The following is a 144,179-nucleotide window of genomic DNA, read 5'->3' on the forward strand; positions in this document are numbered from 1 at the left end:
TGACTAGACATTGTAATTCATGGTAAAAGAGATCCAGTCATACCCAATATAAATTAACAGTAATGAATGCAAATGGCAGCGGTGCTCTCCAGCTGGTGCTTTTTAATAAGAGGGTGATGACTCAACATAAAAGTAAATAGATAGGCCCTTCGCAGAGGGAAGCAGGGATTTGTAGAGGTGCCAGAGCTCGGTTTTTGAAATAGAGATAAATAATATTTTGAGCGGTATACTTTCATTGTCAACATAACAACCAAGAGATGGCGATATCTTCCATGCTACACACACTGTAGGCGGTTCCCAAACAGAATGGTAAAGTTTATACTCCCCCTCCACCAACAAGCATCAATCCATGGCTTGCTCGAAACAACGAGTGCCTCCAACTAACAACAGTCCTGGGGGAGTTTTGTTAGCAATTATTTCGATTTGGTTTGCTTAAAGCATGGGACTGGGCATCCCGGTGACCAGCCATTTTCTCGTGAGTGAGGAGCGGAGTCCACTCCTCTTGAGAATAACCCGCCTAACATGGAGGATACAGACAACCCTAGTTGATACATGAGCTATTCGAGCATACAAAACAGAATTTCATTTGAAGGTTTAGAGTTTGGCACATATAAATTTACTTGGAACGGCAGGTAAATACCGCATATAGGAAGGTATGGTGGACTCATGTGGAATAACTTTGGGGTTTAAGGGATTGGATGCACAAGCAGTAATCCCGCTTAGTACAAGTGAAGGCTAGCAAAAGACTGGGAAGCGACCAACTAGAGAGCGACAACAGTCATGAAGATGCATTAAAATTAATCTACACTGAATGCAAGCATGAGTAGGATATAATCCACCATGAACATAAATATCGTGAAGGCTATGTTGATTTGTTTCAACTACATGTGTGAACATGTGCCAAGTCAAGTCACTTAAATCATTCAAAGGAGGATACCACCCTATCATACCACATCACAACCATTTTAATAGCATGTTGGCACGCAAGGTAAACCATTATAAACTCACAGCTAATCAAGCATGGCACGAGCAACTATGATCTCTAATTGTCATTGCAAACATGTTTATTCATAATAGGCTGAATCAGGAACGATGAACTAATCATATTTACAAAAACAAGAGAGGTCGAGTTCATACCAGCTTCTCTCATCTCAATCAGTTCATCATATATCGTCATAATTGTCTTTCACTTGCACGACCGAACGATGTGTATAATAATAATAGTGCACGTGCATTAGACTAAGCTGGAATCTGCAAGCATTCAATAAACAGGAGAAGACAAGGCAATATGGGCTCTTGGTTAAATCAACAGTAATGCATATAAGAGCCACTTCAACAATTTCATTATGGTCTTCTCCTATCGACCCCCAAAGGAAAGAAAAGAAATAAAACTATTTACACGGGAAAGCTCCCAACAAGCAAAAGAAGAACAGGAAATCTTTTTGGGTTTTCTTTTAATTATTACTACTACAAGCATGAAAAGTAAACTAGCTAAAAGCTACAACTAATTTTTTTTATTTTAGTTTTTCATAAAGTTTTTCAAACACACAAGAAGAAAACAGGAAAAAGGAAAAATAAACTAGCATGGATGATACAATGAAAAAGTATGAACACCGACAACTAGCAATGAGTCTGTGAACATAAATGTAATGTCGGTGAGATATACGTACTCCCCCAAGCTTAGGCTTTTGGCCTAAGTTGGTCTATGGCCATGGCTGGCCTGGCGGATATCCAAAGTTGTAGTTGGGGTCGTACTGAGATGCAGCAGTTATTGCATTGTGGGCTGCAGCTTGGAGGCGAGCTATCTCAGCCCTCCTCTCGTACTCGTTCGCCTCCTCCCTGGTTATGAAATATCTCCCCTTTGCCTGAAAGTCAAAGAAAGCAGGAGCAGGGAGAGCGACGTGATAGGTGCGTCGTCTGTCAAAGATTAGTCGGTACTGGAGTGGTTATTCATTCCTCTCAATAAACCGATGATGAACCATAGCCTCATAATCTAAATGAACAGGAGGCAACTCGATATCATAATCACGTATGGCTACACCAAGAAAATTAGCTAGACGAGTTGCATAAATTCCACCAAAGAAGTCTCCATTAAATCTATTATTATGCAACCTACGTGCGACAATGGCTCCCAAATTATAATGTTTATCTCCTAATACAGCACTCCTGAGAACATTGAGATCAGGGACACACATGTGACATGCTTCATCCTTACCATTTATGCACCTACCTATGCAGAGAGCAAAATAATGTATAGCAGGAAAATGAATGCTCCCTATGGTAGCTTGTGTTATATCTCTAGACTCCCCCACAGTTATACTAGCAAGAAAATCTCTAAACTCGGATTTGTGAGGCTCACTATTGCTACCCCATTGTGGAAGTTTGCAAGCAGTGGTAAAATCCTCTAAGTCCATAGTATAAGAATTTTCATAGAGATCAAACAGGACAGTTTGAGAATTGCGTGATGATGAAAATTCAAACCTTCTCACAAAGGAATCAGTGAGATAGTGATGCTGACGACACTTATCTGCCTCGAAGCTCTCAGGATCAGCGTTACGCACATATGTGTAAAATTCTTCCTTGATTCCCGCTCGATCCATGAGATCCTCCGAAGGCCATTCGCAAGCCCGCACTTGAGCTTCCCTCGGTGGTTCATCGTCAGCACCGCACATTGCGAGCCTGGGTTCTTGCTTCCTTGAAGGACCACCTTGGTACTTTTTCCTAAACATATTTCTTCCTCTGAAAAATTTCTAAAAAATTTAGTAACTTCAAATAAAAGTGAACCAAACTCAACAAAATTGATAGCAACTACTCCTACAAGTGCCTAGAGACTATATCATGCATTAGAACTACTTGGGACCATATAAATTTGACATGCAAGCTCAAGAATCTGGTCACCTAAGCAGCAAAAATTTGCAATAAATAAAGCACTAGAACAAAAACTAATTGGACCATTGGAGGAGTCACATACCAAGGAACAATCCCCCAAAGTAGTTTTGTGAGAGGTGCTTTGAGCAAGGAGATCGAAAATCGCAGCAAAATGAGCTAGAACTCGTGCTTGAGCTGGTTGGTGATTTTTTGGGGAGGAAGAAGAAGTGTGTGGTGGCTGGAATAAGTGGAAGGGAGCCACCGTGGGCTCATGAGGCAGGGGACGCGCCTAGGGGGTGGGCGCGCCCTGGACCCTCGTGGCCAGGTGCCAGCTCCCCCTGATATGTTCGCAGTGCCAGATATTCTCAAATATTCCAGAAAAAAACATATTTAAATTTCAGGGCATTTGGAGAACTTTTATTTTCGGGGTATTTTTTTATTGCACGGATAATTCAGAAAACAGACAAAAAATACTATTTTTACTTTATTTCAACTAAATAACAGAAAGTAAATGGAGGGTACGGAGAGTTGTGCTTTCTAACTTCATCCATCTCATGCTCATCAAAAGGAATCCATTAACAAGGTTGATCAGGTCTTGTTAACAAACTCATTCCGAATTGCATGGAACCGGAGAATTTTCGAATAGCACTAAGTTACCTCAACGGGGATATGCACATCCCCAATATAAGAATATCATATCTCTTTTTGACAGTAGGAAGAGGAAATTCAAAACCTCCAAAAATAATCGATGGAATTTTTCCAATAGAGTTTATACTATGAACTTGAGGTTGTTTCCTCGGAAAGTGTACCGTATGCTCATTACCATTAATATAAAAAGTGATGTTGCCTTTGTTGCAATCAATAACAGCCCCTGCAGTATTCAAAAAGGGTCTTCCAAGAATAATAGACATACTATCATCCTCGGGAATATCAAGAATAACAAAGTCTGTCAAAATAGTAACATTTGCAACCACAACAGGCACATCCTCACAAATGCCGACAGGTATAGCGGTGGATTTATCGGCCATTTGCAAAGATATTTCAGTAGGTGTCAACTTATTCAAATCAAGTCTACGATATAAAGAGAGAGTCATAACACTAACACCGGCTCCAAGATCACATAAAGCAGTTTTAACATAGTTTCTTTTAATGGAGCATGGTATAGTGGGTACTCCTGGATCTCCTAGTTTCTTAGGTATTCCACCCTTAAAAGTATAATTAGCAAGCATGGTGGAAATCTCAGCTTCCGGTATCTTTCTTTTATTAGTAACAATTTATTTCATATACTTAGCATAAGGATTCATTTTGAGCATATCAGTTAATCGCATACGCAAGAAGATAGGTCTAATCATTTCAGCAAAGCGCTCAAAATCCTCATCATCCTTTTTCTTGGATGGCTTGGGAGGAAAAGGCATGGGTTTCTGAACCCATGGCTCTCTTTCTTTACCGTGCTTCCTAGCAACAAAGTCTCTCTTATCATAACGTTGATTCTTTGATTGTGGGTTATCAAGATCAACAGCAGGTTCAATTTCTACATCATTATCATTGCTAGGTTGAGCATCAACATGAACATCATCATTAATATTATCACTAGGTTCATGTTCATTACCAGATTGTGTTTCAGCATCAGAAATAGAAATATCGTTGGGATTCTCAGGTGTGTCAGCAATAGGTTCACTAGAAACATGCAAAGTCCTATCATTTTTCTTTTTCTTCCTTTTAGAAGGACTAGGTGCTTCTATATTATTTCTCTGAGAATCCTGCTCAATTATCTTAGGGTGGCCTTCAGGATACAAAGGTTCCTGAGTCACGTTACCTCCCCTAGTTGCAACTCTAACAGCAAAATCATTATTCTTACTATTCAATTCATTGAGCAAATCATTCTGAGCCTTAAGTACTTGTTCTACTTGAGTGGTAACCATAGAAGCATGTTTACTAATGAGTTTAAGCTCGCCTTTAACTCTAGACATATAATCACTCAAGTGTTCAATCATATAAGCATTGCATTTTAATTCTCTACCAAAATAAGCATTGAAGTTTTCTTGCTTAACCATAAAGTCATCAAACTCATCTAAGCATTGGCTAGCAAACTTAGTAGGAGGGATTTCAGCTTTGTTATATCTATAGAGAGAATTTACCTTCACTACCTGTGTCGGGTTATCAAGACCTTGTGTTTCTTCAACAGGCGGTAAATTAAGACCATGTATTTCTTCAACGGGAGGTAAATTCTTAACATCTTCAGCTTTTATACCTTTTTCTTTCATGGATTTCTTTGCCGCTTGCATATCTTCAGGACTAAGAAATAGAATACCCCTTTTCTTCGGAGTTGGCTTAGGAGTTGGTTCGGGAAGTGTCCAATTATTTTCATTGGTCAACATATTATTCAATAGAATTTCAGCTTCATCAACAGTTCTTTCCCTGAAAACACAACCAGCACAACTATCCAGGTGGTCTGTGGAAGCATCGGTTAGTCCATTATAAAAGATATCAGGTATTTCATTTTTCTTAAGAGGATGATCAGGCAAAGCATTAAGTAATTGGAGAAGCCTCCCCCAAGCTTGTGGGAGACTCTCTTCTTCAATTTGCACAAAATTATATATTTCCCTTAAAGCAGCTTATTTCTTATGAGCGGGGAAATATTTAGCAGAGAAGTAATAAATCATATCCTGGGGACTACGCACACAACCAGGATCAAGAGAATTAAACCAAGTCTTAGCATCACCCTTTAATGAGAACATAAATATTTTAAGGATATAATAGTAGCGAATTTTCTCATCATTAGTGAACAGGGTGGCTATATCATTTAATTTAGTAAGATGTGCCACAACAGTTTCAGATTCATAGCCATAGAAAGGATCAGATTCAACCAAAGTAATTATATCAGGATCAATAGAGAATTCATAATCCTTATCAGTAACAAAGATAGGTGAAGTAGCGTAAGCAGGATCATATTTCATTCTAGCATTAAGATATTTTTGTTTCAACTTAGCTAATAATTTCTTAAGATCACTCATATCATTGCAAGCAAGAAAATCTCTAGCAGTTTCTTCATCCATAACATAGCCCTCAGGCACAACAGGTAATTCATATCTAGGGGGAGAGTCTTCATCATCACTTTCATCAATATTATCAGTTTCAATAATTTCATTCTCTCTAGCCCTAGCAAGTTGTTCATCAAGAAATTCACCAAGTGGCATAGTAGTATCAAGCATAGAAGTAGTTTAATCATAATTATCATGCATAGCAGAAGTGGCATCATCAATAACATGCGACATATCAGAATTAATAGCAGAAGCAGGTTTAGGTGTCGCAAGTTTACTCAAAACAGAAGGTGAATCAAGTGCAGAGATAGATGGCAGTTCCTTACCTCCCCTCGTAGTTGAGGGATAAATTTTGGTTTTCTCGTCTTTCAAGTTCCTCATAGTGACCAGCAGATATAAATCCCAAGTGACTCAAAGAATAAAGCTATGCTCCCCGGCAACGGCGCCAGAAAATAGTCTTGATAACACACAAGTATAGGGGATCGCAACAGTTTTCAAGGGTAGAGTATTCAACCCAAATTTATTGATTCGACACAAGGGGAGCCAAAGAATATTCTCAAGTATTAGCAACTGAGTTGTCAATTCAGCCACACCTGGATAACTTAATATCTGCAGCAAAGTATTTAGTAGCAAAGTAGTATGATAGTAACGGTAGCAGTGGCAAAGGTAACAGTGATAGCAGTATCGTAGTGATTGTAACAGTAGCAGCGGTAAAGTAACTAAGCGAAGAACAATATGTGAAAAGCTCGTAGGCATTGGATCGGTGATGGATAATTATGCCGGATGCAATCATTCATGTAACATTTATAACATAGGGTGACACAGAACTAGCTCCAATTCATCAATGTAATGTAGGCATGTATTCCGAATATAGTCATACGTGCTTATGGAAAAGAACTTGCATGACATCTTTTGTCCTACCCTCCCGTGGCAGCGGGGTCCTAGCGGAAACTAAGGGATATTAAGGCCTCCTTTTAATAGAGTACCGGACCAAAGCATTAACACATAGTGAATACATGGACTCCTCAAACTACGGTCATCATCGGGAGTGGTCCCGATTATTGTCACTTCGGGGTTACCGGATCATAACACATAGTAGGTGACTATAACTTGCAATATCCGATCAAGAACACAAATATATTGATGAAAACATAATGGGTTCAGATCTGAGTTCATGGTACTCGGACCCTAGTGACAAGCATTAAGCATAGCAAAGTCATAGCAACATCAATCTCAGAACATAGTGGATACTAGGGATCAAACCCTAACAAAACTAACTCGATTACATGATAGATCTCATCCAACCCATCACCGTCCAGCAAGCCTACGATGGAATTACTCACACACGGCGGTGAGCATCATGAAATTGGTGATGGAGGATGGTTGATGATGACGATGGCAACGGATTCCCCTCTCCGGAGCCCCGAACGGACTCCAGATCAGCCCTCCCGAGAGAGTTTAGGGCTTGGCGGCGGCTCCGTATCGTAAAACGCGATGAATCCTTCTCTCTGATTTTTTTCTCCCTGAACACGAATATATGGAGTTGGAGTTGAGGTCGGTGGAGCTCCAGGGGGCCCACGAGGCAGGGGGCGCGCCCCCACCCTCGTGGACAGGGTGTGGGCCCCCTGGTCTTGATTCTTTCGCCAGTATTTTTTATTATTTCCAAAAATAATCTCCATGAAGTTTCAGGTCATTCCGAGAACTTTTGTTTCTGCACAAAAATAACACCATGGCGATTCTGCTGAAAACAGCGTCAGTCCGGGTTAGTTCCATTCAAATCATGCAAGTTAGAGTCCAAAACAAGGGCAAAAGTGTTTGGAAAAGTAGATACGACGGAGACGTATCACAAGCCCCTGGTTGTGTCGTAAGTCCTGACAGACTCATGCTCGCCCGTGTATCCGGCCTTTCCTCCTTATTGTATTAACATGGTTAGTTATGCTATTGCAGTCTGGCCCACAACAGCTCCCTACGAACCTCGTCAGGAGGTTTTCTGGATTCAGAGGCGATGGCCAGTGAGTCACCGCCGGCCGCTCACTCTCCCCCAGCCAAGGGCGACGTCGAGGTGTCGTCCCGAAGGACCCTTCCTGGCCGGGGAGAGGTTCCGGAGGTCGTCAGGGCGGCGCCAGAGGTCGAGACCTCGGCCGCCGGACACATGGGGGAATAGATCCCCATGGCGACAGATGATGGGGGCCAGGTTCAATTTGGCCCCCAACCGAATATGGTTCCGGAGACCCACAAGGCTCTGGAATCCGGCAAGCAGCCTCCCTCGACAGAAGGAGGCACGCCCATCCCGCCGGTGACCTCTGTCCAACCAGAGGGACCGGACAATCTGCTGAAGCGCTACGAGGCGCTTCCATTGTGGATGAACACAGTATCCTTATGGGTACGGTGATTGAGAAGGTTCAGTCTGTCAAAAGCAGACTGACGGAAGCCTGCAGCGGCCTGCTGACAGGCTTTGAGGTAAGCGACGCAAAAGAGAAAAATCCCAATATAGACAGTAGCCCCTGAGACACTGTCCGGTGTTCGGAAAGAAAAGCCGGATAGAGGATCAATTAATTTTCGCAGGGAACTAACTAAATGTGTCTTATAAGCAGGCGTCGTTGTTGGCCGCGACCTCACACGCTGCCGAAGTCTCCGGACTAAAGCAGAAGCTGGAGCGGGCCGAGGGAGAGCTCGGCCAAGCGAGGAAGCAGCTGGAAGAGCAACAAGGTATGCAATGACTTGCTATATATTCGGAAAGAATAAATGTTGTGTATTGACTGTGATGCCATGATTTATGTAGGAGCAACGACCGAGGTCGAGGCCCTAAAAAAGGCCCTGGCCGAAGACGAGGAGAAGGCTGCCAGGGAGCAAGCCGCCCGCAAGAAGCTCAAGGCCAGGCTCAACGAGGTCTAGCAAGAGCTCCAGGACGCGGTGAAAAAGTGCGATGCCTTGGAGGGCGATGTTTCGGTTCGAGAGATCGAACTCGCCAAGGCTCGCCAAAATGCGGAAGAGGCCCGGGTAGAAGCCCAAGGCGCCCTCCAGGAGATCCAGGAGGCCAAGAAGATCATGGCGGGTAAGGCGTTTAGTATGCAAAGCAAGTATGTGAAGAGGAAGTATTTCTTACTAACCCGAATTTGGAATTCCCCAGGGGCGTTCACGGACCTGCCGCGCAACGTGTCAGACGCTGCGGAGTTCTTCCGAGCCGAAGAAGGGAGCTCGACGGAGAAGCTGTTTTGGTCGTAGTACCTTGCGCCAGAACATCCGGTGCCCTTCACCGATCAGCTGAAACAGCTGGTCGAGCTACATAGGGCGGCCGAACTGGCCATGAAGGATTTGATAATCCGGCTATGGCCTGCCGAAGCTATACCCAGCAGCTACTTCAGCCTCGTGAAGCGGCTGGTGAGTGCCTGTCCTCGGCTGGACGTCGTCAAGCGGTCGGTCTGCATCGAGGGCGCGCGCCTGGCCTTTGCCTATGTCAAGGTGTGGTGGGCGAAGATGGACGCTGTCAAGCTAGCGACCGAGGGGCCGCTTGAGGGCAAGGAGCACCGCACACCCGAGCGATACTTTGAAGACGTCCTGGAGGGGTCTCGCATTGTGGCGACGCAATGTGCAAAAGACATTATTTTTGAATGAATACATTCATGTTGTCTCGGCCTTGTATGATCAAACAAAGTTGTTATGTAAAATAATATTTTGTTTTTATATAAAAAATTACCTCCTGTGCGGCCGTGTTGTATGAAATCTGAGGGTTGGCCAGTCGTCGGCTTCTGCCCCCATGTAGGTAGTACGGAGGTGTTCGGGATGGAATCTAAACACTCTTGATCCAATTATATGGTCCTTGAAGGAGTTGTTTAGCGCAACGAACCAGGCAATCAGACTATGCGGCTTTAACGCCCTCACTTAGCCATAGGAGTTTGACAATAAAAATGTTGGCGCATCCCCTAGTATCCGAACTAGAGTGCAATAAGCGCCTGATCGGGTAAATACCGATCCCTCGCGTAATGCGGAAAAAATCTCCAATGATTTGAGACCTCCAAAGAACTGACCGGCTCTCGCCGCATCATGACAGTCAGTTTCCGGCTTTCTCTACTGAGGTGCTCCATCGGGTGAACCAGCGCACAATCGTAGTAGTTCTCCCTTTACTACCTTAGCCGATATAGCGGAACGTAAGGTAGCAAGCACAGGAGTCGGGCAACCCAACTATTGACCAAAGACATGATTCGGAGCCAATGCATATAATGCTAAATTCGGGGTGCCGAACCGTACTATAAAAAAGTGTTCGGACTTTGTTGCCGTAGTGTGGGGCGCTATGAAGCCCCTGGCAAATGTGAACGTACGAAAGTGTACGGGTGCTACTTGATAAGGTTATTAACAGAAGATAGAGGAAAACCGAAAAGGAGCAAAGGTAATGAGCTAGGGCCGCAAAATTTGGGCCGCAAACTGTTCTCATTGCAATTTTATTAATACGTCAAAGCACATTGATACAAATAGTGCGATAAGCAACGGGCAATTTGACATGCCACGACCAAGGGAGAGCTGCGTGCGGGTCCTAAAAACAGGTAGAGTGATCGTTAGAGAAAACACCTAGAAATTCCCATGTACGCTTGCGCTTCTTGTCATCTTGGTGTGTTTATCCTTTGATAGGACCGGTGATCAGGACATCGGGGAAAACCTATGGAAAAGAGGCCTGAAAAGGGGAAAGAGAAACAGTGAAAGTATGTGTGTCCGGGAGCGGTCAAGCCGTATTGCGGATCACAGGCTAGTTATGCCTCCGTCTATGCCCATGGTATTTTGAGTGCGTAGTTATGTATGCGCGGTACAAATGCCGCCACTTCAGTGGGGCTAGGACGAAGGCCAAATTGCTAATCGAGCTCTTGACGAGCCGAGCTGTCATGCTGCAGAATAGTCCGGACCCTCTTGACAGTGTCCGGGAGCTTGGCCGCCGAATTGAGGTTCTGCTTGAAAAGGCCGCTCTGTACTTCTGCTGCTAAGGCCGCGGTGTGTTCCTCAGTACAGAGGGAACGTTCCGTGTTTCCATTGACTGTTATGACGCCGCGTGGCCCGGGCTTCTTGAGCTTGAGGTAAGCATAATAAGGCACCGCATTGAATCGAGCAAATGCGGTTCGTCCGAGCAGTGCGTGATAGCCGCTGCGAAAAGGAACGATATCGAAGATTAACTCTTTGCTTCGGAAGTTGTCGGGAGATCCGAAGACAACCTCTAGCGTAATTGAGCCCGTGCAGCGGGCCTCTACACCTGGTATGACTCCATTGAAGGTAGTTTTTGTGGGCTTGATCCGTGATGGGTTAATGCCCATTTTGCGTACTGTATCCTGATAGAGCAGGTTCAGGCTGCTGCCGCCGTCCATAAGGACTCGCGTTAGGTGGAATCCATCAATTATTGGGTCAAGGACCAATGCGGCTGAACCGCCATGATGGATACTGGTCGGATGGTCCCGTCGATAAAAATTGATCGGGCATGACGACCATGGATTAAATTTTGGGGCGACTGGCTCTATCGCATAGACGTCCCTGAGCATGCGCTTGTGCTCCCTCTTGGGGATGTGTGTAGCATATATCATGTTCACCGTTTTAACCTGGGGGGACTTCTTTTGTCCCCCAGTGTTCGGTTGCCGGGGCTCCTCGTCATCGTCCTCGCTTTGCGATCCCTTTTCTTTGTTCTTGGCATTTAATTTGTCGGCCTGTTTGAAAACCCAACAATCTCTGTTGGTATGATTGGTTGGTTTATCAGGGGTGCCATGGATTTGGCACGGACGATCGAGTATGCAGTCCAAGCTGGATGGTCCCTGATTGTTTCTTTTATATGGCTTCTTCCGCTGACCGGACTTGGAACCACTGAATCCGGCATTAACTGTTGTGTCCTCGGTGTTGTCACCATTACTTCGGCGTTTGTGTCTGCTGCGTTGGAGCTTGCTGTTGCTATTTTTGGCCTCGGGGGTGCCCGTGTCACTTGCTGTAATTTTTCTACGGGCCAGCCAACTATCCTCTCCCGCACAGAAGCGGGTCATGAGTGCCGTGAGGGCTGCCATGGATTTTGGCTTTTCCTGGCCAAGGTGGCGGGCTAGCCATTCGTCACGGATGCTATGCTTAAAGGCTGTTAGGGCTTCGGCATCCGGACAGTCGACGATCTGGTTCTTTTTAGTTAGGAACCTAGTCCAGAATTTCCTGGCTGACTCTCCAGGCTGTTGGACTATGTGAATTAAGTCATCGGCGTCTGGTGGCCGGACATAAGTACCTTGGAAGTTGTCAAGGAAAGATTCCTCCAAGTCCTCCCAGCTGCCAATAGAATTTTCAGGCAGACTGTTTAGCCAGTGCCGAGATGGCCCTTTGAGTTTTAGTGGGAGTTATTTGATGGCGTGAAGATCGTCCCCGCGGGCCATGTGGATGTGGAGAATAAAATCCTCGATCCATACTGCGGGATCAGTTGTTCCATCGTATGATTCGATGTTTACGAGTTTGAACCCTTCTGGGAATTCATGATCCATTACTTCGTTAGTGAAGCAAAGAGGGTGTGCGGCACCTCCATATCGGGCCGCATCGCGATGTAGCTCCGATGGAGTCCGTCTGCGGTATTCGGCCCGGGCGTGACTAGGTTTGTCGCGTCCGAATAGATAGCCATCCTCGCATGTCAGGGCACGTCCTCGCGATCCGTAGATCGATCTTGTATGTCCTGCTCTACTGTCCAGGTCCTGGTGAAGGTCATATGTATAACCCCGAGCTGTCTTATCCCTGCCTTTACGGCGAGGTGGGGCAGTTTGGTGTTCGGCTTGAGTTGTTGTTTTATCCCGACCGCGCGGTGGTCAGTCCGCCCTATTGCGCGATGCTGGTGCGGGTGCTGCCGCCTCGTCATCGAACTGAGGTAGCAATTTGCTCTTCGGGTAACTTTTGGCTGGGCGCTTAAGGCCGTATTCCTCGGCTACCAGGACGTCGGTCCATCTGTCATTGAGCAGGTCTTGATCAGCTTGAAGCTGCTGCTGCTTCTTTTTCAGACTCCTCGCAGTGGCTATTAACTGAAGCTTAAAGCGCTCCTGCTCGATGGGTTCCTCAGGCACGATAAAATCCTCGTTGCCGAGGCTCACCTCTTCCTCGGAGAGCGGATGAGAACTACCGTCCTCCGAGTCTTCGTCTATGGCCTGTTCATTGGGGATAACTTGCCCATCTTCCCGATTGTCTTGTTCGGTCGTTTGTTCGTCGGGTTCTTCTGTGTCTTCGGCACCATCCGGAGTGTTGTCGTCTCTTGTGTCGGTGTTGCTATCTCTGCTGCGGCGCGATTTAGAGCGGCGCCGCTGACGCCGACACTTTGGTTGTGTCTTAGGAGGGTCCTCCTTCGCTGGGTTTTCCTTGTCATCGCCGCTATTATTTTTTTGGCGCATCTACCATGTATACGTCATATGAGGAAGTGGTCGTCCATCGTCCAGTGAACGACCGGTTTTGGGCCTCCTCGTCTCCGGCATCGTCGTCCATACCGTCGATGTCTTCGGAGTTGTAATCGAGCGTGTCGGTTAGGTCTTCGACAGTGGCTATGAAGTGGGCGGTGGGTGGGAAACGAAATTCTCCATCATCCGCCTCCAGCTCAAACCGGATATAATGAAGGAAATATGCCCTAGAGGCAATAATAAAGTTATTATTTATTTCCTTATTTCATGATAAATGTTTATTATTCATGCTAGAATTGTATTAATCAGAAACATAATACATGTGTGAATACATAGACAAACAGAGTGTCACTAGTATGCCTCTACTTGACTAGCTCGTTGATCAAAGATGGTTATGTTTCCTAGCCATAGACATGAGTTGTCATTTGATTAACGGGATCACATCATTAGGAGAATGATGTGATTGACTTGACCCATTCTGTTAGCTTAGCACTCGATCGTTTAGTATGTTGCTATTGCTTTCTTCATGACTTATACATGTTCCTATGACTATGAGATTATGCAACTCCCGGTTACCGGAGGAACACTTTGTGTGCTACCAAACGTCACAACGTAACTGGGTGATTGTAAAGGTGCTCTACAGGTGTCTCCGAAGGTACTTGTTGGGTTGGCGTATTTCAAGATTAGGATTTGTCACTCCGATTGTCGGAGAGGTATCTCTGGGCCCTCTCGGTAATGCACATCACTTAAGCCTTGCAAGCATTGCAACTAATGATTTTGTTGCGGGATGATGTATCACGGAACGAGTAAAGAGACTTGCCGGTAACGAGATTGAAGTAGGTATTGAGATATCGACGATCGAATCTCGGGCAAGTAACATACCGATGACAAAGGGAACAACGTATGTTGTTATGCGGTCTGACCGATAAAGATCTTCGTAGAATATGTGGGAGCCAATATGAGCATCCAGGCTCCGCTATTGGTTATTGACCAGAGACGTGTCTCGTTCATGTCTACATAGTTCTCGAACCCGTAGGGTCCGCACGCTTAAAGTTTCGATGACAGTTATATTATGAGTTTATATGTTTTGATGTACCGAAGGTTGTTCGGAGTCCCGGATGTGATCACGGACATGACGAGGAGTCTCGAAATGGTTGAGACATAAAAATTGATATATTGGAAGCCTATGTTTGGATATCGGAAGTGTTCCGGGTGAAATCGGGATTTTACCGGAGTACCGGGAGGTTACCGGAACCCCCCGGGGGCTGAATGGGCCATAGTGGGCCTTAGTGGAAGAGAGGAGAGGCGGCCAGGGCAGGGCCGCGCGCCCCTCCCTCCTAGTCCGAATAGGACAAGGAGAGGGGGGCGGCGCCCCCCTTTCCTCCCTCCCTCCCTCCTCTTTCCCCTTCCACTCCTAGTCCAACAAGGAAAAGGGAGGGAGTCCTACTCCCGGTCGGAGTAGGACTCCTCCTGGCGTGCCCCTCCTGGCCGGCCGCACCTATCCCCCTTGCTCCTTTATATACGGGGGCAGGGGCACCCTAGAGACACAACAATTGATCGTCTGATCTTTTAGCCGTGTGCGGTGTCCCCCCTCCACCATAGTCCACCTCGATAATACTGCAGTGGTGCTTAGGCGAAGCCCTGCATCGGTAGAACATCATCATCGTCACCACGCCGTCGTGCTGATGAAACTCCCCCTCAACACTCGGCTGGATCGGAGTTCGAGGGACGTCATCGGGCTGAACGTGTGCTGAACTCGGAGGTGTCGTGCGTTCGGTACTTGATCGGTCGGATCGTGAAGACGTACGACTACATCAACCGCGTTGTGCTAACGCTTCCGCTTTCGGTCTATGAGGGTACGTGGACATACTCTCCCCTCTCGTTGCTATGCATCACCATGATCTTGCGTGTGCGTAGGAAAATTTTGAAATTACTACGTTCCCCAACATATAATTCGGCTGAGAGCCCTCCGCTAGAGATAGATTCTTTAACGAGTTTAGCACATCGCCTAAAGGTGAGTGCTGGAAGATGTCCGCGGTGCTGAATTCGGCGATCGAATATGCGGACGCAGATGGCTCGGAACTTATGGCTGGAAACGAGTCCGGGGTTCCGATGACACAGGCCTCTCCTGAGGTTAGGTCTGTGTGCGGCTCCAACGCCGCAGAGTCTGCGGCCTCCGAGGCGGGGTTGAACTTCCCGTCCTTGGATGGCGCGATCCGCTCCGGATCTAAGGCCAGAGCGGTTACAGGTGCGATTTCCTGAGTGTAGTCCGATGACAGATTTAAGTCATGTTCATCGTGGCGACGGGGAGCGACTGCCGCGGTCCCGAATCCGTCGAAGATCAAGTCTCCGCGGATGTTCGCGACGTAGTTCAAGCTCCCGAATCTGACCTGATGGTCAAGGGCGTAGCTGTCGATCTGCTCCAGCTGGCCAAGCGAGTTGGCCCGCAGTGCGAAGCCGCCAAACACGAAGATTTGTCTGGGGAGGAAGGTTTTCCCCTTGGACGACATCGTTGACGATGATTGAAGGGGCCATCAAACCTTTTGGGGATGGCACAGTGGAACTCTCAATGAAAGCACCAATGTCGGTGTCAAAACCGGCGGATCTCGGGTAGGGGGTCCCGAACTGTGCGTCTAAGGTCGATGGTAACAGGAGACAGGGGACACAATGTTTACCCAAGTTCGGGCCCTCTCTATGGAGGTAATACCCTATTTCCTGCTTGATTGATCTTGATGAATATGAGTATTATAAGAGTTGATCTACCACGAGATCGTAATGGCTAAACCCTAAAAGTCTAGCCTGTATGACTATGGTAATGAGTCTCCCCTCCGGACTAAGTCCTCCGGTTTATATAGACACCAGGATGATCTAGGGTTACACAAGGTCGGTTACAGAAAAGGAATCTACATATTTGATCACCAAGCTTGCCTTCCACGCTAAGGAGAGTCCCATCCGGACACAGGTAGAGTCTTCGGTCTTTGTATCTTCACGGCCCATCAGTCCGACCCATGGCTAACAGGCCGGACGCCGAGGACCCCTTAGTCCAGGACTCCCTCAGTGAGCTTGCCGGATCTGATATCCGTGTTCACCAACAACTGAATGAAATCGTTTCCCTATTCAAAAGAAGAGTAGCTTTTCACTGATGAACCATCGCCTTCCATTATAGTTTGATTTTCTAGCTTTGTGGTGGTAGCAATTATCTGGTCAATGGGCATTGCAATTGTTATATCCTGTCTCCCTAGAGCATGAATGCATAATAGTTCACGAGTATAATTATTAGATTTCAACTCTGTTTGATATCACACTGTATTTCTATTATTAGTAAACAAAAACACTTTGCCCTGTTTTGCAGAAGTTGTGTTCATGTCAGTTGCTTGGATTATTTTTGCGTTTTCATGGCCCGCTACGAGTTCAGAAAAGATGACAAAATGCTCGCTGACGTTCTTCTCAATGGAGTTCATAATTGTTGATTGTAAATGCTCTGATCTGTAAAAAGAATAAAGGATAGATATTTGCGATCATCTATAAATCGAAAAAGCAACAGATGTTTTATATATCATCTTTGATGTTAGGGGTTTGCCACAACTAATTTGTTTTTTACATGCTCATATCTTGATTTTCTTGCAAACGAGAAAGCACGGCTAGGTCCTGCTAGCTTACAAGCGAGAACTCTACTTCCTTTTTGTTAGAAAGGATGGCATCAATGTATCAAAAGTGTAAGCGTGCAGATTTCACATTTTAGATTTCTGAACGTTTCATTGTACTCATACAACCCTGATTGGAAAGTGATTGCAAATGGATTCAAATTGGACTGAAGTTTAAACATTAAGGTGTACCATTCCACTAAAGCAGCCCTATGAGAATATAATTAGATAATCTTGTACATATTACAAAGCAAGGTTCCATATTTTCATGATTTTGGCACTCTATCAGAATGAAAAGAGCAAATTGTTCTTCAAAGCATATGAGAAATCGTCAACCTTCAACCATGTCACTCGCATGTAAAAACAAAAACATTGTTATTGGTCCAGAAGCTATTTATCAAAATGTAACTTTCTAATATACTAGGACAGTGTGGCTTCTTGCTGAATTCCATGTAGAAGACTTTTAAACCTGCTTTGGAGGAAAGGAGCGGGCATGGTCGAAGGCTGCCCATACACATTTGTTGAGAGTGTTCGCGTGGATGCATATTACCATGACCACCTTCAATCAACGGGGAAGCCATGGTCGAAGTCCGACCATACACATCACTTGATAATGTTGGCATTGAGGCAGTACCATATCCGCCTTGGATCACTGGAGCAGACATGGTCCAAGATTGTCAATACTCATCATGTGTCATAAAACGTCGATGCTACGAGCATTAAGATCCTATATCATGAAAGATGAAATAGTTTAAAGATGTGATTAAGTAAATTATGAAATGAAAATAGTGAGTACAAGCCATATGTCTCACAATCAATTCATTTGGATCATTGTGTTCCTCTCTATTTTCTGTTGCATTATTTGGATCTTCTCCTATAGTCAGACGTAAAAACCGAAGAAATAAAGAATTAAGTATAGAAGCATATAGTGGATAATAGCTTTGCTAGATTGGGTATAATCGATCAATACCTTTCTTTTCGTCTTTTTAGCACGTTTCTTGTTCTTTCCTTTGTTCTTTTCGAAAGAGATGCTTGATCGTTTGCGCCTATTACCTCCAGAGGAACTCTAAATGACACAACACCTTTTAATGTTTCTGCAGCACAGTCAATCAAAACTAGAGAAAATCCTCATTTGACTTTTCTTTCATCTTGCTGAGAGAATTATCTGCTCCCAAGTCCAACTTATCTATGTCTTTCTCCAAATCATCATGAAGTTCTTTCGATGTTGAATACTTTTGTCTTGAAGAAGCTACCGTATCTGAAGTGTCTCCTCTCCATCAGCTGCACGACCACCGGCAATCACATCATCCTCCTGGCCTCTTTCTCCAGTCATGTTGGCTGTGTCGTACTCCTGGCTTCTTTTATGAGCGGTGGCGGCAAGTACATGGCGGCTTCACTGTCGGCGCGGGGCGGTATGAGGCGGAGCTGCAACCGTCCTCGTGTGCTCGTCCGTGTGGTTTACGCGATTCAGACCGTTGGTACTGCCGGACTCCGGCGTGGCGACTCCCGTCCTTTCGATGGAGGTGGCACTTTTAGGCAGCGGGAGCACTGCCCGCGGCGGCCATGGCCGTCGTTCCGGCCGGATGCGACCATGGGAGAGAGATGGCGGCGAGGCGTACTGGCACGGTGCTCGTCAATCCAGGGAAACACTGATTGCTGCGGAAGTGATTGATACAAGCCAAATGGCATTTCCTGGAGCCGATATGAGGTACTTAAGCCGAAGAAAGGAGCGCTATAGGGGACGCGAGCGGATGCCGTGCGATGCATCGGTAGGACAGGTGGCGGCAGATCGGATCGGGTATGCACGCGAGGAGTTTTGCAGCCGGTCGGCACCCATTTTTTTTTCAAAAATGTTTCAATGCTCCAAGCCACATCCCAAGCTAAATTATTTCATTTCATTCAGTAATTCCGTGGCGGACGCACGAGAACCCTGCTTATCCCGTACCACGGCGTAACTTCCACGGCCTCACGCGAGGTGCAGCGCTAGTGACAAAAGGAACAAACAACGTCTCGAGTACGATCACTCGATCACGCACACAGTCACAGTCACGCTCCGCGCCGCTCGAGCCGACCGGGACCGGGACCAAACCGGGCGGGCTGGGCTGACCGAAACCCTCGCCGCGTCACGCCCCGTCCCCCGAAATTTCAAACGCGGGCCAGCCACGCGGCCCCCGCCGCGACGCCATAACGTGCACTGACGCCGCGGGCCCCGCGCCCAGTCACTCACCCCACCGCAAAATCTCCGCCTCCCTCCGTCCCCGCGCCGCACGCACGCACGGGCTAGTACGCGTCTCTCCAGCCAGCTCACTGCCTCCGCCACCCCCACCACACCACCCCTCGCCTAAAACCCTCGCACCGCCGCACCGCCCCTCCCCTCCCCCAAAGCGCCGCCGCTCGCCGGCGGTGAGGCCCGGCGCCCCGCCATGGCCTCCTCGTCCGGCGCGCTGCCGCCGCCCCGCCGCTCGCGCCCCGGCCCCTGGCCCCCGGCGCCGCCGCCGCAGCCGCAGGCGCAGCCCCTCTCCTGGGCCAAGCGCACCGGCTTCCAGCCCCGCGTCTCCGGCGAGTCCAGCGCTGCCGCCTCCGCCCCGAGCTCCGGGCAGGCCCCGCTCCCCCGCCCGCCCGGCGCCCCCGCCGATCTGGAGTCCGGCCCACCGGCCCGGCCCAACCCCGCCCTGCCGCCCCCTCCCGCCGCCGCTGCGACCAATGCCAAGCAGCAGCAGCCACAGCCGCCGCCACAGCAGCGACAGCAACCACAACAACCTCCCGCAGCGCCTCCCGCGAGGGCGCGCAGGAGGGATTCGGATGGAGGAAGGCCGAACGGGCAGCCGGCCGCGGCGCCGCTGCCGCAGCTGCAGGAGGAAGAGGATGCACCGGAGCGGCCGGCGCACGTGAAGTACGAGCTCCGTGACAGTCCTGGAATATGTAAGTGCCCGAAGGAGGAAAACTGAAACATCCACGATTCCGATGAGGGTTATACGGCTTGCTAATGTGTGGATTTTTAAGCTGTGCTGCAGTTCCAGTAGTGATATACGGGTTCCAGCATTACATCTCCATGCTCGGGTCGATCATCCTGGTCCCGCTCGTGATGGTTCCTGCAATGGGTGGCTCAGCCGTGAGTTCATCATTGAATTTTTACTAGTATTTCATTTTCATATAGCATGGCTGTTCAGTCGGGGTGTTGCTTAATAGGTGCTGTTTGGATGCATATCTTTTAGGACGACACGGCAGCGGTGGTGTCGACGGTGTTGCTAGTCTCGGGATTAACCACATTGTTGCACACATTGTTCGGAACGAGGTTGCCACTTGTGCAGGGGCCATCCTTTGTGTACCTTGCCCCCGCGCTTGCAATTATCAACTCCCCTGAATTCTTTGGGCTCAATGACAATGTATGCATTTTTTCCCCTGTTTGTGTTATAGTGACACAACACAGCCTCTATAACATGATCGTGGCACATGTTGTAATGCAGGGCCTGTGAAATAAGTTATCTGAGATTAACTCAAATTATATCATTGCAGAACTTTAAACACATTATGAAGCACCTGCAGGGAGCTATCATAATAGGAGGTGTATTCCAAGTGCTGCTGGGATATACAGGCCTCATGTCACTATTTCTAAGGTTCTGTTCCCTTGCTTCCAGTAAGATACATGTCATTTTCATCTTAGCTGTCTGCTGCTGCTCTGACATGTCCATATGCTAATAGGATGTTGCCATGGACCTGATTGACCTAGGTAGTTAATAAATCGAGATTTGAACGATGCATGCTCATAGGTAGCGAAATTTACTCTGGTAGTTTTGTGTTACCGCAAAGTAACTTATATTTCGAATATGGACACAACTTTCACTTAGCTCTACTGTGTAAAGATTAATTATTAGCATTGCATGATATCAACATAAATAAACATCTTAATGATCATTTCCCGCTTTTGAGTGCTATTGTTATGGATTTGTGTCCATAATTTAACTTTGTTTACAACTACTGAAGCATGGGTATAGGATCAGCCTTTCCTTATCAACTTAGGCTTTTGGGCTAACTGGTTGGTGCCTGCAAGTATGCAACTCAATATGGTATCAGATCCAAGTTGTCATAACTTCAAGAGCTGTCTTTCAAAAATTTAAGAAAATATCTGTAACCCAGTATAGTCCACGTCATAGGCCTGAGGGGGAACCTAGATATATCCCAGTATCCTAAACATATTTCTGTGATGAATTCATTGGCTGGTGCAATAGATTGGCTTGGCATTGTGACCATCGACCAAGCTAATTTTGTTCTTCTGTTCTACAATTCAATCTCTGTTTATTTCAGGTTGATAAATCCAATTGTCGTCTCACCAACGGTTGCAGCTGTTGGACTTTCGTTTTTCAGTTATGGGTTCACTAAATTAGGGTCATGTATAGAGATGGGCCTCCTGCAATTAATGATGGTCATTATCTTTGCACTAGTGAGTACACTTGAAATCTTGTTAAATGCTGTAATGTCTTCTTCACTACAAATAGTTTTATGCTGATATTTTTATATTTCTCTTGGTGCAGTACCTTCGAAAAATAAAGTTATTTGGCTACCGGGTTTTTTTAATTTATGCGGTAAGATGGGCTAAAAGTATTGACCTGTTGTCTTCATTTATGCTGCATTACGGTTACTGTGACTGCATGAGATACCAACCTTTGAACTACTGATGTGCTGCCCCTTTAGGTTCCTCTTGGTCTAGGAATCACATGGGCTGTTGCTTTTGCTCTGACAGCGAGTGGAGTTTACAGCTACAAAGGTTGCGATGCAAATATTCCTGCTTCAAACAATATATCAGCCTTTTGCCGGAAGCATGTATTGAGGATGAAATCTTGCCGTGTAGACACTTCACATGCCTTGAGAGTTTCTCCTTGGTTCAGATTTCCGTACCCGTTGCAATGGGGCACTCCAGTTTTCAATTGGAAAATGGGCCTTGTGATGTGTCTTGTATCAGTTATTGCATCAGTTGATTCTGTAAGTTGGGATTTGTTTCAAACCTTCATCATATTGGCTTTACTTTATTTTATATGTTCTTCAAATAAGCTTGCAATGTACTCCCTGTAGTGATCTAAAACATCTTATATTTGTCTACAGAGGGAGTATTACATTGTGTCTGTTGATATAGTTAACTTATTTAAAATGATCTAAACTATAAAGAGTCTTTGTTAACCATCAACTCGAAATATGCTTCCTTCCCAGACACATGTCTTACTATTGTTCTGATTACCTGAAATTGGATCTTTATGTAGATAGTATACTGATGGAACCATTGAACGCTCATCATAATAAAAAATCCTATCTTCTTACAATTCTGCTGTGTTCACTTGACTTAAGGTTGGTTCCTACCATGCGTCATCTTTGTTTGTGGCAACAAGACCACCAACAGCTGGAATTGTTAGCAGGGGTATAGGCGTTGAGGGTATCTCCACAGTCTTGGCTGGCCTGTGGGGAACAGGAGTTGGGTCAGCAACAATAACAGAAAATGTACATACGATCGCTGTGACTAAAATGGGTAGCCGCAAGGCAGTTGGATTTGGTGCTATTGTACTTATACTTCTCTCTCTTGTTGGTAAGTAACTACGTGCATTTGTCTTGAGTCTTGACGTATGCTCTTACACAATATTGGAAGAGCAAACATCACTTAGTCAGGTGATAGCATGCATGGTTCTTGCTGACAACTATTTCTCTATCTCATTTGTAGGAAAAGTTGGTGCTTTCATTGCTTCCATCCCTGATGTTATGGTTGCTGCTCTCCTTTGTTTCATGTGGGCCATGCTCTGTGCTCTTGGCTTGTCCAATCTTCGTTATGGTGCCACAGGAAGCTCGAGAAACAGTATTGTAGTTGGGCTAGCATTGTTTTTATCCCTATCAGTTCCTTCATACTTCCAACAGTACGGATTACTTCCGAACACAAACTCATCAGTTCCAACCTACTTTCAGCCATACAATGTTGCATCACATGGGCCTGTAGACACTGGATTTGGTGGGGTATGTACTGAACTTTCTATCTTTTGCATCAGTATGTTTTACTCTCTACTGTTTAAATAACAATTGCATGGTTATATCTTCATACTATAGTTTAAATGATGATTGCATGATTGTGTTTTGTTGATAAAAATGCACAAATTCTATTGTCAATTAGAACTCTTCATACCGTCTGACTAGTAGAAAAACAGATATTTGGTTTGGACCAAGCATATGCTAGGCTACTGGGATTGTCCTATGGATCACTTGGTATATTTGGAATTGCTACTAAAGAACTACTACCATTTTGACAAACAATCTTATGTACAACTTTTTTTTTTGGTAATTTGCTACTCAAAGTCACGCTTCAATTGAAAATTGATCCGGCCTATGTTATCTCAACATAGCCATAGCCGGTCCCAAGCCTGGGTAAAGGAGGGTTGTGATAGGCTTGGCGAGCCAACGTCATAACTGAACCACTCTTATGGAGGTGAAACCCAGAAGAACATCCTTGGGGCGTAATTGTAACACCCCGGCCAAACCTACTGGTTCCTTGCCGTTGTGCCTGGCTACCACCTAGGATCTAGATTGGCCCCACTGACCAACACTAGTCTTTCCTGCACACTTTGTCCTAAGTCCTAACTCGTGCGCACCCGGTATCAACTTCCCAGTTGGCCACCCATCCTTTCGGATGGGCTCCCAGAAAAGAAGATGCATCTTGTTGATATTAGTCTATCATTCTTATTAAGCCAGGATGCCACATACACCCCCACTCAAAAGAACCAACGTCCTCGTTGGCCCAGCAGGAGCACATGTGCCATGTCGTGTGCCATGACGGGCCACACGCGCCATGATCCACATGCCCACAAACCTGACCCGCACGCGCTCGTGTAACCGCGAGGGGCGGCTCTGATACCAATTGTAACGCCCTGGCCAAACCCACTGATTCACTCACCGGTTCCTGGTTGTTGCGCCTGGCTACCAACGAACTAAAACCACGACGAGTAAATCGGAACGGAGGGAGTAGGATTTAGACTAGCCCCACCGACCAATACTAGTCTTTTCTGCGCACATTGTCCTCACTTGTGTGCACCCGGGATGAACTTCCTAGTCGGTCACCCGTTCTCAAATTGCTCCAAGCCAAGCACTCTTAACTTTGAGGTTCCTTTCGGATGAGCTCCCGGAAAAGATGGTGCACCTTCTTGATATGAGTAGTCTATCATTCCTATTAAGCCGGGATGGTCATAATAACCCTTTTAGCGACGCGCCATATTGGGACCCAGGTGTTGTCTTAAATGGGCAAGGGCCGGGCCGGGCCGTCACCCCCTTGGTGTCGCACCGTACTAGATACGGTGAGAAGTAAGCAGGGATCGGTCATCGCATCCTTAGTGGCGCACTACATTGACCCTCGGGTGTAGTGGAAAATGAGCAAGGCTCTAGTAGCATCCCCATCGGTAGCTGGAAAGTAGGGTCCCTGATGGGTAAGTTATGGGAGTTAGCTGATACAATGGCGGAGAGGCGTTGATATCCTATGCATCCAAGAAACCAAATGGAAGGGACAAAACGCTATAGGACGGCAATTTGACCTCCGATGTTGTATGGTGTTGAATGTTGGCCAACTAAAAGGCGACATGTCCAACAGTTAGGTGTAGCGGAGATGCGCATGTTGAGATGGATATGTGGTCACAGAAGAAAGAACCAAGTCCAGAATGATGATATATGTGTTAGAGTTGGGGTAGCACCAATTGAAGAAAAGCTTGTCCAACGTCGTCTGAGATGGTTCGGGCATATACAACACATGCCCCCAAAAGCGCCAGTGTATAGCGGACAGTTAAATGTGCTGATAATGTCAAGAGTGGTCGGGGTAGACCAAACTGACATGTGAGGAGTCCGTAAAGAGAGACCCGAAGGGCTGGGATATCACCAAAGAACTAGCCATGGACAGGGGTGCGTCGAAGCTAGCTATCTAGAACTGTGACTTGGTTTTGAGATCTTATGGGTTTTAACTTTGGCTTACCCCAACTTGTTTGGGACTGTATGGCTTTTTTATTGCTGTTGTTGTTGAGTGTGTTTTTACTTTGTAGCGAATTTAAATACTTGTAAAGTAAATGTTCACTATTGTGGATTGTCGAGTGACATCTAGAGAAGTGTAGTTTGTGACCTGTATGCTTGGGTTGAGGCCCAAAATGCTAATTTAGTGGTGGTTTCGTGCGAAAAAGGCATTTGGTGGACGGGCTCCAGGTGGCCCTTTATTTATTTTTCTGAAAAGCTTTATTTCTGGAGCGCAAAAAAATTCTGAAAAGTGTGCATAAGCATATTACATGTATAGTACTGTATTTACGTAGGAAGTTTAATCGTGATTCTCTATTTACCCACATCTCAGGTAAACTACGTCCTCAATACGGTACTGTCACTCAATATGGTGATTGCGTTTCTGGTTGCTGTCATACTCGACAATACTGTCCCTGGCGGACGCCAAGAGCGCGGCTTGTATGTATGGTCAGAAGCAGAGGAGGCGACAAGAGAACCATCCTTCTTGAAAGACTATGAACTTCCTTTCAAGATAGGGCGGGCGTTCTGGTGGGTCAAATGCATGGGCCTATAGCATGCCTGTGACTCTCCAGAGTTTGAATGGATCTACTTGCGAAATCACACGCGAAAGAAATGGAGCCTCTCATGTTCCATGACGGACCGTTTCCCCAGCAGAGGTACTGAGTGTATATTCCGAAGAATTGCTCCTTAGGTTAGTTCTCTTGTCCTGACGCTTGACGCGTGGGACGAATTTTCCTAGTATTATTATCTTGACTAGTGTGTATTATAATTGAGGGATTTTGCTCTTCCGATATTAGTAGCTTTAGGGGGTATGATATGTATATGTGGATGCGGTAAGTGGTCTGAAGTAAGCCTGGGCTCCGATCGACCTATTAGGCTTATATTTACAGGAATCAAATATCTGACTTCCAACGTGGTCAAATCAGAGGTCTCTTTGCATACTGGCATTTGGAGTGTAGGTGTATAGTCTTACTGGCATTTGAATCAACTCTTTAAGTACCTTTTCCAATCTCAGCTAGGGATGGAAATTTGGGACCCCCATGGCACCCTCTGCTGAACTAAAATTTCAAATTTAGTTCATTTAGTTGAACTAAAGAGGTTTGGAGAATACCCATTTGCATCCTTAATTGCAGGCTCGTGTCTGGTAGGCTGCTTAGGACTGCGTCGCCGAGCTTTGGACAGTCATCGTGGGAAGCTGGCGGCAGTTTTACGAGAGTTCTGCACAGGTTCCAGCGAAGGCAGACTGGAAGGGCAGCTAGCTGCAGCGCACAGCTCGAGCGTAGCGCTTGCAGCAACACGCCATGATGACTGTTGCAACTGGAGGCAACACACGTGAGATGCATACACCACGGTGTTGCGCGGGGCAAAAGGTGCGGCGAGATTGCTCCAGAAGCAAAGTTCACGCACTTCGCTGTCATCATCATGAGTGTCGTGGATGCCTTTACAAACGCCGAGAGAGGATGGGCCAGAGATGGAGCAGGCACGCCAGGACGAGTGCGTCGCCGGCAGCCAGCCGCAGACACCGGCCAGACGACAGCACTCAAACTGGCTGTTTCAGTTTCAGTCACCTGCAGACTGCAGGGTCGCACTAACGCATGCGACCGGCGAAAAGCGACGCAACTTTTCCTGTCTTGCCTTGGGCGAGGTTAGCACGGATATCAAGCAAACAAAGGCATCTTATCTCCACTGCCGGTGCAGCCGGTGAACAAGCTGGCTGTGCTTGACAACGCCGCAGAGCATAGCATACACGCCACTGTCTGTCATCGGACCACAGGAAAAAGCCGACCAGCACACGCTATAGACAAACAATCAACGGCAAACACACGCTACAGCATCAACTTGTTAGAAATGATGCACTCGCAGCCGCGGCTGCATGAACAGGTCCGCATCCCGGAGAGGGCCGCCACCCTTTCTCAGGTCTTCCGGGAGTCCTGGGATCCCAGAGAGGACCGAAGCGCCCCCTACCGTGAAGCCTGAGCTTGCTGGAACGCCGCACCTACCAGAAGTAGCCGCGGAACCGTGCGGGTCATACAACTGCCTCGCTGAAACCCCAGCTTCATCATCTTTGTATGTGTCATGTCCGAGCTCAAAATCATGGCCATTGCTTCTTGACAGCCCCTTGTCCTTTGGGAATGAATCTGTCGGCAGCCGGAACAGGCCCGGGCTGCTGACAGGGATCTTCACGTCGCCCTGAATGTCGTCGGGGACGCGATCGTCGCCCGGGGCCGGGAGAGCCAGGATCTCCTGCCGAGGAGGGCTTGAACCGCTCGGCTTCTCCATGAGCGAAGCATTGGCGCCATCGACCCAAAGGCTTTCCTCTCTTCCATAGTCATGGTAGCCATGGTAGTCCTCCGGTGCTCCCAGCGCCAGTATTTCCTGCCGGGACGGACTTGAGCCACTGTGTTCTTCCCTGTACGAACTGTTGCCGTCGTCGTCGTAGAGGTCCGCACGGTACTCATCGCCCGGCGCCGGGAGCGCCAGCGTCACCTGGCTGGGCGGGAGCGGCCGGTCCAGCTTCTGCCTCAGGGAGATCCTGGCGCGCTGCAGGGCCTGGAGGACGCTCTCCACGTCGATGTCGCCGCTCGACTGTCGACATGACCGTGTGTCGTCCGCGTGGTCGTGGAAGCGTGACGAGCTCCAGTCCGACACCTTGCTGACCGACGGGCTCGACTCCGATGGCGCCTTGACGGCGCAGATCCCGGAAGACGCGGAGTTGGCGTATCGGCTCGAGCAGCCGTCTGAGTTTGCGTCTCCTTGCTGGTCTTGGCTTCTTCTTGTGGCCGTGCTGTAGCTGGAGCTTCCTTGTGCTGAAACGGCAGCGGTCCGCCCCATTTCCTCTGATGCGTTCTTGGGTGGTCTGGAAACGAGGAGTTTTTTATCACCACCTGATCTCGCCGGTACCTTGCAATCTGCCTCAGCGTCACCCTGCAGTTTGGAAAGCAAAAGTATGGGTCAAATCGGTGCAAGAACTATCACCTCCGGCAATGTTCATCATGTCAAATCTCACATCAAGGACACATCATTCATGATGCTAACTCTGACGTATTTTGACAGAACTAGTGATTTTGTTGCCAAAAATGCAGCTCATACGTCGGTGGTAGTAGTACCTTGTTGGGTGAACTCCGGGTGTCGTTGAATTTCTTCTCCCAGTCCGTCTGAGCCTTCTCCTCGGCCTCATACTGCCCGATCAGCTCGGCCTGCTTCTCCAGCACCCTCTCCATCTCCCCATCATCATCGTCGCGCCTCATCACGTACTGACCACCACCGTCGCCCGAGCTCCGCTGGTCGTCTCCGCCCACCTCGCCGTCAAACTTGGTCCGGCCATCATCATCGGTGCAGCGTGGTCCATCTCGCTGTTCCTTCCGACTCTCTGTCAGTGCTGCAATGCTACTGCCATACAGAACTGCAGCGTGTCAAAATCTGACAAGAATGGCATTGCAGAAATGAGGACGACAGTTAATGGCGAGACCTGAGCTCCTTGCGCTTGTTCTTCCGGCAGGACTGGCCCATCCGGTACTTGGGCGAGGGGTCCGACTGCGAGGCCAGGAAGTAGACGTAGCTCCGGCGGTGCCGCTGCTTGAGCTGCCTGGCCCTCCGCGGGCTCGCGCACCGGCCTTTCCACGACAGCCCGCCCGGCTGCAGGGCCGTCCCGGAAGTCGCGTCCTCGTCCTCCTCCTTCGTTCCGCCCTTCGCCGGCGGCTGCTCCTGCTCCTGTCCCTCCTCGCCGTGGGAGCGGGGCGCAGGGTCGCCGGTGGTGACCGTGGCGTCGCGTGGCTCGTCCAGCTCCTCCTCGTCCGCGTCGTCGTCGGAGCCCGAGTCGAGTACGTCCGAGAGGCTGCCGCAGAAGCCCCGGGACTCCAGGACGGCCAGCACCTCCGCGGCCTCCCGCTCCGCTTGCCGCCGCTGCGCCGTCACCGCCCGGACCTGCTCCTCCAGCTCCGCGACCTGAACGAGACGCGCGAATCAACGGCGCCGACATTGGCATCCACAAGAATGCGCGCGCAGCATACGTACCCTGGCGGCGAGCTGGTCGGCGCGCTCCTTGGAGGCCCGTGAGACGGAGCGCTCGGAGAGCAGGCGCGCGCGGAGGAAGTCGATGGTCATGGGCGCCGCCGCCGCCGCATGGTCCGCCATCCGCGCACGCTCACAACCTCGGCATGCACACACCAGTGTCCCCCGTCCGCTCCAGAACGGCAGCCCGGGCCGGTGGTCGTCGGCCGCACTGGACACGAGCTACCCGAGCTGCACGTACGACGTGCTACTGAAGTGGACTTCCGAACTCACTCCCGGGGTGCGGGGCTACGATACAATACAATTGACAACAACCCCACGCTCCCCGCTCCTGCTCTACGGTGACGGTCTACACCAACGCCGCACCCACCGGCCACCGTCACGCCACGGCTTGGTTCTCTCGTGCTCGTGCCCGTGCCCGTACGTATTAAAAAAGTGGCATGTCTTTCTGCGAGGAGGCGCACGCGAGGACGCAGTCCGCGGTCGCCCCCACGCGCGCACCGACAGCCGTAGCGGTCGTTGCACGAGGACCATGAGAGCTGACGGCGAGCCTCAGCGCAACGGTATCGCTGGCTGTTCCGTCAATTCACAGTGGCGAATGGCGATGCCTCACCTGTCGCCCCGGGGTCCTGTGCCGTGCTGTGGGCAAACGATCTTCTGGCTGGACGGAGGTCCTCCCTCCTTGCATCGGGGTCCGTTGTTTATGATGTTTGTGGGGGTAAATTTTCTGTCGAGCGCGGTACAGCCGAACTGTGCTGGCTTAGGCTGCAAAATCCAAACTGTCGCTGGGAGGGATCACGCATGAGTGTCATGCCCCGCTTGGAATCTTTTCGTGCCTGGATTGGATCCAGCGCCTCACCAACCAGCCTCATACTACGACCGCACGGAAAGCCTCCAACGACTTGCTATGACCTCATTTAAATCCAAGCTCACCGCTTCCAACAAGAAGAAGAAAATCAAGGTCAGCTCCACGTACTGCACCAAACAAGGAGGCCGTGACGAATTTGCAGTGCACCGAGTAATATAATATCGAGCACACACGTTTCTATCAAGCCATTTAATGCACACCCGCACTTCTCTCATGCTCATACTAGATCTGTGCACAACTTCAGGCCTTCGTAGGATGATGATGATAAAGCAATGGCGTACGGGGAGCAAATGTGTGTTTCTGTTAGGAAAACTGGATGACCGATTGTACAGACACAACAGATATCTGCCAAGTGCTTACATTACAGGACGATTGTTCTTACCAGAGGCCACACTTGAGAAATAACCAGAGTGCTCACTTTAGAACCATGGATTCGACGACACGTGATGAATACAAGTGACTAGTCAGTTAGTCGCCGCTGGCACATCCCTTGCAGCCACAGTGGACACACTCGATGACCTGCTCCTCCCTCAGGTGCTTGGGGACCCGGCACACGCACGTCGTCGCAAAGTTGTGGTCTCGGGTCTGGATGCAGCGGAGGCAGCAGAGGCGCTCGTAACCCGGCTGCGCGTACACAAAAAGGAAGCAACGGGTAAGTAAGAACATCTGACGGATCATAGTAACTAAACAAAGAACAGAATAACAAGTCCTCCCTCCGTTCAAATTTGAACTAAAACAGCGTCACTTATTTCCGAACGGAGGAAGTAACTGGAAGGAACAGAAGGAAAACTATGAAGAATGAAGCACTAAGGGGAGCTTTGTACTTAGGGTTCTGAAACATTTCTATCTACATGTCAAGTGCTAAAATTAGAAAAGGTCTGTTGTGGCAGGAAGAGCATGGGGCTAGAAAATATCATTGCTACTTGGCAGGATATATGTTACCAACCCAAGGGGACGGGGGTTGTATATTTAACTGTCATGGTCACCTAATCATTAAATGGCTACTAAAGATTGAGAATGACGGTGTCTGTTAGGAGCTGGTTAGGAGAAGGTACCTAGGCAACTGCACTTTAGCACAATGTAGTACTAGGCCTGCACGGTCACATTTTCTGCATGGTTTCAATGAAGGTGAAAGATTTCTTTCTTCAGTTCTGTATGGAAGAGGTGGGTGTTCGTACCAGGACAAGTTCTGGAAGGATTTGTGGCTCTGTGATGTTGTTGTCAGTTATAATGTCAGTGCTGCTACATTTTTGGTGGAAGGGTAGGGATGTATTGTGGGGGCGGGAGAGAAAACTGTTATGTGGTTGGAACTTGAGCAGATGTAGCGATGCCAATGTTGTCTGATGAGCCAAACAAATAAAATGTAATGGTTACTGGGCAACGATGGCTGTTTCTCTGTTTAGTTTGTATTTGGCTTTAAAAACCAGACAGGTTGTTTGGCCTTACAAAAGATTTTGGTTAGTCAAGGTCCCTCAAGTTAAGTGGTTGTTTGGATACAAAGAATTACAGTGAGATTTTAGAAAACTGGTTTTTAGAGGATTTTTAGGAAAACCAGTTTTAGTTGGTTTTTTGGGTAAATGTAAGCATATATAATTCCTTGTTTGGATGGGATAAACACGATCGTGCAGTTCTTTGTTTCACGAGAAAAAACAATGCGTACATGAGAGGTGTTCCGGCTCGCATCACGGCGGCTTTGATGCATTCTTTGCATCACACAATGGTGACATGGCAGCAGCAGTGAGCCTGCCCCTCGCCGCCCCACTTGAAGACCCAGCCCAGCCCCCAGGTCTGACTTCCCCGGCCATCACATCCACGCCCGGAATAAGGACAACGGAGCCTCCGGTGGCAGCGGCGCTGCTCCAGTATTGGCACCGGCCATGCCGACGAGGCGACGACTCAGGTGAGATAGCCATGGCCTTCACGAGGCGATGACGGGAACAAGGCACCATGCCGACGAGGCGACGACGCAGGAGACGGAACTGGAGGACGGGACGATGATGGTGGTTGCAAAGCAGACAAGGGATGTAGCAACAACGCATCACGCGGGTCCGCCGTGAAGGCCATGAGCACCACAACCTGCTTATCAACGTCGACTCCGTCGAGCGCTTGTCACCACCGGCTGAACTCACCAGGATGAGGACGTTGATCTCATATATAGAAACAGGTTTTTAGAAAAACGTCTATTACTTGTTTTTTCATGAACTGGGTTTTTGAGTTTTTGTAGAACTCAGTATACATATCCACGTTTTAATTAGATAATCCAAACAAGTCTTTTGGTGGTTATAACAGAAACTGAGTTTACGGACATCTGGTTCTCTACAAACTCAGTAACCAAACAACCCCAAAAGTCCTCTGTAGTTAGCATTTAGGAATAGCATTTTAACTAAGGATAATTTGCTCAGAAGAGGCTGGTGGCAGTGCAGTAGATCATCCTTTAATCCATTGTGTAGTAGTCCGTTATGTATGGGAGGTAGCGAACTTCACTTTTGGTACTAAGACTATGCCTGCATTGTTTAGTGAAGTACATGAATGGATTAATAGATGCTCTGTAAGACTGTAAAGCATGCACAGTTAGTGGAGGCAGCTGTTTTATTTACGTGTGGTTTGCTTTGCTCCATATGGAAAACCAGGGACCGCACTGTTTAAATATGTTCTTCAGGACCCTGCTAATGTATGTTACAGGTTCCACATTGGTTATCCTACCGGGCTGGCTTACAAAAGCTAAACTTGTGAAGCCACCAAGCGCAACTGCTGTTGCAAGTGACATCTGAAGTTTTCAGTCACCACTAGGGATAGAGGCCTCTGGTGCATAGGAATGAAGATTGATGATAACAAAGATCAGAACAGGAAACTGGAGTTTTGGTGCCCGTCTCTGTTTCTGTATTTGTCCTTGTTATGGTCAGGGTGCTAGAGTGTGGCTTCACAAAGTTATCGTAAGTACCCTGGAGTCCGGGATACTTGTAATGTAAGGCATCAAAGGATACTGGTAGGAAGGGTGGATGCACAAGCATGCCATGTGTGGATGAGATCAATCTGGTGTATTGTCAGTTTCATGAAATCGAACGGGAGCACTGAGCTACATTACTCGGAACAAAAAGTTTGACCATTAGATGTATAATTCTTTAACTTCAAATCAGGATTACAGTAAACAGGGAGTGAATATAACATCCACCCTTCATCGAGGAACTCAATTTTATTACGATTATTGTCCACCGTTCATCGAGGTAAATGCTGACGAAATGCTATAGAAGCAAATTCATGCCATGAATGAAGTTGCCCACATGTCACAGATTTAGCCACAAAAGCATCTTATATAAGCTCAACATAAATATGCAATGAGCACGGCATACTTTATTAATCAATTCAGATGTCCGGAACACAAGCATTAAGCTAAAGAATATTATGGGGTGATAAAGGCATAAGCATGACGACATCAGCTGCTAGTTTGACATCACCAGAATAAAATTGCAAAGGTAGGGAAATTTATTCAGGGTGTATTTTGAGAACTACTATCTGTTACTCCCTCCGTTCCTAAATATTTGTCTTTTTAGATATTTCAAATGGACTACCACATACGGATGTATATAGACATATTTTAGAGTGTAGATTCACTCTTTTTGCTCCGTATGTAGTCATTTGTTGAAATCTCTAGAAAGACAAATATTTAGGAACGGAGGGAGTAGTTGTGAATGAAAAAGATAAATAAGAGAGTAAAAACTTGATGGTGTGTTTATTCATACATATGAACTAACTCTGTACACGCATTAGTTAATTAAAGAACATCTAATGCGAGAAGAAATGAAAAATAACACTCTACAGTAATACGAAACAAAAAGATTTGTGTGCATGTAAAAATGATATTTAGCTAAGGATACTACTAACCTTTTTCCACTTTGCAATCAGATTACGGTCTGCATAACCCTGGTCCAGGCAGAACTCATACAGCTCCTTTGATATTTCCTTCCTTTTATAGAAAAGATCATAAATGTAACGGCTTCTTTGATGAGAAATGCGGAAAATTGGCCAGAGTGCTTCACACTTCCTCTTCCCGTCATGTGTATCGTTTTCAGCTGCACGTGCAAATCACATTAGTACCCATCCTAGAGTGCGAAATATCATTGCACATCTGAAAAGGGTACACAGATAGATAATAAGCATACTCAATAACATGCATACCTTCTCTCATTTTGGCATCCAGCTCACGGATTGTGGGTTCAATAAGCACCCATCCTTCAGGATATTCGACGCGGCTTGTCTTTATCTTAGGCATGCTGTTGCTGTCACAAGGGGCGTCCAAGGGCTGGTTTGGAATGCACAGACCTGAGAAAACATGGATAACGAGGGTAAGATTCAAATAGCATATACTTATGTCACCAAACTCATCCAGATATCTGTGCATTTTTTTAAAAAAAAAGCAGGAACTGGCAAACTGAATGAAGGTTCATTCTGATTCTAAGCGCTAGCACCCAAGTATTTCAAGCGATACTAGTAGTAAACAAATTAATCTCTCTCAAGAAACAGGGGCGGATCTGGGGCGTGCACCGGTACGCCCAAAATTTACCCACATCAGGTGGGGTTAAACTAAATCGTGGATGATAGAATGCCCATAACTCAGAAACGATGGCCGGAATCGCGGATGGGTTGGGACGGCAGGGCGACGCGGTGGGGTTGAACGGGGACGGCGACTCGCGTGAAAGGCGGAGGGGTGCGGGGTGGTCAGGAGTTGGGAGCCGCGGAGAGGTTAGGGCACGGCGGCCGCACTGGAGCCGCGTTGGGTCGGATTAGGGTAGGGCGAGGGGGGCGGGGTGTCGGGAGAGTGAGAGCAAAAGACGGTGCCGCACCGGCATGGGACAGCCAAGATGAATTTTTGACTATGGACATAATCAGATTTGACCGAAAACAAAACAAAAACTAAATTTACCAACCTCCTCTTTTTCATCTTTCTTGAGTTGCACCTTTTTCCTTCCTTTTTTAAGGGCATTTTTTCTTTCTTATTAGAATAAAGTAGTGACCTAAAACGGAGAATGGCGTTTTGGATCTCATGGAGGCTGATTTTTTGAAGAAAAAAAATCAAAATTCAAAATATTCGTTTTCAAAAATTCTGATTTTTTTTGTATAAGTAAACAAGGCCGTGAGGTGTATGTGTGTAAAACTTAATGATGAAATACGCTGAAATGCGACCTGTACAAAAAAGGCAAATTCATAGTCTGAGAGGATGAATAGTATCATGTGTTAAAAAGCCCCGGATTTGTTTTTTGGGAAAATTTTGTTTTTGCCATTCTAGATTATGCCAATTTTTCTTATGCCACTCTAGATTTTGTCATTTCATTTTTACCACTCTTAGCTTTTGACAATTATCACAATTGCCATTCTTTGGCAAAAGCAAAATAATTTTATTTCATTTTTGCCACTCTTAGCTTTTGACAATTATCACAATTGCCACTCTGAAAATTTTGCTTTTGCCACAGGAATGGCAATTGTGATAATTGTCAAAAACTAAGAGTGGCAAAGGTGAAATGTCAAAATCTAGAGTGGCATAAGGAAAATTGGCGAAATCTAGAGTGGCAAAAATAAAAATTTCCCTCGTTTTTTCTGCATAACCCTCGTTTCAACGTATTCGTCTTGAAAATTTACACACTTGTGCATTATGCCTTCATATATGTCTGCATTTTGTTTTAGAATTTTTTAAAATGTAAAAATATAAATTTTCACAAATTTTGCATTTGTAGGCCTCCATAGAGCTCAGCCTCCAAAAGCAATTTCCGCTTAAATCGTCTCATATTAGTTTATAGAGAGAATATTATATTGAGTTAGCATGTGATTCATTTGTCCATATTAATTGGAAAGATCCGGAAAATGGAAAATAAATAAAAGGTGGGGCACTTGGTTTTCATTGTAAACTGGTGAAAAAAATCATATATGAGATTGAATAATAAAATATGGAGCGAGAAAGGAGAGGAATATATGTCAGGTTGAAAGAAGAAGAAGCGGTCGACAAAATATTACCCTCTATCCTATAATATAAGGAGTAATTGTTGGTTCATTTTGATACATTTGGTTCTTTCATGAAAGACTCAATTAGTTGATAAAAAAATAGCACTACGAATTAAAATGACATTTGAAAATAGAATAATAGACTGATTCTCGGTTACTACAAAAGTTGCACTTGAAGCTCTCTTGTCAAATCCAATTATATGAAACAAAGAAATTTTGTTTTGAACACGGATTCAATGGTACTTTCTTTGTCCGGAATTATTTGTCGCTTAAATAAATATATCTACCTAAGTGTGATTTTTAGGACACATCACTCATACAGTCATAGTCTAGTCACACTCTTGATTTCTTTGTCATTTATTAATATTTTCCTTTATGGGGAGTGCTACGCGTCGGCTGGTGGATCTTTTCAAAAGATCCGCTGCCTCGCGAGCCGTCCGATCTAGGTTGCTCACCTTACGATCGCTCTTTACAACAAGAGTATTGACTATTGAAACAAGAGCTTTGTTTCAAAAACACGTCGGTAACTATTGCAACAAGAGCTTTGTTTCAGAAGCACGTTGGTGACTATTGAAACAAGAGCTTTGTTTCGGAAACATATCGGTGACTATTGCAACAAGAGCTTTGTTTCAGAAACATTGGTGACGTTGCAAATCTCTCCGTGCATGATCCCTCTTTACAACAAAAGCTTTGTTTTATAAACATTGTTGACTATTGCAACAAGACCTATGTTTCAGAAACATTGATGGTGTTGCAAAAGCATCTACGAACGGTGCTTAACCCCCAAATGCCTCACCATGGATGGTGATAGCCTGCCGCCGGCCCATAAACACGCCACACAGGGCTGGGAGGGATCCATCAATGAGGGCTCCCTCGACATCGACAACGTCGACGAAGAGGCCGTGCGTTGCGCCACAACACCAGGGGAGCTCGCGCCCGAAGCTTCTGCATCGCCCGGTGATCCCGCTGCCCACCGGCGCCTCCTTCCTCCCTTTCTCTGCTCCAACTCGCCATGCCGCTCCTCTCCCATGACCCACCTCTCTCTCTCTCTCGCCTCCTTCTCCTCTTCACAGGAACCGTGCAGCCGTCGTCGAGTCCTTCGCCTCCGACTGCTTTCCCGGTGAGCTCGGGCCAGATCCGCCGCCCAGGGCAGGAGAGAACTGAGCGGCGGGGCGACCGGCTGGCCGGTGTGAGCGGCAGCGGCACCCAGCTTCCAACGCCCCCGTCCACTCTGCAACATGAGAGAAGCGATGCGAGAGAATAGAGTGGGAGAAAAGTTGGCGTTGGTTTAGAAATCGGGTGAAGGTGGAGACGTGCATCAGGCCCACATGGACACGTGTTGCACAACGAAGGAGGCGGACGCGAAGTTTCTTTTCAGTCGGTTGACACCGAATGTTTTCCTTTATTAAAACGTGTGATGATAGATTAGTACTTCATGTGTAAACTAATATAATAAAAGCGTTTAGATCACTACTACACGTTCTTATAGTATTTCTTTACCGAGAGAGTACGTCGTAAATCCAACGCTTGAAACTGCTTCAGGAGAAGCAGCCTTCGCCCGGTCGGAAGAGGCCAGTCATTAGTCCATGGTATGCGCCGGAAGCTGGCGCTCCTCGCCGCCGCCGCCGGTGGCGGCGGCGCGCTCCCTCTCTCGTGCGCGAAGCAGTTCCACGCGCGCCTTATCGTCGCCTCCCCTTGCATCCCCGACGACCTCCGCCTCCGTCTCCTTCGATCCTACGCTGCGCACGGCGAGTTCGCGTCGGCGCACCGCCTGCTCGACGAAGCACCCCGCCCGGCCTCGCCGCTCCTCTACAACGCTGTCATACGCGCCCACTCGCGCCGCCTAGACCTTCCCACTGCTCTCGCGTTATTCGCCAGCATGCGACGCTCCGCCACCCCGCCCGACGCCCACACCTTCGCCTGCGTCCTCCGCGCATGCGCCGACTGTGATCGGCCGGGCGGCGCCAAGACCCTCCATGGTATTGCGTCAACTTCCGGCTGGTCCTCCCACCCAATCGTCGGCAGTGCGCTCGTTAGCGCATATTCAAAGTTCTTGCTCGTGGAGAGTGCTCGCCATGTGTTTGATGGTTTGCGTGAGCCGGACCTGGTTCTCTGGAACTCAATGATGTCCGGGTATGGGTACAGGGAAATGTGGCTTGAGGGGCTTCAACTGTTTTCTGCGATGCGTAGGGCTGGGGAGGAACCAGACGGCTACTCGATGGTCAGCTTGCTCTCATCCTTCTGGGATCCAGAAGCGCTTGCTTTTGGTCAAGCAGTCCATGGAGTGTGTATCAAGGGCGGTTACGATTCTGGCCACCATGTGAGAAGCACACTTGTTAGCATGTACTTCAGGTGCGGCTGCGTGGAATCGGGCCAAACCTTGTTTGGTAGTTTGCTGGATGCGGACTTGGTTACATGTTCTTCACTCATTACAGGGCAATTGCAGACTGGCAAGTATGATGAGTCATTTGATTTGTTCAGAGAAATGTGCTACTTTGGCAGGAGGCCTGACAGCATCTTGATTGCTAGTCTTCTTTCGGCATGTGCTTCTACAGCCACTATCAGCTACAGCAAGGAGATCCACTGTTATGCAGTCAGGGTTGGTGCTGATAAAGACATGAAAGTCTCATCTTCACTAATGGATGCTTATGCAAAATGTGGTTTTGCTGAGCTGGGATATTTGGTATTCCGCCAAATTCCTAACAAGAACTCAGTCATGTACAATATGGTCATATCAAACCTTGGTTCTCACGGATTTGCGATGAAGGCCATTGAAGTCCTTGATGAGATGGTCCGTGATAAGCTCAGGCCTGATGGTGCTACCTTCTCAGCTTTACTTGCTGCTTGTTGTCATGCAGGACTCCTAGACGAGGGATGGAAGTTGTTTAGGAGAATGGGGGATGAGTTCCACATAGTGGTTGAAATGCAGCATTATGTCTACATGGTGAGGCTTCTTGCAACGTTTAACCAGCTGAAGGAGGCCTATGATCTTATACAGACAATGCCAATGCCACCAGATTGTGGCGTGTGGGGTGCATTACTTTGGGGGTGTTGTCTCCACCGGGATTCCAGCCTTGGTAGGGCAGTTGCTGAAAAGCTCTGTGAGTTGTATCCAGACAAGGCTTCTTACAAGATTATGCTTTCAAACTTGTATGCATCAGAGGAGATGTGGTGGGATGCTGAGGAGGTCAGGACCGAGATGTTGAAAGAAGATATGCACAAGAACACAGGGATAAGTTGGGTTGGGGATACAAGGAAATGATGGTTGGGTTTGCATCATTGAGAAATATGCCGAACGTCAAGTACATTTGAACTCTGTATTGTTATGGTTTTAGAGAAATGAAATATCTGAAATTGCTTGAAACTTCCTATTTTTTACCTTACCATTTGACAAAAAATATTTTCTTGCTTTTTATTATTTGTGTAGAATTATTTCTGCTGTTGCTGAGTACAAAAATAAATTTTAGTATATATCCATGGAACTTTGTGTTGCTAATTTCTTAGTTGTTGATGTCGTGGAGTAATATTAGGTCAGAACGTAATATCTGAAGCACTCTTTCTAGTGGAGTCCTGCATTTTTCTTGCCTTCACTTGCCTGTATCCCCTTGTTAGCTATATATAGGTATCATGTTAGCAATTCTGTAGTATTATATAAAGATCACTGCTTTGATGGTGCTTAATCTTATATCACTTCTGTTTATTTCTTCTATAAAACCCTGTGAAAGACATATTAACCCTTTGTTCCAGTCTAGCAATTTGCTACACAGATTTTTCAAGTATTTCTAGATTGGCAACAAATTATTGTGACACATCATTTTAGTAGTTAAGTAGGCTGCCCTCACACAGAATTGATAATCTCTTACAATATTTTTTGAAAGAAAGTAGATCTCACATGTCGAAATGATATAATCAGCACAACCTGATCATTTTATGGCTCTGTGGCGATATTTAACGTATATATCTTCACTTCTTAGTGCTTGGATGATGAAGTTGAGGCTTAGTCAAGCAGTCGACTGTAGTTGTGCTGGTGCAATGAGATCTTTTAAAGAAAGCCAAAGAGTAAGAAAAAAAGGATTTTCTTTAATTGGTCAACTTATCCTAAAGGCTGCAGCAAGCAGTGGTAGAAGCAAAGTTGGAATTTACCTTAGGTGTCAGAACTGTACTATTGTTTTGGTAGAAGATACTTATTACTCTCATGTGCTAGCTTTATAAGAGTAGTACTCTTAGCTAGGTCGGTTTGAGCAAGTCCTATATAAGGACGTGCACCTCATGGATGTTTACAAGCATTGGTTGCCAAGGAAAAGATAGGGCATCTGTTGCCCAGAACAAGAACTCCCTTATGTTGTGTGTGTGTGTGTGTCCAGCAAGGAGGAGGAGATGTTTAGGCCAACACATTATCTATTAGAATTAGATTAGGTCTTACAATCAGTAGTTTCCTTTTTTCTGCAGTTGTAGAGTTGTCGTAGTTTTCTTTGGTGAGGAAATACCTTCTTGACAGTTTTATAGTAATATATTTGTATCTTTCTTTATAGTATATTTTTAATACTTTTACTCCCTGTAGCTTCAGTGACAATTCTGCTAGAAACTTTTATTGTTTATTTGTGTCTGACAGTGTCAAATTAATGTATCAATAGCCAAAATGCTGTCTCAGAGCGAGCAGTCCATGTCATGCTGTCCTTTTCAGTGCTATATATTTTTAGGTTTGGACACCTGCAATCCAGCTCCGACCCAGCAAAATAGGCCAAATGTTCGAAGCCAAAAGCAAGCTTGACTTCTGAGTCCATGAGGGTTTTCCAGCTAGCTGGACTACTTTTTAAATGTGAGAAGCACCCTGGCCTGAATCTCTCATACCCTGATGAAATTTTCCTATATCCCAAACCATGTGGAGCTTCAGGGAAGCGGAGTAAACTAGGAACAACCGAACAAGCTTTGCTTCATCACGGCCGGCCTTGCCTGGCAATTGGCATCTTAGCCTTCTTGGAAGTACCGCACCGTACAAATATACCTGGAGCGCCAGAAGCCAAATTCTGGAGCGCCAGATAAATTACCCTCTGCAACCGAATCCCAGTTGCCTCTCCAGTTGCTAGTTCCCCATGGCCAGACATTCCTTGTTCTTCTTCTTCTTCTTCCTCGCCTTGTTTCTGCAGCACCTCCACATTAGTGTAGGTTTACCTGGAAGGAGTTTAGCAGCAGCAACAGAGCAATGGCAGCCCATGCAGTGCGACGCTGCGTCGCTCAACCCATCATCGTGCAGCTCGTACCTTTATGTGACTCCTCAAGGGCGCAGCCTGTCCGAGATAGCCTCCCTCTTCAATGGCAGCGCATCTCTCACCCAGCCCATCAAGCGGCGCTCTGGTTCAGAGGACTTGCTGGTCCGTGTGCCGTGCGTGTGTGGTGCAATCAATGACACCATGAGCGGTCTCTTCCATGATACTGCATACAAGGTTAGTCCAGGCGACACGGCTGACAGCATCAACGGTAACTTCAGTAGGCTTGCGTGGAACATTGTTGCTGCAGCAAACAAGACAATCACGGTTCATCTTCTATGTGGCTGTTCCTCCACGGCACCGGAGGGGGTGGTTTCTTACACAGTCCAGCCTAAAGATACACTGAGCAACATCGCAACCTTGTTCAGATCAGGCTCGAGGGAGATCCTAAGCTTGAATGCGGGGGTCACGGATCCTGATTTTCTTAAGGAAGGTTGGATCTTGCTCATCCCGATGGGAGTTGCTAGTTCTTCTAAAAGAAGTGAGTCATTCCTACTTTTCAACTATGTATGTTGCATCATAGGAAATTTGTAAACTACTAACCCGACTGCAAATTCTAAAGTTTGTTGATACCATTGGCATAGTACTAATTTGCTAAAATGGAATAAGCAGTATATTTTTCTGCAATACAAGTTTATGTGTTTCCATCTAATGTTGTTTCTCTCCTCCTCTTTTTCCTTTTCTCTTTTCACATCATAGGATTTCTGATAATCACAAAATGGTGTTTTTATTGTTTGGAATCTCCAAATGGTGTTGTGTTCCTTATGTTCTTTTAGCCTTTTGGTAACTGATAAACTGACTGCTCAACTTTTTCGTGTTTACTCCCTGCTTGATTCGAACACTTTCAGAGTTTGGCGGTTTACCGATCATAATCACAGTATCAATATCAGCTGCAATTATGCTCCTTTTCGCCCTCACCATTGTACTTCGCCTGAGAAGGAGATCTCTGGTGCCCAATGTTGAAGTGCCAAAGAAAGAGATGGAGAGAGTTCCCAGCAACACAAGCATAGCTATCCTAGAGAGCCGTTACTTTCCATCCAAGAGGATTGATGGTCTCGTTATGCTCCCTATGCTACATGTAAACATTTTGGATACACACATCGTATAACTCTCGGTCAATTGGTTGCAGATATTGATCCATTCCAAACGGAGAGGCCTGTGATTTTCAGCCTGAAAGCGGTTGGAGAGGCCACAGCTAACTTTGATGAGAAGAGGAAGATTGGTGAGGGTGGATATGGCATGGTCTACCTAGGTTTCATCGGAACACATGTAAGAAGTTCATGTAGTATCTTTCTCAGGTAACTATAATCTCGAAGCAACATCAGATCCTTATGTTTGACCTTGGTCACAGGAGATTGCAGTTAAGATGATGAAAGACAGCAAATCAAAGGAGTTCTTTGCTGAGCTGAAAGTGCTGTGCAAAGTACATCACATAAATGTGGTACGTACTTAGATTGTAGGATCTACCAGGAAATGAACATCCATGCTACGATGTTGTCATAAACTTGCACAATTCTATACAGGTTGAGTTGATTGGCTATGCTTCTGGGGAGGACCACCTGTACCTTGTTTACGAGTATGTTCAGAATGGATCACTGAGTGAGCATCTCCATGATCCTTTGCTGAAAGGTACGTGAAAGAAAGATAATTATGCATGCTGATGTTTGCTTGCTTCTGTCAAAGAAACTAGATTTATTGTTTACCGAAATTTCTGAAAGTTTGAATGAGGTACTTCTTGATTCTTAGGTCATCAACCTCTCTCGTGGACTGCAAGAACGCAGATAGCAACGGATGCTGCACGCGGTATCGAGTACATCCATGACCATACAAAGGCCTGCTATGTGCACCGTGACATCAAAACCAGCAATATTCTGCTAGATGAGGGACTAAGAGCTAAAGTGAGCCATTCAAAGCCACAAAGTTTAAAGTGTTATCTGCTCAGGTATTGATTGCAATCTGATTATTTTCTGGATAACAGGTTGCGGATTTTGGGCTGGTAAAGCTAGTTGAGCGCAGTGATGAACAAGATTGCCTGGCAACTCGTTTGGTTGGAACGCCAGGCTACCTTCCACCAGAGTTAGTTTTTAATTTGGAAATGATTTACATTTTTTCAGCTGATGAGGCTTCAAATGTAATAGTAATGCCAAGCATCAACCCTGCAGGTCAGTCCGTGAGCTTCACATGACCACGAAGTCTGACGTCTATGCGTTTGGAGTAGTTCTTGCAGAGCTGATCACCGGTCTCCGTGCACTTGTGCGGGACAATAAGGAAGCTAATAAGACAAAGTCACTTATCTCAACTGTAAGAGCAAATGACAAATGCCTGTGAACGTCAGAGCTGTTTCAATTTTTATAGTCTATCTGTTTTTGACAATGTTTGCATGACAGATGAGGAAAGCATTCAAATCAGAAGATGTGGAGAGCTCACTGGAGGGAATCATAGATCCCTCCTTGAAGGATAACTACCCCATAGAAGAAGTGTGTAAGGTTAGTAGTAAAACTGTTCATCACCACTGACACAGTGAAACATCTCAGTTGGCCTAATCCTGCATTTCTACCGTGTATAGCTGGTAAACATTTCGATGTGGTGCTTGAGTGAGGATCCGTTGGACAGGCCTGAGATGAGGGAGATTATGCCAATGCTGTCTCGAATTCATTTGACCTCCATAGAGTGGGAAGCGTCGCTCGGAGGTGACGCCGAAGTCTTTAGTGGTGTTTTCAATGGTAGATGATCAAATGGCATGTATGCTATTATGTACAGTAGATACGAAAAGTGTGCCCCTGTTGATTTTTGTTGGACGAGAATGGTTCTTGGTTTGCAGTTTCTGATATATTTTTACTTGCGACCATGTCTTTGCAAGAGTTTTACTGAGTGAAGCCAGTCATATCCATCTTGCTGGCAGAATTGTATGTACATACATGATACTCCCTCCATTCCTAAATATAAGTCCTTTTAGAGATTGATTATAGAGACTATATACGGATGCATATAGATGCCTTTTATAGTATAGGTTCACTCATTTTGCTCTGTATGTAGTCTATAATGAAATCTCTAAAAAGACTTATATTTAGGAACGGAGGGAGTCAGTGTTGGAGGGAGTACATGCGACTTCTCCAAATTTATCTGCAACAATAACTTAAACAAAGCGAGAACCGGCCGTAGCCCAGGCATCCTTTGACCCTACCGACATCGTCAATGGCGGACACCATGTCCGACAAGTGTTCATTGTTTACTTTGAAGCAAACACGATGAATCAGGCCAGGAGTACTTCTATGTCGAGTTCATGAATTCATCTTGGTCGAACGAGGATGAAGATGATGTTGAAGGTGATTCTTGAAGATGCGGAGCGTGCAGAAGAGCATGGTACCAACTACAAGGGTTCAATAAAGGGACACCGAGTGTTGAATCGACAGAGGACATGTGGCCATATGATGTTGTACGACGGCGACGGCTACTTTGCCCCCGCTATTCAAACCCTATTTCAACCGCCAATTTCAGATGCGGTGACATGTGTCCAAACACATCTACCAAGGTGTCAGGGCCTATGATAATTACTTCAAGTTGGAAAGGGATGCTATTGGAAACATTGGGTTTTCTGGTTATCAAAAGTGCATGGCTACTATGAGGGTGCTTGCCTTTGACATGGCCTTAGATTCGTGGGATGAGTACCTCTGGATGACTAAAAGCACATGTCTCGAAGCCATGGTCAGATTTGCTACTACATTGGTCAAGGATTTAGACCGTAGTACTTGAGAGAACCAAATGTTGCAGACACAATGTAGCTCATGGCACTTGAAGAATCAAGAGGGTTTTCATGTATATTTGGATCCTTGGATTGCATGCACTCAAAATGAAAGAACTGCCCATATGCTCAACAGGAGCAATATCAAGGCCATTGCAAAAAAGCCCATCATTATTCTTGAAGTAGTTGCATCCCAAGACCTCTGGATTTGACAAACCCACAAAAAAATATCCATCATTTGGGGTTATAATTATATTTTTCATGGAATTAAATACATTTAAATTAATATGTAGGGTTGAAGTGTAAGTGTGTGATAAACTATTACAGAAATTATAAAATAATTGTTGGAGCTACCCAATATTAGTGGAGGCTATCTCTAGATTTCAAGAGATTTCACCATGCTAAAGTCCCTCAATTTAAAATATAACAAAATATATTATATTCATATATTATTAAATTGCATTTTAATTAGGTTTTGCATTCAAATTGTACTGAGGGTTTAATTTGACCTCATTTCAAGTTTAAAGCATGATGACATGATGGCATGATGTCGTGATGATGAAAAAGAAAATATAGTAATCAAATCTAAATCTGTCATTACTCCAGATTGTTATAGTCGACCCCATTGAAATGGAATCTTACCCCGAGATTCAGGCGACAAGGTAAGGGAAGGATTGGGCTACAAATCCAACAAATCTTCTCGTTTCATGTTGCTCTCCTCGAGGACGTTGATCCATTGCATCATGGTGAACTTGATATCCTTCCTTCACGATCGTTGTTATGGGCCCTTTGCTGAACTTGCTATCCTTCCATCGTGGGTGCGGGTGTTGCGATTCTAGAGAATTTTAACTTCTAACCTCGTGAAATTGTTATGTGACGACTTTGATTTGCAAAATCATTCGGAGTCTCTTGTTGAATATTAACTCGTTCAATCATCATCTTACTCTCAAGGTTCTCATAAAAATGTTTTTGATTAGTAGAGTCGATTCATCACATCCATTGAAGGAGTACACGTGTACGACACTGACATCTGGATATAACCGCTGAATTTAATGGAAGCTTGGAAGGCCAACAATTGAGTCCCCCTACCTCACCGGTCAGCTCAGCAGCCGCCCGATTCGCGCCGCCCTCCCCGACTTCCGTCGCCGTTCGCCGCCGCAGAGCGCATACACGGCGGCGCGCCCTGAGTGGATGTGGTGGGAGGAGGTGAGGAGGAGGGAACGCGGGGAGCTGCGCGCGCGGCGCTTCGAGGCCCTCGCCCGCTCGCGCCGCGCCGCCTCGCTCGCGCTCTCCAACCGCAAGGAGATCGCGACCCCGCACCTCGGCGCCGTCAACTCCCTCCAGGTCCCCTTCTTCCCCGTCGCTCCCCCAATCGCTCCATATTACTCCCTCCCCGCCCGCCGCCCCCGCATCAGTTGCGCGGAGATCAGCAGTACTATTAATTTTGCGTGTTAATCCGTCGAGAAACTGCGCCTAGCGAGGTCGAACTTCTGTTCGGTGCGTGAGTCGACGTTGCTGGCGTTCGTAATTTGACAATATGGCCAGGTTGATTTGACAGAGGGGAGGTACCTGCTCTCGGGGGCGTCGGACGGGTCGGCCGCCGTCTTCGATCTGAAGGACGCGACGGAGTACGAGGCCGGGTTCATCGCCAAGCACAGGAGCATTCTGCTCGTGGACAGGCAGCATCAGCATGGCCACAAGTTCACCGTCTCCAAGGCCATCTGGTATCCTGTGGACACCGGGCTGTTCGTCACGGCGTCCTTTGATAACTATGTCAAAGTGTGGGATACCAATTCCACTCAAGTATGTGTTATTGTGCTTCACCAATCCTGACCTTAACATTTTGCCCCGTTGAGGTGTTGATTCCGATGTCCTGGTCATTCTGGGATTGGTTTTCTTTTCCTAGGTGGTCATGGATTTTAAGATGCCCGGAAAAGTGTACAGTGCTGCAATGTCTCCAATTGCAACAACGCATATGCTCATCGCTACCGGAAGCGCAGACGTTCAGATCCGTTTGTGTGATATTGCTTCCGGAGCCTTTACTCACACGTTGTCCGGTCATCATGGTTAGTCCCTTCCTGCTGGTGTGATGATGAAACACCATTCTTGTTTTGTTTTTATGCTTATCCTCGTCGATCATCTCAGATGGTATCATGTCTTTGGAGTGGTCTACCTCAAGCGAGTGGATCCTAATGAGTGGTGGCTGCGACGGGGCGATACGTTTTTGGGACATAAGACGAGCTGGATGCTTCCTTATCCTTGATCAGTTACGGTCTCAGCTAGGAAGACGGCCTCCCATTATTGATAGCACCACGGACAACGTATGCTTGCTGTCACCCTTTACTTTTTATCTGCTTGTGGGTTTGGTTATTTCTTCAGAATATATTTGCTCGCAGGGCTAATACAGAACTGCTTGCCATTATTCTGGCTACTATTCCAAAACTGTTAGGTCTCCAAGTAGGAGTGGATTTTTCCCGCAAGAAAAGGGTACAAGCGGATATCTGGTATATATTCATGTCCTAGGCCTATGTCATTGTTTTAGCATCATCATATATAGATGGTATGGATCAGTGTAGTGCTCTAGTTCTTAAAAGATGGGATCTGCATTTCATTGGGAGATAATCCATGCTGCTCTACACAAGGTTCCTTCCTGCTGTTTATTGCTGTGTCCTGAAAAAATTGTTGATGTCATGCAAGTACAATGGGAGATAATTAATATTATTAGGTTCTTGTGTTGTTCATTGTTGTGTCCGAAAGATGGTTGATGACGTGCAAGTACATCTGCTAGTTGACATCTTCAATGCATATATATTTTTCGTCTTAAGCAGCATCAGAAGAACTTAGGACGTTCATCTTCATCAAAGAGTTACTCGGTTCAGCAGAGGACAGGCAATCATAAGAAGCAGTCCAAAGGACTACGCAAAAGTCTAACCATGGTACGTGGACATACGCAACAGAAAGTGCATCCCGGTATGTCATCCAGTCAAAATCGTAAAACAGCTCATTATGGTGCTGTTACAGGATTAAGAACAACAACAGATGGGATGCACCTTCTTAGCTCAGGTTGAGTTAATTTCTTCTCTATCGGTTATCTGCTGCTATGCCTGAAATTGGCATGCAGTGCAACAATGATAGTTTAAGCTTAAGCCTGTTATTAAGAAGAGGTTATCGTTTCTCTTCAGGATCTGATTCTCGTTTAAGACTCTGGGATATCGATTCAGGCTGCAATACTTTGGTCAATTTTGAAGCCATGCGATTGCAAACTAGCAAGCCACTGCAATTAGCTGTCACTGATGATCCATCACTTGTTTTCATTCCATGCATGTCAAGCATCAAGGTATGCTGTTGCTTTTCCAGCTTTATGTCTTCATTCTGCATTTTGAAGTTCACGTCTAAGTATTATAATTGCTTATAGGCATACAATACATGGTCTGGTACGACATTTCAAACATTCCGTGGGCATTATGACCATGTAAATTGCTGCTACTATAACTCACAAGACCAAGTAAGTTTTCCCTCTATTGTCCTCTGTTAAGCTTTAGTATTTCAACGTGTATTCCATTCCTAAATATTCGAGAATGCAGGAACTCTATACTGGTAGCAATGATCGACAAATTCTTGTGTGGTCTCCATCGACTCCTGCTTTGACTGAAATGGTATAAAATCTATCTATTGACACCATGCAGTTTTTTTTTTTTTGCATTTTTCTAGCGAGTTAATATTCTCCCAATGGGAGTTTGAGAAGGAATTGAGTACAAAATTTTCATGTAAATTTGATGATTTGATGCTGCTAAATATCTGCAGGAAGACGATGACAAGCGGCAAGAGGGTTTTGCAGCTGATGAGGATAACTGGAGTGACTGAAGTTGTGAGTTTTTTAAGGGAGATAACTTGTGAGTTGATCATGTGTATATACGAGGTTACTAACAATATTGACACGAGTGATGCCGAAATAAAGTCAGGGTTCTTGTTAGGTATTACACGAACCAGTAATTACTTGTGTTTGGCTACTACTCCGAGAGGATGTTGTACATTAGGATTTGAATTTTTTGTAGTTCATTGAAACTTATGTATTCAGGCATCATAATAAAAAGAGGAGTATTATGTATGGTTCACCCAACTGCTATTTCTGTACCTTGTTCCTGATAAAGCATTGAACATGTTTTATGCCTTCTCTGATGCTAAAGTTTCTGAAGGGAACAACAATGAAATTTATAAAACCAAATTACTATTGCTATTGGTCTGTTATAAACAGGGTCCCCAGCGGCAGAAGACACATGAGTTCCACTGTTAGGTTTACACGAAGCAACATATCATGCAACTTTTGATCAAGAGCAATGGCTCATGATTTCCATTATTCATCTATTACATATTGGCGCGACATTGTTCAGTTTGTCAATGTTACAACTGGCACGACATTGCTGAATTTGTGTGACTGCGTAAACAATAGATGTACATATGTTACAGCCTTACAGGAAAAAAAAACTCAGTTACAACTTGCACCAGGTTCAAAGAAGTTGCGGGCGCCTAGCCCGCACTTATTCCAGATCGATGCCCCTTATTGTGTTGCTGAGCTGCTAATATTCTCAGAACTATGATTTGCTGAGCCCAAGATATGCAGGACCTGGTAGCTCATATTGCCTGAACTTGAGTTCCTAAACTACAAGGATCTGTTGGAGTTCCTCAGATACACAGCTTTGTTATGTATAACTCTGCGTAACTGGAAATCCGCAATGGCAACCCGTTGAAAGGTTGAATCGGACGAACATACCATATATTGCTGCAAGTAACAGCAGATGCTGCGACAGCTTATTGTGTAGGTGGATACCACGGAGGACCCTGGTTTGCGGCAAACACTCCCCAACTATGCTTGCCTTTTAGATCCTCTGACAACGGATGATGCCTGCGGCGCCTCCGTAGCATAACCATTTCTCGCTGCCTTTGTTCATATTCCATCTCAGTCGATGCAGCGCTACAGCTTTGGGAGGGAAGAGCTCAAAGTCTTTAGTGTCTTCATCAACTGGGACGTTGCATGTGCCACCATTCTCTAGCATTAGAGGATCGGCTAAAGCCAGAGCATTAGTCTCTTGGCCTTTATCAGGCCCATCTTGTCGGCCCTCTCTGGGTTCTGCATCTACATGTTCTGCAGGGGTAGTTCAGCAGGCATGTCAGGCAGTAAGGCAACGATACAAGTTGCAGCAACATGGAGAGAGTTTTTACCTGAGTTGGTGAGGGTTAGTACTTGCTCTTTTTGTGTATCGTGGGCTTTAGGTACTTTTTGGCATGGTTTTGGGCCCTTTTTTGCAACCAGAGGAACATTTGACATAGGAGGGCTTTGTAATGTTCCACCAATCTTAATGGCTGTCCCCTCCTCTGCTAGCGAACCACAAAGGAAATAGGGCACACGGTTCCTCCCAGGTTCCTTCTCCCAGAATCTCGAAGTAAGCTACACGTGCAATATTTGTTTAGCACACACGAGATTCTGTATGACAAGCAGAAGCAGAAAATGACCATGGTTATGGAGTACAGGCTAGTGGGTTTACCTGGAAGCGCACAGCAGTACCATCTGCCACACAATAAGCTGCATAACCTGTATGTAGGCAAAATTAAGGATTCATTTATATATCTTTAATATCAAGTGTCCAAAATGTAGGAAAAATATATTAACATAATAAGTATCACAAAAAAGGTGATCCAGTGTCCAAAACAGAATATCATACAGGGTATTAATATTACTAAACTAATAAGCTGTTCAAGTATCACTATATGCCACAATAACATAATTATAGATGTGCCCTAGACAAACAAGTCAAGAATTCTTAGTAACTTGTAACTGCATACTACTTAGGCTGGATATTGACTATGGTTAGGCATGGTTCTGGAAATGTACCGGTAATTTCTGAGACATGGACATTCCATATCAAATATTCTGACAATTGATAAGTAGAAACACCCTGGGTTTTAGTCCCAGCAAATGGCCTTCCGGTGACTGGAACATCATTGGCAATTCTAGGTAGGCTGAGGAACTTCAATGTGCCATCTTCCAGTGAGATGACAATACCTCTGAACATGAAAGATAGTAACAGTTAATGTTATTAACCTAGTAGACAGAAAATATCTATAACCTGCATATATACACACAGTAAGGCCCCATTATGGAGCTCAATAGAACTTTCCGCACATATTTTACCAGTGTATTTTACTAGGCAGTAGGCACAAACAATACCATTGTAAACAAGGGAATCCTAAACGTAATCATGAACAAACGCAAAAAAAGAAGTGAGGTGAACTTCAGTGTTAATAAATTCTAACCAAACATTACAAGCCACACGAGTCCTATATATGTTCACTATGTTTAGCAACAATCACTGTCTGTTGGGCCAATGATTAAGTAATGCATTAGATCCTCCCAATAAAGGGGCAATCCTTGCACAAAAATATATTACTTCCATCCCAAATTACTTGTCTTAAATTTGTCTAGATGCGGATGTATCTAACACTAAAACATGTCTAGATACATCTAGACAAATCTAAGACAAGTAATTCGGGACGGAGGGAGTAGAATACAAATGAGTAGATAAAATCATTTGTGTTTTTTATAAGCTATACAAACTAAATACAAATTGAAATGTAAAGGACACAGAAGCATTAAAGGAACTAATTAGTTTTTATAAGCTACACATCTACCTTAGCAAGTTAGCATGCTGACATATCACACAGATCAGATGAGCCATGTACGTATTGTATAAGACCATAATAAATCCTTTTTCCAATTTTCTTGCAACTGTGATTTGTGTTTCAACTTTAATGAGTATAGTGATATGTGTGCATCAGAAATTACCTAGTTCCTCACTGACAGGGTAAAATGAAAAACAAGGTAAAACCAAGTCCCTATCCTCAACTGGGTAGTGATGAAAGGTAAGTAAATGTCATGTAATGAAGGAAGCTGAGTACATTAGTGTCTGCAAGATTTATTTACTCCAGAAGGAACAGGACTCATTACTACAAACGGAATGAGGTTGATTTGCTACAAATGGCATAAAACATTACCTAGCCTCCTTTAACCAATGAAGACTTAAAACAGCCCTTGGGGCAGTGGTTAGTTCCCACAGAGGACGGTATGGATCTCTGCAACAAACGAGTTATATGAGATGCATTTCAGTATTCAAACATTGCAGCTCATTCAAAAAAATCATAGCAAGAAAAGGTTGTGAATCCAGCAATCATATTACTGTTTGCTGACAATATTTACTCAATTAAGGTTATGCTGGTGCCAAAAAAAAAACGCTCTTCAATAGTAGCTGCTACGCCTATGGTTACTTACTTCCGCTTCAAATTTTCATAAAACTTGACAATGGCCATGGGCTGTGGCAACTAAATGGCGATGTTTTCTGTTGAAAGGTGTGCTGTATTTGTTCATGTGAGGATAACAGATTCTGCAGATTAAATATACCTTCGTTTATTGACCCAAATGTTATCATTGCAAAACAGCACACAAAAGATGCATGGTTCTCAAATTGCAAAGTGCAGTCAATTCGTTTAGAAAAACCTTCGTAGGTGAAATATTAACCAAAAAATAAATTATATTGACTATGACTATTGAGATAAGCCTCAGCACCACTCCATATATGCAATACCCGAAAATGGTTAGCAAATACTACCTCTGTACCAAAATATAAGACGTTTTTGTAAGCTAAACAAGCCTACAAAAACGTCTTATATTTTGATACGGAGGGAGTAGTAGTTTTCTCCACAACAAAATTTGAGTTATTGATTCCAGTTCCTAGTAGAGTTTATGCTACCTTAAATCCCAGAATTTTAGGCCATCCTCTCCAGCAGTGACGAAGATATTTGTGTTTTCCTCACTGTCAAAATGATATGGAGTCAGAACTTAGTGTTTATCTTTTGGAATGGAACAGAAGTATAACACAGCTTAGTACCTTACATATGGTGCCCACGAGAGGGCTCTGATGGGAACAGATTCAGCAGTGACACACATAAAAGGTTTTGAATCTATACATAACGAGAACAACTGGTTAATATAACACAAAAAGGAAATAAAGAGGTATGCAGTTCAGGCATTCCAATAGCTTGCTCTTTAAACATGTGAAGTAAGCAGTTCCTGAGTCAGACATGTCATCTGAATGGCACAAGTGACAGAAATCCTATGAAAAGGGAGGTAATAGACCAATAAAATACCTTGTGATGGCAAGTCTGTAGAGAACTTCCATAAAGCAACCTGGAACATCAAAATCCAACCACGAAACTTTCAGCACAGCACCTACTAACCAAACAGTGCAGGTATCAGATTTAAACTAAGAAAATAATTTACTACAGGCAGAAAAGATACCGTTCCATCGTGACATCCTGCCAGTATCATATCATGAGGATAAGGCGACCAATCAACTGTCAAGGGAATGCTGTTTACCATTATAAAGAGGCAATGACTTCAAAATGAAAATTCATGCTGACGAATTTGACAGAAATTTAAATCTGTCATCTGGTTTTAATAGAAAAATGATGAAAGTAAAAGTTGGAATACCTCTGTATGTTTCCGCACTTAACTTTAGCACATCTAAATACAGGTTGCAGCTTCAGAAAGCGAGGATCGGTGCCCTTCACTGAAGAAGAGGAATATATTTTCTGGATCATGCTTGGAGATGGAACTTCCCATCTGCGCACAATAATGAATAAGTGCATAATAAGTGGTGATATTCAAAAAGTGATGGCCAAACAATTCAAAATGGTGGTCAAGCATTGGATGTACTCACACTTCAAGTGAGCCACTTCCCAACAGTACTGCAAGAAAACCCAAATGTGATTTTTGTTCTGACTGATTTGGTAAAGGAGGCTTCCATTTGATGTCCCAAGCAACTTTGCCGTTATGAGCTAAACACAAGACGACCCTTGGTAGATGAATGCCTTTGGGGATTGCAGAAAAGTTTGAGTTTTCTGCACAAGTAATAATATCATTTTTACTTGATTCTTTGGATGGAACTACTTCTGTATCTTCCACAACAATGATCTGGGCACTGTTTTCAGAAGGAACAGGCACAACTTTGTTGGCAGCTTCACTATCATTCATTTCCACAACTTCATGGTTAGCAAGTGCACTCTTACATCCAACCAAACCAGCCTCATTAGCCATGTCTTCACTTATAGATGAACCCAGTAGCTTGGGATTCTCAACAGAAGACAAATTATTATTTGGCATGATATACGTGGAGGTTCTCTCCGTCTTCTGCGCATCACCACTAAGAGCCAGTGAGCAGGTCTCATTTGAAGCAGGTTTCTTTGTAGGTCCTCGTACACGCCTTCTGGTGTAGACAATTAATTCCTTCTTGCAATTTTGGACTGAGGCCACATTATCATTTGGCTGGGGAGTTGTCTGCTGGACACTTGATTTTTCCTTGTAATTTGCATTACACAAGCCATGTGTTGGTGGTGTGGCATCAGATGATGCAGCACTCATATTGACATTGCACTTTCCTATATGACACCTCAACGAACCAATTGAAGCAAGATCGCTTGCTATAGCTTCACCGTCACTCTTGGTCAAAGACATGGGATTGTCCGAATTGGTAATTGTAGCAGCCGCCTTTGAGGACTCGGTACCAGAAACAAATAAACAACTGTTTGTATTTGAAAGTGTCTTCCTTCTAGGCCGTCCTCGTCTCCTACTACCACTTGACTCCTCGCCATTTGATTTAGCTGCAATATGCATAGGCAACGAGGAATCTTCTAAAGTGGGGCCTGTGTGCACATTGCCATCACATCTTAGCATGCTAATCGAACAAAGCTCACTTGTCAAGTTAGAGTGTCCATATGGCAAATGATTCTCAACAGAGTGTGCTGGATCATTTGAAATGGTCTCCCTACTCTGCGATTGGACATCAGAAACCACTGACGAAGAAAGTGCACAAGGATTTGTTTCCTTTTTAGGTCGTCCTCTACCCTTCCGACCTCTTGATCTTTTCCCACAAATTGTAAGAGATGAAGATGGAACTGGTAATGCTGCATCAACTGCAACAAGACTTAAATTAGAATTAGACTCTGTGTATCCAGTTTCTCTTTCAAATTCAGTATCAGTGCCAGAAACATGCTTGCTGCTGCTTGGGAGTGGATATTTCCGGGGCCTCCCCCTCTTTTTCTTTGGTTTCGTACAGCATATTAGAGCTCTAGAGGTATCTTCTGTCCATTCAGTGTCAGGCGGACACTTTATTTTGTCAATTGGGATTTTCCTAGGTCGGCCCCTACCTTTTTTTGGAGCTGATTCCACAGACTTCACAGATGGTATAGCACAAGATAATGCAAGATCGCCTGGAATAACTCCTGAAGTGACAAGAGGGTCAACAAAACTAGAACCTGGACTTCCACTATTTTTTGTTGAATCTACCGCTTTGCCAACTGACAGTGGATATTTTCTTGGTCTGCCCCTTGGTTTTTTCAGACTAGGTTCTGCATGATCCTTTGGTTTTTTCAGACTACTAGGTTCTGTGCGATCATCCCCAGTCGTCAGTTTTATCTTTCTTGGTCTCCCTATTGGTTTTCGAGGAACTGATGAGCTCTCAATTGGATTGTTCTCATTTGGTATTTTTCTAGGCCTTCCTCTACGATTGCTGTTACTGTATGCAAGCATTGACTGATTAGTATCTGCCTCTTCAAAGGGTGCTACGATACACCAAACTTGAATGATGCCTCTGCCAATCAGTGGCATACCAATTTTATGGTAAGAAGAACCAGGAGGATGAGCAGCAACAGCAAGATACTGCAATAGATAAAAGAACATGATCAGCAATTCTAAGACCAATAAAATACCTTGTAAATCCAGTAAATTCTTGCGAGTAAAAAAAGGTACTCCCCCCGATCCATATTACTTGTCGCTCAAACGGATGTATCTAGCACTGAAATACGTCTAGATACATCCATTTGAGCGACAAGTAATTTGGATCGGTGGGAGTACTATTCATAGACACTGAAAACAAGTGCAACCTAGCAATGAGCCTGCATGCAAAGATGCACTTGAGAAAAGCACTGCAGCGGTTGTCTGGAGGGGTTTTTAGAAGTAAAACGAATCAATATGCCATTGAAATGTGGGCTTGTGACCCACATGCCAAGCAAATAGATGATGGCATTTTTCTCATTGCTAAATTTGGTGGTGAACAACATAAACTTTTTTGAAGCCATGGTTTGCAACAAAAGAGCTACTAGTTCATGCTCAAAGTCAGTTGATCACAACCTCGCAATTTACGGGAGAAGAAGGCTTGTCGCACAACCTCGGGCACCAGTCCAACGACCAAACATTCCCTCCAGCGAATAAAACGAAGTCAGAGCTGCAACAATTAAGAGATTTAATCACAGCTCAATCAGCATGGATAATGTAACAGAGAAAACTGGAAGAGTGTAGAAATAAGGTCAAAATTAGCACTGTGTCCACATATCATCAGCATGGTTTTTGAGTCGCGACTAGTCAAGTCGCCGCGAGCCCTGCGGCTCGGCGATTAGTCGACGAAAGTCGCTGTATAGTCGCTATAAGTCGCTGTATAGTCGCGAATCGCCCTGATTTCTAGAAAACGACTTGGCGATTAGTCGGCGACTATACAGCGACTAATCAGCGACTCAAAAACCATGATCATCAGTTTATGACAATGCTGAAAATTAATTAATGAAGGTGCAATGGTATTTCATCAAGTAACTTCACTGTTATAACCTACTAACAAATCCCCACCCCCCAAAAAAAGGACATACCCAGTGTGAAAGCTCCCACACAAGGTGGGGTCTGGGGAAGGGAATTTCAGACAGCCTTACTCTTGCATAATATTTCTGCAAGGAGGCTGGTTCGAACTCAGGACCTCCAGGCCACAAGTGGACGGACTCTGCCACTGCGCCAGGTCCGCCCTTATACTAACAAATCCCCCAAAAGCAGCAAAACCTTGCATGGGTTGGCGACACTCGATGAGCCAACTCACTCTGCAGGATTACTCCTGGACCAAGAGAATATTGTTTTCATTCTCAAATAGTTGTTCTTTTATTGTGTATGCAGTCCAGAATTTAAAACTTTGACCACTGATTACACCAAAGAACAAAATGGTATTCATATATTGGTCAATGAAAGTACTTCCATAGCACTAATCATTTTAAATTATTTTACTGGTATATAATTAGAAAGGGTACTTATCAAAGGTGTATTTGAGATCATGTTACGTGTGAAACAGCAAGAAAATTATTATACTTTCAAAGAAAATTCTTCACCAACAAGATGAGAATAGGGACTGGCCTGCTTACCAGTCCATGTGCAGCAACCTTTGAATTGTGAGCAGACAAACAAAAATATTACATAAACAGGGCTATGGAAAAATATTGGGTCATAACTTCAATACTCCAAATAACCAGAACTGAGGAACTTAAACCGTAATGTATCTCTCCTCAACAAACTTAGGGAGAATCATGTAACAAAATAAGAAGATTCTAGTAAGTTGAAAAAGTCTAGCTTCTAGAAATAATACCTGTATGTATTATTATCCCTCCCATCTTCCAAGTGTGTGACCTGCATTGATTTGCACTGATGTGATCCAAGAAATCACCAGAAAGCTTTCCTCCAATGTTATAACAGGAACTTTAGACTCAGAAATTAGCACCATAGTTTTACTAACCTGAGGAACAGATGCAGAAGAGAATTGTGGTAAGGTAATCTCATGTGTGTCATCTCTGGATGAAGTTGATCCAGTGCCGTAAGTAAAACTTATACCTTTTGGCTCATAATTAAAATGCTTCCATTCTCTGGGAAGGTAACAATTGATTAAATGTCAAGCAGAATGGGTTCTGACTTCTGAGTAATCCAAAAAAACACTAAAATACGAAAACAGGGAACAACAGAGCTAGTAAAAACAAAACAAGAAGACATCTTGTGCTCTCCAATTAGGCATACTGCCAATGTAACAACTGCAACTTTTCACAATGTGCTAATCTTATGGAAAAAACAGAGCCATCTCCGATGAGTATGTGCTACTACTAAGCAGAAAAGGCTCAAATTAATTCCATACCAAGTCAATAAAAGTGTCCTTACTTGCCGATAAATCTGATTTTTTTTAATCTAAAATGAAAGCAACTAGAACTGTAGATCAAGAAAAGGCCGAACATTCACAGTGTACAGGCGCCCAGCCATTGAATTTAAAAGATCCTATCATCATCAATCAGTCAAACAATAAACTTAAACTTACTAAATTTTAGCTATCACGCCCACCAAATTTTCACAACAGGTCTTATGGTACCATTCAAATCAGACAAAAACCAGATGATAACAACACAATCACGTGCAGTGACTGTATCAAATGAATCCTCTTGAACACTAACCGCAAGAAATAAATGCTACCATAACAAGAACATGACGACTAGTAGAAATCGTTTGTAATGGCGCCATAAACTCCAAATTCACAAACCATAACAAAATTCTCCCGCACAAACGACACATCAATCAATCAATCAACAAAACTAAAGAGGTTCCACGTTCCAAGCTCCACCGTACGTGCACAACCACATCTCCGTCACGCGCCACGTGTATAAAAAAGTTGAACAGTTGAAGCCGCCATTAATTGCTGTCGCCGCTGTACGGCTTGCAAGCCCACAACTGGAAGCTGCCAGATTCTATCGCGGTGATTGGGGAGCAAGGAGAGCGCGTCTTCACCTGAGGAACGTTATCGAGGAGGCGAGACGCTCCGCTTCGGCGTCGGGGAAACCCGGCTCGGGCTCGCCGGCGGCGAGCTCCGAGATGGCGCGTACCGCTCTGGAGAAGTCCTCTGCAGATTGCTCGAAGCAGCAGACCTCGACGCCCGCGTTGCCCTTGTGCTCCCCTTCCGGCGGGGACGGCGCGCCCGTCGTCTCCGGCGGCGCGGCCATCGCCGGCGGGGGGAGCAGGGACCAAAAGCAAGGGGCGTTCTAGGGCTTAGAGCCGCGGGAAGAGAGGGCGTGTCTGTCGGAAGATGGGCCCAATTATACACCTTGGGGCGCACCCGCGTGGGCTGGGTTTCCTAGTAGTATGTGTTTTCAGGCCCTCGAAAGGCTCCGAGTCCGGCCCTGCTACGTACTGCGGGCGTGTCCTTTTTTTTCCTTTTTCATCAGAAGTCAAGTACAGGATCAGAAGTCAAGTACAGCCCCTGAAAAAAAGGCCGAGTACAAACGGACTGCAACGGTTAGGAAGGCGAACAAGATTCTTCACGTCTAGTTCCCCTGCTTTGGTGGTGCTTCTAGCATCGTCACGGGCACGTGGAGGTTTGTCTCTGGTAGATCTCGTAAGATTTGATCGATGATTGTCTTTGGTGGATCGCAGATATCCGATCTTCGTTCGTCTACGTCCGTGTGTCTTTAAGTTGGATTCTTTCGATTTACGTGTCTCTTCATTGGTGGCGGTTGTTGTTCTAGTGCGCTGGCCATATGGACCCTTAGAGCATCTACAGTCGGACTTGACAAATCTGGTCCTTCAAACGCCCGCAGACGCATCCGGGCGCGTCCGCGGATAGTGACCGGTCACGCCTCAAATTAGCTACTCTGCATCCAAGTCTCCCATATTTCAACCCCTGATCAATACAAAGCATGCAAAAAAAATCCTACGTACTACCCTAGCTAATCTTCGTCGTCGGAGATGTCCACGACGTCGGTGTCGGGCACTGGGTGGACGGGCGCATCGGAGGGTCTGGCTCCTCCTCCTCATGCTCGACCTCATCCATGTAGGCGAACATCTCCTCCTCCTCCTCCGCGGCATGTTGCGCCTCCATCTCCTGCCGGCGGCGGCGTCTCGCCTCCGCATCCGACTTTGAGCGGAGGGAATCGAGGATGGTCTGCTGCTCCGCCTGAACATTCGTGTCCCCGGCATCCCCCACATCCTCCTCCGGCTCCTCCTCGTCCTCCTCAACCCCCCTCCTCCACCTCCAACTCCTCATCTGGATCCACTGCATCTAGAAGTAGTCCCGCGATCCGGGCTTCGCGCCTTGCTCGGATTTGCTCAAGGAGCTGCAGCCTGCGCTCCAGCGTCAGAAATGGGTGGCCCCTTATCCGGCGACGTGGGAGCATGGCTATTGGTGGTGGCGGATGGGAAGTGGAAAGTGGCGGCAGCGATGGACGGGCGGAGGAAATGTGGAGGGGTAGGGTTTCGGTGTCGGCGGTCGGCTTAAATAGCAGAGTTAGGCACTACGCGGCCCGCCAGAGCGGCGCCATGCGGCGACATTGGTCCGACGAAGGAGACGAGCTTCGGACCGCCGGGTTTCAGGGCGATTCCACGTGGGACCCCAACGTCAGCCCGACGTGGCGGGCACCCCCATATCCGCCCCATATTTGGGCTGGATATGAGGGGTGCCGGTCAGTCTGAGTGTTTGAGGCTCCCGGCTGGACGAAATTTCATGACCGATCAGTGACCGTGCGGCCCACCCGGCCGTTTGACGCGGGTTTGGGGTGCCCGGCTATAGATACTCTTATCATGATGACTTTCGAAATGTTTACTACAACAAATTTTGCCCGGCTCAGACAAGGAAGGGGGATGATGACGGCGCGTCTATGACTCGCTTCAGTGCTTGTGGCCGTCACTAGATGGTCTACGGATCTGAATATAATTTTATTATTTCTGATGTTCGTTGTACTGCCATTATTAAAAATTAATAGATTGGAAGTTTCCCGAAAGAAATAAATAAATTCCACACAGTATGCACTTGGTAATTTTTTTGTTTCAAAAGATAGTGAGCAAATATAATTGAACACGTCACTTACGAAGCCATTGTATGACGAGAGAGATTGCTTACATTTGCTAACTTTTCCCGTAGCAACAAACCGGCACGCCACTGGTTCCTGGACGGCCGAAGTACACGAGACGGTCAGCATGAGAAAAGAGTCAGCGTCTCGCACTATTGGACGTCCGAAGATGCCCGACGATTTCACACCAAGGCACGTGCGTGATCATTTTCACGAGGGGAATCTGGTGGAGGTCTCAACCTGACGATGGCGGCAGTGGACTGACTATCTCGTCAGCAACCAAAAAATCGCCACGCACCAGCACACTCTTTTCCTGTGGCTCCTCCCTCACGCATATGCCTCGCCAGAAAATGGCGAATCCATGGTTCGCGCGTCACGTAGCCCGGGTCAAATCGACCCCCCGAATTAGGTTCCGCGTCCACGTGATTCCACGTCTGCCGAAAACCAAATAATGTACCGCCATACACACACTCTCTCTCTCTCATACACGCACGCATTTGAGAGGTAGGACGCGACGCGCGACATCTGCCGAAAAGGAAAAAAAAAAAAAAGACGAGACGTGCGATCGGTCGGCCTCGGATCCCATCCGGACAGTGGCCGTACGCGCGTCCAACCACCCGTGGTCCGTGAAACGTGCCGCACGCACGCACGCACGCACCCGATGATGCGATCGAACGCCTCGCGACGCAATCCAACGCTTGGCGTCGGCCCCGAGGAAAGCTGCGTGGTTTGTCTCCGGGCTGGCTTGGTCGCCGTCGCGGTCTCGCGCGCGGGGCAGCAAGTAGGGTCACGTCCCACCGCACCGCAGGTACGGCCATCCCGCCGCGCCGCGCGGCTGCTCCTCGTCCGCACGACGTGACGCCGCGCGGTGACCCACTGGATCTTCGGTCCGCTCTACGTGGCTGCCTCCTGATGCGCGATTCCGATTCGAGATCTGTTTCCACCCCTCTCGTTGGGTGGGCCGGCGACACCAGTACGGATGGAGATATCGTCTCCGCGACTCGTGTCTCATGCACAGGTCGTCGGCACACACGAGATCTATCATTCGACTGATGCGGGTCCACCTCGTGAGATAACCCTTCGGGCGACGGGAGGCGAGCGGTGGCGATTCTGGGCTGCCGCTAGGGTCAGGGTTTCTCATTGGAGGTGATCAGGATACGCTGGTGGTGTTCTGGGCGGCGATGACGTCTCCCGAGCACGGATCGTCTTGGTTTGGTTCTCCTTTGAGGGGGGCACCGTGGCGGAGAAGACGGTGGGAGGAAAGCTGATGCATCACCGCAAAAGTCGGCAACTCCGAGATTGGCGGCGAATGGCAGATCTAGGTCAGATTTGACGTCGCGGCGATCGCAGGGTGATGGGGATTCGCTGGCGGTGAGCAGAACACCTGATGCGACGGCAAGCCTCTCGGCTATACTTGGTGGAATGGTGTTGACAGAGAAGGAAGTCCAGGGCTTCGTGTTTAAAGAACCGGTTGAGGAGATACCCACGGCGAGGAGGTGGTCACTGATCGGCAAAGTTTGCTCCTCAAGACCCATGAACATCAATGGCCTAGAACGGACTATGCAGAGGGCATGGGGTTTACATCGCGATGCTCATTTTCGGGATCTTGGAAGAAATTTGTTCATGGTTCACTTTGGAGGGGAAAGGGAGTGGAAGCACGCAAGGAATAATAGACTGTGGCTATACCTGGCCATCTGCCGGGCCGGGACGGGCTTCGGGCCAGGCCTACCAAAGCCCGAGGCAGAAAACCTAGACCCGAGCCCACCCAGCCCGGCCCGAAAGTGATAAAGCCCGCCGGGCCACGAGCCACGAGCCGGGCCCCTTCAGTAAATCGCGAAAACGGCGGGCCCGGGCCCGGCCTTCGGGCTCAAAATCTAGGCCCGAGCCGGGTCGGGCCGTTAAGGCCGGGCTGCCCATGATCGGGACTAACTGTGGCAATATGATTTCAACATTATGATACTAAGGACTATGATGGAAAGACTAAGCCATCAGAGATGATTTTTAACATTGTGGAAGCTTGGGTCAGAGTAGAAAATTTGCCACTCGACAAGAAGACGGAAGGGATTTGGGGAAGCACTAGGCAATTGGCTGGGCAAGGTGGTGAAGGTAGATGTGAAAAAATACAGCTTTGCAAAAGGGAAATTTCTTAGGGTCGGAGCCAAGATATCTATGTATGAACCTTTGGTGCGGTGCTTTAGCATCAAGGCTTATGAAAATGATGAAGTTCGTACATGGTTCAGTTTGTACTATGAAAAGACCCCCACACCTTTGGTTTGAGTACGAAAGGTTGGTGCACGTGAATTGTAGATGCGAGCCATGGATTGATAAATCGTCTCAGTGGGGTGAGTGGCTGCGAGCTTCTCCTAGCAGAAACACGTCATACAAAGGAGGGGCGGTAAGTGGAGAAGCGAGTAGTATCAACAGTGGTGAAAACTCTTGCATGGGCGGGAGTGGTCAAGGCAGATATGCTCATTGTCGGTGTAAAAACCGACAGACCTCAGGGTAGGGGTCCCGAGCCGTGGATCTTAGACAGATGATAACTAGAACAGGGGAGATGATGTTTACCCAGGCTCGGGCCCTCATGGAGGTAAAACCCTACGTCCTGCTCTTTTTATATTGATGGAGATGTTATAATTACATAGTTGATCTATCTCGAGATCTTCATATGTGTTCTAACTCTAGGGCTAGGAGAATGAGGTTGTGTCGATGTCCCCTCTACAGGCTAAACCCCTCGGCATATATACACACTGAGTAGGGTATCTAGGGTTACAAGGTCGGTATCCTGACGTGGAGGCGGTGGAAGAGGTCTTTTGGTGAATTAACAGAAACGGACAAAGAAGGATTCGAACCCTCGGTAAACAAAAGCGTACATAACAGTTCCAATGCTACGCCTTGAACCACTCGGCCATCTCTCCTACATAATCTTATTATTGACGTATACTGCAAGTCTTCGGTAGACGTGGTCTTGAAGAATGAGGGCCCTTCGGCCCAACCCGAAGTGCATGGATGGGCTAGGTTGGTACCCCCTATCCCAGGACACCGCCATTCATGCTTGGATTAGCAACCTCCCTACAAAGCGCAACCTAAATCCGGAGTTCTCACGGTCTAACAACTCTCGCACTGGTGAGGGTTCCCATCGGGAGAGGAGTGAAGTAAACAACCCTTCCAAGGACAGATGCAGTGATGATGGAGCCCGGGAAAAAGACACAAGGTATGAGCTTGAAAGGAACAGAGAGAATGAGATGCACCAAGAGTTAATCACCAAGCAAAATGGTAAACAGACACCCGGTGGATAGGGAAGTCGAACTCAGAGGGAAAGAGCCGGTTAGCAATCATGTAGCTTCAAGTGGGAGAGAGGGCAGGCGGAGGGGCACGTATATCCGCAAGCCGGGGAAGGAAGAAGGTGTGTATCACCCAAGTGAAACACGCAACTTAATGATGACTGCTAGAACTACGTCGGTATTTCCCCAAAGAGGAAGGGATGATGCAGCACAACAACGATAGGTATTTCCTTCAGTGATGAGACCAAGGTTATCGAACCAGTAGGAGAACCACGCAACACTACGTAAACAGCACCTGCACACAAATAACAAATACTCGCAACCCGACGTATTAAAGGGGTTGTCAATCCCTTCCGGGCAACGGCGACAGAAATTGGCAAATGGACGTGAGAAAGCTGTAATAGATTGGATAAATAGATCGCGAATAAAATAAAGTGCATCAAGGTATTTTTGTATTTTTGGTTTAATAGATCTGGAAAAAAGCAAATAAAAATAGATCGCAAAGGAAAATATAATAAAGAAGAGACCCGGGGGCCGTAGGTTCCACTGCGGCTTCTCTCAAGAAAAATAGCAAACGGTGGATGAACAAATTACTGTTGGGCAATTGATAGAACTTCAAATAATCATGACGATATCCAGGCAACGATCATTATGTAGGCATCACATCCAAGATTAGTAGACCGACTCCTGCCTACATCTACTACTATTACTCCACATATCGACCGCTATCCAGCATGCATCTAGTGTATTAAGTTCATGGAAAAAATGGAGTAATGCAATAAGAACGATCACATGATGTAGACAAGATCTATTTATGTAGAAATAGACCCCATCTTGTTATCCTTAATGGCAACGATACATACGTGTCGGTTCCCCTTCTGTCACTGGGATCAAGTACCGTAAGATCGAACCCATCACAAAGCACCTCTTCCCATTGCAATATAAATAGATCAAGTTGGCCAAACAAAACCCAAATATCGGAGAATAAATACGAGGCTAGAAGCAATCATGCATATAAGAGATCAAAGAAGACTCAAATAACTTTCATGGATAAAAAGATAGATCTGATCATAAACTCAAAGTTCATCGGATCCCAACAAACACACCACAAAAAGAGTTACATCATATGGATCTCCAAGAGACCATTGTATTGAGAATCAAAAGAGAGAGAGGAAGCCATCTAGCTACTAACTACGGACCCGCAGGTCTACAAAGAATTACCCACGCATTATCGAAGAGGCACCAATGGGCATGATGAACCCCTCCGTGATGGTGTCTAGATTGGATCTGTGGTTTCTGGAACTTGTGGCGGCTGGAATTGATTTTCGTCGACTCCCCTAGGGTTGCTGGAATATTGGGGTATTTATAGAGCAAAGAGGCGGTGCGGGAGGCCACCGAGGTGGGCACAACCCACCTGGCGCGCCTGGGGGCCTAGGCGCGCCCTGGTGGGTTGTGCCCCTCTCGGGGCACCCTCCAGGTGCTTCTCCGGCCCATTGGGTGTCTTCTGGTCCAAAAAAAATCCACAAAAAGTTTCGTTGCGTTTGGACTCCGTTTGATATTGATTTCCTGCGATGTAAAAAACATGCAGAAAACAACAGCTGACACTGGGCACTATGTCAATAGGTTAGTACCAAAAAATAATATAAAATGACTATAAAATGATTGTAAAACATCCAAGAATGATAATATAGCAGCATGGAACAATCAAAAATTATAGATACGTTGGAGACGTATCAGCATCCCCAAGCTTAATTACTGCTCGTCCTCGAGTAGGTAAATGATAAAAACATGATTTTTGATGTGGAATGCTGCCTAACATATTCATCACATATTCTTTTCTTTGTAGCATGGACATTTGGACTTTTATATGGTTCAAAGCAATAGTCTAGTTTTGACATGAGACTTAAATACTCAAGCATATCAACAAGCAACCATGTCTTTCAAAATATCAACGCTAAAATAAGTTATCCCTAGCCCATTATGCTCAATCATTGATCCATTCATGAAACACACTCGCATATTAGCTACACCCAATGCTCAAGTACGATCATAGTGCCCCTTAGTTGGTGCTTTATAAGAGAAGATGGAGACTCAAATTAAAAATAAATTTTTTTGAGGGAAGTACAGTGGGAGAGGCTCCCACCGTGTTGTATTACTCAAAAAGTATGGTACAATCTATACACCATATTTACAAGATACTCATCCTCCACTTTGGGAGGGAGTGATAGCTATTTTATGCTTGAGAAAGTCTAATGAGGTGGTAGTACAAAAGAGAGAATGAAGTCTCTCTTGTCAGTCCTAGTTCTATGTTGGAGGAGGCTAAAGTCATGCTTGAATCGTACAAGCCAAGAGTGGTAAGTGGGGGCGATGCTTCTGAAGTGCTTGTTATTTCTCTCCTTCCAGATACTCCATGCCGCTTGTAGAAATATTTCCATGAACATGGGCTTATTCCAATTGGTGGCTGCGCGGCTTATCCATTGAAGTCTGGATCCAGTGTCTTCCCACGTGATCCCTAGGTTGGACCAGCAGTGCTTACTGAATGAGCATAGGAAGATCATGTGTTCCACGTCCTCTTCTATTTGTTGATCACATAGTAGGCAGTTGAAATCATCCCCAATGTTATAGTGTCTCCTCTTGAGCATGTTGCGTGTGTTTAGGCGGTCAGAGAGAAGGAGCCACCCAAACACTTTGATTTTCAATGTCACCTTCAATTTCCACAGCCATTGATATGATTGGTGGGTCTGCACATCTCTAAAATAGAATTTGTAGTATCTGTTGGCCTTGTATTCCTTTGATCCCCAACAGTACGACCAGGTGTCATGGGGGTTTGGGTCCGCAGTGTTGCCTACATGGATCACTTTTTGTTGCAGCTCTCTAACTTCTTCGTGTGCTTGGACTGAGAGTGGAAGATGAAACGTTTCATGCAGTGATGCTGATCCCAAGAAAGCTTTGACTCATATATCCTCATTTATTGCGTAGGAGAAGGCTCTTGAGTACATATCATCCAGTGTGTTGTCCAACCAAAGATCCTTCCACATAAGCACCGTGTCACCGACGTAAATTAAAAATAAAAATTGCATAAAGTAAAAGAAAGACCCTTCGCGGAGGGAAGTAAGGATTTGTAGAGGTGCCAGAGCTCAAAGCGAAAATTATAGAGATAAAAACATTTTGGGATGCATGCTTTTCCTGTCAACGAGAACGATCGAGAAGTTCCCAATACTTTCCATGCTAGATATCTCATAGGTGGTTCCCATACCGAAATTAAAGTATATTCATTTTTCCACCATACTTTCACTTTCCATGGCTAACCGTATCCACGGATGCCTTCCATACCAATAGTTTCCAAGGAATTTATTATTTGACAACATAAAGTAAATTCATTTTTCATTTCGGGACTAGGCATCCCTAATACCTTTGCCTTACTCTCGTGCAATGATAAGTGAATAAACACTCATCGTGAGAATAACATATCTAGCATGGAAATATATTAGCCACCCCTACCGTTTCATGAGCTGTACGAGCACACAAAAAAGAAGTTCATTTTGAAAATTAGAGATGGCACATGCAAATTTGCTTAGGACGGCACGGAAATACCGCATATAGGTAGGTATAGTGGACTCATATGACAAAACTGGTTTAAAGGGTTTTAGATGCACAAGTAGTGATCATACTTAGTGTGAAATAAAGGCTAGCAAAAGATTGAGAAGCGACCAACCAAGAAACGAAAGATCTCATAAGCGAGCATTAAGTATAACTAACACCGAATAATGCACCGCAAGTAGGATGTAATTTCATTGCATAACTATTGACTTTCATGCTTGCATAGGGAATCACAAACCTTAACACCAATATTCTTACTAAAGCATAATTACTCATCAACATGACTCACATATCACATCATCATATCTCAAAACTATTACAAAGAATCAATTTTATTTTGTCCAATGATCTTCATGAAATTTTTTATTATATCCGTCTTGGATATCTATCACTTTGGAACTAATTTTCATATGTTGCTTTTGATAAGCTCAAACAAATATAAGTGAAGATCATGAGCATAAAATTTCTTTCGCTCAAATTAATTTAAGTGAAGCAAGAGAGAATTTATTAAAAAAATACTAACTCCCAAATAAATCTAAGAGAAGCATGAGAGCATTTCTTCAAAAATAATAAAGCACACCGTGCTCAAAAAGATATAAGTGAAGCACTGGAGAAATTCCATAGCTTATAAAGATTTAAGTGAACCATAGAGAGCAATTCTAACAAGTCATGGCATATTTTTGGCTCTCTCAAATAAGTGTTTCCAGCAAGGATTCAAGACTTAAAACAAAAAGCAAAACAAGCAAAGACTCATATCATACAAGACGCTCCAAGCAAAACTCATAGTATGTGACGAATAAAAATATAGTTCCGAGTAAAATACCAATGGTCGTTAGAAGATAGGGGGGATGCCACTCGGGCATCCCCAAGCTTAGTTGCTTGCTTCTCTTTGGATAATAGCTTGGGATGCCATGGGCATCCCCAAGCTTAGGCTCTTCTTACTCCTTATTCCTTCATCCATCGTAACATCACCCAAAACTTGAAAACTTCAATCACACAAAACTCAACAAAACCTTCATGAGCTCCATTAGTATAAGAAAGCAAATCACTACTATAAGTACTGTAGAAAACCAACTCATATTTTATTTTTGCATTATATCTACTGTATTCTAACTTTTCTATGGAAAAAATTCTTCAATGAAAACCATAGAATCATCAAAACAAGCACGCAATGCAAAGAAAACAGAATTTGTCAAGAACGGAACAGTCTCTAGTAATCTGAGAACTTCGAATACTTATGTAACTCCATAAATTCTGGAAAATTAGGAAAATGTGGGCAATTTGTATATCAACCTTGTGTAACAAATTCAGAGCAAAAGCACGTTTCTGTGATTTATTAAAACTATTTTTCTGGGCGCAAAAGTTTCTGTTTTTCAGCAAGATCAAATCAACCATCACCCAACAAGATCCTAAAGGCTTTGCTTGGCACAAACACTAATTTAAACCACAAAAAAACTTCTAACCAGAGGCATAATTGGGTATTTTATTAAAAACAACAAGAAAACAAAAAAGCAAAAAGATACAAGTTGGGTTGCCTCCCAACAAGCGCTATTGTTTTACGCCCCTAGCCAGGCAGAAAGCAAGGATCTACGTATTGTCATCTTTGGTTCTAGATCCATAAGATGCCCTCATGATTGATTCATATGATGGTATAATTCTTGTTCTAGGGAAGTGTTCCATACCCTTCCTTAGTGGAAATTGAAATTTAATATTGCCTTCTTTCATATCAATCACGGCGCCAATAGTACGTAAAAACGGTTTACCAAGAATAATTGGACAAGACGGATTGCAATCAATATCAAGAACAATGAAATATATGGGCACATAATTCTTATTTGCAAGAATAAGAACATCATTAATTCTTCCCATAGGCTTTTTAATAATAGAATCCGCCAAGTGTAAATTCAAAGAACATTCTTCAATATCGGTAAGACCAAGCACATCACATAAAGATTTCGGAATTGTAGAAACACTAGCACCCAAGTCACATAAGGCAAAACACTCATAATTTTTAATCTTGACTTTGATAGTAGGTTCCCATTCATCATGCAATTTTCTAGGAATTGAAACTTCTAATTCCAACTTTTCTTCCAAAGCTTTCATCAAAGCATCAACAATATGTTTAGTAAAATCTTTATTTTGTTCATAAGCATGGGGTGAATTTATCATGCATCGCAACAAAGAAATACAATCAATCAAAGAGCAACTATCATAATTAAAGTCTTTGTAATCCAAAAGAGTGGGGACATCACTAGTTAAAGTCTTGACCTCTTCAAACCCACTTTTATCAATTTTCTCAACAAGATTTTCACCCTCCGAATTATCGGGACGCTTTCTAGCTAAAGTTGACTCTTCTCAAGTCCCTTTACCATCAATTCTAATTTTACTAAACAAGGAATCAATAGAAGAAGCACCAATCGTTTTAAGAACTTCATCACTTTTATGAAAGCAATCACTAGAAAACGCTTTTTCTAAAAATTCTCTTCTAGCTGTAAGCATAGCGGTTCTTTTCTTACTTTCATCCATATTAACATAAAGAGATTTAATTGATTCCTCTACCTTAGGCACAAAATTTTTCATCTTGTGATTCTCTACATCATGAGAAATTCTATCAACACTTCTAGACAAATCATCAATCTTATTCAACTTTTCTTCCATTGAAGCATTGAAAACCTTTTGAGTAATGATAAATTATTTAATATTATTCTCAAGACAGAGGTGTTCCTATTATTATTATTATAAGAAGGATTACCATAGGAATTTCCATAATTATTAGAGGAATTAATAGGAAAAGGCCTAGGATTAAAATTACCTCTATAAGCATTGTTATTGAAATTATTTCGAGAGATAAAATTCACATCTATGACATCACTATTTTGCTCAATCAAAGTAGACAAAGGCACATCATTAAAATCAATAGGAGCACTTTTATTAGCAACCAATTTCATAAGAGCATCAACTTTTTCACTCCAAGAAGAAAATTCTTCAACCGAATTAACTTTTTTACTAGTAGGAGCTCTTTCGGTATGCCATTGTGAATAATTTGCCATGATATTATCAAGCAATTTGGTGGCTTCACCCAAAGTAATTTCCATAAAAGTACCACCCGCGGTGGAATCTAAAAGATTACGAGAAACAAAATTCAACCCCGCATAAAAATTTTGTATGATCATCCAAAGATTTAACACATGAGTTGGGCAATTCCTTAGCATCAATTCATCCTTTCCCAAGATTGTGCAACATTCTCATGTTCAAGTTGCTTGAAATTCATGATCTGGGTTCTAAGGGAAATAATTTTCGCGGGTGGAAAATACTTAGTAATAAAAGCATCTTTGCACTTATTCGATACTATTGCGAGGCAAAGAAGAAAACCAAATTTTTGCACGATCTCACAAAGAAAACGTAAATAATTTCAACTTCACAACATCATAGTCCACATATTTTTTCTTTTGCATATCGCATAATTCCACAAATGTGTTAAGATGGGACCCGACATCCTCATTAGGAGTACCAGAAAATTGATCTTTCATAACGAGATTCAGCAAAGCAGTATTAATATCACAAGTCGCCGCAGTAGTGGCGGGAGGAGCAATCGGAGTGCTAAGAAAATCATTATTGTTGGTATGTGAGAAATCACACAACTTGGTGTTCTCTTGAGTCATTGTGACTACGCAACAAGATTGCACTCAAAAACAGATCTGATGAGAAAACGGCGAACGAAAAAGAGGGCGAATAAAATGACAAATTTTTGTGAAGTGGGGGAGAGGAAAACGAGAGGCAAATGGCAAATAATGTAAACTGTAAGGAGATGAGATTTGTGATTAGGAACCTGGTAGATGTTGATGATGTCTCCCTGGCAACGGGGCCAGAAATTCCTTTTGATGACTGCTAGAACTACGTCGGTATTTCCCCAAAGAGGAAGGGATGATGTAGCACAACAACGGTAGGTATTTCCCTTAGTGATGATACCAAGGTTATCGAACCAGTAGGAGAACCACGCAACACTACGTTAACAGCACCTGCACACAAATAACAAATACTCGCAACCCGACATATTAAAGGGGTTGTCAATCCCTTTCGGGCAACGGCGTCAGAAATTGGCAAATGGACGTGAGAAAGTTGTAATATATTGGATAAGTAGATCGTGTATAAAATAAAGAGCAGCAAGGTATTTTTGTATTTTTGGTTTAATAGGTCTGAAAATAAAAGCAAATAAAAATAGATCCCAAAGGCAAATATAATAAAGAAGAGACCAGGGGGCCGTAGGTTCCACTGGTGGCTTCTCTCGAGAAAAATAGCAAACGGTGGATGAACAAATTACTGTTGGGCAATTGATAGAACTTCAAATAATCATGACGATATCCAGGCAGTGATCATTATATAGGCATCACGTCCAAGATTAGTAGACCGACTCCTGCCTGCATCTACTAATATTACTCCACACATCGACCGCTATCCAGCATGCATCTAGTGTATTAAATTCATGGAAAAATGGAGTAATGCAATAAGAACGATGACATGATGTAGACAATATCTATTTATGTAGAAATAGACCAAATCTTGTTATCCTTAATGGCAACGATACATACGTGTCGGTTCCCCTTCTGTCACTGGGATCAAGCACCGTAAGATCGAACCCATCACAAAGCACCTCTTCCCATTGCAAGATAAATAGATCAAGTTGGCCAAACAAAACCCAAATATCGGAGAAGAAATACGAGGCTATAAGCAATCATGCATATAAGAGATCAAAGAAGACTCAAATAACTTTCATGGATAAAAAGATTGATCTGATCATAAACTCAAAGTTCATCGGATCCCAACAAACACGCCGGAAAAAGAGTTGCATCATATGGATCTCCAAGAGACCATTGTATTGAGGATCAAAAGAGAGAAAGGAAGCCATCTAGCTACTAACTACGGACCCGTAGGTCTACAAAGAACTACTCACGCATCATCGGAGAGGCACCAATGGGCATGATGAACCCCTCCATGATGGTGTCTAGATTGGATCTGTGGTTTCTGGAACTGGCGGCGGCTGGAATTGATTTTCGTCGGCTCCCCTAGGGTTTCTGGAATATTGGGGTATTTATAGAGCAAAGAGGCAGTGCGGGAGGCCACCGAAGTGGGCACAACCCACCTGGGCGCGCCCTGGTGTCTTGTGCTCACCTCGGGCTCCCTCTTCGGTACTTCTTTGGCCCATTGGATGTCTTCTGGTCCATAAAAAATCCACAAAAAGTTTCGCTGCTTTTGGACTCCGTTTGATATTGATTTCCTGCAATGTAAAAAACATGCAGAAAACAGCAACTTGCACTAGGCACTATGTCAATAGGTTAGTACGAAAAAATGATATAAAATGACTATAAAATGATTGTAAAACATCCAAGAATGATAATATAATAGCATGGAACAATAAAAACTTATAGATATGTTGGAGACGTATCACTTAACTAGCGAGGAGTCAAGGAAGCGCAGACCAAAACAGCTATGGGTGGCGAAAAGTGATCTAGACAGGCAGTTTACCCATGATTCGTTCATTCGCTCCACGAGGCATAAACCCTCTAATGTGTTTGACCGTATTGATGATAACACAGGGCCGCCGAGGCCAATGATTTGCCTGGCCTGCAACTGTCACGGTTTTGGTTGGACCCGATAGCTGGCGAACTTAGAGACCTGGTACGATCATACAACCCAGCGGTGGTGTTCCTTAGTGAAATAAAGAAAAAAATCAAGGGCCATGGAGAAAATAAAGTGGAGTTTAGGCTTCACAAAGGGTGTGGCGGTGGATTGCGTTGGACAGAGTGGTGGACTTGCCCTTTGGTGGAGAGATCATGTTCAGGTTGTGTGTAGGCCGAGGAGCCAGTACTTTATTGATGTAGAGATAATTGTCAATGGCAAAACCTTTAGATTCACTGGTTTCTATGGGGAGCAAAAGGTAGAACTCACGAAAAAAATCATAGGATGCTCTGCATTATCTGAAGGCCAGGATAACTCTGGTTGTGCATGGTTTTTTAATGAGATCCTTACCTAGGAGGAGCAATGGGGTGGTAACCCGAGGCCATTCTCGTAGATGGAAAGCTCTAGAGACTTCCTATCCAACTGTGGGCTAGCATATTTGGGATATACATGGTACACCTTCACCTGGGATAATAAGAGAGAGGGTGATAAAAAATATCCAAGTCAGGTTGGACAGAGCGACGTGCAACAGCGCCTTCATGTCTATGTATCCAGAGACGATGGTCGAGAACCTTGTTACGCAAGAGTTTGATCATATGGCTATTTTGATCTGTGTCATGGAGACGGCTGCTGGCACACGGCTTAGTGTGGCACACCCTTCTCAGTTTGAGGAAATGTGGACTAGGCATGAGGGGTATGACTGGTTAATAATGCATGGACGGAAGGTGGCAGACTGTTGGGTCGGCTAACGTATGCAGCAAGCTACACCATCTCACTCACTTGAAGCGGCTTGAACTACGTCAGTATTTCCCCAAAGAGGAAGGGATGATGGAGCACATCAACGGTAGGTATTTCCCTCAGTGATGAGACCAAGGTTATCGAACCAGTAGGAGAACCACGCAACACTACATGAACAACACCTGCACACAAATAACAAATACTCGCAACCCGACATATTAAAGGGGTTGTCAATCCCTTTCGGGCAACGGCACCAGAAATTGGCAAGTAGACGGGAGAAAGTTGTAATAGATTGAATAAATAGATCGCGAATAAAATAAAGTGCAGCAAAGTATTTTCGTATTTTTGGATTAATAGATCTGAAAATAAAAGCAAATAAAAATAGATCACGAAGGCAAATATAATAAAGAAGAGACCCGGGGGCCGTAGATTTCACTAGTGGCTTCTCTCGAGAAAAATAGCAAACGGTGGGTAAACGAATTACTGTTGGGAAATTGATAAAACTTCAAATAATCATGATGATATCCAGACAATGATCATTATATAGGTATCACATCCAAGATTAGTCGACCGACTCCTGCCTGCAACTACTACTATTACTCCACACATCGACAGCTATCCAGCATGCATCTAGTTTATTAAGTTCATGGGAAAACGGAGTAATGCAATAAGAACGATGACATGATGTAGACAAGATCTATTTATGTAGAAATATACCCCATCTTGTTATCCTTAATAGCAACGATTGCTACCTCTTGAGCATGCGTTGGTTTTCCCTTGAAGAGGAAAGGGTGATGCAGCAAAGTAGCTTAAGTATTTCCCTCAGTTTTTTAGAACCAAGGTATCAATCCAGTAGGAGCCCACAAGCAAGTCCCTCGTACCTACACAAACAAATAAGAACCTTGCAACCAACGCGATAAAGGGGTTGTCAATCCCTTCACGGCCACTTGCAAAAGTGAGATCTGATACAGATGATAAGATAATATTTTTGGTATTTTTACGATAAAGATTAAAGGTAAAGATTGCAAAATAAACAGCGACAGAAATAGCTAGTTGACGGGAGATTAATATGATGGAAGATAGACCCGGGGGCCATAGGTTTCACTAGTGGCTTCTCTCAAGATAGCATAAGTATTACGGTGGGTGAACAAATTACTGTCGAGCAATTGATAGAACTGAGCATAGTTATGAGAATATCTAGGCATGATCATGTATATAGGCATCACGTCCGCAACAAGTAGACCGACTCCTGCCCGCATCTACTATTATTACTCCACACATCGACCGCTATCCAGCATGCATCTAGAGTATTAAGTTCATAAGAACGGAGTAACGCATTAGGTAAGATGACATGATGTAGAGGGATAAACTCAAGCACTATGATATAAACCCCATATTTTTATCCTCGATGTCAACAATACAATGCGTGTCGTTTCCCCTACTGTCACTGGGATCGAGCACCGCATGATTGAACCCAAAGCTAAGCACTTCTCCCATTGCAAGAAAGATCAATCTAGTAGGGCAAACCAAACTGATAATTCAAAGAGACTTGCAAAGATAACCAATCATACATAAAAGAATTCAGAGAAGATTCAAATATTGTCATAGATAATCTTGATCATAAACCCACAATTCATCGGATCTCGACAAACACACCGCAAAAAGAGTTACATCGAATAGATCTTCAAGAAGATCATGAAGAACTTTGTATTGAGATCCAAAGAGAGAGAAGAAGCCATCTAGCTAATAACTATGGACCCGAAGGTCTGAGGTAAACTACTCACACATCATCGGAGAGGCTATGGTGTTGATGTAGAAGCCCTCCATGATCGATTCCCCCTCCGTCGAAGCGCCGGAAAAGGCCCCAAGATGGGATCTCACGGGTACAGAAGGTTGCGGCGGTGGAATTAGGTTTTCGTGGTGCTCCTCGATGGTTTCAGGGTACGTAGGTATATATAGGAGGAAGAAGTAGGTCGGTGGAGCCACGAGGGGCCCACGAGGGTGGAGGGCGCGCCCAGGGGGTAGGCGCGCCCCTCCTACCCCGTGGCCTCCTCGTGGATTTCTTGACGTCCACTCCAAGTCCTGTGGATCATGTTTGTTCCAAAAATCACGCTCCCGAAGGTTTCATTCCGTTTGGAATCCGTTTGATATTCTTTTTCTGCGAAACACTGAAATAGGCAAAAAAAATAGCAATTTGCACTGGGCCTTGGGTTAATAGGTTAGTCCCAAAAATAATATAAAAGTGTATAATAAAGCCCATTAAACATCCAAAACAGAATATATAATAACATGGAACAATAAAAAATTATAGATACGTTGGAGACGTATCAAGCACCCCCAAGCTCAATTCCTGCTCGTCCTCGAGTAGGTAAATGATAAAAACAGAATTTTTGATGTGGAATGCTACTTAGCATATTTCTCAATGTAATTTTCTTTATTGTGGCATGAATGTTCAGATCCGAAAGATTCAATATAAGAGTTTAGTATTGACATAAAAATAATAATACTTCAAGCATACTAATCAAGCAATTATGTCTTCTCAAAATAACATAGCCAAAGAAAGCTCATCCCTACAAAATCATATAGTTTGGCCATGCTTCATTTTCGTCACACAAGAATGCTCTCATCTTGCACAACCCCGATGACAAACCAAGCAATTGTTTCATACTTTAGTAATCTCAACCTTTTTCAACTTTCACGTAATACATGAGCGTGAGCCATGGATATAGCACTATGGGTGGAATAGAATATAATGATGGGGGTTGTGTGGAGAAGACAAAAAAAGGAGAAAGTCTCACATTGACGCGGCTAATCAACGGGCTAGGGAGATGCCCATCAATTGATGTCAATGCAAGGAGTAGGGATTGCCATGCAACGGATGCACTAGAGCTATAAATGTATGAAAGCTCAACAAAAGAAACTAAGTGGGTGTGCATCCAACTTGCTTCCTCACGAAGACCTAGGGCATTTGAGGAAGCCCATTGTTGGAATATACAAGCCAAGTTCTATAATTAAAAATTCCCACTAGTATATGAAAGTGACAAAACAAGAGACTCTCTATCATAAAGATCATGGTGCTACTTTGAAGCACAAGTATGGAAAAAAGGATAGTAGCATTGCCCCTTTTTATTTCTCTTCTCTTTTTTTGGGCATTTTTTTGGTTTGGCCTTTCTATCTTTGTTTTTTGGGATACTGCTCTATTAATAATGATCATCACACTTCTATTCATTTACAACTCAATGATTACAACTCGATACTAGAACAAAATATGACTCTATATGAATGCCTCCGGCGGTGTACCGGGATGGGCAATGACTCATGAGTGACATGTATGAAAGAATTATGAACGGTGGCTTTGCCACAAATAGGATGTCAACTACATGATCATGCAAGGCAATATGACAATGATGATGCGTGTCATAATAAACGGAACGGTGGAAAGTTGCATGGCAATATATCTCGGAATGGCTATGGAAATGCCATAATAGGTAGGTATGGTGGCTATTTTGAGGAAGATATAAGGAGGTTTATGTGTGATAGAGCGTATCGTATCACGGGGTTTGGATGCATCGGCGAAGTTTGCACCAACTCTCAAGGTGAGAAAGGGCAATGCACGGTACCGAAGAGGCTAGCAATGATGGAAGGTTGAGAGTGCGTATAATCCATGGACTCAACATTAGTCATAAAGAACTCACATACTTATTGCAAAAATCTACAAGTCATCAAAAACCAAGAACTACGCGCATGCTCCTAGGGAGATAGGTTGGTAGGAAAATACCATCGCTCGTCCCCGACCGCCACTCATAAGGATGACAATCAAAGAACACCTCATGTTTCAAATTTGTTACACAACGTTTACCATACGTGCATGCTGCGGGACTTGCAAACTTCAACACAAGTATTTATCAAATTCACAACTACTCAACTAGCACAACTTTAATATCACTATCTCCATATCTCAAAACAATCATCAAGTATCAAACTTCTCTTAGTATTCAACGCACTTATATGAAAGTTTTTTACTAATCTTGGATGCCTATCATATTAGGACTAATTTTATAACCAAAGCTAATTACCATGCTGTTCTAAAGGACTCTCAAAATAATATAAGTGAAGCATGAGAGATCAAATATTTCTATAAAATGGAACCACCGCCGTGCTCTAAAAGATATAAGTGAAGCACTAGAGCAAAACTATATAGCTCAAAAGATATAAATGAAGCACAAAGAGTATTCAAATAAATTCCGAATAATGTGTGTCTCTCCCAAAAGGTGTGTACAGCAAGGATGATTATGGTAAACTAAAAAGAAAAGACTCAAATCATAGAAGACGCTCCAAGCAAAACACATATCATGTGGTGAATAAAAATATAGCTCCAAGTAAAATTACCGATGGACGAAGACAAAAGAGGGGATGCCTTCCGGGGAATCCCCAAGCTTAGGCTTTTTGGTGTCCTTGGATTTTACATTGGGGTGCCATGGGCATCCCCAAGCTTAGGCTCTTGACACTCCTTGTTCCATAATCCATCAAATCTTTACCCAAAACTTGAAAACTTCACAACACAAAACTCAACAGAAAATCTCGTGAGCTCCGTTAGCAAAAGAAAACAAAACACTACTTCAAGGTACTGTAATGAACTCATTCTTTATTTGTATTGGTGTTAAACCTAATGTATTCCAACTTCTCTATGGTTCATAACTCCATTACTAGCCATAGATTCATTAAAATAAGCAAACAACACACGAAAAACAGAATCTGTCAAAAACAGAACAGTTTGTAGTAATCTGTATCTAACGCAAACTTCTGAAACTCAGAAAAATTTACCAAAATAGGACGACCTAGATAATTTGTTTATTGATCTACTGAAATTGGAATCAGTATTTTATCACGTTCTGGTGATTTTTAACAATTTCGTGAGCAGAAAGTTTCTGACTTTTTTCAGCAAGATCAAATAATTATCATCCAAGAAGATCCTATAGGTTTTACTTGGCACAAACACTAGTTAAAACATAAAACCACATCTAACCAGAGGCTATATCAAATGTTTATTCCTAAACAGAACCAAAAAACAAGAAATTAAAATAAAATTGGGTTGTCTCCCAACAAGCGCTCTCGTTTAACGCCCCTAGGTAGGCATAAAGACAATGATAGATCTAGGTATTGTCATCTTTGGCATGCAATCCATAAGTAGCTCTCATAATAGATTCATAAGGTAATTTAATTTTGTTTCTAGGAAAGTGTTCCATGCCTTTCCTTAGCGGAAATTGGAATCTAATATTCCCTTCCTTCATATCAATAATTGCACCAATCGTTCTAAGGAAAGGTCTACCAAGAATAATAGGACATGAAGGATTGCAATCTATATCAAGAACAATGAAATCTACGGGCACATAATTCCTATTTGCAACAATAAGAACATCATTAATTCTTCCCATGGGTTTCTTAATGGTGGAATCCGCAAGGTGCAAGTTTAAAGAACAATCATCAAGTTCACGGAAACCAAACATATGACACAAAGTTTTTGGAATTGTGGAAACACTAGCACCCAAATCACACAAAGCATAGCATTCATGACCTTTAATTTTAATTTTAATAGTAGGTTCCCACACATCATAAAGTTTTCTAGGGATCGAAACTTTCAATTCAAGCTTTTCTTCATAAGATTGCATTAAAGCATCAACGATATGTTTGGTAAAAGCCTTATTTTGACTATAAGCATGTGGAGAATTTAGCACGGATTGCAACAAGGAAATACAATCTATTAAATAACAATTATCATAATTAAATTCCTTGAAATCCAAAATAGTGAGTTCATTGCTATCTAAAGTTTTGACCTCTTCCATCCCACTTGTACCAATTTTTGCGTCAAGATCTAAAAACTCCAAATCATTGGGACGCCTTTTAACTAAAGTTGACTCATCTCCAGTCCCATCATTATCAAGATTCATATTGCAAAACAAATATTTAATAGGGGACACATCAATCACTTTTAGATCTTCATCCTTATTATCATGAAAACTAGAGGAGCACGCTTTCAAGGCAATCTTTTTTAGCACGCATCCTAGCGGTTCTTTCTTTGCACTCATTAATGTAAATTCTCATAGCCTTGAGAGACTCATTGATATCATGCTTAGGTGGAATAGATCTAAGTTTTAAAAATCAACATCAAGAGAAATTCTATCCATGTTCCTAGCCAACTCATCAATCTTAGGCAATTTTTCTTCAAGCAAAGCATTGAAATTCTTTTGAGAAATCATAAATTCTTTAACACTAGTCTCAAAATCAGAGGGCATCTGTTTAAAATTTCCATAAGAGTTGTTGTAGGAATTACCATAATTATTAGAGGAATTACTAGGATACGGCCTAGGATTAAAATTTCCTCTATAAGCGTTGTTACCAAAATTGTTCCTACCAACAAAATTCACATAAATAGATTCATTATTATTCTCAATCAAAGTAGACAAAGGAATATCATTGGGATCAGAAGAAACACTCTTATTAGCAAAGAATTTCATAAGTTCATCCATCTTTCCACTCAAAACATTAATCTCTTCAATTGCATGCACCTTTTTACCAGTAGATCTTTCGGTGTGCCATTGAGAATATTAACCATAATATTATCTAGGAGTTTAGTAGCTTCTCCTAAGGTGATTTCCATAAAAGTACCTCCCGCGGCCGAATCTGAAAGATTTCTAGAAGCAAAATTCAATCCGGCATAAATTTTTTGTATAATCATCCATAAGTTCCGACCATGTGTAGGGCAATTACGTATCATTAATTTCATCCTCTCCCAAGCTTGTGCAACATGTTCATGATCAAGTTGCTTAAAATTCATAATATCGTTTCTAAGAGAGATGATCTTAGCGGGAGGAAAATACTTAGAGATAAAAGCATCTTTGCACTTATTCCAAGAATCAATACTATTTTTAGGCAAAGACGAAAACCAAGTTTTAGCACGATCTCTAAGAGAAAACGGAAATAGCTTCAATTTAACAATATCATTGTCCACATCTTTCTTCTTTTGCATATCACACAAATCAAAAAAGCTATTTAGATGGGTAGCGGCATCTTCACTAGGAAGGCCGGCAAATTGATCTTTCATGACAAGATTCAACAAAGCAGCATTAATTTCACAAGATTCAGCATCGGTAAGAGGAGCAATAGGAGTGCTAAGAAAATCATTGTTGTTGGTATTGGCAAAGCCACCCAATTTAGTATTATCTTGAGCCATCGTGACAAGCAAACAATCCAACACACAAGCAAACAAGAAGCAAGCAAAAAGAGGCGAACGGAAAAAGAGGGCGAATAAAACGGCAAGGGTGAAGTGGGGGGAGAGGAAAACGAGAGGCAAATGGCAAATAATGTAATGCGGGGGATAAGAGTTTGTGATGGGTACTTGGTATTTCTTGACTTGTGTGTAGACTCCCCGGCAACGGCGACAGAAATCCTTCTTGCTACCTCTTGAGCATGCGTTGGTTTCCCTTGAAGAGGAAAGGGTGTTGCACCTGCTACCTCTTGAGCACCGCGTTGGTTTTCCCTTGAAGAGGAAAGGGTGATGCAGTAAAGTATCGTAAGTATTTCCCTCAGTTTTTGAGAACCAAGGTATCAATCCAGTAGGAGATCACGCTCAAGTCCCACGCACCTACACAAACAAATAAGAACCTCGCAACCAACGCGATAAAGGGGTTGTGAATCCCTTCACGGTCACTTACGAGGGTGAGATCTGATAGATATGATAAGATAATATTTTTGGTATTTTTATGATAAAGATGCAAAGTAAAATAAACGGCAATAAAAATAGCTAAGTGTTGGAAGATTAATATGATGGTAAATAGACCCCGGGGCCATAGGTTTCACTAGTGGCTTCTCTCAAGAGCATAAGTATTACGGTGGGTAAACGAATTACTGTTGAGCAATTGATAGAATTGAGCATAGTTATGAGAATATTTAGGTACGATCATGTATATAGGCATCACGTCCGCGACAAGTAGACCGAAATGATTCTGCATCTACTACTATTACTCCACACATCGACCGCTATCCAGCATGCATCTAGAGTATTAAGTTCATAAGAACAGAGTAATGCTTTAAGTAAGATGACATGATGTAGAGGGATAAACTCATGCAATATGATATAAACCCCATCTTTTTATCCTCTATGGCAATAATACAATACGTGTCGTTTCCCTTACTGTCACTGGGATCGAGCACCGCAAGATTGAACCCAAAGCTAAACACTTCTCCCATTGCAAGAAAGATCAATCTAGTAGGCCAAACCAAACTGATAATTTGAAGAGACTTGCAAAGATAACCAAACATACATAAAAGAATTCAGAGGAGATTCAAATATTGTTCATAGATAATCTTGATCATAAACCCAAAATTCATCGGATCTCGACAAACACACCGCAAAAAGAAGATTACATCAAATAGATCTCCAAGAAGATCGAGGAGAACTTTGTATTGAGATCCAAAGAGAGAAAACAAGCCATCTAGCTAATAACTATGGACCCGAAGGTCTGAGGTAAACTACTCACACATCATCGGAGAGGCTATGGTGTTGATGTAGAAGCCCTCCGTGATCAATGCCCCCTCCGGCGGAGCGCCGGAAAAGGCCCCAAGATGGGATCTCACGGGTACAGAAGGTTGCGGTGGTGGAAATAGGGTTTTGGCTCTCGTTCTGATGTTTCCGGGTACATAGGTATATATAGGAGGAAGAAGTACGTCGGTGGAGCAACATGGGCCCCACGAGGGTGGAGGGCGCGCCTGGGGGGGGGGGTAGGCGCGCCCCCTGCCTCGTGATCTCCTCGTTGATTGCTTTACGTAGACTCCAAGTCCTCTGGATCATGTTTGTTCCGAAAATAACGTTCCCGAAGGTTTCATTCCGTTTGGACTTCGTTTGATATCCTTTTCCTTCGAAACACTTAAATAGGCAGAAAAAACAACAATTCGGGCTGGGCCTCCGGTTAATAGGTTAGTCCCAAAAATAATATAAAAGTGTATAATAAAGCCCATGAAACATCCAAAATAGAATATAATATAGCATGGAACAATAAAAAATTATAGATACGTTGGAGACGTATCAAGCATCCCCAAGCTTAATTCCTGCTCATCCTCGAGTAGGTAAATGATAAAAAACAGAATTTTTGATGTGGAATGCTATTTAGCATAATTTTCAATGTAATTCTCTTATTTGTGGTATGAATATTCAGATCCGAAAGATTCAAGATAAAAGTTTAATATTGACATAAAAATAATAATACTTCAAGCATACTAACAGAGCAATTATGTCTTCTCAAAATAACATGGCCAAAGAAGGTTATCCCTACAAAATCATATAGTCTGGATATGTTGTATCTTCAGCACACAAAGTATTTAATCATGCACAACCCCGATGACAAGCCAAGCAATTGTTTCACACTTTTTGTGTTCTCAAACTTTTTCAATCTTCACGCAGTACATGAGCGTGAGCCATGGACATAGCACTATATGTGGAATAGAATGGTGGTTGTGGAGAAGACAAAAAAGAAGAAGATAGTCTCACATCAACTAGGCGTAACAACGGGGTATGGAGATGCCCATCAATAGATATCAATGTGAGTGAGTAGGGATTTCCATGCAATGGATGCACTAGAGCTATAAGTATATGAAAGCTCAACAAAAGAAACTAAGTGGGTGTGCATCCAACTCGCTTGCTCAGGAAGACCTAGGGCATTTTGAGGAAGCCCATCATTTGAATGTACAAGCCAAGTTCTATAATGAAAAATTCCCTCTAGTATATGAAAGTGATATCATAGGAGACTCTCTACATGAAGATCATGGTGCTACTTTGAAGCACAAGTGTGGAAAAAGGATAGTAGCATTGTCCCTTCTCTCTTTTTCTCTCATCCATTTATTTCTTTGGGCCTTTTCTCCTTTTTATGGCCTCTTTATTTTCGTCCAGAGTCTCATCCCAACTTGTGGGGAATCATAGTCTGCATCATCCTTTCCTCACTTGGGACAATGCTCTTATAATGATGATCATCACACTTTTATTTACTTACAACTCAAGAATTACAACTCAATACCTAGAACAAAATATGACTCTATGTGGATGCCTCCGGCGGTGTACCGAGATATGCAATGAATCAAGAGTGACATGTATGAAAGAATTATGAACGGTGGCTTTGCCACAAATACGATGTCAACTACATGATCATGCAAAGCAATTATGACAATGATGAAGCGTGTCATAGTAAACGGAACGGTGGTAAGTTGCATGGCAATATATCTCGGAATGGCTATGGAAATGCCATGATAGGTAGGTATGGTGGCTGTTTTGAGGAAGGTATATGGTGGGTGTATGATACCGGCGAAAAGTGCGCGGTATTAGAGAGGCTAGCAATGGTGGAAGGAAGAGAGTGCGTATAATCCATGGACTCAACATTAGTCATAAAGAACTCATATACTTGTTGCAAAAATCTACAAGTTATCAAAGCAAAGTATTACGCACATGCTCCTAGGGGGATAGATTGGTAGGAAAAGACCATCGCTCATCCCCGACCGCCACTCATAAGGAAGACAATCAATAAATAAATCATGCTCCGACTTTATCACATAACGGTTCACCATACGTGCATGCTACGGGAATCACAAACTTTAACACAAGTATTCCTCAAATTCACAACTACTCAACTACTCTAATATCACCATCTTCATATCTCAAAACAATTATCAAGCATCAAACTTCTCATAGTATTCAACACACTCATAAGATTTTTTTACTAATCTTGGATGCCTATCATAATTAAAGCAAATTACCATGCTGTTTTGTAGGACTCTCAAAATAATATAAGTGGAGCATGAGAGAACAATGGTTTCTATAAAACAAATCCACCACCGTGCTCTAAAAGATATAAGTGAAGCACTAGAGCAAAAACTATATTGCTCAAAAGATATAAGTGAAGCACATAGAGTATTCTAATAAATCCCGAATCATGTGTGTCTCTCTCAAAAGGTGTGTACAGCAAGGATGATTGTGGTAAACTAAAAAGCAAAGACTTAAATCATACAAGATGCTCCAATCAAAACACATATAATGTGGTGAATAAAAATATAGCTCCAAGTAAAGTTACCGATGGACGAAGACGAAAGAGAGGATGCCTTCCGGGGCATCCCCAAGCTTTGGCTTTTTGGTGTCCTTAGATTATATTGGGGTGCCATGGGCATCCCCAAGCTTAGGCTCTTGCCACTCCTTGTTCCATAATCCATCAAATCTTTTACCCAAAACTTGAAAACTTCACAACACAAAACTTAACAGAAAATCTCGTGAGCTCCGTTAGCGAAAGAAAGCAAAACACCACTTCAAGGTACTGTAATGAACTCATTCTTTATTTATATTGGCGTTAAACCTACTTTATTCCAACTTCTCTATGGTTTATAAACTCTTTTACTAGCCATAAATTCATCAAAATAAGCAAACAACATGCAAAAAACAGAATCTGTCAAAAACAGAACAGTCTGTAGTAATCTGTAACTAACGCAAACTTCTGGAACTCAGAAAAATCTACCAAAATAGGAAGACCTAGAAAATTTGTCTATTGATATACTGCAATTGGAATCAGTATTTTATCACGTTCTGGTGATATTTAACAATTGTTTTCGTGAACAGAAAGTTTCTGGAATTTTCAGCAAGATCAAATAACTATCATCCAAGAAGATCCTATAGGTTTAACTTGGCACAAACACTAATGAAAACATAAAAAAATCTAAACAGAGGCTAGATCAAACATTTATTCCTAAACGGAAGCAAAAAGCAAAAAAAAACTAAAAATAAAATTGGGTTGCCTCCCAGCGAGCGCTATCGTTTAACGCCCCTAGCTAGGCATAAAAGCAAGGATAGATCTAGGTATTGCCATCTTTGGTAGGCAATCCATAAGTAGCTCTCATAAATCATAATAGATTCATAAGGTAATTTTATTTTCTTTCTAGGGAAGTGTTCCATGCCTTTCCTTAACGGAAATTGGAATCTAATATATCCTTCCTTCATATCAATAATCGCGCCAATTGTTCTAAGGAAAGGTCTACCAAGAATAATAGGACATGAAGGATTGCAATCTATGTCAAGAACAATGAAATCTACGGGCACATAGTTCCTATTTGCAACAATAAGAACATCATTAATTCTTCCCATAGGTTTCTTAATAGTGGAATCCGCAAGGTGCAAGTTTAAAGAACAATCATCAAATTCATGGAAACCTAGCAAATCACACAAAGTTTTTGGAATCGTGGAAACACTAGAACCCAAATCACACAAAGCATAGCATTCATGATCTTTAATTTTAATTTTAATTTTAATAGTAGGTTCCCACTCATCATAAAGTTTTCTAGGGATAGAAACTTCCAACTCAAGTTTCTCTTCATAAGATTACATTAAAGCATCAACGATATGTTTGGTAAAAGCTTTATTTTGGCTATAAGCATGAGGAGAATTTAGCACGGATTGCAACAAGGAAATACAATCTATCAAAGAGCAATTATCATAATTTAATTCCTTGAAATCCAAAATAGTGGGTTCATTAATATCTAAAGTTTTGATCTCTTCAATCCCACTTTTACCAAATTTTGCATCAAGATCTAAAAACTCCGAATTTTTGGGACACCTTCTAGGTAAAGGTGACTCATCTCCAGTCCCATAATTATCAAGATTCATATTGCAAAAAAAGATTTAATAGGAGACACATCAATAACTTTTAGATCTTCATCTTATTTTCATAGCAACTAAAAGAACACGCTTTCACAAAGCAATCTTTCTTAGCACGCATCCTAGCGGTTCTTTCTTTGCACTCATCAATGGAAATTCTCATGGCTTTGAGAGACTCATTGATATCATGCTTAGGTGGAATAGATCTAAGTTTCAAAGAATCAACATCAAGAGAAATTCTATCAACGTTCCTAGCCAATTCATCAACCTTAAGCAATTTTTCTTCAAGCAAAGCATTGAAATTCTTTTGCGAATTCATAAACTCCTTAACACTAGTCTCAAATTCAGAGGGCATCTTATTAAAATTTCCATAAGAATTGCTGTAGGAATTACCATAATTATTAGAGGAATTACTAGGGAACGGCCTAGGATTAAAGTTTCCTCTATACACGTTGTTATCAAAATTATTCCTACCAACAAAATTCACATCCATAGATTCATTATTATTCTCAATCAAAGTAGACAAAGGCATATCATTAGGATCAGGAGAAACACTTTTAGTAGCAAAGAATTTCATAAGTTCATCCATCTTTCCACTCAAAACATTAATTTGTTCTATCGCATGCACTTTTTTATTAGTAGATCTTTCGGTGTGCCATTGAGAATAATTAACCATAATATTATCTAGGAGTTTAGTAGCTTCTCCTAAAGTGATTTCCATAAAAGTGCCTCCCGCGGCCGAATCTAAACGATTTCTAGAAGCAAATTTCAATCCGGCATAATTTTTTTGTATAATCATCCAAAGATTCAAACCATGTGTATCGCAATTACGTATCATTAATTTCATCCTCTCCCAAGCTTGGGAAACATGTTCATGATCAAGTTGCTTAAAATTCATGGTATCGTTTCTAAGAGAGATGATCTTAGTACTTAGAGATAAAAGCATCTTTGCACTTATTCCATGAATCAATACTATTTTTAGGCAAAGACGAAAACCAAGCTTTAGCACGATCTCTAAGTGAAAAAGGAAATAGATTCAATTTAACAATATCATTGTCCACATCTTTCTTCTTTTGCATATCACACAAATCAACGAAGCTATTCAGATGGGTAGCGGCATCTTCACTAGGAAGGCTGGCGAATTGATCTTTCATGACAAGATTCAACAAAGCAGCATTAAATTTACAAGATTCAGCATCGGTAAGAGGAGCAATCGGAATGCTAAGAAAATCATTGTTGTTGGTATTGGTAAAGTCACACAATTTAGTATTGTCTTGAGCCATCGTGACAAGCAAGCAATCCAACACATGAGCAAACAAGAAGCAAGCGAAAAAGAGGCGAACGGAAAAGAGAGGGCGAATAAAACGACAAGGGTGAAGTGGGGGAGAGGAAAACGAGAGGCAAATGGCAAATAATGTAATGCGAGGGATAAGAGTTTGTGATGGGTACTTGGTATGTCTTGACTTGACTTGGCGCGAATCTCCCCGGGAACGGCGCCAGAAATCCTTCTTGCTACCTCTTGAGCACTGCGTTGGTTTTCCGTTGAAGAGGAAAGCGTGATGCAGTAAAGTAGCGTAAGTATTTCCCTCAGTTTTTCCGAACCAAGGTATCAATCCAGTAGGAGATCACGCTCAAGTCCCGCGCACCTACACAAACAAATAAGAACCTCGCAACCAACGCGATAAAGGGGTTGTCGATCCCTTCACGGTCACTTACGAGAGTGAGATCTGATAGATATGATCAGATAATATTTTTGGTATTTTTATGATAAAGATGCAAAGTAAAATAAACGGCAATAAAAATAGCTAAGTGTTGGAAGATTAATATGATGGTAAATAGACCCGGGGGGCCACAGTTTTCACTAGTGGCTTCTCTCAAGAGCATAAGTATTACGGTGGGTAAACGAATTACTGTCGAGCAATTGATAGAATTGAGCATAGTTATGAGAATATCTAGGTATGATCATGTATATAGGCATCACGTCCGCAACAAGTAGACCGAAACGATTTTGCATCTACTACTATTACTCCACACATCGACCGCTATCCAGCATGCATCTAGAGTATTAAGTTCATAAGAACAGAGTAATGCTTTAAGTAAGATGACATGATGTAGAGGGATAAACTCATGCAATATGATATAAACCCCATCTTTTTATCCTCGATGGCAACAATACAATACATGTCATTTCCCTTACTGTCACTGGGATCGAGCACCGCAAGAATGAACCCAAAGCTAAGCACTCCTCCCATTGCAAGAAAGATCAATCTAGTCGGCCAAACCAAACTAATAATTCGAAGAGACTTGCAAAGATAACCAATCATACATAAAAAGAATTCAGAGGAGATTCAAATATTGTTCATAGATAATCTTGATCATAAACCCACATTCATCGGATCTCGACAAACACACCGCAAAAAGAAGATTACATCGAATAGATCTCCAAGAAGATCGCAGAGAACTTTGTATTGAGATCCAAGAGAGAGAAGATGCCATCTAGCTAATAAATATGGACCCAAAGGTTTGAGGTAAACTACTCACACATCATCGGAGAGGCTATGGTGTTGATGTAGAAGCCCTCCGTGATCAATGCCCCCTTCGGCGGAGCGCCGGAAAAGGCCCCAAGATGGGATCTCACGGGTACAGAAGGTTACGGCTGCGAAAATAGGGTTTTGGCTCTCGTTCTGATGTTTTCGGGGTACATAGGTATATATAGGAGGAAGAAGTACGTCGGTGGAGCAACGTGGGCCCCACGAGGGTGGAGGGCGTGCTTGGGGGGGTAGGTGCGCCCCCTGCCTCGTGCTCTCCTCGTTGATTGCTTTACGTAGACTCCAAGTCCTCTGGATCACGTTTGTTCCAAAAATCACGTTCCCGAAGGTTTCATTCCGTTTGGACTCCGTTTGATATCCTTTTCCTTCGAAACACTAAAAGAGGCGAAAAACAGCAATTCGGGCTGGGCCTCCGGTTAATAGGTTAGTCCCAAAAATAATATAAAAGTGTATAATAAGCCCATTAAACATCCAAAACAGAATATAATATATCATGGAAAAATAAAAAATTATAGATACGTTGGAGACGTATCAGCAGCAAAGTAGCGTAAGTATTTCCCTAAGTTTTTGAGAACCAAGGTATCAATCCAGTAGGAGGCCACACGCAAGTCCCTCGTACCTACACAAACAAATAAGAACCTTGCAACCAATGCGATAAAGGGGTTTTCAATCCCTTCACGGCCACTTTCAAAAGTGAGATCTGATAGAGATGATAAGATAATATTTTTGGTATTTTTATGATAAAGATTAAAGGTATAGATTGCAAAATAAACGGCGACAAAAATAGCTAGTTGACGGGAGATTAATATGATGGAAGATAGACCTGGGGGCCATAGGTTTCACTAGTGGCTTCTCTCAAGATAGCATAAGTATTACGATGGGTGAACAAATTACTGTCAAGCAATTGATAGAACTGAGCATAGTTATGAGAATATCTAGGCATGATCTTGTATATAGGCATCACGTCCGCAACAAGTAGACCGGCTCCTGCCCGCATCTACTACTATTACTCCACACATCGACCGCTATCCAACATGCATCTAGAGTATTAAGTTCATAAGAACAGAGTAGCGCATTAGGTAAGATGACATGATGTAGAGGGATAAACTCAAGCACTATGATATAAACCCCATCTTTTTATCCTCGATGTCAACAATACAACGCGTGTCGTTTCCCCTACTGTCACTGGGATTGAGCACCGCATGATTGAACCCAAAGCTAAGCACTTCTCCCATTGCAAGAAAGATCAATCTAGTAGGGCAAACCAAACTGATAATTCGAAGAGACTTGCAAAGATAACCAATCATACATAAAAGAATTCAGAGAAGATTCAAATATTGTCATAGATAATCTTGATCATAAACCCACAATTCATCGGATCTCGACAAACACACCGCAAAAAGAGTTACATCGAATAGATCTTCAAGAAGATCGTGAAGAACTTTGTATTGAGATCCAAAGAGAGAGAAGAAGCCATCTAGCTAATAACTATGGACCCGAAGGTCTGAGGTAAACTACTCACACATCATCGGAGAGGCTATGGTGTTGATGTAGAAGCCCTCCATGATCGATTCCCCCTCCGTCGGAGCGCCGGAAAAGGCCCCAAGATGGGATCTCACGGGTACAGAAGGTTGCGGCGGTGGAATTAGGTTTTCGTGGTGCTCCTCGATGGTTTCAGGGTACGTAGGTATATATAGGAGGAAGAAGTAGGTCGGTGGAGCCATGAGGGGCCCACGAGGGTGGAGGGCGCGCCCAGGGGGGTAGGCGCGCCCCTGCCTCATGGCCTCCTCGTTGATTTCTTGACGTCCACTCCAAGTCCTCTGGATCACGTTTGTTCCAAAATCAAGCTCCCGAAGGTTTCATTCCGTTTGGACTCCGTTTGATATTCTTTTTCTGCGAAACACTGAAATAGGCAAAAAAACAGCAATTTGCACTGGGCCTTGGGTTAATAGGTTAGTCCCAAAAATAATATAAAAGTGTATAATAAAGCCCATTAAACATCCAAAACAGAATATGTAATAGCATGGAACAATGAAAAATTATAGATACGTTGGAGACGTATCAACGATACATACGTGTCGTTTCCCCTTCTATCACTGGGATCAAGCACCGTAAGATCGAACCCATCACAAAGCACATCTTCCCATTGCAAGATAAATAGATCTAGTTGGCTAAACAAAACCCAAATATCGGAGAAGAAATACGAGTCTATAAGCAATCATGCATATAAGAGATCAAAGAAGACTCAAATAACTTTCATGGATAAAAACATAGATCTGATCATAAACTCAAAGTCCATCGGATCCCAACAAACACACCGCAAAAAAGAGTTACATCATATGGATCTCCAAGAGACCATTGTATTGAGAATCAAAAGAGAGAGAGGAAGCCATTAAACAACTAACTACGGACCCGTAGGTCCACAATGAACTACTCACGCATCATTGGAGATGCACCAATGGGCATGATTGATACGTCTCCAACGTATCTATAATTTTTTATTATTCCATGCTATATTATATTCTGTTTTGGACATTAATGGGCTTTATTATACACTTTTATATTATTTTGGGACTAACCTATTAAACGGAGGCCCAGCCCAGAATTACTGTTTCTTTGCCTATTTCAGAGTTTCGCAGAAAAAGAATATCAAATGGAGTCCAAACGGAATGAAACCTTCGGGAACGTGATTTTTGGAACGAACGTGATCCAGAGGACTTGGACCTTACGTTAAGAAAGCAACCAGGAGGGCACGAGGTAGGGGGCGCGCCTACCCCCTGGGCGCACCCTCCACCCTCGTGGGGCCCACGTTGCTCCACCGACGTACTTCTTCCTCGTATATATACCTACATACCCCCAAACTACCAGATACGGAGCCAAAAACCTAATTCCACCGCCGCAACCTTCTGTACCCGTGAGATCCCATCTTGGGGCCTTTTTCCGGCGCTCCACCGGAGGGGGCATTGATCACGGAGGGCTTCTACATCAACACCATAGCCTCTCCGATGATGTGTGAGTAGTTTACCTCAGACCTTCGGGTCCATAGTTATTAGCTAGATGGCTTCTTCTCTCTCTTTGGATCTCAATACAAAGTTCTCCACGATTCTCGTGGAGATCTATTTGATGTAATCTTCTTTTGCGGTGTGTTTATTGAGACCGATGAATTGTGGGTTTATGATCAAGATTATCTATGAACAATATTTTAATCTTCTCTGAATTCTTTTATGTATGATTGGTTATCTTTGCAAGTCTCTTTCGAATTATCAGTTTGGTTTGGCCTACTAGATTGATCTTTCTTGCAATGGGAGAAGTGCTTAGCTTTGGGTTCAATCTTGCAGTGTCCTTTCCCAATGACAGTAGGGGCAGCAAGGCACGTATTGTATTGTTGCCATCGAGGATAACAAGATGGGGTTTATATCATATTGCATGAGTTTGTCCCTCTACATCATGTCATCTTACTTAAAGCGTTACTCTGTTCTTTTGAACTTAATACTCTAGATGCATGCTGGATAGCGATCGATGTGTGGAGTAATAGTAGTAGATGCAGGCAGGAGTCGGTCTACTTGTCGCGGACGTGATGCCTAGATACATGATCATACCTAGATATTCTCATAACTATGCTCAATTCTGTCAATTGCTCAACAGTAATTTGTTTACCCACCGTAATACTTATGCTCTCGAGAGAAGCCACTAGTGAAACCTATGGCCACCGGGTCTATTTTCCATCATATGTAATCTCCCGACAACAAGCTATTTCTGGCACCGTTTTTATTCTGCTTTCTTTACATTGCATCTTTATCATAAAAATACCAAAATTATTATCTTATCATATCTATCAGATCTCACTTCCGTAAGTGACCGTGAAGGGATTGACAAGTCCTTTATTGCGTTGCTTGCAAGGATTTTATTTGTTTGTGTAGGTGCGAGGGACTCGTGCGTGGCCTCCTACTGGATTGATACCTTGGTTCTCAAAAACTGAGGGAAATACTTACGCTGCTTTACTGCATCACCCTTTCCTCTTCAAGGGAAAACCAACGCAGTGCTTAAGAGGTAGCAAGAAGGATTTCTGGCGCCATTGCCGGGGAGTCTACGCAAAAGTCAACATACCAAGTACCCATCACAAACCCTTATCTCCCGCATTACATTATTTGCCATTTGCCTCTCGTTTTCCTCTCCCCCACTTCACCCTTGCCGTTTTATTCGCCCTCTCTTTTCCGTTTGCCTCCTTTCGCTCACCTTTCCTTCGCCATGTCGGAACCAAAAAGAGTTGGGGGTTCTCTCCCGAACTTGGACGATCCTTCTATTCTATCTAAACTCATAAATAAAGCTATGGAAAAACCTGTCGGAGTTTTCAATGAGAGTCTTAATAATTTTGATGAAGAGGATTCTGGAATTTTTCGTTATTTACTCGATGAATCTTTGAAAGATGCTTGGGATAGGCTGTTAAGGATCCGGGCTAGCTATGTACCCCAATATCAAATTGAGGTTTATCTAAAAAGCTTTTTTGTTGGGTTGCCCGCTTCGTTCAAAAAAGTTTTAGATTCTATTTTTGAAGAGGGTTTTCTAGAAGGGGACCCCATAGATACCTATGAAAAGATGAAAACTATATTTGGGCACCCCATGAATGAGAAAGTTGAATCCACATCTCTTTTGCTATCTTACCAAAATGAATCTATGAAAGAAATAAAAGCTAGCCTAGATGCAAATTTCCGCAACGTGCTTAATATTTCTTCTACCATTAATAGCCACGTGCTTTACCAAAATAGAAAGATTAATTACATATATAACAAGTTTGCTCTTTTCTTCCCTAAAACCAAAGATGGCAATACCTAGATCTATCCTTGCTTTTATGCCTACCTAGGGGCGTTAAACGATAGCGCTCGTTGGGAGGCAACCCAATTTTATTTTTAGTTTTTTTTGCCTTTTGCTTCTTTTTAGGAATAAATATTTGATCTAGCCTCTGGTTAGATGTGTTTTTATGTTTTAATTAGTGTTTGTGCCATGTTTAACCTATAGGATCTTCTTGGATGATAGTTATTTGATCTTGCTGAAAATTCCAGAAACTTTCTGTTCACGAAAATAATTGTTAAAAATCACCAGAACGTGATAAAATATTGATTCCAATTTCTGCTGATCAATAAACAAATTTTCTAGGTCGTCCTATTTTGGCTGAATTTTTGGAGTTCCAGAAGTTTGCGTTAGTTACAGATTACTACAGACTGTTCTGTTTTTGACAGATTCTGTTTTTCGTGTGTTGTTTGCTTATTTTGATGAATCTATGGCTAGTAAAATAGTTTATAAACCATAGAGAAGTTGCAATACATTAGGTTTAAAATCAATATAAATAAAGAATGAGTTCATTACAGTACCTTGAAGTGGTGTTTTGTTTTCTTTCGCTAACAGAGCTCACGAGATTTTCTGCTGAGTTTTGTGTTGTGAAGTTTTCAAGTTTTGGGTAAAAGATTTGATGGATTATGGAACAAGGAGTGGAAAGATCCTAAGCTTGGGGATGCACATGGCACACCAAGATAATCTAAGGACACCAAAAATCCAAAGCTTGGGGATGCCCCGGAAGGCATCCCCTCTTTCGTCTACTTCCATCGGTAACTTTACTTGGAGCTATATTTTTATTCACCACATGATATGTGTTTTGCTTGGAGCGTCTTGTATTATCTGAGTCTTTATTTGTTAGTTTGCCACAATCATCCTTGCTGTACACACCTTTTGAGAGAGACACACATGATTCGAAAATTGTTAGAATAGTCTATGTGCTTCACTTATATCTTTTGAGTTATATAGTTTTTCCTCTAGTGCTTCACTTATATATTTTAGAGCACGGTGGTGGTTTTGTTTTATAGAAACTATTGTTCTCTCATGCCTCACTTAGATTATTTTGAGAGTCCTACAAAACAGCGTGGTAATTTGCTTTAATTATGATAGGCATTCAAGATTAGTAAAAAAATTCTTATGAGTGTGTTGAATACTATGAGAAGTTTGATACTTGATAATTGTTTTGAGATATGGAGATGGTGATACTAGAGTCATGCTAGTTGAGTAGTTTTGAATTTGAGAAATACTTGTGTTAAAGTTTGTGATTCCCGTAGCATGCACGTATGGTGAACCGTTATGTGATGAAGTCGGAGCATGATTTATTTATTGATTGTCTTCCTTATGAGTGGCGGTCGGGGACGAGCGATGGTCTTTTCCTACCAATCTATCCCCCTAGGAGCATGCGCGTAATACTTTGCTTTGATAACTTGTAGATTTTTGCAATAAGTATATGAGTTCTTTATGACTAATGTTGAGTCCATGGATTATACGCACTTTCTTTCTTCCACCATTGCTAGCCTCTCTAATACCGCGCACTTTTCGCCGGTATCTTACACCCACCATAAACCTTCCTCAAAACAGCCACCATACCTACCTATCATGGAATTTCCATAGCCATTCCGAGATATATTGCCATGCAACTTTCCACCGTTCCGTTTATAATGACACGCTCCATCATTGTCATATTGCTTTGCATGATCATGTAGTTGACATCGTATTTGTGGCAAAGCCACCGTTCATAATTCTTTCATACATGTCACTCTTGACTCATTGCATATCCCGGTGCACCGCCGGAGGCATTCATATAGAGTCATATTTTGTTCTAAGTATCGAGTTGTAATCATTGAGTTGTAAATAAATAGAAGTGTGATGATATTCATTTTTAGAGCATTGTCCCAAGTGAGGAAAAGGATGATGGAGACTATGATTCCCCCACAAGTCGGGATGAGACTCGAGACTAAGAAAAGAGGCCATAAAAAAAGAGCGGAAAAAGGCCCCAAAAAAATGAGAGAAAAAGAGAGAAGGGACAATGTTACTATCCTTTTACCACACTTGTGCTTCAAAGTAGCACCATGATCTTCATGATAGAGAGTCTCTCATTTTGTCACTTTCATATACTAGTGGGAATTTTTCATTATAGAACTTGGCTTGTATATTCCAATGATGGGCTTCCTCAAAATGCCCTAGGTCTTCGTGAGCAAGCGAGTTGGATGCACACCCACTTAGTTTCTTTTGTTGAGCTTTCATATACTTATAGCTCTAGTGCATCCGTTGCATGGCAATCCCTACTCACTCACATTGATATCTATTGATGGGCATCTCCATAGCCCGTTGATACGCCTAGTTGATGTGAGACTATCTTCTCCCTTTTTGTCTTCTCCACAACTACCATTCTATTCCACATATAGTGCTATGTCCATGGCTCACGCTCATGTATTGCGTGAAGATTGAAAAAGTTTGAAAACGTCAAAAGTATGAAACAATTGCTTGGCTTGTCATCGGGGTTGTGCATGATTTAAATACTTTGTGTGGTGAAGATAGAGCATAGCCAGACTATATGATTTTGTAGGGATAACTTTCTTTGGCCATGTTATTTTGAGAAGACATAATTGCTTTGTTAGTATGCTTGAAGTATTATTATTTTTTATGTCAATATTAAACTTTTGTCTTGAATCTTTTGGATCTTAATATTCATACCACAATTAAGAAGAATTACATTGAAATTATGCCAAGTAGCACTCCGCATCAAAAATTCTGTTTTTATCATTTACCTACTCGAGGACGAGCAGGAATTAAGCTTGGGGATGCTTGATACGTCTCCAACGTATCTATAATTTTCGATTCCTCCATGCTATATTATCTACTATTTTGGACATTATTGGGCTTTATTATTCATTTTTATATTATTTTTGGGACTAACCTATTAACTGGAGGCCCAGCCCAGAATTGTTTTTTTTGCTTATTTTAGAGTTTCGCAGAAAAAGAATATCAAACGGAGTTCAAACGTAATGAAACCTTCGGGAACGTGATTTTTAGGAAGAATATGATCCAGGAGACTTGGACCCTACATCAAGAAACAAAAGAGGAGGCCACGAGGTGGGGGGCGCGGCCACCCCCCAAGGGCGCGCCCTCCACCCTCGTGGGCCCCCTTTTGCTCCACCGACGTACTCCTTGCTCCTATATATACCTACACACCCCCAAACGATCAGATACGGAGCCAAAAACCTAAATTTCACTGCCGCAACCTTCTGTACCCACGAGATCCCATCTTGGGGCCTGTTCCGGAGCTCCGCCGGAGGGGGCATCGATCATGGAGGGCTTCTACATCATCACCATAGCCCCTCCGATGAAGTGTGAGTAGTTTACCTCAGACCTTCGGGTCCATAGTTATTAGCTAGATGGCTTCTTCTCTCTTTTTGGATCTCAATACAATGTTCTCCCCCTCTCTCGTGGAGATCTGTTCGATGTAATCTTCTTTTGCGGTGTGTTTGTTGAGACCGATGAATTGTGGGTTTATGATCAAGTTTATCTATGAACAATATTTGAATCTTCTCTGAATTCTTTTCTGTATGATTGGTTATCTTTGCAAGTCTCTTCGAATTATCAGTTTGGTTTGGTGTACTAGATAGATCTTTCTTGCAATGGGAGAAGTGCTTATCTTTGGGTTCAATCTTGCGGTGTCCTTTCCCAGTGACAGTAGGGGCAGCAAGGCACGTATTGTATTGTTGCCATCGAGGATAACAAGATGGGGTTTTTATCATATTGCATGAATTTATCCCTCTACATCATGTCATCTTGCTTAAGGCGTTACTCTATTTTCATGAACTTAATACACTAGATGCATGCTGGATAGCGGTCGATGAGTGGACTAATAGTAGTAGATGCAGGCAGGAGTCGGTCTACTTGTCTCGGACGTGATGCCTATATACATGATCATACCTAGATATTCTCATAACTATGCTCAATTCTATCAATTGCTCAACAGTAATTCGTTCACCCACCGTAAAATACTTATGCTCATGAGAGAAGCCACTAGTGAAACCTATGGCCCCCGGGTCTATTTTCCATCATATTAATTTCCCGACAACAAGCTATTTCTGGCGCCGTTTTTATTTTGTTACTTTACTTTGCATCTTTATCACAAAAATACCAAAAATATTATCCTATCATATCTATCAGATCTCACTCTCGCAAGTGGCCGTGAAGGGATTGACAACCCCTTATCGCGTTGGTTGCGAGGATTTATTTGTTTTGTGTAGGTGCGAGGGACTCACGCGTAGCCTCCTACTGGATTGATACCTTGGTTCTCAAAAACTGAGGGAAATACTTACGCTACTTTGCTGCATCACCCTTTCCTCTTCAAGGGAAAACCAACGCAGTGCTCAAGAGGTAGCATTTACCTAGAACAAGTATGAAACTAGAAGTACTTTGTAGGTATTGTTGGATAGGTTTGCAAGATAATAAAGAGCACGTAAATAAAAACAAGGGGCTGTTTAGATAAAGACACAATAAAGTAAATATAGAGAGTGTGGAAAAGTGGTGGTAGGAGTTGCGAAATTGTCCCTAAGCAATTGACTACTTTACTAGACCGATAGCAAGTTTTATGTGGGAGAGGCCACTGCTAGCATGTCATCCCTGACTTGGAATTCTATGCACTTATGGTTGGAACTATTAGCAAGCATCCGCAACTACTAATGTTCATTAAGGTAAAACTCAGCCATAGCATTAAGATATATTGGTCCCCCTTCAATCACGTATGCATCAATTTCTATGCTAGTTAGAAGCTTCTGTCACTCTTGCCCTCCAATACATAGTCCTATCAACATACAACTAACCCTATGGTGTGATCCACGCGCGCGCTCATATGATGGGCACCAAAGGACATCAACATAACCACAAGCAAATTAAATCAATCATAGCAATTCATCAACCACCGATAGGACAACGAAAATCTACTCAGACATCATAGGATGGCAGCACATCATTGGATAATAATATGAAGCATAAAGCACCATGTTCAAGTAGAGGGTACAGCGGGTTGCGGGAGAGTGGACCGCTATAGATAGAGGGGGGAAGGTGATGGAGATGTTGGTGAAGATGGCGGAGGTATTGGTGAAGATCGCGGTGATGATGATGGTGGCCATGGCAGCTTTCCGGCGCCACCGGAAGAGAAGGGGAGAGGGGGCCCCTTCTTCTTCTTCGTCTTCCTTGACCTCCTCCCTAGATGGGAGAATGGTTTCCCCTCTGGTCCTTGGCCTCCATGGCGTGGGAGGGGCGAGAGCCCTTCCGAGATTGGATCTGTCTCTCTGTCTCTCTCTGTTTCTGCGTTCTGGTCTTCTGCCCTTTCACCGTTTCGTATATATATGGAGATCCGTAACTCCGATTGGATTGAAACCTTCGCCGAGATTTTTTCCTGAAAATCAGCTTTCTTGCGGATGAAGAAGAGCAGCAACCGCCTTATGGGTGGCCCGCGAGGGTCAGGGGCGCGCCCAGGGGGCAGGCGTGCCCCCTGCCTCGTGGCCACCTTGGGCACCGTCTCGCGTTGATTCTTCCTCCCATATTCTCCAAATATTCCAAAAATATTCTCCGTTCGTTTTTATCCCGTTTGGATTCCGTTTGATATGGGGTTTCTACGAAACATAAAACATGCAACAAACAGGAACTGGCACTGGGCACTGGATCAATATGTTAGTCCCAAAAATAGTATAAAAAGTTGCCAAAAGTATATGAAAGTTGAATAATATTGGCATGGAACAATAAAAAATTATAGATACGACGGAGACATATCAGCATCCCCAAGCTTAATTCCTGCTCGTTCTCGAGTAGGTAAATGATAAAAAAGATAATTTTTGATGTGGAATGCTACCTAGCACAATCTTGATCATGTATCTAATCATGGCATGAATATTAAGACACGAGTGATTCAAAGCAATAGTCTATCATTTGACATTAAGACAATAATACTTCAAGCATACTAATAAAGCAATCATGTCTTTTCAAAATAACATGGCCAAAGAAAGTTATCCCTACAAAATCATATAGTCTGGCTATGCTCCATCTTCACCACACAAAATATTCACATCATGCACAACCCCGATGACAAGCCGAGCAATTGGTTCATACTTTTTAACGCGCTTCAGCCTTTTCAACCCTCACGCAATACATGAGCGCAAGCCATGGATATAGCACTACGGGTGGAATAGAATATGATTGTGGAGGTTGTGTGGAGAAGACAAAAAAAGAGGAAGTATCACATCAACGCGGCTAATCAACGGGCTATGGAGATGCCCATCAATTGATGTCAATGTGAGGAGTAGGGATTGCCATGCAACGGATGCACTAAGAGCTATAAGTGTATGAAAGCACAAACTGGAAACTAAGTGGGTGTGCATCCAACTTGCTTGCTCATGAAGACCTCGGGCATTTGAGGAAGCCCATCATCGGAATATACAAGCCAAGTTCTATAATGAAAATTCCCACTAGTGTATGGAAGTGACAAAATAAGAGACTCTCTATCATGAAGAACATGGTGCTACTTTGAAGCACAAGTGTGGTAAAAGGATAGTAACATTGCCCCTTTTTTTTGCGGGCTTCTTTGGCCCCCCCCTTTTTTATTTAGGCTTCTTTGGCCTCTTTTTTTTTCTTGGGGCAATGCTCTAATAATGATGATCATCACACTTTTATTTACTTACAACTCGATATTACAACTCGATACTAGAACAAAGATACGACTCTATATGAATGCCTCAAGCGGTGTACCGGGATGTGCAATGATCTAGCGTAGCAATGACATCAAAAAACGGACAAGCCATAAAAACATCATGCTAGCTATCTTACGATCATGCAAAGCAATATGACAATAAATGCTCAAGTCATGTATATGATGATGATGGAAGTTGCATGGTAATATATCTCGGAATGGCTATGGAAATGCCATGATAGGTAGGTATGGTGGCTGTTTTGAGGAAGATATAATGAGGCTTATGTGTGATAGAGCGTATCGTATCACGGGGTTTGGATGCACCGGCGAAGTTTGCACCAACTCTCGAGGTGAGAAAGGGCAATGCACGGTACCGAAGAGGCTAGCAATGATGGAAGGGTGAGAGTGCGTATAATCCATGGACTCACAATAGTCATAAAGAACTCATATACTTATTGCAAAAGTTTATTAGCTCTCGAAGCAAAGTACTACTACGCATGCCCCTAGGGGGATAGATTGGTAGGAAAAGACCATCGCTCGTCCCCGACCGCCACTCATAAGGAAGACAATCAATAAATACCTCATGCTCCAACTTCGTTACATAACGGTTCACCATACGTGCATGCTATGGGAATCACAAACCTCAACACACGTATTTCTACTAATCCACAACCACCCACTAGCATGACTCTAATATCACCATCTTTATATCGCAAAACTATTCCAAGTAATCAAACATATCACATTCAGTGATCTACAAGTTTTATGTAGGATTTTATGACTAACCATGTGAATGACCAGTTCCTGTCATCTCTCTAAATAGATATAAGTGAAGCAAGAGAGTTTAATTCTTTCTGCAAAAGATATGCCCACGCTCTAAAAAATATAAGTGAAGCAAAAGAGCATTCTACAAATGGCGGTTTTCTATGTAAAGAGAAACAGGCAATCCAAACTTCAAATGATATAAGTGAAGCACATGAAGCTTTCTATAAAGCCATACTCAAAAGATATAAGTGAAGTGCAATGAGCATTCTATAAATAAACCAAGGACTACCTCATACCAGCATGGTGCATAAAAGAAAAATGAAAACTAAATGCAAAAGACGCTCCAAGACTTGCACATATTGCATGAACGAAACGAATCCGAAAACATACCGATATTTGTTGAAGAAAGATGGGATGCCTTCCGGGGCATCCCCAAGCTTAGACGCTTGAGTCTCCTTGAATATTTACTTGGGGTGCCTCGGGCATCCCCAAGCTTGAGCTCTTGCCTCTCTTCCTTCTTCTCACATCGAGACCTTCTCGATCATCGAACACTTCATCCACACAAAACTTCAACAGAAAACTCGGTAAGATCCGTTAGTATAATAAAGCAAATCACTACTCTAAGTACTGTTGCAAACCAATTAATATTTTGTTTTTGCATTTTAGATACTGTAATATAACTTTTCCATGGCTTAATCCACTGATATAAATTGATAGTTTCATCAAAACAAGCAAACTATGCATCAAAAACAGAATCTGTCTAAAACAGAACAGTCTCTCTGAACATTCACCATACCTATGGTACTCCAACAATTCTACCAAAATTAGGAAAAATAAAAAATTTGTATAGAAAGACAGTGCAAAAAGAATCAGAACCATTTGACGTTCCAGTAAACAATGTAAAATCACGCACTACAGCCAAAGTTTCTGTCCTGCACCGTACAAACCAACAAGCATCGTAAACATCCTAAAGGCAAACCTTGACACATTATTTTTATAATACAATGGAATTGTACAACGAGATAATTATTTTTGTTGAAAAGTTGCTGTAATTAAGATTCACAAAGTTTCCATGGGCATGAACAAAGTTCAAGGACGTCCCCCACTTTCACAATGCTCGTCTATCTCACTTTCACTTTTCTTTTTGAATTTTTTTTGGGTTCCCCTCTTTATTTTTTTGTTTTAAAACTATATGAAAGCACTCAACAGAAATAAATGACTCTCTAAAACTTCTGGGTTGTCTCCCTGGCAGCGCTTTCTTTAAAGCCATTAAGCTAGGCATATAGTGCTCAAGTAATGGATCCACCCGGATCCCAAGGTATATCAAAGCCAATTTTAATTAACAATGATTTAGAATTTAGTAGTGAGCACAAAGCAACATATATCAAGTAATGACGAAGTCTAACTCTCTTCCTATGCATCGGCATGTCATACAAGAACAATTCATGCACATCAAGTAAAGGCCAATGCATAGTATAAACAGTTTCTTGCAATTTTATCGTATTGGAAACATAGAGAGGTGGAGATATAGTTCCTCTCTCATAATAATTGCAAGTAGTAGCAGCAAGCACATGCATATTATATTCATCAAAATCATCATGTTTAATAGTAAAACGCAACCCATCAATATAATCCTTAATAAGTGCAAACTTCTCCGATATAGTGTAGTCAGGAGAATTCAAAAAGATAATAGGACTATCATGCGTGGGTGCAATAGCAACAATTTCATGTTTAACATAAGGAACTATAGCAAGTTCATCTCCATAATCATAATTCATATTGGCATCTTGGCTACAAGCATAGCAAGCATCATCAAAAAGGGATATTTCAAAAGAATCAACGGGATCATAACAATCATCATAGCAATCATCCTTCGGTAAGCACGAAGCGAAATTAAACAATGTATGAGTTGAAAAGTTACTCTCATTAGAAGGTGGGCATGGGTAGCTAGTCCGTTCTTCCTCCTTTTGTTCTTCGCTCTCCTCATCATCTTTTTCATCCAATGAGCTCACAGTTTCATCAATTTCTTCTTCCATAGACTCCTGCAAAATATTAGTCTCTTCTTGGACAGCGGAGACTTTCTCAATAAATGCATCAATATTGGCATTGTATTCATAATTCTCATAGCAATATTTAAGGATAGCTAAATTTTCAGGTCTATAAACAGCATCATAAAGATTTTCAAACTCTTTGAACATAGATTCAATTTCATAAGCACCCATAAAAGCAACAAATTCTTCTATTTGTTCCACATCATAGTAATCATATATACCTCTAGCATAAGAAGCCAAGGTTTCATTATCATTAAATTCACATGAAAAGGGAAGGTGTGGAGACTTCATCCTAGAGCAACAAGTATAATCATATCTCAAGCATAGTTGCCTAGCATACCAATACAACATATAAATTTGATCCCATAATAGTTTCCCTTTTTGAGTCAAGCGATAATCCCTAAAGTATTCACGTTGATCCAACGTGTCTCCCATAACATAGTTGAATGGGGTTTTCTCAGGATTATTAAAGTAGTACATAACATCTTTCACATAACGAGCATCGAGGGTTTTAGGAGGTCCCCATCTCCATGAGTAGCAAGTACACCTAATTTTTTTGGTATTTCATGTTCCATATCCATAACTAAAGATAAAGAACAACTAAGAACAGCAAATTTTTTTTACTTAGTGATAAAGCAAACAAGCACACACAAGAATATTCACCCCATGCTATTGCTCCCCGGCAACGGCGCCAGAAAAAGGTCTTGAAAACCAACAAGTATAGGGGATCAATTGTAGCCTCTTTCGCTAAGTAAGAGTGTCGAACCCAACGAGGAGCTAAAGGTAGAAAAATATTCCCTCAAGTTCTATCAACCACCGATACAACTCTACGCACGCTTGACGTTCGCTTTACCTAGAACAAGTATGAAACTAGAAGTACTTTGTAGGTATTGTTGGATAGGTTTGCAAGATAATAAAGAGCACATAAATAAAAACTAGGGGCTGTTTAGATAAAGACACAATAAAGTAAATATAGCGAGTGTGGAAAAGTGGTGGTAGGAGTTGCGAAATTGTCCCTAAGCAATTGACTACTTTACTAGACTGATAGCAAGTTTTATGTGGGAGAGGCCACTGCTAGCATGTCATCCCTGAGTTGGAATTCTATGCACTTATGGTTGGAACTATTAGCAAGCATCCGCAACTACTAATGTTCATTAAGGTAAAACCCAACCATAGCATTAAGATATATTGGTCCCCCTTCAATCCCGTATGCATCAATTTCTATGCTAGGTAGAAGCTTCTGTCACTCTTGCCCTCCAATACATAGTCCTATCAACATACAACTAACCATATGGTGTGATCCACGCGCGCGCTCATATGATGGGCACCAAAGGACAGCAACATAACCACAAGCAAATTAAATCAATCATAGCAATTCATGAACCACCGATAGGACAACGAAAATCTACTCAGACATCATAGGATGGCAACACATCATTGGATAATAATATGAAGCATAAAGCACCATGTTCAAGTAGAGGGTACAGTGGGTTGTGGGAGAGTGGACCGATGTAGATAGAGGGGGGAAGGTGATGGAGATGTTGGTGAAGATGGCAGAGGTGTTGGTGAAGATCGCGGTGATGATGATGGTGGCCACGGCAGCGTTCCGGCCCCACCGGAAGAGAAGGGGAGAGGGGGGCCCTTCTTCTTCTTCCTTGACCTCCTCCCTAGATGGGAGAAGGGTTTCCCCTCTGGTCCTGGCCTCCATGGCATGGGAGGGGCGAGAGCCCCTCCGAGATTGGATCTGTCTCTCTGTCTCTCTCTGTTTCTGCGTTCTGGTCTTCTGCCCTTTCACCGTTTCGTATATATATGGAGATCCGTAACTCCGATTGGATTGAAACCTTCGCCGAGATTTTTTCCTGAAAATTAGATTTCTTGCGGCCGAAGAAGAGCTGCAACTGCCTTATGGGTGGCCCATGAGGGTCAGGGGCGCACCCAGGGGGGGGGGCAGGCGCGCCCCCTGCCTCGTGGCCACCTCGGGCACCGTCTCGCGTTGATTCTTCCTCCCATATTCTCCAAATATTCCAAAAATATTCTCCGTCCGTTTTTATCCCGTTTGGATTCCGTTTGATATGGGGTTTCTACGAAACATAAAACATTCAACAAACAGGAACTGGCACTGGGCACTGGATCAATATGTTAGTCCCAAAAAATAGTATAAAAAGTTGTCAAAAGTATATGAAAGTTGAATAATATTTGCATGGAACAATCAAAAATTATAGATACGACGGAGACATATCACAAATCAAAGAAGTGAAGAGCTAAGGTCACACAGATAGAGAGAAAGGCCGATCTGCATGACAGGGAAGTGGATGGACAGGTGGAAATGGAGGCAACCAACCTAGGGGCCGCTGGTAACCTGACGGGGCCATATGTGGTGCCCCGTCAGGAGCAATGAATTGTTTGAGTTGGAACTATCAGGGAGTTGGGAACAAACCGATAGTTCGGGATTTGGTGGCTTTGGTTAGAGCTACTGAATCAAAGATTGTGTTCCTTTGTGAAACTAGGCAAAGTTTAGAAAAAATGCACCGTCTGCGTGGAAGATTGGGTCTTAGAGGTTTTGCTGGTGTCGACAGTGTTGGTCTTAGTGGGGGTGTTGCTCTATTTTGGTGTAATCAGATGCTTCAGGTGGATGTCAAGGATTCAAATGAAAGATACATTGATGCATATGTGCGTGTGGCTCCTAGTGCTCCAATGTGGCGTTTGACTTGTGTTTATGGAGAACCATGTACGGAAAATCGTCATCGTATGTGGTCAACTATGCAAAGTCTGAAAGTGCAGTCTGACCTCCCCTGGTGTGTTATAGGGGATTTTAATGAAGCCATATGGTCCTTTGAACACATGTCAGCTACTCCAAGGAATGAAAATCAAATGCAGGCATTCAGGGACGTGTTGGAAACCTGTAATCTCGTGGACTTGGGGTTTCAAGGTCCCCCATTTACGTATGATAACAAACAGCGCCGAAACAGAAACGTAAAAGTTTGGTTGGATTGAGCGGTGGCAGATCACAACTGGCGAAATTTATTTACAGCGGCTAAGGTAGTCCATCAGGTCTCACCTTGTTCTGACCATCTTCCAATTTTACTAAAGTGTGCTGTCGATGAAGAGAAGGTGTATAGGCCGAACCTGAGAAGGTATGCTTTTTTTTTGGGAAAGAGATGCGAGTCTACTGGAAAGAATAGCTACTGCTTGGGAGGAGGCCGGTGCCAAGTTTAACCTTGGTGATGTCCGTGCAGGGCTCAAAAGCTTGCTGCTTAATTTGCATGCGTGGGGAAAGAAGAGGTTTGGTAATGTCACTAGAGAGCTTGAAAAGTCCAGAACTAAGCTAGGGAGTTACTTAATATGAACGCAGACAGAGATGAAGTAAAAAAGCTATCTGACCATATGAATGAACTGTTGTACTAGGAAGAAATGATGTGGTTGCAGCGGTCGCGCATTGACTGGCTAAAGGAGGGAGACCGAAACACTCAATTTTTCCATAGAAAAGTGGTTTGGCGTGCTCGCAAGAATAAGGTGAAAAGTTTGGTTGATGGTAATGGCGTTGAACATGCAGACCACAAGGAGATGGGGGAGTTAGTGCAAGATTATTTCCAGTCCATTTTTACAAGGGACACGTCTTTAGATCCAATTCCCGTGGTAAATCTCTTTGAGCCGGTTGTTACAGATATGATGAATGATTAGTTGTGTGCTGAATTTTCCGAAAAGGAGGTAGCAGATGCGCTCTTTCAAATCGGCCCGTTAAAGGCGCCGGGTAGTGATGGACTGCCGGCACGTTTCTTTCAGTGAAACTGGAGTATTTTCAAGGACGAGATTGTCAGGGCAGTGAGGATGTTCTTCCATTCTAGAATTATGCCGGAAGGAGTAAATGATGCCATCATTGTTCTTATCCCAAAAACGGATGAGCCTAAGCGCGTCGCGGACTTTCGGCCAATCAGTCTCTGTAACGTAATTTATAAGATAGTGGCCAAGTGTTTGGTCAATCGCCTGCGCCCTATTTTGGATGAGATCATTTCACCGTTTCAGAGTGCTTTTGTCCCAGGTCGTCTAATTACTGATAATTCTTTGTTGGCGTTTGAATGTGTTCATGCAATACATCAAGAGAAGAAGCCAGATGCTAGTTTTTGCGCATACAAGCTGGACCTGTCCAAGGCATATGACAGGGTTGATTGGGGATTCTTGGAGCGAGTGATGATCAAGTTGGGTTTTGCTCATCGGTGGGTGCAATGGATCATGACGTGCGTCACCACGGTGAGATACACAGTAAAATTTAACGGAACCTTTCTTGAATCGTTTGCACCGGAGCGTGGCCTCCGGCAAGGTGATCCCCTCTCGCCATTTCTTTTCCTGTTTGTGGCTGACGGTTTGTCCGAGTTGCTCAAACAGGGAGTGAGGTCAAATGCTATTGAGCTGCTAAAAATATGTCATGCAGCACCAGGGGTCTCACATTTGTTGTTCGCCGATGATACACTTCTTTTTTTCAAGGCGAACCAACAACATGCAGGGGCGGTAAAGGATATTATTCATGCATATGAACATGCTACCGGGCAGTTAATTAATCCGTCTAAATGCTCAATACTTTTTGGACAGTCTTGCCCATCTACTGTCCAGGAGAGTGTGAAACAAGAGTTACATATTCTGAAGGATCAATTTGAGGGGAAATATTTGGGACTCCCGACACCAGAAGGCCGCATGCATAAGGGGAAGTTTCAAAACTTGCAAGTAAAGTTGATGAAACGAATATGTATATGGGGCGATGGCTACATGGCTCAAGCTGGTAGAGAAGTATTGATCAAGGCGGTGGCGCAATACATTCCAACATATATCATGGGTGTATTTAAACTGCCTTTCTCGGTGTGTGATGATCTTACGCGGATGGTACGGAATTACTTGTGGGGCGCAGAGAAAGGGAAACGGAAAACCCACTGGATGGCTTGGGATGAGATCATTAAACCCAAAGCGATGGGTGGCCTGGGGTTCCAGGATTACAGACTGTTTAACCAGGTGCTTCTGGCATGGCAGGCATGGCGATTGTTGATCAACCCAGAAAGCTTGTGCACAAGAGTTTTGAAAGCTAAGTATTATCCTAATGGGCGACTCGAGGATACTGTTTTTGCAGGTAACGCCTCAACGACGTGGCAGGCCATTACTTATGGCTTGGAGCTTCTCAAAAAAGGTCTTATATGGCAGATTGGTGACGGACAATCTGTTCATATTTGGCGCGACCCTTGGCTGGACCGGCCGGTGTCATACCGACCAATATCTCTGGCCGGAAGGTGTCGTCTTAGACGTGTGGCAGAGCTGATTGATGAGCGTGGTACATGGAAGAGGGAGCTGCTACAACAATACTTCATGCAACTGGACGTCGACGAGATACTCAAGCTCCACCCATCGCCTAGGATGCATGACGTCCTAGCTTGGTGGCCGGACCCGAAAGGCATCTTCACCGTCAAGTCGGCCTACAACATCGGGCTGGAGGATAAACTTCGCACATCTTCGTGCACCACGAGCAGGGCACCGGACGGCAAACGTGCCATCTGGAAGGCATTGTGGAGGTTCCCTGCTCCACCTAAGGTACGCGTCTTCGGTTGGCGGATCGCGACCAACTCATTGGCTACGATGGAAAATAAGCATAAGATAACCTTGGAAAAATCTGATGTGTGTGTCATATGTGGCGTTGAGCGGGAGGACACCTTCCACGCCATTTGCAGGTGCCCTATGGCGTATGCTCTCTGGGAGGCTATGAGGGAGCCATGGCCACTCCCGGACCTGGCGACGGTCAGAAACACCGGCAAAGAATGGCTACTTCACCTCCTAGATAACTGCACCGAGCTGTAGCGGCTGGTCATCCTCATGACCTTTTGGCGAGCATGGCATTGTAGGAACGAGGTCACACATCACAAGCCGGCGCCATCTATCGAGAGTTCGCGGAGGTTCCTGAACAGCTACATCTAGTCCCTACTATGCATCAAGCAACATCCACAAGGAGATTTGGTGAAAGGCAAGATGGTGGTTCAGAGTATACCGCATGTGGTCAAGCAAATTGTAACATCACCAAAAGGTGCGCTAGCTGACACAACTTGGGAGAAACCTCCGTCGGGATGGGCGAAGCTAAACGTGGATGGATCTTATGTCCATGGTGAGAATACAGGGGGTGCAGGCATGGTATAAGGGACGACACGGGGGCCATCATCCTCTCTTCGTGTCGCTTCCTTCGATCATGTCACTCCCCGATGGAGGCGGAAATGGCAGCGTGTCTCGAGGGCACGTCCCTGGCGCTGCAACGAACGGAGAAGCCCCTTATCATGAGCTGGATTGCAAGGAGGGAGTGGATGCCCTGATGGATAGCAGCGTCAACAGATCCTCACTGGCAAGCTGGGTGGAGGAGACGAAGAGGGCCGTGCATGGCATCCGGAGGCATAGTTTTGCCCACGTCCGGAGATCAGCCAACAGTGTTGCGCACTGTCTAGCTCATAGGGGACGAACCACCCAGCGTACGATGGTGTGGCTAGGCTCCGGGCCTGATGATCTTTGTCATATTTGTGAAAACGAGTGTAACACCATTCCTTAATTAATACATTCTCGTTTCACCCGCAAAAAAAAGAGAGAAGAGACTCAAGTAAAAATAAAAAATGCATAAAGTAAAAGAAAGGCCCTTTGCAGAGGGAAGTAGGGATTTGTAGAGGTGCGAGAACTCAAAGCGAAAAAGATAGATAAAAACATTTTGGGAGGCATGTTTTTCTGTCAACGAAAACGATTGAGTAGTTCCCAATACTTTCCATGCTAGATATATCATAGGCGGTTCCCAAACACAAAATAAAGTTTATTCCTTTTTCCACCATACTTTCACTTTCCATGGCTAACCGTATCCACGGGTGCCTTCCATATCAATACTTTCCAAGGAATTTATTATTTGACAACATAAAGTAAATGTATTTTTTATTTCGGGACAGGGCATCGCTAATACCTTTGCCGTACTCTCATGCAATGACAAGTGAATAAACACTCATTGCGAGAATAACACATATAGCATGGAAATATATTAGCCACCCCGTACCGTTTCATGAGCGGTACGATCACACAAAAGAGAAGTTTATTTTGAAAATTAGAGATGACACATACAAATTTTCTTAGAACGGCACGGAAATACCGCATATAGGTAGGTATAGTGGACTCATATGGCAAAACTGCTTTAAAGGATTTTGGATGCACAAGTAGTGATCATACTTAGTGCGAAATGAAGGCTAGCAGAAAGATTGAGAAACGACCAATCTAGAAACAAAAAATCTCATAAGCGAGCATTGAACATAATTAACACCGAATAATGCACCACAAGTAGGATGTAATTTCATTGCATAACTATTGATTTTCGTGCTTGCATAGGGAATCACTAACCTTAACACCAATATTCTTACTAAAGCACAATTACTCATCAACATGACTCACATATCACATCATCATATCTCAAAACTATTACAAAGAATCAAGTTTATTTTGTCCAATGATCTTCATGAAAGTTTTTATTATATCCTCCTTGGATATCTATCACTTTGGGACTAGTTTCATATGTTTTTTAATAAGCTCAAACAAATATAAGTGAAGATCATGAGCATAATATTTCTTTCTCTCAAATAAATCTAAGTGAAGCAAGAGAGAATTTCTTACAAAATTTACTACCTCCCAAATAAATCTAAGTGAAGCATGAGAGCATTTCTTAAAACATAACAAAGCACACCGTGCTAAAAAAGATGTAAGTGAAGCACTAGAGCAATTCCATAGCTCATAAAGATTTAAGTGAAGCATAGAGAGCAATTCTAACAAGTCATAGCATAATTTTGGCTCTCTCAAATAGGTGTGTCCAGCAAGGATTCAAGACTTAAAATAAAAAACAAAACAAGCAAAGACTCATATCATACAAGACGCTCCAAGCAAAACTCATAATATGTGACGAATAAAAATATAGCTCCGAGTAAAATATCGATGATCGTTAGAAGAAAGAGGGGATGCCACTTGGGCATCCCCAAGCTTAGTTGCTTGCTTCTCTTTGGATAATAGCTTGGGATGCCATGGGCATCCCCAAGCTTAGGCTCTTCTTACTCCTTATTCCTTCATCCATCGTAATATCACCCAAAACTTGAAAACTTCAATCACACAAAACTCAACAAAAACCTTCGTGAGATCTGCTAGTATAAGAAAGCAAATCACTACTATAGGTACTGTTGCAAACCCATACATATTTTATTTTTGCATTACTGTATTCAAATTTTCTATGGCAAAAACTCTTCAAAGAAAACCATAGAATCATCAAAACAAGCACACAACGCAAAGAAAACAGAATCTGTCAAAAACAGAACAGTCTGTAGCAATCAGGGAATTTCGAGTACTTCTGTAACTCCAAAAATGCTGAAAAATTAGGACAACATGGGAAACTTGCCAAGATACTGGCCGAGCTGTTCAAAGGGGAGGAAGAGGAATTTCTTCGCATCAATCGCAGAGATGGATATTCTATGTACAATCCTCTCAGTTGGGTAAGCCCCAATCCTTCTGCTCTACTCATTTTGCCTCCCGGATTACCTTTGATAAATTTCTAATTCGCTTATGACAGCATTGGCGAAAAATCACCGAGGGGTTTCACAACACTGCCCCACAGCCTGAGAACCACAACCGGGAGCTGGATTCTGGGTTCAAAGAAGATCCGGATATATTCGTGGTACTCGCGGAAGGGGTGTTTTACTAGGTGAGCTACGATGGCACGGAAGTGGCCATTATCGCCGATTACCCTGGTCTTCTTCCTGCTTCCCACGTAAGTCATCAAGAGAAAATCTCACACGCAAGAGCTTCCTCGCACTGCCTCACCCATCGCATTGTCTCGTGCTCCATAGGGGAGCGCGTTCGGCGCGTCACGCTACTCCGGGGGCGGCTCCGGCGCCGAGCAAGGCTTCCAAAAGGAAGGTCGGTGAAGATACGACTGAGGGAGCCCTGGACTAGGGGGTCCTCGGGCGTTCGGCCTATTATCTATGGGCCGGACTAATGGGCTGTGAAGACACGAAGACTGAAGTCTATGCCCGTGTCCGGATTGGACTCTCCTTGGCGTGGAAGGCAAGCTAGGCGACCGACTATGAAGATTCCCTCTTATGTAACCGACTCCATGTAACCCTAGATCTCTCCGGTGTCTATATAAACCGGGGAGCATAGTCCGGATAGGACAGATTCTTACCATATACTCATAGGCTAGACTTCTAGGGTTTAGCCATCACGATCTCGTGGTAGATCAACTCTTGTAACACTCATATTCATCAAGATCAATCAAGAAGGAAGTAGGGTATTACCTCCATAGAGAGGGCCCGAACCTGGGTAAACATCGTGTCCCCCGTCTCCTGTTACCATCGATCCTAGACGCACAGTTCGGGACCCCCTACCCGATATCCGCCGGGTGACACCGACATTGGTGCTTTCATTGAGAGTTCCTCTGTGCCGTCGCTAAAAGGGTTGATGGCTTGCCTTGTTGTCAAGGATAATATCATCTTCGGAGGAGCCCTGGCCCCAAGTCAGACCCTCCGTCTCGGCGGCTTCGTCATGACCGCCGGCTTGGCCCTTAAGCCGACGATGACCTCTCAAGTCATCAAAAATCACCTCCGCGTTGATCCCGAATACTCCGCCCGCATGGATCCAGTGGAGTTGTCATCGTTGAACAAACTCCTGGATCGCATGGCCGCCTTGGGGGTCGCTACAGACTACGATCGGGTCAGGCTTAAACCCGACCAGAGAGAAATTAAAACTCCACCGATCACCCATCAGATAGCGGTAGTCGAGGAGTGGAGCAACTCTTCCACTATATTGAAGATGAACTATGTTCGGATCACTGATCTTGAAGAGCCGGATACGTTCCGGTAGAAGGTCATGTCTCTTCCTCCGAACATAAAGTCGGACGACGAGCCTAAAAAATCAGTCGATATCCCGGAGCCCAAACTATCTGGCCCGGTAGACCTCCAAACTCCGGATCCAAAACCAGGTCAGGGTTCGGATTCAATTCCACCCACCCACCCGGACATAGATGCTCTCAGAAGCATCAAACAACAGCCTCAGGAAACGGTCCACCACTTCTGGGGCAGATTCCTCCTTGTCAAAAACAAGGTAAAAGGCTACCGCGACGAAGACGCGATAGCAGCATTCTGCAACAATTGCGCGGACGAAGGTATCCTTAACGCCATCAATCGCCATCGCATACTAAAGTTCGCTGACCTAGCAACCATTGTACAAAAGTACAGCGCGATGGATAGCAGTAATTGCCCCGTGGACTGAACCATTCTTGGCCTATTTAATAGGAAGGAGCTCCCAGAAGATCAGAATGAGGCTCGCCGCATAGTCCGGTGTTCGAAGGCCTATAAAGTTTACGAAGGAGAGCTCTACAAGAAAAGCACTACCGGAGTCCTTCAAAGGTGTATCTCCGAGGAGGAGGGGCGGCAACTTTTGGCAGAAATTCACGCCGGCCTCGGCGGACACCATGCCGCAGCCTGGGCACTCATCGGCAAGGCCTTCCGTACATGATTTTACTGGCCCATGGCCCGGGCAGACGCACAGGACCTCGTCCAACGCTGTGTCGGATGCCAGCTCTTCGCCAACCAAAGCCACATGCCCCCAACCGCTCTACAAACAATCCCCATTACATGGCCCTTTGCAGTCTGGGGCTTGGACATGGTCGGACCCCTTAAAGGGGGAAGCCATAAGAAAATATATATGTTGGTCATGGTGGACAAATTCACCAAGTGGATAGAGGCTAGACCGGTTAAAACGGCCGAGTCCAGACCGGTGATTGCATTTATATCCGATGTGGTACACCGTTACGGTGTACCGCACAGCATCATCACCGATAACGGTTCGAATTTCACAGCCGATGAGGTGAAAACCTGGTGTGCTAATCTGGGCATTAAGCTCGATTACACCTCTGTCTACCACCCGCAAACAAACGGTCAAGTCGAGTGAGCCAATGGTCTTATTATGAGCGGCATCAAACCCAGACTAGTGCATTCTTTAAAAGAATCAGACAAACACTGGGTCGAGGAGCTCGACTCCGTACTCTGGGGGCTGCGGACCACGCCCAACCGTACTACCAGATACACACCTTTTTTCATGGTGTACGGCGCAGAGGCCGTGTTGCCCTGCAATATAATACACGACTCACCTCAAGTGCGTATGTACGAGGAGAAAGAGGTCGAGTTGGATCGGCAGGACAGCCTAGATGCCCTGGAGGAAGAGCGCGACGTCGCCAAAGCCCGTTCAACATTTTACCAACAGCAGGCTCGAAGATATCAAAGCAGAGAGGTACGGGCCAAGACTTACAATGTTGGCGAACTCGTTCTACGCTTACCGGAGAAGAAAAAGGACAAACTCAAGCCCAAATGGGAGGGTCCTTTCATAATCGACGAAGTTCTCACCGGAGGAGCATACCGTCTTCGTGACACATCAGACAACCGCCTTCAGCTGAACCCCTGGAGCGCGGCCAGACTCCGATGGTTCTATGCCTAGCGCCGAACTCTTTGTTAGTCTCCTTCTCCCCTGTAGTTTCCATTACTCTTTCTCCCTTCTACACAATTTTTTTCGCTTTAAAGCACTCATTCGGCTTGACCGAACACTGCTGACGTACACATCTTTACATATGTATGCCCATTATACCCGGGGGCTTCTCTAACAGAATCTTGTTAATATTATTTTCCGAGCATCAAGCTCATCACACATGCGCGTTTTCCCGCATGTCTTTTCTTCTCCATTATATGCATCGATATGACTTAAGTTTTGGCCAAGCTGGGTTGCCTGGCTCCTGTGCTTACCCCTACGTTCCCGATTGTTCGGCTAGGTGGTAAAGGGAGCACCTCTGCGATTGTTACTGCTGGGTCATCCGGATGTGTACCTCAGACTGGGTGAAGCCGAAAGCTAGCGTTCTTAAGGGAATATTCAGTCGGTGGATGAAAAGTCTCTTTTGCACTCACTCTATTGTGAACCCCCAGAAGCTATACATACTGTGATTTTCACATCACAATTCGGACATGTCAACTAATGCATGCACACCCAGGGAAAGGAACCCTTAACGGAACTATTCTCTCTGGAAGATGTTTCTTACAAATCAAATGTAATATAACATAACTAGCAGAATACAACTTGTCTGTTCAAGCAATTTTGACCCCTACGCCTAGTTTTCCAGGCATGCCCCGGCCTATTCGGCCGTGAGGGTATCCGGAAACACTCCGTACCCTTGAGTCCGGAGGTTGAAGCGAAAAGGTCTGCCATGACAAATGATATACAATTCAGCTAGAATTCCACACGGTGAGGAAAGTACATAGTCACTTGGACTCAAACACTTCCTCCTCTATACCGTCCAACAGGCGATCTAACTTACAATCCTGTTGGGAATATTTGGTGGCCAACTCTACTTGGTCATACACTAAACTAACAGGAATTTCTTCCCCATTCGGCCCTACCGGTCCGACACGCGCCATGTGATTAGGATCAAGCTTGGTATACCGAGTCTTCCCCATGGCCCAAGCCTCTCGCGCACCCTCTCGATAGGCCGATATCTTCCATAGCCGGATACGCCGCCGCGCTCCTTTGAACCGCTCTACAAGCTCCTCCATACTTCCTTGAGGGGAGGCGGAGGGCCATAGAGCCTTGGCAACACTCCGCATCGCTAGCCTCGCCTATTCGTGCACTTGTGACAGCTTACGCAGCAGATCACTCGATGATCCGGACACCTCCTATTCAGGACGGCCCGTCAATATACCTGCAAGCATGGCTATATCAATTTCATTTCTCTCCGAACTACTAAAAACAAACAAGTTCAGAAACATACTGAACATGCCGCCCCGCAGTTTCTTGTTCTCCTTTACGGAGTCGGATAGCTGGGCCCGCACATCCTTCAATTCTTCACCCAACTTAGTGTTGGAGTCCTGCAGCTTGTTTTTCTCGTCCCTGACGCGGGCCAGCACACGTTCGCCTGCGGCGTGTTGCCTCTTCGCCTATTTTTCTCCCTCTTGGGCGGTCTTCAACTCCTTCTCAAATTGATCAGGTGACCCTATTATGCGATCAGTGGCAGTATTAGCACAGTTGGTATACATTCACTATTCCTCACTAGAGGAGAACGTTACCAGTGGGCAACTTCTTCAAATTTTCCAGTTCGGTGGTAGCAGCATTTAGCCGCGTCCGACATTGTTCCAGCTCTTGGGATAGCAGGTTGTTCTTCTCTGTGAGAACCTAGCCATACAATGGTCCTTAAATCAGTTGTACCAACTGCTTTCAGTCCCGGGGGCTACTGTCACATGGTTATCCTATTCGGACAAAGAAAACTTACCCGCACATCTGTTAAATACTGCTTCGTGGCTCTATTAAGCCCGTTTCGAGCAGTTCGGATGTACGTATCGGCCGAGCTGAAGGCATTGAATGCCTCTTCCGAAAACTCAGGGTCTCGTAAAACAGCCCTGCAGCGCCGATGATCCATGGCGCTCTCCACTTCCGAGTTGGTAACAGACATATTCTCCGAACCATCGGCCGAAGGACAATCCGGTATTGTTCCTATGTTGGCTCCCGCCTTTCCAACGGGGTCTAAATCCCGGGCGCGGGGAGTACGGCTGGCCGGATCCTCGGATTTAGTCCGGTGAACTTTTTTCCTGGTGTCAAACAAGCGTACAAGTTACAGTTGGATGTGACTGTTGAAGTATACCTTTAAATCCTTACCTCTTTGACGAGGGACCGGTCGTGATTTCACCGACCTTCCTTTTAGAAGCCTTGCTCGGCGCCGGAGCCGCTCTCTTTGGAGCCGCCCCTGGAGTAGTGTGACGCGCCGAACGTCTCCCCTGTGGAGCACGAGACAGTGCGATGGGTGAGGCAGTGCGAGGAAGTTCTTTCGGGAGAGGTTTTTTCTCAACGACTTACGTGGGAAGCAGGAAGAAGACCAGGGTAATCGGCGATAATGGCCACTTCTGTGCCATCATAGCTCGCCTGGTAAAACACCCCTTCCGCGAGTACCATGAATATATCCGGATCTTCTTCATACCCGGGATCCAGCTCCCGGTTGTGGTCCTCAGGCTGTGGGGCGGGGCTGTAAAACCCCTCGGTGATTTTTCTCCAATGCTGTTATAAGCGGATTAGAAATTTGTCAAACGTAATCCGGGAAGCGAAATGAGTAAAGCAGAAGGATTGGGGCTTACCCAACTGGGAGGATTATGCATAGAATATCCATCTCTGCGATTGATTCGAAGAAATTCCTCTTCCTCCCCTTTGAACAGCTCGACCACTATTTTGGCCAGAGCGGCGGGGGTGCCCGGACCTTTTCGACCACAGCGGGAGGTGTCGTCCTCCCCGTTGTAGTGCCACATTGGGAGCCCTCTGTATTGAAGCGGCTGAACCCCTCACGTTATGGAGGTTGCCATTACCTCAACCATTGTTAATCCGGATTGGGCGAGCGTCTTTATCTCGCCCAAGAGCTGACGAACCTCCGCACTGTCATCCTCCTCAAGGCTCCAGGGGCGCAACCTGTGGCGTTTCTTTAGCGGAACGCTTGCAAATTCAGGGAGACCCTTTCGAACTGGGTCGGGAAGCGCAACGTCCTCGATGTAGAACCACTCGGAAAGCCATTCTTCAGATGCCTTCCTTGGTGTACCAGACGGGTATCCGGTATCAGCGATGCGCCACACTTCGGCTCCGCCCCCTTCAAATATTGACCCCTCATGGTTACGCGGGACAAGAAAGAACAATTTTCTCCCCAATTCGAAATGGGCTTCAACACCCAGAAATAGCTCGCATAAAGCAACATAACCTGCGATGTGCAGGATAGAGGCGGGAGTGAAGTTATGCAGCTGAAGGCCGTAATACTCCAGAAGGCCTCGGAGGAACGGGTGGACTGGAAATCCAACGCCTCTTATCAAATAGGGGACAAAGCACACTCACTCCCCCCGGACGGATTGGGGGAGTCCTCCGCCTGAGTCTCATCGTTAAAGGAAGCCAGCCCTGCTCGAACAGGGACCAGGTCCGCGGGAGGAAGAAATCCCTACGTTTGCAACTTTGCTAACTGACTGTGAGACACAGAACACTTCTCCCACTCGCTTTTCTTTGGGCTGGAACGGGAGGAGGAGCTGGGAATGCTAGCCATGTTGGAATGGTTTCTCCTAGCAGTCTCCGGGGATCTTCTCGGTGTGGTGTCACATGGATCTGAGATCCAGTATCTTTAATAGGTGCGCTACCTGGCATGGACGGGGTGTTATTTGCAAAAATACCCCGACTTTCCGCATTCGCTCGACACGTGGAAGACGAAGTTATTGGCGCGCAGAAGCCGAGGGGAACAATATTTAGTCAACAGCCGAATACATTACTTGGAGAAGGGAACCCGCCTTGCAATGCCGAAGACAATCCGAACGCCGAACACCTCGTCATTGAAGCCTGGTTCGGGGGCTACTGAGGGAGTCCTTGACTAGGGGGTCCTCGGGCGTCCGGCCTGTTATCTATGGGCCGGACTGATGGGCTGTGAAGACACGAAGACCGAAGACTATGCCTGTGTCCGGATTGGACCATCCTTGGTGTGGAAGGCAAGCTAGGCGACCGACTATGAATATTCCCTCTTATGTAACCGACTCCATGTAACCCTAGATCTCTCCGGTGTCTATATAAACCGGGGAGCATAGTCCGGATAGGACAGAATCATTACCATATACTCATAGGCTAGACTTCTAGGGTTTAGCCATCACGATCTCGTGGTAGATCAACTCTTGTAACACTCATATTCATCAAGATCAATCAAGAAGGAAGTAGGGTATTACCTCCATAGAGAGGGCCCGAACCTGGGTAAACATCGTGTCCCCCGTCTCCTGTTACCATCGATCCTAGACGCACAGTTCGGGACCCCCTACCCGAGATCCGCCGGTTTTGACACCGACAACGACCGGTCCCTCGTCAAAGAGGTAAGGATTTGAAAGTATACTTGAGTAGTCACATCCAACTGTAACTTGTACGTTCGCTTGGTACCAGGAAAAAGGTTCACCGGACTAAGCCCGAGGGTCCGGCTAGCCGTACTCCCAGCGCCCAGGTTTTAGACCCCGTTGGAGAGGCGGAAGCCGATATAGGAACAGTGCCGGACTGTCCTTCGGCCGAGGGTTCGGAGAATATGTCCATTACCAACTCGGAGGTGGAGAGCGCCATGAATCATCGGCGCTGTAGGGCTATTTTACGAGACCCGGAGTTCTCGGAAGAGGCATTCAATGCCTTCAGCTCGGCTGATGTGTACATCCGAGCTGCTCAAAACGGGCTTAGTAGAGCCACAAGGCAACATTTGACAGACGTGCGGGTAAGTTTTCTTTGTCTGAATAGGATAGCCATATGCCAGTAGCCCCCGGAACTGAAAGCAGTTGGCACAACTGATTTAAGGACCGTTGTATCACCAGGTTCTTACAGAGAAGAACAACCTGCTAACCCAAGAGCTGGAACAGTGTCGGGCGCAGCTAAATGCTGCTACCGCCGGACTGGAAAACTTCAAGAAGCTGTCCACTGGTAACGTTCCCCTGCATCGAGGAACAATAATTGTATACCAACTGTGCTAATACTGCCGCTGATCGCATAATAGGGTCGCCTGATCAACTTGAGAAGAAGTTGAAGATCGCCCAAGAGGGAGAAAGAGAGGCAAAGAGGCAACACGCCATAGGCGAGCGTGTGCTGACCCGCGTTAGGGACGAGAAAAACAAGCTACAGGATTCCAACACTACGTTGGGTGAAGAGTTGAAATATGTGTGGGCCCAGCTAGCCGACTCCGTGAAGGAGAACAAGAAGCTGCGGGGCGGCATATTCAGTATGTTTCCGAACTTGTTTTTTTAGTAGTTCGGAGATAAATGGAACTGATATAGCTATGCTTGCAGGTATATTGACGGGCCGTCCTGAAGAGGAGGTGTCCCGATCAGCAAGTGATCTGCTGCAAAGACTGTCGCAAGTGCACGAGCATGCTCCGCTGGCCATGCGGAGTGTTGCCAAGGCCTTATGGCCATCCGCCTCCCCTCCAGGAAGTATGGAGGAGCTTGTAGAATTGTTCAAGGGAGCGCGGCGGCGTATCCGATTATGGAAGATATCGGCCTGCCAAGAGGGTGCGCGAGAGGCCTGGGCCATGGTGAAAACGCGAGATACCAAGCTGAATCCTAATCACATGGCCCGGGTTGGACCGTTAGGGCCAAATGGGGAAGAAATTCCCGTTAGTTTAGTATATGACCAAGTAGAGGTGGCCGCAAAATATTCCCAACAGGATTGTAAGTTAGACTGCCTGTTAGATGGTATAGAGGGGGAAGTGTTTGAGTCGAAGTGACTATGTACTTTCCTCACCATGTGGAATTCTAGCTGAATTGTATATCATTTGTCATGGCAGACCTTTTCGCTTCAACCTCCGGACCCGAAGGTGCGGAGTGTTTCCGAATACCATCACGTTCGAATAGGCTGGGGTATGCGTGGAAAACTAAGCGTAGGGGTCATAGTTGCTTGAATAGACAAGTTGTATCTGGCTAGTTATGTTATATTACATTGAGATTGTAAGAAACATCTTCCAGGGAGAATAGTTCCGTTAAGGGTTCCTTTCCCTGGGCGTGCACACATTAGTAGACATGTCCGAATTGTCATGTGAAAATCACAGTGTGTATAGCTTCTGGGGGCTCACAATAGAGTGAGTGCAAAAAATATACTTCATTCACCGACCGAATATTCCCTTAAGAACGCTAGCTTTCGGCTTCACCCAGTCTGAGGTACACATCCGGATGACCCGGCAGTAACAATCGCAGAGGTGCTCCCTTTACCACCTAGCCGAACAATCGGGAACGTTGGGGTAAGCACAGGAGCCAGGCAACCCAGCTTGGCCAAAACTTAAGTCATATCGATGCATATAATGGTGAAGAAAAGACATCCAGGAAAAACGCGTATGTATGATGAGCTTGACACTCGGAAAATAATATTAACAAGCTTCTGTTCAAGAAGCCCCCAGGTATAATGGATGTACATATGTAAAGATGTGTACGTCAGCGGTGTTCGGTCGAGCCGTATGAGAGCTTTAAAGCGAAAAAAATAAAGGTGGAAAAGAGAGAAAAAGTAATGGGAACTACAGGGGAGAAGGGACGAACAAAGAATTCGGCGCTACGCATAAAACCTTCGGAGTCTGGCCGCGTTCCAGGGTTTCGGCTCTAGGCGATTGTCTGATGCATCACGAAGACGGTATGCTCTGCCGGTAAGAACTTTGTCGATTATGAAGGGACCCTCCCATTTGGGCTTGAGTTTGTCCTTTTTCTTCTCCGGCAAGCGTAGAACAAGTTCGCCAACGTTGTATGACTTGGCCCGTACTTCTCTGCTTTGATATCTTCGAGCCTGCTGTTGATAAAATGCTGAACGGGATTTGGCGACGTCGCACTCCTCATCCAGGGCGTCTAGGCTGTCCTGCCAATCCAACTCGGCCTGTTTGTCTTCATACATACGCACTCGAGGTGAGTCATGTATAATATCGCATGGCAATACAGCCTCTGCACCGTACACCATGAAGAAGGGTGTGTATCCGGTAGTACGGTTGGGCGTGGTCCGCAGCCCCCAGAGTACGGAGTCAAGATCCTCGACCCAGTGCTTGTCTGATTCTTTCAAAGACCGCACTAGCCTGGGTTTGATGCTGCTCATAATAAGACCATTGGCTCGCTCGACTTGACCGTTTGTTTGCGGGTGGTAGACAGAGGCGTAATCGAGCTTAATGCCCAGATTAGCACACCAGGTTTTCACCTCATCGGCTCTGAAATTAGAACCGTTATCAGTGATGATGTTGTGCGGGACACCATAACGGTGCACCACATCGGATATAAATGCAATCACCAGTCCGGACTCGACCGTTTTAACCGGTCTAGCCTCTATCCACTTGGTGAATTTGTCCACCATGACCAGCAGATATTTTTTCTTATGGCTTCCCCCTTTAAGGGGTCCAACCATGTCCAAGCCCCGGACCGCAAAGGGCCATGTAATGGGGATTGTTTGTAGGGCGGTTGGGGGCATATGGCTTTGGTTGGCGAAGAGTTGGCATCCAACATAGCGCTGGACGAGGTCCTGTGCGTCTGCTTGGGCCGTAGGCCAATAAAATCCTATCCGAAAGGCCTTGCTGACAAGTGCCCGGGCTGCGGCGTGGTGCCCATCGAGACTGGCGTGAATTTCTGCCAAGAGTTGCCGCCCCTCCTCCTCGGAGATACACCTTTGAAGGACTCCGGTAGTGCTTTTCTTGTAGAGCTCTCCTTCATGAACTTTATAGGCCTTCGAACGCCGAACAATGCGGCGAGCCTCGTTCTGATCTTCTGGGAGCTCCTTCCTATTAAAGTAGGCCAAGAATGGTTCAGTCCACGAGGCAATTACTGCCATGATGAGGTGGGCCGATGGTGTTATTTCGGTGGCTGAGCCTCCGATGATATCGGCGTGTTCGCTATCTATGTTTGTGTTCGGAACGGGACTGTCGTTGTTGTCTCCCCCTTGCCACACCACGGATGGCTTAAAGAGCCTTTCGAGGAAGATGTTAGGTGGGACGGGGTCGTGCTTAGCACCGATGCAAGCAAGGACATCTGCCGCCTGATTACTTTCATGGGCGACGTGATGAAATTCGAGTCCCTCGAACCGAGCCGACATCTTTAAGATGGCATTGCGATAAGCTGCCATCTTTGGATCTTTGGCATCAAAGTCTCCATTAATTTGGGATATTGCGAGGTTTGAGTCCCCGCGCACCTCCAGGCGTTGTATGCCCATTGATACGGCCATCCGAAGGCCATGTAGCAAGGCCTCGTATTCGGCTGCGTTGTTGGAGTCTGTGTATAATATTTGGAGTACGTACTGGACGATGTCTCCTGTGGGGGATGTTAATACAACGCCCGCCCTAGCCCTGCCAACATTTTGGAGCCGTCAAAATGCATAACCCAGTTGGAATACGCGTCGTACTCTTTAGGGAGTTCGGCCTCTGTCCATTCGGCGACGAAGTCAGCCAGTACTTGGGATTTGATGGCTCGACGTGGTTTGTACGTGATGTCGAATGGCAGGTGCTCAATGGACCATTTGGCAATCCGGCCCGTTGCATCCCGATTGTTGATTATATCATTGAGGGGCACTTCGGAAGCCATCGTGATCGAGCACTCCTGAAAGTAGTGTCGCAATTTTTGAGATGCCATGAAGACTGCATATGCTATCTTTTGATAGTGAGGGTACTGGGATTTGCATGGTGTGAGGACGGTGGATACGTAGTATACCGGCTTTTGGAGCGGAAATTTGTGTCCGTTCTGTTCGCGCTCGACGACGAGTACGGCGCTCACCACCTGGTGTGTTGCCAATATATATAGGAGCATTGGTTCTCCGACGTTTGGCGTGGCCAGGATTGGGTGGCTTGCCAAAAGGGATTTTATTTCTTCCAGTCCGGCTGTCGTCGCGTCTGTCCACTCGAAGTTATCGGTGTGCCGTTGAAGGCGATAAAGGGGCAGCGCCTTTTCCCCCAGCCTGGAGATAAAGCGGCTTAAAGTTGCCACGCACCCAGTGAGTTTTTGGACCTATTTGAGTTCGGTTGGCGTGGCCAATTGTGACAGAGCTCGGATTTTGGCTGGATTTGCTTTAATTCCTCTATTGGAAACGATGAAGCCCAATAGTTTACCGGTGGGGACGCCGAAGACACACTTTTCCGGGTTAAGCTTGAAGTCGTATGTGCGGAGGTTGTCGAATGTGAGACGCAAGTCGTCTATTAGTGTTTCGACATGTCTAGGTTTGATGACGACGCCGTTCACGTAGGCCTCCACTGTCTTGCTGATCTGTTTCTCGAGGCATGTTTGGATCATTCGCTGGTAGGTGGCGCCGACGTTCTTGATCCCGATAGGCATGGTGTTGAAGCAAAACGGCCCGTATGGTGTAATGATTGCTGTTGCGGCTTGATTGGACTCCTTCATTTTGATTTGATGGTATCTGGAATATGCATCAAGGAAGCACAGCGAGTCGTGTCCTGCGGTAGCGTCAATGATTTGATCAATGCGAGGAAGGGGGAAGGGATCCTTAGGGCAAGCCTTGTTAAGGTCTTCGTCGCGGCAATCTTTTATGTTATCTTTGACAAGGAGGAATTTGGCCCAGAAGTGGTGGACCGTTTCCTGAGACTGTTGTTTGATGCTCATGAGAGCGTCTATGTCCGGGTGGGTGCGTGGAACGAAATCCGAACCCTGACCCGATTTTGGATCCGGAGTTTGAAGATCTAGTGGACCTGGCAGTTCGGGCTCCGGGATATCGGAGATCCGAACATAGTTCGTCTTCAATACGGTAGAAGAGTTGCTCCGCTCCTCGACTATCGCTACCTGGTGGGTGATCGGCGGAGTTTTAATTTCTCTCTTCTCGGGTTTAAGCCCAACCCGATCGTAGTCTGTAGCAACCCCCAATGCGGCCATGCGATCCAGCAGTTCGTTCAACGACGATAAATCCGTTGGATCCATCCGGGCGGAGTATTCGGGATCAACGCGGAGGCAATTTTCGATGACTTGAGAGGTCATTGTCGGCTTAAGGGCCGACCCGGCGGTCATGACGAAGCCGCCCAGTCGGAGGGTTTGGCCTGGGGCCAGGGCTCCTCCGGAGATGATATTACCCTTGAGAACAAGGCAAGACATCAATCCTCTTGGCGACGGCACAGTAGAACTCTCAATGAAAGCACCAATGTCGGTGTCAAAACCGGCGGATCTCGGGTAGGGGGTCCCGAACTGTGCGTCTAAGATCGATGGTAACAGGAGACGAGGGACACAATGTTTACCCAGGTTCGGGCCCTCTCTATGGAGGTAATACCCTACTTCCTGCTTGATTGATCTTGATGAATATGAGTGTTACAGGAGTTGATCTACCATGAGATCATAATGGCTAAACCCTAGAAGTCTAGCCTATGTGAATATGGTAATGAGTATCTCTATCCGCACTACGCTCTCCGGTTTATATAGACACTGGAGAGATCTAGGGTTACATGGAGTCGGTTACATCAGAGGGAATCTACATAGTCGGTTGCCAAGCTTGCCTTCCATGCCAAGTAGAGTCCAATCCGGACACGGGTACAATCTTCGGTCTTCATGTCTTCACAGCCCATCAGTCCGGCCCACAGATAACAGGCCGGACGCCCGAGGACCCCTTAGTCCAGGACTCCCTCACACATCACTATAAGCCTTGCAAGCATTGTGACTAATGAGTTGGTTGTAGGATGATGCATTACGGAATGAGTAAAGAGACTTGTCGGTAACGAGATTGAACTAGGTATTGAGATACCGACGATCGAATCTCGGGCAAGTAACATACCGATGACAAAGGGAACAACGTATGTTGTTATGCGGTTTGACCGATAATGATCTTCGTAGAATATATAGGAACCAGTATGAGCATCCAGGTTCCGCTATTGGTTATTGACCAGAGATGAGTCTCGGTCATGTCTACATAGTTCTCGAACCGTAGGGTCTGCACGCTTAACATTCTGTGATGATTTGTATTATGAGTTATGTGATTTGATGACTGAAGTTTGTTCAGAGTCCCGTATGAGATCGGGCACATGACGAGGAGTCTTGAAATGGTCGAGATGTAAAGATCGATATATTGTAATGCTATATTCGGACATCGGAAAGGTTCCGAGTGATTCGGGTATTTTTCGGAGTACCGGAGAGTTATGGGAATTCGTATTGGGTCGTAATGGGCCATAGGGGAAAGGAGAGGAAGGCCTCAAGGGTGGCCGCGCCCCTTCCCCTTGGACTGGTCTAAATTGGACTAGGGAAAGGGGGCGCCCCCTTCCTTCCTTCTCCTTCTCCCTTCCCTTTTTCCTATTCCATGTGGGAGGTGGAATCCTACTAGGACTAGGGAGTCCTAGTAGGACTCCACACTTGGGCGCGCCCTATGAGGGCCGGACTCCTCCTCCCTCCATCCTTTATATACGTGGCCAGGGGGCACCCCATAGACACACAGATTGATCATTGATCTCTTAGCCGTGTGCGGTGCCCCCCTCCACCATAATCCACCTCGGTCATATCGTCGTAGTGCTTAGGCGAAGCCCTACGCCGGTAGCTTCATCATCATCGTCATCACACCGTCGTGCTGACGAAGCTCTCCCTCGACACTCTGCTGGATCGTGAGTTCGTGGGACGTCACCGAGCTGAACGTGTGCAGATCGCGGAGGTGTCGTATGTTCGGTACTAGGATCGGTCGATCATGAAGACGTACGACTACATCAACCGCGTTGTCATAAAGCTTCCGCTTTAATTCTACAAGGGTACATGGAAAACACTCTCCCCTCTTGTTGCTATGCATCACCGTGATCTTGCATGTGCTTGGGATTTTTTTTGAAATTACTACGTTCACCAACAGTGGCATCCGAGCCAGGTTTATGCGTAGATGTTATATGCACGAGTAGAACACAAGTGAGTTGTGGGCGATAATAGTCATACTGCTTACCAGCATGTCATACTTTGATTCGGCAGTATTGTTGGATGAAGCGGCCCGGACCGACATTACGCGTACACTTACGCGAGACTGGTTCTACCGACGTGCTTCGCACACAGGTGGCTGGCGGGTGTCAGTTTCTCCAACTTTAGTTGAATCGAGTGTGGCTACACCCGGTCCTTTTTGAGGGTTAAAACAACACATACTTGACGAAAAATCGTTGTGGTTTTGATGCATAGGTAAGAACGGTTCTTGCTCAGCCCGTAGCAGCCACGTAAAACTTGCAACAACAAAGTAGAGGACGTTTAACCTGTTTTTGCAGGGCATGCTATGATGTGATATGGTCAAGACATGATGCTAAATTTTATTGTATGGGATGATCATGTTTTGTAACGGAGTTATCGGCAACTGGCAGGAGCCATATGGTTGTCGCTTTATTGTATGAAATGCAATCGCCATGTAATTGCTTTACTTTATCACTAAGCGGTAGCGATAGTCGTAGAAGCAATAGTTGGCGAGACGACAATGATGCTACGATGGAGATCAAGGTGTCGTGCCGGTGACGATGGTGATCATGACGGTGCTTTGGAGATGGAGATCAAAGGCACAAGATGATGATGGCCATATCATATCACTTATATTGATTCCATGTGATGTTTATCCTTTATGCATCTTATTTTGCTTAGTTCGACGGTAGCATTATAAGATGATCTCTCACTAAATTTCAAGGTACAAGTGTTCTCCCTGAGTATGCACCATTGCGAAAGTTCATCGTGCCGAGACACCACGTGATGATCGGGTGTGATATGCTCTACGTTCACATACAACGGGTGCAAGCCAGTTTTGCACACGCAGAAAACTCGGGTTAAACTTGATGAGCCTAGCATATGTAGATATGGCCTCGGAACACTGAGACCGAAAGGTCGAGCGTGAATCATATAGTAGATATGATCAACATAGTGATGTTCACCATTTAAAACTACTCCATCTCATGTGATGATCGGACATGGTTTAGTTGATATGGATCACGTGATCACTTAGATGATCAGAGGGATGTATATCTAAGTGGGAGTTCTTAATTAATCTGATTAATTGAACTTTAATTTATCATGAACTTAGTCCTGGTAGTATTAACATATCTATGTTGTAGATCAATAGCTCGCGATGTAGCTCCCCGTTTATTTTTGATATGTTCCTAGAGAAATACTATGTTGAAAGATTTTAGTAGCAATGATGCGGATTGGATCCGTGATCTGAGGATTATGCTCATTGGTACACAGAAGAATTATGTCCTTGATGCACCTCTAGGTGACAGATCGATTGCAGGAGCAGATGCAGATGTCATGAACGTTTGGCAAGCTCGATATGATGACTACTTCATAGTTTAGTGCACCATGCTTTACGGCTTAGAATCGGGGATTCAAAGACGTTTTTGAATACCACAGAGCATATGAGATGTTCCAAGAGTTGAAATTAGTATTTCAGACTCATGCCCATGTCGAAAGGTATGAGACCTTTGACAAGTACTTTGCCTACAAGATAGAGGAGAATAGCTCAGCTAGTGAGCATGTGATCAGAATGTCTGAGTACTACAATCACTTGAATCAAGTGGGAGTTAATCTTCCAGATAAGATAGTGATTGAAGAGTTCTCTAGTCACTATCACCAAGTTACTAGAACTTCGTGATGAACTATAATATGCAAGGGATAACGAAAACGATTCCCAAGCTCTTCGTGATGCTGAAATTGACGGAGGTAGAAATCAAGAAAAGCATCAAGCGTTGATGGTTGACAAGACCACTAGTTTCAAGAAAAGGGCAAAGAGAAGAAGGGGAACTTCAAGAAGAACGGCAAGCAAGTTGCTGCTCAAGTGAAGAAGCTCAAGTCTGGACCTAAGCCTGAGACTAAGTGCTTCCACTACAAAGGGACTGGTCACTGGAAGCGGAACCGCCCCAAGTATTTTGCGGATAAGAAGGATGGCAAAGTGAACAAAGGTATATTTGATATACATGTTATTGATGTGTACTTTACTAGTGTTTATAGCAACCCCTCAGTATTTGATACTAGTTCAGTTGCTAAAGATTAGTAACTCGAAACGGGAGTTGCAGAATGAACAGAGACTAGTTAAGGGTGAAGTGACGATGTGTGTTGGAAGTGGTTCCAAGATTGATATGAGCATCATCGCACACTCCCTATACTTTTTGGGATTAGTGTTGAACCTAAATAAATGTTATTTGGTGTTTGCATTGAGCATGAATATGATTTGATCATGTTTATTGCAATACGGTTATTCATTTAAAATCAGAGAATAATTGTTGTTCTATTTACATGAATAAAACCTTCGATGGTCATACACCCAATGAAAATAGTTTGTTGGATCTCGATTGTAGTGATACACATATTCATAATATTGAAGCCAGAAGATGCAAAGTTAATAATGATAGTGCAACTTATTTGTGGCACTGCCATTTAGGTCATATTGGTGTAAAGCGCACGAAGAAACTCCATGTTGATGGACTTTTGGAATCACTTGATTATGAATCGCTTGATGCTTGCGAACCATGCCTCATGGGCAAGATGACTAAAACTCCGTTCTGTGGAACAATGGAGCGAGCAACTGACTTGAAATAATACATACTGATGTATACGATCCGATGAGTGTTGAGGCTCACGGCGGGTATCGTTATTTTCCGACCTTCACAGATGATTTGAGCAGATATGGGTATATCTACTTGATGAAACACAAGTCTGAAACACTTGAAAAGTTCAAAGATTTTCAGAGTGAAGTAGAGAATCATCATAACAAGAAAATAAAGTTTCTATAATCTAATCGTAGAGACAAATATTTGAGTTACGAGTGTTGCCTTCAATTAAAACAATGTGGAATAGTTTAACAAACTCATGCCACCTGGAACACCATAGCATAATGGTGTGTCCGAACATCATAACCGTACTTTATTGGATATGGTGCAATCTATGATGTCTCTTACCGATTTACCACTATCGTTTTGGGGTTATGCATTAAGACAGCTGCATTCACGTTAAATAGGGCACCATCTAAATTGTAGCAATCCAACCTCAAACGGTCAAATCTCTGTGCTTAAGTGTCATCCCTGGATCGGTAATGCTGACACACACAGTACTTGAAAGATTTATAACAAAGTAGCAATCACACACTTATTACATTGAATGTCTCAAACGAGAACTTATTACAATAAATATGGCTTAAGGGCATCTAAATAAGATAACAGCGGAAGGCTTGGAAGATAAAGTGAGTCCATCAACTCCAACGCCATAGCTGAGTGCACGACAAACGACCTAGCGCACCCTACTCTTCGTCTGAAAAGTCTGCAACATGACATGTTGTAGCCCGAAAACGGGTCAGCACATGGAATATGCTGGCAATGTAACACAGTAGAGCAATGAACAGATAAAGGCTATCACTACATGCATATATGGCTGGTGGAGGCTCTATGGTTAGAATGTTTTGCGTAAAGCCAATTTTCCCTACTTCAAAGGAATATATTTTATTTAACTATCATGGTGGTTGGAACATTGAGAATGGTATCCCCATCTCAATCCTAATTAAAAGTAATTTTCAACCCAACAAAATTAATTTAGAGTGACGAGGTCAAATCAATAATTCAAGTACCAGATACTCAAGATGTCCATAACCGGGGACACGGCTAACCATGATTAGTTTATACACTCTGCAGAGGTTTGCGCACTTATCCCCACAAGACTCGATCTCCTCCATTGGATTCTCGCACTTCATGGTGTTTGAGAAACGGATAACCGGGACACAGTCTTTCAGAAGCATTAACTCTAACCACGGGTAGACAGTACCAACCTACATCCCCTACATCTACTGGCCTACCACTGGAAGAGGTCATGCAACATACTCAACTATGCTAGAGCCCACAATAGCTTGTGGCTACACACGGAAGTTTCTAGCATGAATAACCTTATGAACCCTTTGAGCCTGGGTGGCGGACCATAGGAGGATCACACGGTATTACCCCGGGATCTCCTAGGACAACACTGGTATAACCCTAGGTGCCCAAACCAACAATCCACCTAGATGTGTATTAAAGTCGCCACCTTAAGTTGAACCATTAATTAACAATCTCACATCTGTCATGGTTACACTCAAACCCAATCCACGTCTACAAGCATAGCATAGCAACATGAGCACAACGTAGAAGTAACTCCCAAGGGTTTGATAATAAAACATGTAATAGGTTCTACCTCATCAACTACTTCCCAATACCCGCATGTTATAAAATCCTAACCATGCAATGTTTGAGGGTTGTAACTAATGCATAAAAACTGGGTATGAAAAGAGTATGATCAATGTGTTACTTGCCTTGCTGACGATCCGCAAACCCTAGAGACTCATAGTAGCACGCTTCGCACTCCGGGAATTATATCGCAAACAAACAATAGCATACATAAGCACTCAAGCAAAGATGCACGGGTAAAACTCAAATAAGAAGATCAAATTTGAAAATCCAACTGAAGAGATTCAATCTGCAAAAAGAATCAATCGAATCGGAGCTACAGAACTGAAACTACGGTCAAAAGAACTTCGAATTCAAATCTGCTTGAAACCAAATTTTAAATTGTCAAAACCTTGTTCAAGTTGATTAAACAGAAATAGGGGCTCGAGACGAAGATTTTGGCGTTGGTTTCACTGGATTTGGACAAACGGTTGAAAAGTTATGAGGGTTTGAAGATCAGGGGCTAATCTGCGATAAAAGTAATTGCGGATAGGTCCCTAGCAGAAAAAAATAAAATAAAAAGAAAAGACTACGGCGCGAACGTTCGCTAACAGAACCAATCTAACGAAAATCGTTCACTAACAGATCTAAACGAACGAACGTTCGTTAAATAAACTAAACCGAAATAAAACCCGATCTAAACGAAAAACCGATTTAGAGTTTTTACCGAAAATAAAACCGAAGAAAACCGGCGACTTTTCCGGCGAACGCCGGCGGACGGCTCCGGCGCAGCGCCGGCGGCGGGCTCCGGCGGCGAGGCGCGGCGCGGCAGCGGCGGGGTGGCGACTAGGGTTTCGGGCTGGCGGGCTGGTGGGCTGGGGCGGCGGCCTCGGCCGGCTTATAAAGCCTGAGCTGACAGAGTCCGGCTCGGGCACGGCCCGTTAGGTTGGTTCTTTTTTTAAAACGGACGGAGAAAATAAATAAAAAGAAATATCAAACGGACTCTAAAAATTCCGAAATAAATTTTCGCCGTCCTCTAATAAAATTTAGGACAAAGTGAACAATTTTTCCGGACCTAATGCAAATTTTGAAAAATGCATATTTTTCTAATTCAAACAAAATAGCGATAAAATCCAAATAAAACTATTTATTTGATTTTAACATTTTTCCTCCAATATTTCATTTATTTTGGAGAAGTCATATTATCTCCTCTCATATATTTTAATTATGAAATATTTTTTGGAGAGAAAAATAATTAAAACCAAAATGATCCCCGTTTCAATATTTGAGAAAATTCAAATATGAAAATAATAAAATCCCCAACTCTTTCCGTGGGTCCTTGAGTTGCTTAGGATTTTTAGGATCACCACCAAAATGCAAATTAAATATGATATGCATATGATGACCTATGTATAACATTCCAAATTGAAAATTTGGGATGTTACAAACCTACCCCCTTAAGATGAATTTCGTCCTCGAGATTCGGGTTGGCTAGAAAATTGGTGTGGGTGGTCTTTCCGTAGGTCTTCCTCTCGTTCCCAGGTGGCTTCATCCTCGGTATGGTGGCTCCACTGAACTTTGCAAAACTTGATAACCTTGTTGCGCGTGACTCAGCTGGCAAACTCAAGAATCTTGACTGGTTTCTCCTCGTAGGTCAAATCACTATCCAACTGAATTGCTTCCAGGGGCACTGTATCTCTTAGAGGAATATCAGCCATCTCGGCATGGCACTTCTTCAGCTGGGAAACGTGAAACACATCATGAACTCCTGACAGTCCTTCGGGCAACTCCAACTTGTAGGCCACTTCTTCCATTCGTTCCAAAACTCGGTATGGTCCTACAAATCTCGGGGCTAACTTTCCCTTAACTCCAAAACGTTTTACTCCTCGCAGAGGTGATACACGAAGATATGCTCTATCTCCGATTTCATAGATTACCTCCTTGTGGTTTGAGTCTGCATAACTCTTCTGCCTGGACTGAGGTACCTTCAGTCTATCTCGAATCAGCTTAACCTTCTCTTTGGACTCTTTAATCAAATCCGGTCCAAACAACTGACAGTCTCCAACTTCATCCCACATCAACGGTGTTCTGCATCTTCTTCCATACAAAGCTTCGAAAGGTGCCATCTTCAAACAGGCTTGATAGCTGTTGTTGTATGAGAACTCCGTGTAAGGCAAATTATCATCCCAACTAGATCCATAATCTAGCGCACAAGCTCTCAACATGTCCTCCAGAATCTGATTGACTCTCTCGGTCTGTCCATCTGTCTGCGGATGAAAGGCTGTACTAAACTCTAGCCTGGTCCCCAAAGTCTGGTGCAGCTGGTGCCAAAATTTTGAAGTAAATTGTGTTCCTCTATCTAATACGATGGTCCTCGGAACTCCGTGCAGACATACGATCCTGGTCATATATATCTTGGCCAACTTCGCACTTGTATAGGTGGTCTTCACTGGGATAAAGTGAGCCACTTTGGTCAAACGATCCACTACTACCCAGATAGAATCATATCCCGATCGGGTCCTGGGTAATCCAGTGATGAAATCCATGCCAAGCTTATCCCACTTCCATTCGGGTATCGGCATAGGTTGCAACAATCCTGCTGGCTTCTGATGTTCTGCCTTCACTCTCTGACATACATCACATACGGCTACATACTCGGCGATATCCTTCATCATACCAGTCCACCAGAAATGCTCCTTCAAATCCAAATACATCTTGGTGTTTCCGGGGTGTATCGAGTATGGCGAGTCATGTGCTTCCTGTAGTATCAGCTTCCTGATCTCTGCACTATTGGGCACATAAACATGGTCCTCAAACCACAAGGTGTCGTGCTCATCCTCACGAAAACCTTTGGCTTTTCCTTTGCTCATTCTCTCCTTTATCTCGGCAATTTCCTTGTCATCCTTCTGAGCTTCTCGAATATTTCCCAATAATGTTGACTGAACCTCCATTGCTGCGACAAAACCTCTAGGGACTATCTCCAAACGAAGCTCCCTGAGATCTTCTGCTAATTCCTTTGGTAATCCTCCGCTTACGAGGGTATTGGCATAACTCTTCCGGCTCAAAGCGTCTGCTACGACACTGGCCTTTCCAGGATGATAATGCAGCTTCATATCATAATCCTTTATAAGCTCCAACCATCTCCTTTGCCTGAGATTTAGCTCCTTCTGCGTGAAAATGTACTTCAAACTCTTATGATCCGTGTACACATCACAACGGTTTTTGATAAGAAAATGTCTCCAGGTTTTGAGTGCATGCGCTACGGCTGCTAACTCCAAATCATGCATGGCATAATTCTACTCATGCGGTCGAAGTTGACATGAGGCATATGAAAAACTCTTCCGTCTTGCATAAGTACTCCTCCAAGTCCTAAGTGAGAAGCATCGCAATACACTTGGAAATCCTTGCGTATATCCGGCAGAATCAGCACTGGGGCTGTAACCAAACGTTTCTTCAACTCCTGGAAACTTGCCTCACATTCATCTATCCATTTAAACTTAGTGTCCTTATTCAACAACTCCGTCATGGGCTTCGCGATCTTGGAAAAATTCTCAATGAATCTCCGGTAATATCCTGCGAGTCCAAGAAAACTGCGGATCTCTCCAACTGAGGTGGGTGCCAAACACTCAGTGATTGACTGAACCTTGGTGGGGTCTACTTCTATAACTTATCCTGATATAACATGTCCAAGGAATCCATCTTCCTTCAACCAAAACTCACATTTGCTGAATTTGGCATATAACTGATGTTCCCTGAGCTTCTCGACAACTAAACGCAAATGCTCCTTGTGTTCCTCTTCATTCTTCGAGTACACCAAAATATCATCAATGAACACCACGACAAACTTACCAAAGAACTCCATGAATACCTTGTTCATCATGCTCATAAAATAGGCAGGGGCGTTAGTCAATACAAATGACATAACCGTGTACTCATATAGCCCGTACCTTGTGGTGAAGGTTGTCTTAGGTATATCCTGTTCTCAGATCTTCAGCTGGTGGTATCCTGATCGTACATCGATCTTGGAGAATACTTTAGCTCCTTGCAGCTGGTCAAACAAGTCATTGATCATCGGTAGTGGGTACTTATTCTTGATCGTCACTTCATTCAATGCACGATAATCAACAACCATTCTCAATGATCCATCCTTCTTCTCAACCAAGAGCACTGGGGCTCCCCATGGTGACGAACTTCGTCGAATGTAACCTTTGTCCAATAACTCCTTAATCTGCTTCTTGATCTCTTCCAGATCATTTGCGGGCATCCGGTATGGTCTCTTCGATATCGGTCCGGTGCCTGGCAACAGTTCTATCAAAAACTCAATGTCCCGATCCGGCTGCATGCCTGGTAACTCATGTGGAAATACATCCGGGTAATCCTTCACTACAGGCACTTCCTGCTGAACAACTCCTGAGAGGGAATTTACTTGGATCCTCCTTGGCGAATGCCTGGATATATACTTGATCCTTTTTCCCTTCGGGGTGGTGAGTAGAATTGACCTACTAGCACAGTCAATTTTTCCTCCATACTTCGATAGCCAATCCATTCCTAGTATCACATCCAATCCTTGTGACTCCAAAATTATTAGGTGTGAGGGGAAAATATGGCTACCAATGGTTAAGGGTATCCGATCGCACCATCGGCTGGCCATATACTCTGCTCCTGGTGAGCTTACTAACAAAGGGGTCCTAAGGGCTAAGGTGGGTAACTTAAACTTGTCCACAAATCCCCTTGAAATGTATGAATGCGATGCACCAGTATCAAATAGAACAAGTGCGGTAAATGACTTAACCAAAAACTTACCGATCACTGCGTCTGGTTGCTCTTCAACCTCCTCCACGTTCACATGGTTCACTTGTCCCCTGTTGAAAGGGTTGGGCTTCTTCCCAGAGCTTCCATTTCCATTGCCATTCTTCAACTCAGGACAATCATTGGCGTAGTGTCCAGTCTTCCCGCACTTGAAACAAGTAATGTGACTTTGATCCTTCTTGGCGGGTGTGGCTGGGTTAGCGCGGTTCTGATTGCTGCCTGCTCCATTCCCGTTTCCATTCTTGGGGCCACTGTGGTTATGCGAACTTCCTCCATTGTGGGTATGGCCTCCATGGTTATGGGTAAATCCTCCCGAGTTCGGGGTGAAACGAGGCTTCTGCTGAGCTCCTGAATTGTACTTCCCCTGTCCATACTTCCTCTTGCGGCTCTCACTTTGCTGCTACTTCCCTTCAATCATAAGAGCCTTATGTACCAACTCCTGGTAGTTGTTAAATGTTGCCACCATTAACTGCATGCTCATCTCATCATTCAGGCCTTCCATAAATTTCTCCTGCTTCGCGACATCTGTGGCCACATCATCTGGGGCATAGCGAGATAACTTACTAAACTCATCTACGTACTGAGCCATAGTACGGTTTCCCTGGCGCAAGTTGCGAAACTCATGCTTCTTCATGCTCATAGCTCCAGTTGAGACATGAGCAGTGCGAAATGCTTGCTGAAACTGCTCCCAAGTGACATTGGCTATAGGAAAAGTGGATGTATAATTCTCCCACCATGAGGCTGCGGGTCCATCCAATTGATGTGCGGGAAAAGGCACCTTCTCTACATCTGTGCAACCTACGGTGGTCAACTCCCTTCCAATCCTGCATAGCCAGTCATCAGCAACTATTGGCTCGGTGCTACTGGAAAACACCGGCGGCTGCAACCTCAGAAAACGAGCTAAGTTGTCAACTGGGGGTGGTGGCGGCGGGTTGTTGTTGTTGTTGTTGTTGCCTTGGTTCCGGACTAGTTGCTGTATCAAGTTATTCTGCTGTTGGATCAACTGGGTGATCTTCGGTGGGAAGACAAATCCGGTGTCACGTCTCGGAGGCATCTGATGGGTTTAGAGGGGAGAGATTAGAATAGAATGAGGTCTATTGAGAAAACACTACCCATATGCACATGAGACAAACACATTCATATCACACCAAATCAATTCAAGCAAGGGCATACAATCGGTCTAGAACTATTGTTACAGTGCTCGAACTACTACTATATACATGGGGGGGATACTACTAATCATAACGTGGCCATCTAGAAATTTTGATCGGTGGAAGACTCCATGATGCTGATCATCTCCCATTGCTCATCTCGGCGCCCACATATCTGGTAGATATTATCCTTAAGGTCCTCGTGATAAACTTCACCGATGCGCCCCATAGCGATGTGGGCTGCCATGCTCTTACCTAGACTCCAGGTTGGTGCATCAAAGGAAAACTCTATGGACTCAGTGACTGGCCTGAATGTCCTTCCTGGAACTTGAACTCGAATCATCCAACGCTCCTTTTCTTGTAAAGTGGCGGTGTAGGTCCCGGTGAAGCTTGGTATTCCGATGTTCAGATACCTAGTGACTTCCTTCAAGTGTCGTCCAAATGGTGTGTCTTCATCCGGTTGTGCAAACTTGTTCCTTGAGTCCGTCATCCTAAAGAGTAGAAAATGGAGAGGAGTCAGAAATGAGTAAAGAAGAGTGACCTATGGCTCATCTTAGTGGTCGTGTCCTACATTCAGCGTGTGCTCTGATACCATCTTGTAGCAATCCAACCTCAAATGGTCGAATCTCTGTGCTTAAGTGTCATCCCTGGATCGGTAATGCTGACACACACAGTACTTGAAGGATTTATAACAGAGTAGCAATCACACACTTATTACATCGAATGTCTCAAAAGATAAATTATTACAATAAATATGGCTAAAGGCCATCTAAATAAGATAACAGCGGAAGGCTTGGAAGATAAAGTGAGTCCATCAACTCCAACAGCATAGCTGAGTGCACGGCAAACGACCTAGCGCACCTTACTCTTCGTATGAAAAGTCTGCAACATGATATGTTGCAGCCCGAAAACGGGTCAGCACATGGAATATGCTGGCAATGTAACACAGTAGAGCAATGAACAGATAAAGGCTATCACTACATGCATATATGGCTGGTGGAGGCTCTATGGTTATAATGTTTTGCGAAAAGCCAATTTTTCCCTACTTCAAAGGAATATATTTTATTTAACTATCATGGTGGTTGAAACATTGAGAAAGGTACCCCCTTCTCAATCCCAATTAAAAGTAAATTTCAACCCAACAAAATAAATTTAGAGTGATGAGATCAAATCAATAATTCAAGTACCAGATACTCAAGATGTCCATAACCGGGGACACGACTAACCATGATTAGTTTATACACTCTGCAGAGGTTTGCGCACTTTTCCCCACAAGACTCGATCTCCTCCGTTGGATTTCTCGCACTTCATGGTGTTTGAGAAACGGATGACCAGGACACAGTCTTTCAGAAGCATTAACTCTAACCCCGGGTAGACAGTACCAACCTACATCCCCTACATCTGCTAGCCTACCACCGGAAGAGGTCATGCAACATACTCAACTATGCTACAGCCCATAATAGCTTGTGGCTGCACACGGAAGTTTCTAGCATGAATAACCTTATGATCCCTTTGAGCCTGGGTGGCGGACCATAGGAGGATCACACGGTATAACCCCGGGATCTCCTAGGACAACACTGGTATAACCCCAGGTGCTCAAACCAACAATCCACCCAGATGTGTATTAAAGTTGCCACCTTAAGTTGAACCATTAATTAACAATCTCACATCTTCCATGGTTACACTCAAGGCCAATCCATGTCTACGAGCATAGCATAGCAACATGAGCACAACGTAGAAGTAACTCCCAAGGGTTTGATAATAAAACATGTAATAGGTTATACCTCATCAACTACTTCCCAATACCCGCATGTTATCAAATCCTAACAATGCAATGTTTGACGGTTGTAACTAATGCATAAAAACTCGGTATGAAAAGAGTATGATCAATGTGTTACTTGCCTTGCTGACGACCCGCAAACCCTAGAGACTCGTAGTAGCACGCTTCGCACTCCGGGAATTCTATCGCAAATAAACAATAGCATACATAAGCACTCAAGCAAAGATGCACGGGTAAAACTCAAATAAGAAGATCAAATCTGAAAATCCAACCGAAGAGATTCGATCTGCAAAAAGAATCAATCGAATCGGAGCTACTGAACTGAAACTACGGTCAAAAGAACTTCGAATTCAAATCTGCTTGAAACCAAATTTTAAATTGTCAAAACCTTGTTCAAGTTGATTAAATAGAAAGAGGTGCTCGAGACGAAGATTTTGGCGTTGGTTTCATTGGATTTGGACAAACGGTCGAAAAGTTACGAGGGTTTGAAGACCAGGGGCTAATCTGCGATAAAAGTAATCACGAATAGGTCCCTGGCCGGAATAAATAAAATAAAAAGAAAAGACTACGGCGCGAACGTTCGCTAATAGAATCAATCTAACGAAAATCGTTCACTAAAAGATCTAAACGAACGGACGTTCCTTAAATAAACTAAACCGAATAAAACCGAATAAAACCGAAATAAAACCCGATCTAAACGAAAAACCGATCTAGGGTTTTTACCGAAAATAAAACCAAAGAAAAGCGGCGACTTTTCTGGCAAACTCCGGCGGACGGCGGCGGCGGGCTCCAGCGCGGCGGCGGCCGCGCGGGGCGAGGCGCGGCGGCGGGCTCCGGCGGCGAGGCGCGGCGTCGGCGGCGGCGGGATGGCGGCTAGGGTTTCGGGCGGGCGGGCTGGTGGGCTGGGGCAGCGGCCTCGGCCTGCTTATAAAGCCTGAGCGGACAGAGTCCGGCTCGGGCATGACCCGTTAGATCGGTTCATTTTTTTAAATGGACGGAGAAAATAAATAAAAAGAAATATCAAACGGACTCCAAAAATTCTGAAATAAAATTTCACCATCCTCTAATAAAATTTAGGACAAAGTGAATAATTTTCCCGGACCTAATGAATATTTTTCTAATTCAAACAAAATAGCGATAAAATTCAAATAAAATTATTTATTGGATTTTAACATTTTTCCTCCAATATTTCATTTATTTTGGAGAAGTCATATTATCTCCTCTCATATATTTTAATTATAAAATATTTTTCAGAGAGAAAAATAATTAAAACCAAAATGATTCCCATTTCAATATTTGAAAAAAATTCAAATATGAAAAATAATAAAATCCCCAACTCTCTCCGTGGGTCCTTGAGTTGCTTAGGATTTTTAGGATCACCACCAAAATGCAAATTAAATATGATATGCATATGATGACCTATGTATAACATTCCGAATTGAAAATTTGGGATGTTACATAAATTCGTTGAGACGACACCTTATGAACTGTGGTTTGGCAAGAAACCGAAGTTGTCGTTTCTTAAAAGTTTGGGGTTGCGATGCTTATGTGAAAAAGTTTCAGCCTGATAAGCTCAAACCCAAATCAGATAAGTGTGTCTTCATAGGATACCGAAAAGAATCGCATGGTCGGGATAAAGCGGGAACTCAAGCCGAACACCAGCCCGCCCCACCTCACCGTAAAGGCAGAGATAAAATAGCTCGGAAACATACATACGACCTGCGACAGGGCTTGGACAGTAGAGCAGGTCAGAACAGATCGAACTATGGATCACGGGGACGCCCCCCGACACGCGACAATGGCTACCTAGCCAGACGCAATAATCATACTCACGCCCGGGCCAAGAACCGCAGACGGACTCCATCCGAGCTATGTCGTGACGTGGTCCGATATAGAGGCGCCGGACACCCAGTTTGCTTCACCGACAAAGTAATGGAGCACGAATTCCCAGAAGGGTTTAAACCCATGAATATCGAATCATACGATGGAACAACATATCCCGCGGTATGGATTGAGGACTTTCTTCTCCAAATCCACATGGCCCGCAGTGATGATCTCCACGCCATTAAATACCTCCCACTAAAACTAAAGGGACCAGCTCGGCACTGGCTAAACAGCCTTCCAGAGAACTCCGTTGGCAGCTGGGACGACCTGGAGAACGCCTTTCGCGATAACTTCCAAGGTATATATGTCCGACCAGCAGATGCCGATGACTTAAGTCACATCATCCAGCAGCCCGGAGAGTCAGCCAGAAAGCTCTGGACTAGGTTCTTAATTAAAAAGAACCAAATTGTCGATTGTCCGGGCGCCGAAGCCCTCGTGGCCTTCAAACAAGTGTCCGGGATGAATGGCTCGCCCGCCACCTCGGTCAAGAAAAACCAAAATCCATGGCAGCCCTTACCGCTCTAATGACCCGCTTTTGCGCGGGAGAAGACAGCTGGCTCGCTCGTAGGAGCAATAGCGCCAGCGATCCGGGCACTTCCAAAGTCCGAGACGGCGATGGTAAGCCATGGCGCAATAAACACAAGCGTCGTAATAGTAATGAAATAACGCAAGACACAGTGGTCAACGCCGGATTCAGCGGTTCCAAACCCGGTCAACGGAAAAAGTCATCCAAGGCAAATAGAGACGGACCATCCAATCTCGACAAGATATTGGATCGCCCTGCCAGATTCATGGCACCCCCGATAAACCAGCTACTCACACTAACAGAAGATGCTGGGTCTTCAAACAAGCCGGCAAGCTTAATGCCGAACATAAGGGGAAGGGGCCGCCCAGTGACAGCAATGACGAAGAGACTTGCCAGCCGAATACCGGGGTTCAGAAGCAATTTGCCCCCGAAGTGAAAACCGTAAACATGGTATATGTGACGCACACCCCTACAAGGGAGCACATGTGCGCACTGCGGGACGCATACGCTATAGAGCGGGTTCCCCCAAAATTTAGTCATATCCGTCCTGAAGGTTTGGCAGCTCTGATCATTGATCCAATTATCGATGGGTTCCATCTCACGGAAGTCCTTATGGACGGCGGCAGTAGCCTTAATCTACTCTACCAAGACACTGTCCACAAAATGGGCATTGATCCTTCTAGAATCAAACCCACCACAACCATCCTCAAGGGAGTAGTACCCGATGTAGAAGCTCACTGCACGGGTTCCATCACACTGGAAGTCGTTTTCGATTCGCCAAACAACTTCTGAAGCGAGGGCTTGACCTTTAATATTGCCCCGTTCCACAGTGGCTACCATGCACTTCTGGGGCATGCCGCTTTTGCTCGATTCAATGAGGTCCCACTCTACGCCCTCGTAAAACTTAAAATGCCCGGTCCACGCGGCATCATAACAATAAATGGAAATACGGAAAACTCCCTCTGTACAGAGGATCGTACTACGGCTATTACAACCGAAGTAAAAAGCGGCCTCGTCAAGCCGCACAACTCATCGGCCATTAAGCCGCCGGTTTCTATTAAATGGAACCGATCTATCTCAGAGCGGGATTAGCAGTTCGGCCTCCGTCGTTCGCCTCGCAATCACGCGAAGTTTATACCGTGCATGCATAATGATGTACTTAAAATACCCTGCTCATCGGCGCAGGCAAAATACGGGCAAGCCTACAAGCACTTCCATTTCCTTCTTTTCCTTTCTAACTATTTCTTTTTATTTTATCACAGGTGACTCAAAATATTGGTCATCTCATGGACTCTTTCGGAGTTCGGCTTCATACACTTACCCAAAGGTTATTCCTGTTAAAAGAATCCTTTCACCGAGGCAAGGTGGCGCAGACGTGCGACAGGAGGTCCAAATAATTTTGTAGACCGCACTCTCTATTTCGATCCTGTAAAGAGTGACCCTCTATCAAGCGGGCACCCTCTAAGACATCCTCGAAATAATGCTCTGGTGTGTGATGCTCCTTGCCCTTGGGTGGACTTTTCGTTGCAATATCGGTGGCCTTCATCTTCGCCCAGTACGTCTTGACACGGGCAAAGGCCATCCGTGCACCTTCAATGCACGTTGACCGCTTAACGGCGTCGATACGCGGCACCGCATCAACTAGTCGCTGCACCAAACCGAAATAACTCTTCGGAACTGGCTCAGTCGGCCACGGCCGGACTACGACGTCCTTCATGGTAGAACCGGATATCTTGTGGAGCTCGGCCCACTGGGCCATCTATTCGTTCAGCAACAGCGGGCGCTTCGGCGTGCCGAATTGTGACTAGAAAAGCTTCTCCGTTGCATACCCTTCTTGCGCTTCGTAAAACTGCGTCGCATCGGAGGCGCTCTTCGGCAAGTCTAAAAAGGTGCCTGGAGAGCTCCACATTTGATTAAGCGGGGAATACTTCGGATCGCCGAATTTAGTCTGTAATAAGAAAGGCTTATCGGCCGCTATCTCCCGAGCCGCTCTAGACTCAGATCGTGCTTATCTCGCCTCTTGTAAGGCCTTGGCGAGATCGGCCGCTTTGGCTTTGTTATCCCTATCGAGGAATTCACACCGCACAGTGGCTTCCTTCAGCTCGCGTGCCATAGTGGCCATTCTCTCCTCACACTGGCGCTGAGCAGCCTGTCCGGCATCTAACTCATCCGCTGCCTTCTTGGCAGCCACATTACTCATCCGGGCTTGCTCCTTGGCTCGGGCAAGTTCAGCCCGAAGGGTCTCAACTGCGGCAGCACCATCTGCAGACGCGCATGTCTTAGAATATAATTCTAGCTTCGTGCTCATGTTATTTCATATATACATACTCTGACCACCCCAACAGATACCTTGCGCCTCGTCGAGTCGCCTGTTAATAAGCGTGATGTCGTTATCCGCCACATCAAGTTTGTGCTCCAGACCTGCAACCTCTGTAGAGTGGGCAGTCGTCATGGAGGTAACAACCTGTGTTTCAAGTAATTAGATTATTTCCCGGGGACATCTTTTTCGATCCTCTGATTGCCTCCCTTTGGACGCCCACTAGAGTCTCAGGGGCTACTATTTATACAAAGGTGCATTTTGCGTATAGAGCACAATTGAAAATATAACATTACATACCTCGAAGCCTCTTAGCAGGCTCGTGAAAGCTTCATTCAATCCGCATTTCGCGGATAGAATCCTCTCAACCACTGTACCCATCAAAGTACGATGTTCCTCTGAGACGGGCGAATATCGCAACATGTCCATCAGTGTATCCGGTGCCTCCGGCTTCTTGGAAGCAGCTGTGGAAGCACGTACTCCCTTTGGGAGGATATGTTTGCTTGACCCTAGAGCCGTCTCCGGCTGTAAGCCAGATAGTCCGGCGCCTTTATTGTTAGTCCCCGTAGGGACCGCACCCCGGGTGGCCAAAGTTTCACCTT

The 144,179-nt window shown here is 44.4% G+C and overlaps 5 protein-coding genes and 1 pseudogene across 6 annotated transcripts; 3 read left to right on the forward strand and 3 right to left on the reverse strand.

Annotated features, from left to right (window-relative positions):
• Positions 1 to 19,264: 19,264 nt before the first annotated feature.
• LOC123079813 (nucleobase-ascorbate transporter 12) lies at positions 19,265 to 25,838 on the forward strand. The gene is made up of 10 exons (XM_044502629.1): positions 19,265 to 19,851; positions 19,944 to 20,041; positions 20,145 to 20,315; positions 20,446 to 20,546; positions 21,235 to 21,370; positions 21,462 to 21,512; positions 21,622 to 21,909; positions 22,270 to 22,504; positions 22,637 to 22,923; positions 25,283 to 25,838. The coding sequence occupies exons 1-10, from the start codon at positions 19,353 to 19,355 to the stop codon at positions 25,502 to 25,504; spliced, it is 2,088 nt and encodes a 695-aa protein (XP_044358564.1). The 5' UTR covers positions 19,265 to 19,352; the 3' UTR covers positions 25,505 to 25,838.
• Positions 25,839 to 26,609: 771 nt separating this feature from the next.
• On the reverse strand, positions 26,610 to 29,825 carry LOC123079814 (uncharacterized; annotated as a pseudogene).
• Positions 29,826 to 30,059: 234 nt separating this feature from the next.
• On the reverse strand, positions 30,060 to 34,663 carry LOC123079818 (protein BUD31 homolog 1). Its single transcript, XM_044502633.1, has 4 exons — positions 34,441 to 34,663; positions 34,007 to 34,150; positions 33,713 to 33,900; positions 30,060 to 30,454 (listed from the first exon to the last, which is right to left on the reverse strand). Exons 2-4 carry the CDS (start codon positions 34,098 to 34,100, stop codon positions 30,299 to 30,301), a joined length of 438 nt encoding a protein of 145 aa, XP_044358568.1. The 5' UTR covers positions 34,101 to 34,150; positions 34,441 to 34,663; the 3' UTR covers positions 30,060 to 30,298.
• A 2,674-nt stretch (positions 34,664 to 37,337) lies between these two features.
• On the forward strand, positions 37,338 to 39,188 carry LOC123079816 (putative pentatricopeptide repeat-containing protein At1g64310). The gene has a single exon (XM_044502630.1). It carries the CDS (start codon positions 37,416 to 37,418, stop codon positions 39,084 to 39,086), a length of 1,671 nt encoding a protein of 556 aa, XP_044358565.1. The 5' UTR covers positions 37,338 to 37,415; the 3' UTR covers positions 39,087 to 39,188.
• Positions 39,189 to 40,484: 1,296 nt separating this feature from the next.
• On the forward strand, positions 40,485 to 48,948 carry LOC123079817 (WD repeat-containing protein ATCSA-1). Of its 2 annotated transcripts, XM_044502632.1 has the most exons (22): positions 40,485 to 41,572; positions 41,940 to 42,143; positions 42,221 to 42,360; positions 42,443 to 42,532; positions 42,615 to 42,720; positions 42,838 to 42,989; positions 43,070 to 43,167; positions 43,254 to 43,392; positions 43,479 to 43,577; positions 43,658 to 43,814; positions 44,349 to 44,417; positions 44,624 to 44,796; positions 45,440 to 45,495; positions 45,901 to 46,177; positions 46,379 to 46,636; positions 46,740 to 46,899; positions 46,979 to 47,154; positions 47,659 to 47,896; positions 48,016 to 48,170; positions 48,249 to 48,338; positions 48,418 to 48,489; positions 48,638 to 48,948. In XM_044502632.1, the coding sequence occupies exons 1-22, from the start codon at positions 40,918 to 40,920 to the stop codon at positions 48,695 to 48,697; spliced, it is 3,624 nt and encodes a 1,207-aa protein (XP_044358567.1). In that variant the 5' UTR covers positions 40,485 to 40,917; the 3' UTR covers positions 48,698 to 48,948. The 2 variants fall into 2 exon arrangements, with proteins under 2 accessions (XP_044358567.1, XP_044358566.1); XM_044502631.1 differs by lacking the exons at positions 40,485 to 41,572; positions 41,940 to 42,143; positions 42,221 to 42,360; ... (8 more) ...; positions 44,624 to 44,796; positions 45,440 to 45,495 and having other exon boundaries at positions 45,902 to 46,177; positions 47,662 to 47,896.
• A 175-nt stretch (positions 48,949 to 49,123) lies between these two features.
• On the reverse strand, positions 49,124 to 58,820 carry LOC123079812 (uncharacterized). Its single transcript, XM_044502628.1, has 15 exons — positions 58,518 to 58,820; positions 57,487 to 57,613; positions 57,340 to 57,380; positions 56,073 to 56,166; positions 53,605 to 55,601; positions 53,376 to 53,507; positions 53,184 to 53,253; positions 53,033 to 53,072; positions 52,774 to 52,846; positions 52,636 to 52,698; positions 51,884 to 51,961; positions 50,724 to 50,896; positions 50,377 to 50,423; positions 50,054 to 50,279; positions 49,124 to 49,976 (listed from the first exon to the last, which is right to left on the reverse strand). The coding sequence occupies exons 1-15, from the start codon at positions 58,727 to 58,729 to the stop codon at positions 49,711 to 49,713; spliced, it is 3,639 nt and encodes a 1,212-aa protein (XP_044358563.1). The 5' UTR covers positions 58,730 to 58,820; the 3' UTR covers positions 49,124 to 49,710.
• Between the last annotated feature and the right edge of the window lie 85,359 nt (positions 58,821 to 144,179).

Source organism: Triticum aestivum, chromosome 3D (assembly GCF_018294505.1).
Source record: "Triticum aestivum cultivar Chinese Spring chromosome 3D, IWGSC CS RefSeq v2.1, whole genome shotgun sequence".
NCBI lineage: Eukaryota > Viridiplantae > Streptophyta > Magnoliopsida > Poales > Poaceae > Triticum > Triticum aestivum.

Bases quoted from the DNA above. Each gene is read 5' to 3' on its own strand.
- LOC123079813 (XM_044502629.1), top strand. From the start codon at position 19,353: ATGGCCTCCTCGTCCGGCGCGCTGCCGCCGCCCCGCCGCTCGCGCCCC. The intron at 21,371-21,461 runs GTGAGTACACTT...CTCTTGGTGCAG, and splicing joins TGGTCATTATCTTTGCACTA to TACCTTCGAAAAATAAAGTT. The intron at 21,513-21,621 runs GTAAGATGGGCT...CTGCCCCTTTAG, and splicing joins GGGTTTTTTTAATTTATGCG to GTTCCTCTTGGTCTAGGAAT.
- LOC123079816 (XM_044502630.1), top strand. From the start codon at position 37,416: ATGCGCCGGAAGCTGGCGCTCCTCGCCGCCGCCGCCGGTGGCGGCGGC.
- LOC123079817 (XM_044502632.1), top strand. From the start codon at position 40,918: ATGGCCAGACATTCCTTGTTCTTCTTCTTCTTCTTCCTCGCCTTGTTT. The intron at 43,168-43,253 runs GTTAGTTTTTAA...TCAACCCTGCAG, and splicing joins CCAGGCTACCTTCCACCAGA to GTCAGTCCGTGAGCTTCACA. The intron at 47,897-48,015 runs GTTGAGTTAATT...GTTTCTCTTCAG, and splicing joins GATGCACCTTCTTAGCTCAG to GATCTGATTCTCGTTTAAGA.
- LOC123079818 (XM_044502633.1), bottom strand. From the start codon at position 34,100: ATGCCTAAGATAAAGACAAGCCGCGTCGAATATCCTGAAGGATGGGTG. The intron at 33,901-34,006 runs GTATGCATGTTA...TTGCACGTGCAG, and splicing joins GGATGCCAAAATGAGAGAAG to CTGAAAACGATACACATGAC. The intron at 30,455-33,712 runs GTTAGTAGTATC...GTGTACGCGCAG, and splicing joins TGATTGCAAAGTGGAAAAAG to CCGGGTTACGAGCGCCTCTG.
- LOC123079812 (XM_044502628.1), bottom strand. From the start codon at position 58,729: ATGGCCGCGCCGCCGGAGACGACGGGCGCGCCGTCCCCGCCGGAAGGG. The intron at 57,614-58,517 runs GTGAAGACGCGC...TTACCTTCCCAG, and splicing joins TCCTCGATAACGTTCCTCAG to AGAATGGAAGCATTTTAATT. The intron at 53,073-53,183 runs GTATCTTTTCTG...TTGATGTTCCAG, and splicing joins CAGGATGTCACGATGGAACG to GTTGCTTTATGGAAGTTCTC.